Source organism: Lissotriton vulgaris, chromosome 3_1 (genome assembly GCF_964263255.1).
Source record: "Lissotriton vulgaris chromosome 3_1, aLisVul1.2, whole genome shotgun sequence".
NCBI lineage: Eukaryota > Metazoa > Chordata > Amphibia > Caudata > Salamandridae > Lissotriton > Lissotriton vulgaris.
The window spans coordinates 61,336,181-61,450,538 of record NC_141689.1 but is presented as its reverse complement, the minus strand read 5'-3'; the positions used below and the strand labels follow the sequence as shown (position 1 = coordinate 61,450,538).

At 45.1% G+C, this 114,358-nt stretch overlaps 1 protein-coding gene across 1 annotated transcript; it reads right to left on the bottom strand.

Moving 5' to 3' along the window:
• Positions 1–19,625: 19,625 nt before the first annotated feature.
• On the bottom strand, positions 19,626–90,552 carry LOC147725951 (uncharacterized). The gene is made up of 4 exons (XM_086960077.1): positions 90,422–90,552; positions 57,097–57,946; positions 23,060–23,240; positions 19,626–20,017 (listed from the first exon to the last, which is right to left on the bottom strand). Exons 1-4 carry the CDS (start codon positions 90,432–90,434, stop codon positions 19,820–19,822), a joined length of 1,242 nt encoding a protein of 413 aa, XP_086816203.1. The 5' UTR covers positions 90,435–90,552; the 3' UTR covers positions 19,626–19,819.
• Positions 90,553–114,358: the final 23,806 nt, after the last annotated feature.

Genomic DNA, 114,358 nt, shown 5'->3' with positions numbered 1-114,358 from the left:
CTGGTACGATAGTGCCCTTCGGGCCCTAAAGGGTGCCTGTAGACGGGCTGAGAGGGCCTGGAGGAAAACCTATGGAGCTGATCTAAAAGCTGCATACGCCAGGTCCGTCAAGCTCTACCATCGGGCTATCTGTCGAGCTCGAGCGGCTTTTTATGCCGCGGAATTCCGGAACAGTACTAACCCGTCGAAAGCCATCTTTAAGGCCGTAAAAGATCTTATGTCAAAGCGGACTACCTCTACGACCGTAAGCTCTCTTTCCCACTGTGAATCCCTTGCTTCCTATTTTCTGGGGAAAGTCCAAGCTATTTATCGGACATTCCCTAGCATAGGGTCCGGTCGGGAAAGTATCAATGGGACCCACCATCAGTCTACTCTGCTTGTCTTCCCCCCCCTTACCTTGGACGGGTTTGATAAACTTGCGTTGCAAGTCAAATCTGGATCTCCATCCGATCCAGTAAGGCCTGCTCTCTTTCGAGATCAGGCTTTTATGGGACATGCAGCTGTATGTTCCCTCGTCAACCTTTCCTTGGAAACGGGAGTAGTTCCAGCTAAGTGGAAGCAAGCTGTGGTGTCCCCAATTATCAAAAAGCCCTCCCTGGACCCGGCCAAGCCTGAAAGCTATCGCCCCATTTCGTTGCTACCTTGGCCAGCCAAGATTACTGAGGCCCATGTCAACTTGGCCCTGTCTGAACATCTTGTACGGACCAATGCCCTCGACCCCACACAAAACGGATTCCGTGCCGGCCACAGCACGGAAACCGCGTTACTTGTGATGGTGGAACATCTCCGTGCAAGGTTGGATGCTGGTCAAACGGCGGCGCTTATATTGTTAGACCTTAGCGCCGCCTTTGACACGGTAGACCACAGCATCCTCCTGCATCGGCTTGAGGAGACTGGCATTGGCGGTCAGGTGTTGCAATGGTTCCACTCCTTTCTAGATAACCGCTCCTTCTGTGTTGCCATCCCTCCCTTCAAGTCCAATTTCCAACCGCTGGCCATGGGGGTTCCGCAAGGGTCCTCGCTGAGTCCCACGTTGTTCAATCTTTACGTGAGACCGCTGGCTGATGTCGCTAGGCAGTGGGGCCTAACTTTGGTCTCATATGCCGACGACACACAGCTGGCGGTTACTCTCAGCGGGGATGCGGAGACTGAGGCCCCCAGGTTTCAGTCTGGACTGAAGGCGGTGGCTAGCTGGTTGACAGGCAACTGCCTTCAGCTAAATGCCACAAAAACGGAGGTGATGGTTGTCGGTAAGGGAGTGGAGCTGTGGGGTGACCAATGGTGGCCCTCTGAGCTGGGTCCCACTCCGACCCCGGTATCTGAGGTGAAAAACCTGGGGGTCTGGCTGGATGCGGGCCTCTCCTTTGTAGGGCATACTAAAAAAACTGCGGCCTGTTGTTTCGGTCTCCTAAGGGGCTTGAGACCTGTTCTCAAGTTCTTTGACGCCCCGACCAGGCAGCTGGTGATCCAGGCAACTATCATCTCCCGCCTGGATTATGCCAGCTCTCTTCTGGCTGGGGCTAACCAGGCCGAGCTAACCCGTCTGCAGCGGGTTCAGAATGCTGCGGCGAGGGCGATTGTCGGCCTGCCCAGATTCAGCTCGGTGGCAACTGTCCTTCGTACCCTACATTGGCTCCCTGTCAGGAAGCGCATCCTTTTTAAGGTCTTGTGTCTCGCTTTTAAGATTCTGAGAGGTATTGGCCCGGAAATCCTATCCAGCTGTCTTTCCTTTTATGTTCCCACCCGCACCCTCCGTTCCCAGGGTTTGGCCCTTGCGGTGGTCCCCAGATTTAGGCTTAGTCGCATGGGTGGCCGCTCGTTTAGTGTAAAGGCCGCGTCAGCATGGAACTCCCTTCCTGTTGAAATTCGTCTGATGGAGGACCTCTTGACTTTCCGGAGGGCTTTAAAAACTTTCCTGTTTTAGCTGCTTTCATGTTTTTAGTTTCCTGTTGTGTTATGTTCTACCTTGTCTCTGCGCCGGGACGCCCCTTGGCTGGGGTATCTGTGCGCATAATAAATCAATATAACATAACATAACATAACATAACATATAGGTTCGGAGGGCGGTGTGATCTACGCAGGAAGGGTACCTCCTATAAGGGATGGCCCGCCACCGCCTGGTCCTGGAATAGCCAGTGCTTGTCTGACTCCCACCTGCTCCACTCCACCAGGTACTGCAGCTGCGACGCCTGAAAATATTTGCGTAGGTCTGGGATACCCAGTCCCCCTGACTCAGGCGCTAACGTGGTGAGAGCCCTTTTCATCCGGGGTTTGCGGCCTTGCCAAACAAAGCGGGATAAGTCCGCCTGTGTCTGCTGGATCCAACCCTTGGGTGGCTGTAGCGGCAATGCCCGGAACAGGTACAGGATCTGGGGCAAGACCGTCATCTTGATCGCCGCTATCCTGCCGAGCCAGGATATTGTGCCCTTACCCCATCTCCCCAATTCCTCCTTGAACTTCTTTCCCAGAGCCGCATAATTAACAGTCACCATCGTCTGCAGTGTGGGTGCCAGCAAGATACCCAAGTACTGTACTTCGTGTGTCGACCAATGCATGGGAAAGAGCCCCTGCAACTCCTGTCTCGTTGCGGGTGTCAAAGAGATGTCTAGTGCTGCTGACTTCCCCATGTTCATTCTGAATTCCGCCACCCTCGAAAAGGCCTCTAGTTTGCCAATACACGCGGGCAAGGCACGTCTCGGGTCCTCCAGTGCCAGTATCACATCGTCTGCGTAAAGGCTGACTGTATGGATATACCCTCCCATCCTCACGCCCGTCGCGTCTGGGTTCTGCCGTATTCTCTGGGCAAATGGCTCCATATACAGAGTGAAGAAGAGTGGGGACAGTGGGCACCCCTGTCTAGTGCCCCGTTCAATGGCAAACCGCTTAGAGCTACAACCGTTCACCCGCATCACTGCCGACGGGAACCTGTAGCAGTTAAACACCAAGGAACGAAATTTCTCGCCTATACCCATTTTCTCCATCACCCGTTCCAGATTAGGCCAGTGCACTCGATCGAACACTTTTTCAGCGTCGACCGACAGCAACATCCTCTCTCCAGGGATCCGGGAGGCCTTTTCCAAGATGTGTACTACTCTCTTGGTATTATCTACGGTCTGTCTCCCAGGCACAAAGCTGGCTTGGTCTGGCTCCACCAAACCTGGGAGGTGTAGTGCTAGTCTAGCTGCAAGGATCCCTGTGTATAGTTTGAGGTCTACATTTAAGAGGGAGATCGGCCGGTACGAGCTGCAGTGGGTCCGGTCCTTTCCCTGTTTAGGTATGACCGACACCGTGGCTTGCGAGAGATCCGGTGGGATAGCCCCTGGGGCGGAGAAGGAGTTAAACAGTCTGGCTAGAATGGGTGCCAGTGTGGTGCTAAATGTTCTGTAAAAGAGTGTGGTGTAGCCATCAGGGCCCGGTACTTTCCCATGCTTAAGTCTAGAGATGGCAGCAATAACCTCCTCGGTCCGGATCTCTTGTTCTAAGTACTCTGTTTGCTGTGGTGCTAGGGATGAAAGGGTGACCGTGTTCAGATAGTCCTCCGGTTCCCGCAACATCGGACTCTCCCCCCGCGTACAGCTCAGCGTAGAATTGGCGAAAGGCTTCAGCTATCTCGGCGTCGTCGGTGACCATCAACCCGTCACCAACCAAAATCTCTTTTACCCGATGACATTGGTGTGCCACCCTGAGTTTGTTTGCTAATAGACGACCACATCTGTCCCCTCCCGTGTAGTAAGCAGATGCAGCGCCGCGTATTCCACTCTGTCCAAGTCCAAGGTCGACAGGAGTTTCCTCGCTGCCTTCAGCTGCCTCCAAATCCTGAGGGCCCAGTGCGGCGATGTACCTGTTCAAGTTCCCTGACTTTTTGCGTGAGTTCTTCCCGTTTTAGCCGCCTTTCCTTGTTTTCCGCTGAGGAGATCGGGATGAATTCTCCCCTCAATACTGCTTTAAGTGCTGCCCATTGAGTCGCCAGCGGGGTGTCAGCGTTGTCATTGTGAGACTGGAATTCCCCTATCGACTCTATAATGCGGTTCACCACTGTTTTTTTGTGTGCAGGAGAGCGTCTCTGAGGCGCCATACCCTGCGATGAGCCGGATCCGACGGTAGAGCGAAGGTCCCAGAAACCGGCGCATGATCCGAAAGAGAGAGGACACCTATCTCAGAAGCCGCGGCTAGATCGCGGACCGGACCGGTGACCATCAGATAGTCTAGTCTTGCGTATGTCTTGTGCGCATGCGAATAGTAAGAGTAGTCCCTACCTGAGGGGTGAAGCCAGCGCCAAAGATCGTGAAGATCCAGGTCAGCCAGTTGCATCTTCCCCGCTTGCGACAATTCCCCAGTTTGTGGGTGACGCTGAGCCGACCTATGCACCGACGAGTCAAACACCATGTTCAGATCCCCCCCTTGAATGATGTGTCTGTCAGGTGACGCTGTGATGTCCACTAGTGCAGAATGAAGGAAGCGTTCTTGATGCTCGTTCGGGCTGTATATTGTCCCAATAGTGAACGCCAAGGCCCCCAGTTTGAATCTATACGCTAAAAGCCTCCCTTTCTGCTCTGCGAATTTGTGTAAAATCTCTCCCCTGAAGGACCTAGACACTAGGATTGCCACCCCAGCTGCTTTGGTAGTGTTCGAGGAGAAGAACTGTGTGGGGAAGTTGCGTGACCGCAGTCTATGGCAGTCACGCGTCAGCAGATGAGTCTCCTGTAGAAGACAGATGTCTGCTTGCGTGCCCTCCAGTAACGACAGGACCGCTCTTCTTTTAGTGGGATTATTAAGCCCCTTGACATTTAAGGTCACAACTTTAAGGCCCCCCATGGGTGAGTGAAACAATGTGACAGAAGCAGTGGGTCAGAGACACTGAGCAACAGACCGTGAGCCAAACGAAATGAGAGCCCCGTCGGGGCAGTGCGGATGCATCAAGAGCACTGGACAGACCTTCCTTTCCCCCCCCACCCAGCTCCCCAGTCCCCTGTCCCCCAACTCCCCAACTCCCCCCCTCCCACTCCCCCAACCATCCCTCCCAACTTCCCCTTCACCCTCTCCCAACCCCCTAGAACCTTCGAACGTATAGTCCCAGTCATGCCCCAACCGGACAAGTCTGTGGTATGGTACCTTAGTGGACGTCCAGCCACACGCATCCTCCGTCCCGCTCCCTCCCCCCTTTTCACGCCCCCAAGCCTGCAATAACAGCAATGCTATGTCGTTCTCCCCCCGGAGCAGTCTTACGCTGTCAATGCGACACCTCCATCAACAGCTGAGTCTCTGGATACGTTTTGGATGGCGCTCGCCATCTCGGCTCTGATGGTGGGTGAGCCCGGCCTCCGTGACGTGGTCGATGTTCTGCGCCTTGAGACCCTTCGCCAACCGTCATCAGTGGTGCGTCTCCTTCGTGGCGTGGTCGATTCCTCTTCTTCCGCTGTGAACCCCAATACTTCACACGTGTCCTGCAGAGACCGCAGCTGATGCGTCTCGCCATTCCATTTGAAGATGAGGCGGAAGGGGTTGCCTCAAGGGGTAGGGTGCTTGTGCTGCCTCAGAAAGTCTGTCGCAATTTTGAATGCTTTGCGCTTTTGTAGTGTGATCGCGGACAGGTCCTGATATAAAGCCACAGGGTGACCACGGAACGCCAACAAGTGCTTCTTTCGTGCCTCGGCCATGATCCGTTCCTTCAGCGGGAAGTCGGGGAGGAAAGCCAGTATGTCCGGTGGTGGGGCCGCTGTGCGCCGCTGGGGTCCCACTCTGTGCGCCCTGTCTATCCGTATGGGAAAGTCTGTAGCCTCTCCCAATATGTCTCTGAAGAGCTCCCGCAAATAACCGGCCACATCTGTGCCCTCTTCCGTGGATGGTATTCCTCGGACCCTTATGTTGTTTCGTCGAGACCTATTTTCCAAATCCTCATTGTGCGCTTGAAGGTCCAGTTGTTGATCTGAGGTGCAGCACTTCCTGCTGTAGTTGTACAATTTCCTCGTCCTGCCGCTGCGTAGAGCTTTCCACTGTGGCCACTCTCTCACCCAAGCCATCTACTTCTCTACGCACTTCACGTACCTCTCCCGCTACTTCCTGTTTCAGGGCCTGGAAGTCGTCTCGTAACGTGCCAAAAAGGGATTCCAGAAAGGACCTAGTGACTGGGGGTTCCCCGACTCCTGCTGACTGTGAGTCTCCTGCCGAGCTCGGCGAAGATAGATTCCTGTCCCCCCTGGCCTGGGTCCTGCCGAGCATCTCAGGGAGCGTGCGATCATTCCTCTTGCTGCCCTTCTGTCCCGCCATTTCGTCCACGGGCCCACCACTCCGCTCACGGGCCACTCGCCGGACCAATGCGCACGGCACAAGCTCCGGCCTCTACTTCCCGGCGGAGGCGTGCGTTCCAACCTGAGGTGTTCTGTACCCAGCCAGGCAGTGTCTACGTTTGTACAGCTGTCTGTGCCTTAGTCCCAGATGACTGGTCGGTGCTCCAGTAGTGTCCAACCGTCTGTGCCATGAGCCCTAGGCGTGGAGGGGTCGCTGAATATCTTGTTGCCACCTCCGCAACATCTGAGAGGAGGCCCCACAACTGTTGAGCGCCCGGGCTACTGGGCCTAGTCCTCCATGCGGTCGGCGCGGGCCCCTACGCTGATTCGCCGCACCTATCCCTTTCAGCCCCAAGTGGCCCTCCTCGGCTGAATCAGTCTTAATCCCCTTGGCCGCCCTCGGTCTGCACTGCTATAGCGGCAGCGGGCAGGCACCCAGGCCTGGGGATCCCTGTGCGGCAACTTCTCCTGCGGTCTGAGTCTGGTGTCCCCTCTAGCCGGACCCCGAAGCACCGGGTAATGCCTCCCTTTGCCCCGACGTCAGTGTCCTGCTCTGGCTTTGTTGCGGCTCTCAGATGGGGCCCCAATCTCTATCTCTCGGGCCGTGCGTCCAATCCCACACCGGCCGGCCTCCGCTCCCCCGCCGGGGCACACTCGCTGTAGGCCGCTGTAGGCTGCGGCCTCGAGTTATGGTGCAGCTGACCTCCAGGGCAAAGGGCGGGCCCTCTACGGCCCTCATCGGCTAGAAGAGGCTGGGCTGGGCCAGAGACCCTGGCACAAGGACCACGTAAGTAACTGTCTCTGTTGTGTGCCCACCTCGTGAACACCCCTTACCACCGAATGGCTGCTGCGGCTACAAGCCCTGCACTAGTGGGGTTGGACAAAAATATCATCAACCGAACACTGGATGATTATTTCCTCAAACCAGCCGTAGATGGTAACAAGGAGCTTTTGTTAGCCGAGAGGAGGGCAGACCGCCGTCGTTCTATTGAGCGCATAAAAAACAGAACATTCTCAGAACCTATAATGTCTGTTTCTTTAGACGACGACCTGATCAGCACCCCAGTAGACAACACCTTACTGACTTGCAGCGTACCCTTGCTCCTCCAAGAATGTTTAGCTCCGGCACTGTCACCCACTCAAACTCAAGAAACCACCCCTACAGTGACCACTGAACATAATAACATCCCTAAGATCCTAATATCCCCTACAATAAGGCCTGGTAAAGTCGTAAGAGGCAAAAGCTCGAGGCTAGTGACAGATAAAACGCATGGGCCCCCTCCACCTAAAAGAAGAAGGAAAACCATAACAGCTAACAAGCCCAAAACAAGTCACACCGAGTTTGGTAAAAAGAAGAACACTGCTACACTACCATTAATGGGAGTCTCTGATACAACCCAAACCATAACAGTTAGCCCTACTTTACCGTTATCTCTACCTCAAGCATCTACAGACTCAGAAACTACTCTTATCCAGTTGGAGGAGGACTTGCAACCCGTCACCCCCAAGTCGCTTCTGGACAATATTGAGTTGATCATACGTAGTTACATGCTTGCTTTGTCAGACAGATTTAAGGGGATGGAGGCACGTCTAGGTAAAATTGAGGGGGATTTGACTGTGTTAGGGAATTTTGTACGCCAACAAGGACAGTCTAAAGTACAGCACCAACAAGTCATCACAACAACCCAACCCCTCTTAAAAAATACTGTGGGTCCCACACCGTCTAAACCTAGCACAAGTAATAGCCAGGCAGCTGTAGCAGCTTCAGCCACCCCTAATTCCTCAAATGTGGCACCGAAAGCACTTGGCGGTAATACCTGTAAAAACTCTCTAACAACAGCTTCAACCTCTACACAGGGTAAACTTACTACCTTACTACCTCCTAGCAAAACAACCACTCCCGCAAATATTCCATCTAGGGAACCAAGTACTCTCCCGGGAAGATCCCCTAGACCTGAAGGGAAGGAGAATAACTGGGGAAGAGGGGGCCAGTCTAGGACACCACCCACAGAACTTCCCCCAGAAGCATTACCGTATGTGGTCATACTCACTGGGGTCCCAGAACTGCCCAATGGTAAAAGTGAGGGATACTCACAATTAAAAAATAAAATAACGCATTGGCTCTCTCTTTATAGACCCAAACCCATTGCGATAAACGGTGAGATAGTCCATGTCCGGCGCCTGTCCTGGCTGGGGGGCAGAGCAAAGGACATTGGTGGCGATGTCGTGGTCATAAATTTTAGAGACAAGAGAGCCGTACAACATATCCTGAACTGGCCTTACGGAAATGAAAAGAACTGTATAGTACCACGCCCCCTGACATACTTTTACCCCAGATCCACTGTCTTCCCCCCACAATACTATAATAACAATACCTTTTCCTCTTCCCAGTTCCCTAACATCGAGTCCGCTCTAAACCCTGTATACATGCACCAACTGGCTCCACCACCAGCTATACATGGGTGGAATACCATTCCTTTTAATCATAAAACAGGTTTTAATGGGAACATGTCAAATTTGTTACCATTCACGCCCCTAGAGCTTTCCAACAGGTTCACGGCCTTTAGCGGCCTAGAGGACTGTGATTGATGTTTAAGGAATGCAGAAGCTATGGGGGATGGGGTAAGTGCTTCATGTACTTCAAGGTCACCTGAGAAGCTAGGGGGTCGCTGCTATGATAAAAATTCATATATTGCCCAAACCATTGCTGTTAAAAACAGTAGTCCCCCTAAAGCACCACCCACAGCGTCTTCTGGGGATATCGAGGTGCCCTTCATACCCCTACCAGATACAAGGCTAGTCAATAGCGATACATCCGAGCATCGGGAGTCAGATGCAGTGAGTACTGTGGGCCCGGTGGTGGCAGGCGCAGTGTTGCCTACTTCAACATCCACCCAACTAATCAGAGAGTCTGTTACTTGCCCTGCCCTCAATGACAGTGTAAATTTAATCTCTTGGAATATTGCAGGCTTGACAAATAAGCTACGAGATCCAGTATGGCTATCATTTATTAGAAAATTTAGCATTGTGTGTCTCCAAGAAACCTGGATAGAGGATAATAATGTTCATATGGAGGGCTTTCTAAGCTTTATTACTCCAGCAGTTGCCTCGTCCAGGGGTAGAGCCAAGGGTGGCTTGGCCATCTTCATTAACCAAGGTCTGCGATGTAATGTAAGCAACTACCATAGTGTAAATTTGAATTTACAGAAGATTGATTTAAAAAATGGCAAGATTGTGTTGACACTGGTTAATTTTTATAATGCTAACAGTAGTAATGAAACTTGCAATATTGCCTCCCTAAATGATATTCTAAGCAAAAATGTTTACAATGTATCACGGCATTTGTTGATAGCAGGCGATTTTAACGTTCAACCATGTGGTAACCCAGCTAGTACGCCAATGGGGTCTTTAGGGTGTCATAATGAGGAAGGTTTTCACTTCTCCCATAGTAGGGGTGGCAAGAACCTAAACGATCTAATGAATGAGCACAGTTTGACTGTAGCAATGTCGTTGGTCCCCGATATAAAAATCTTTGACACCCCAACCTTTAAAGGGCACGGGCAGGGTTCCTTTATCGATCACATATTAATATCTCCAGATGCTGTTCAATGGGTCTTGCATTTCTCTATTCTCACCAGTATATACAGTGATCATAATCCCCTTGTTATAAACTTGGGTGGACCATTTATTGCAAAACGTCAGTCACGCTTCGATCATGGCATGTTAAGGTGCGTAAATGGCAGGCGTCGCATTAGGTGGTCAATGGTAAATCAAGATACCCTGTATTCTAATATAACCAGCGCATGTGAAGAGGAGCTGTCCGTTTGTCTTTCATCTGATTCAATCCCCTCGAACATTTTGTCCAAATTCGAGGGGCTGGTCGCCAAAATTGGTTCCATGCTCACAGCGCCAACAAAGGGTCATAGTGAGAATAACTCTAAATGGTTTGATCATAACTGCTCAAAGGCAAGCAGGGATCTGAAACTTGCATTAAAAACTAAACCAAGAGATCGTGAATTGATAAAAAATCTTCGCATGGCCTATAGGAAAGTAATAGCCATTAGAAAAAAGGAAATTAAGGCAAACATTATTGAATCCCTTTTAGACCCATCTGTGTTGGGGAATAGCAGCAAGTTCTGGCAAATAATTAACAAACCTGTGTTTGAAAATCCAAACGACACAGCTATTGGAACAAACATCCCAGAGGGGGAGTGGGTGTCCCATTTCAGTACAATTTTTAAGAGCAATGAGCAACGGGAAGTCTCTGACCTTTTAATTCCAACTGCGACTCCACTGTGTTTCACAGTACAAGAGACCGTTAGGGGAATACAGGGTCTAACTACCAACAAGGCCCCGGGTCCGGATGGATTGCTGCCGGACCTGTTTAAGTCTAGTATCCCTTTTTGGGCCCCGGTTCTCACGGCTGTAATAAATGCAGCAGTGACAACTGGATGCCCAAGAATTTGGGGTCTTTCGACTATAGTCCCCATTTTTAAGAAGGGCGATCGCAGTAGCCCGTTATGTTACAGGCCAATTTCTTTACTGAATTCAGTAGTTAAAGTGGTAGGGGGTGTAATTCTTAACAGGTTATCTACCTGGGCTAAAGAAAATAATATTCTTTCACCCATACAATACGGGTTTAGACCAGATCATTCGACCATCACGCAGTGTCTGAACCTATACCTTATTCTAAGTAAGTATACATTGGCAAGACAAGGCACTGTCTACATGGCCTTCATGGACCTGTCGTCCGCTTTTGACTGTGTAGACAGAAGCCTACTATGGGCCACTCTGCTGAGAATGGGTGTAGAGAGGAACCTTGTTAATTTCCTCGTTGACCTGCATACAGACACAAGGGCGAACGTCCGTTACTCTGAAGACCTTAACGTAACGGATGAATTTAAAATAAATCGGGGTGTCCGACAAGGTTGTATCTTGGCCCCTTTTTTATTTAACCTGTATATAAACGAACTGGAGGAATTTCTTTTACTTGTAGAAGCAGATTACCCCTTAGTCGAGCGCAAAGGGGTACCTGTATTACTCTACGCCGACGATGCTGTTCTTATTTCTAGAACAGCAATCGGCCTCCAGAAACTTTTAAATTCCTTCCACAAATTTATGGAGTCACGTGGTTTAAGTATAAATAACTCCAAGTCCTTCGTTATGAAAGCAGGTAAGGGTATTCTGAAACCTGGCCATTTTAGTATAAACGGGGAGAAAATTCCATCAACCAACTCCTTCTCTTACCTCGGGGTCCTGATAGATCATAAGTTATCATGGGGCCCAGCAGTCTCCAAAAAGAAGGGAGAAACAACAAGGGTCAATGCGGCCATCCTTGGCTTTGCAAAAAAAATCGGCAATTGCCCGCTGGCCGCATTGCTTAAATTGTACCAGGCAAAAAGCGTTGCTGTTGCCTGTTATGGGAAACAGCTCTGGGGCTATCGCAAGACTAAAGACCTAGAGGTCGCAGAAAATAACTTCCTAAAAAAGATCCTAAGACTGCCCAGGGGTATCGGGAATTACTCAGTACACGAGGAGCTGGGGGTCCCCTATTTAGGTGACAGAATAGCAGTAAGCCCAGTTATATGTTGGTTGAAATGTTGGCTAAACAATGAAATCCCATTAACACATGCCCTATTGAAAGAAGCTTTACAGCTAAACGGGAGATTTAAGGTACCGTGGGTAAAGTACATAAAGGACAGCCTAACGGCAATTGGTCGACAGGATCTGTTTTATGCCCCAAACACAATTAGAAAATCTGATGTGAACCTGGTCAAGAATGCCATAGTTTTGTCAAGATGTACCGACAGGGAAGAGGCCGAGATACAGAAGGTCAGTGTTAGGAAACATCTATTGTTAAAAACATGCTTGCAAACAGAACCTTACCTGACATGGCCTATGTCTAGCTATGAACGGTTTCTGCTAACAAGGTTCCGCTTTGACCTTTATCATCTCCTATTGGCATTCCCAAGTGGTGCTCAACGGGGCGAAGTGTTGCCAGCTTGTGGCTGCGACGGTAAGTCTCCACAAGATCTGGCACACTTCCTTTTTATTTGCCCTTATTACTCTACCCCACGGAAATTATACCTTAAACCGTGCCTTAAAAAAATGAGTTTCACACAAATTAAACCCGCACTTTATTACTTACAACTACTGAATATTGACTGTACTTTGTTTGTATGTAACTTTTTAAAGAAGGCCATCTGCTTCAGGAAAAGCATGGATGGCTAACCATGCTGCAAAATATTGCTGGTGTTTTTTAAGATCACAGTTATTTATATTTTTAACCATATATTGCCCATGCTCCTATTGTCTGATATATTGTACTGTTTACTGTGTCATTATTTGCCATTTGTAAATGAATTGTGTGTAATGTTTTTAACTGTGTGCTTATAAAATGCACTTTTATGATTGTAAAACCTACAATCGAATAAAGATTATGAATTGAATTGAATATTCAGTGTTTGACTATTGATGAGGATCCCCTGGAAGAGAAGGATAAGTTACTTACCTGTAATCCTAGTTCTCTTCCAGGGGTATCCTCATCAAAGTCATAAGCAAGCCACCCGACTCCCCAGGTAAATGAGATTTTGTCTGTTCTAAGACTTGTGCTTGAGCCCTGACTTCAGGGTTATGCAAAGAACAACTGACCTAACTGTCACCCCTGAGGCATGATGGGAAGCCAGGGGTCATGGCTGCCTCAAAGGCACGGTGCCAGTTTTTGTTGAAAATTGTTTAATTTTCTATGCTATTGCTGTTCAATGCATCCTGTGGCTAACAATGTATATTTATTAGCAATTTTCAGGATTTATGAGTGTTTTGCTCATTAAAACACAAAGTTCAAGGGCTATTTGACCTAATGTGTTTTTTGTTTCCTTGCTAATTACAGTGTATGTATGAGTATTTACATTGTTTAGCCTCTGTTTTGGGGCTGCATTGGTGTGAGAAAAAATGATATATGTGCATACATATATGTGGAGCTATTTATATGTGATTTACATATATAATTTTATATTATTTCCGGGGTCCCCGCACGCGGGCGGGAATATTCAGTGCTTATGACTTTGATGAGGATACCCCTGGAAGAGAACTAGGATTACAGGTAAGTAACTTAAGATATTTGCACATCTCCAAAATTGTAGGTATCCATACAAACATTTGAATTGTAGGCCATTTTTCAAAATTACTTTGTTTTTACAAATTGTCTTACATTTGGAAGGTAGAAATGCAAAGAATATCAATTGATAATAAAACTTGTTCTACTATTCTGTGTTCCTTTGTCTTCCGATAAAAACCATTGGGTAGGCCTAGTGCCTGTGACAGGAAACTGCCCGAAACACAACATTGATATATATTGCATTTTTCTAAAGAAAACTGACCTCTTTTCCCGATGTGCCCAGCTGGATTTTGGCCCCAATCTCAGGCGGCACCTAGTAAAACCTAGCAAACCTATACATTTTTGAAAACAAGACACCCAGGAGAATCCAGGGTGGGGTGACTTGTGTGACTCTCAGGAGGTTCTATTACCTAGAATCCCTTGCAAACCTCAAACTTTGTTAAAAATAACACATTTTCCTCACATTTTGGTGATGGAATGTTCTGGAATCTGTGTGGATCCAGAAACTTCCACCTATCCCACATTCCCCTAAGTCTCCAGATAAAATTAAACATCACTTGTGTGGATGGGCCAAGTCCCCACGGCAGGGAAGGGCCCAAAGTGTATTGTGGAGACATCAAAATTACCTATCACAAAATGACCTGGTTTTGCAAGGGTGGTCACCTGGGTTTTTGGCCTCTGGCCCGGTCACCATCTAGGGAATCTACCAAACCCAGACATGTCTGACAACTAGACAGGATGTGAGGAAAATTTGATTTTCTTTTTCCAGTTAAATTTGAGGTTTGCAGGAGATTCTAGTTAGGAAAATGATGGGGGATCCACGCAAGCTACACCTGCGTGGACTTCCCCATTGTAAAGAGAATTAAATACATGCTGTCCAGGATTGGTCCCCACTGCCTTCTGAATTGTCACCGTCCATCCTTCATCCTCTCCTGGCAGACGAAAGGCAGGGGGGGGGGGTTTAACAGGATTTGTAATGCACATTAAAACTCCATACAAAAGTAATTACACAGAGAAGGAGTTGGGTCTACTGATGCAGGGCATGGCCCTGCTACTCCATGTATGCCATGCACATTAAAACTCCTCTGTGGGTAGTAGTTGTATGCTTGATTGAAGAAAAAAAAGATGCAGAGTAGGGAAGCCTCTTGACACAGGGTGTTGCTCCCAGTGACTGCTAGGTAACTTCTGCAATCTAGCTCCTCGCTTAGAACACATTGGTGGATTTTCCTACTTTGCAAGTCGGCAGAGAGGTGCATTTTGTGTTCATGTCTTACTCTATTGAAGAGAAGAAATATTAAGGAGATGAAAGCAAGGGATCCCTTGGTGAAATCCACAGTATGCCTAGGTTATAGAGATGCATTGCTCTTTAGGATACCTCACTGCTCTCTAATCTCCAGGAGGTGGTCTCCTTTCTAGAAGGCATCACATTGCCACCTCATACGTCATCATGTGCAGGTGCTCTGAAGCATCTCCATCCTCTGGGAACAGGCTTGCCACCATTTTTGTCAGTTGAGCCAGTGAATGTAGGAATCTGTGAAACGTGTTGTTTGCCGGTCCTTTAGGAAAGTTCACATATCAAAATGGTATTATTCTTCTGCCCTAACTAGAGGACTGTGGGGCTGATTCACAAAAGCTTCTACGACTGTGGAAAGAGTACTCTTGCTTACTACTACATGCCTTTGTGTAGCAGCCCGAAGCGTCCTGGGAGACAGTTCTATGTTTTATTCATGTCTGAAGATTCCCTGGATGCTGTCATTTTAGGCGTTTTGGGGCTTATTCACAAAGGCATTAAAAGCACACAAAAGTGTTTCACACATGCTATTTTACATGCCTCAAGATGCCTTTGAATCTGATTGCAGCTTACCTCACTGTTTGTCCGCGGGTGAGTGTGACTGATCATACTGGACAGCTGCTTGACTTCTGAGAACTTCCTTAGGGTCAGGTAAAGCTTCCCCAGTGCCAACTTTGGGTTTCTCCCTTACTGGAACAGAACAACCCTGGCCCACTGGAACTCTCTTAAAGAGTGGGTCACCTTTCCTCTTCTTTTTTCTTTTCCTTTATGACCCCATCTCCTAACTGTAGGAAATGGCTCCCCAGGAACTTTGGGTTTGATGGGAACCCCGGGGCCGACCGCCTGACTTTGGGCTCAGACCAACCTTTGGGAGGTTGCCCAGGAGACAATCTAAGGGGAGGTCTGCACTGACTACCACCTCAAACCAGGTAAGGGTACCCACCCATTCTAGGGGCACTATAGGTACAGGTTTGTTGGTGACCTCACCTGAGGCTTCCCCACTCTTCTAGTCTCTTCTGTCACTCACTATATTGTGACTGGCACAAGTGTCTCGCAGGCCAATGGCATGAATCCCATTTACCTGAATGGAGTGGAAATGCCTTCTCCCACCCTCAGCGATAACCAGCTTACCTCATGTATGGGCAGGAGCCTATTGCTCCCAGCTATTGTAATCCATCCCCACAAGGGAACCCCAATAATTAAAGCGGTCCCTCAAATGCAATCCGCCATCTGTCCATGTCGTCCCCTTCTATAAACAAGGGAAGTGTTCCCTTGAGAAGCCTGGGAGCATGCCAACCACCCCTTGACATCTCAGCATCTTCTTCATTTTTGCTGCCACATTTTCTCTGGGTTTCGCCTCCTCCCACTTCTCTCTAGCTAGGTTCAACTTCCTCTTTTTCTGAATTATGGAAGCTAACTGAGCCTCAAGCTGAATTATGGAAGCTAACTGATCCCCATGCTGCCTCTCTGGAAATGACTGCTCTGGTTCCTGTGTATGGGAGCCTCCCCTTCCCTCCACTAACTGGAAGTATGAACCTGGTGTTTGAAGAAATGGACGAGTTGTTATCATCATCCAACTGGAGGGGTCATTGTCCCCCTTCCCTTCCCTCTGTGGAGCTGTCTTTTTGTGCAGAATCTCACAGATTACCATAGAATGCAAGGGCTGTTGGATTTTGAAGAGTTGCAGTATGACTATCCTTATTATTTTATAGTGTTTTGGCAACTGTAATTTTGCAGGTATTTGCATTTTATTACAACCTGATGGTTTCCATGTGGGAAAGCTTATACCCAACACAGTAGCATCTATATTGGTTATGGTGAAAAGCCAAATGATAGAGGTTATTTACTGGCTGTTTAATATGAAAAGTTACACTAAAGGCAGTAAGCCTGACATCGATTCTGTAAGCGTATGTTAAATTTAATAGGCATTTCAGGGTGGATGGTTTAGACTCTGTAAAAATGCATTCAGATAGGTATTTTGCTAAATGGAATCTCACAGATTACCATAGAGGCAAGTGGTTTGGTTTTGGTCACACTTTCCGACAAACCTTGCATTATAGAAGATTTCCACTGTGAGACTGTTCGATCCTCTTAGGAGATAGAGAATTTTAATTTTGAAATTTGATGCCAAATCTCACTCGGACTCACCGGCTCACATTTCTGGAGACTTGTGGGATACAAATTCCGCCATGCAGTGATTGGTGGAATTTGGCTGCAGTCACCAAAGTCCGCAAGTGGATTGCAATGGTTGGTTAGGGCATACTGATGATAAAAAAAATAATTAAATAATGCACACATCAATTTATATATGTATGTATATATATGTATAGATACATAGAATGCCGTTGGGCCAGCCTCTACTGTCATTAGGCTGTCTGAGTCTCATTTACAATCTAATTTCACCCACGACAGCGTACTGGATATGGTAGTGGTTCAGTCAAGATCAGTCATTGGCACTCATGCAGTGGGAATTACAAAACTTTCGGAACACCTGAAAATAAGTGTGTTACAGTATCTGGGCTGGAGGCCAGTCCATATATTCTCAGCTTTCTTCTTTTATAGTTCCCCTTGAACTTATTTACTTTCTATTTAAACTTTTCTTAAGCGCATACTATATCTCCCCAGACAGTGCTAACCGGCTGCTTGATTGCCATTCATTTCATATGCAGTGTGCCACCTACCGCCCGGCCACTTCCTCTAACCTGGTGACCATTATGGAATGCTGTTGTCCACTGTGTATCATTGTTCTACGTCTCCATGATGGTTCTAAACATGGCAGCCATGCTTTAAATTTAAGAAATGATATTATAGGTACAATGCCACAAAGATAGACAACCGCTGCTATGTTTAGTTTTGTTATTAAGTAGTATTTGCCCACCGTGTTTAAGCATTCTTTTTATTTATCTTCAATATGTGTGTCTTTCCTTGTTGTTGGGTCAGAGAGGGGATGCACGATTGAGCCAGTGGATGGATGAATGGATGCCTGAGTGGAAAAAAGAGGGACAGTGCATGTGTAATGACTTATTGAGTGCTTACATTCTTCAGTAATTATTAAGGAAGTGAGCAACCCGGAATACCCTTGAGGGCTTGGGTAAGTAAATATAGAAAGGTAAAGATGCCTTCAAGGGACTTTGTTCAATCTAAGTTTTGTTATTTAAAATTAATATGAGAAGAACCAATTTATCGTCCTTACAATGAGTGAATCAAAACTGATCAAATTGTGTTGTAAACATGAAACATATAAACAAAGACACAGGGTGTATACGAAAAAAGTGTTTTTATCAAATAATTCATTAAGAAAAATCAGCTTCATATACAGACAAATAAGCGAATAAGATTTTAGGACTGTGGGTACACATAAAAATAAATTGCTAAGTGACTCAACAGAACCTAAAAGACACCTATCCCAAAACACATTGAGTAAAATAAAGCAAGGGATGAAGTGCACAGTCCTAAAATCTTATTCGCTTATTTGTCTGTATATGAAGCTGATTTTTCTTAATGAATTATTTGATAAAAACACTTTTTTCGTATACACCCTGTGTCTTTGTTTATATGTTTCATGTTTACAACACAATTTGATCAGTTTTGATTCACTCATTGTAAGGACGATAAATTGGTTCTTCTCATATTAATTTTAAATAACAAAACTTAGATTGAACAAAGTCCCTTGAAGGCATCTTTACCTTTCTACATTCTTCAGTGACACAAAAGACTTCCCATACATCTATCAGCCTGAATCCATGCCACACGTACCTCTTCCTGCATTAATCCTTTTCCATACATCTGCTAGCCTGAATCTATGGCACGCCAACCTCTTCCTGCATCAATCCTTTCCCATACATTTGCCAGCCTGAATCCATGCCACACCTACCTCTTCCTGCATCAATCCTTTCCCATACATCTGCCAGCCTGCATCCACCCACCTACTTCTGTCTGTATCACTCATTTTCCATACATCTGCCAGCCTGGATCCATCTTGCACCTACCTCTGGCTGCATCACTCCATTTACATACATCTGCCAACCTACATCCATATCTACCTCTGTCTATATCAATCTTATGCCATACATCTGCCAGCCTGCATCCACCCACCTACCTCTGGCTGCATCACTCCTTTTTCATAATCTGCCAGCCTGGATCTACCCCACACCTACTTCTGCCTGCATTACTCCTTTTCCATACATCTGCCAGCCTGTATACACCCACACCTACCTCCGTGTGCACTACTGCCTAGCTGTACATTTCTCAGCCTGCTCCTGTTTTAGTCCACAATTGACTCTACTCATTCCGCTTCCTGTCCTCACCCAGCTCTCCAAAACTGCACCCCTCCTTGCTGTTTTTCTCTCTGGATCCACCTCAACTTGCCCACACTACTATGTGCACACACTTCTCCCAGCTTGCTCCCTTTCTATACCTCTGTCTGTAGAACTTCTGCCTACCCAACCTCCTCCCAAACAGGTTCTACTTGAAGCTCTAAGTCACTCCCCATGTAGTAACAAGAGCAGCCTATTTGCCAATTAGTAGATAATCTTTCCCACATTGATAAACTGAGCATCTTTGAGTTTGGGGAATAACATGAATTAGAACATGGTGAGAGCTTGATTGAAGGGAATGAAGTGGCTCAGGGCTAGTAATGGCTGGAGCAGACCTCCTGCTCAACATTGCAGTGGGAGTCCCTGTGGGTGTGATCTTCCCATAGCCCTTCTGCCTCGTGCCACAACTGTTGTTAAAGGCCATCACCCACGTTATTGGTCCTTGCCTGTGGCTCAGGACTTTAACAACCGTTATTGCCTCGGCAAAAGGCTGCATTTCTTAAAGCTCTTGAAGGTTTAACCTTCTGAAACAATGAAATCATAAAACTGGTATTATCTCACATAGATGCTTAGCTCAAATAAATGTTTAAACAGAAAATAACAAAATACCTGTGAGCATTTAAGATCATTTTTATTTTGCATCAGTTACTCTGGCTACACATTTGTTGTAAGTAGTTAATTTCACTTCCAAACACCTCCTTTTGACAATCTGGTTTCTATTGGAGTTGCTTCACTTCAAGGTGACGTGTGGCCACCTGTATCCATGTGTACAAGGCATGCTGCATACACATGGATGTTGTAGGTGCATCTAGGCATCTTCCTGCTTAATTTGGATGTCAAACAAACAGGCCCCCTTCCAAGTGCCCGATATTGTGGTCTCACAACCGAAGATGGTGATGATGTTGGCGCGGTATGGAACATCAACCGTGGCTTTCGTGGCCTTGGCGATTTGACGGACCGCCTTTCCCGGCTCTACTTCAAACTCGGATGTGAGAACGAAATGTGTCTGCAAAACAAAGTGATGGAGCAAAAGTGACCTTCAGTGGAAAGACCTAAACAATGCACATTTCACATCATGGCATATGCAGTGCAGGTAGAAACCACTCCATGCATCCCTTTCCTAGGCCCCCGAAGAACATTGTTGCACAGTCAATATGTTGATCTGACCAAAGTGAAATCGAGTATTTCAATCATTTTACAAAGCTATTGTTCAATATTTATTGTCTATTATTATTATTGTTGTTGGAACAAAATGTTGTTTTTGCACTTGTGCAAAAACAGCATTTTATCTTTCTATAGTTACGTTATTGTAAAAACATCTATTGCCTTTTACAGATCATAGGATTTGTGATATAAAGTTCTTAGCAAAGGTACTTTGGTAAATTAAAAATTGAAATATCCTTCCTTGCCTTTCCAGTTCTTTCTTACTTGCTGCCTTCCTTGCTGGGTTCCATATTTTCTTCCTTGCAGTTATTTTCTTTTATTTATTCTTTCTTTCTTTTTTTCCTGACTCGGGGAGGTAGACATTAGGCGTCTTGCTTTATCATGGAGACTGCGCTTTAGTTCAGATAGTTTTCATTCGGTCGAACAGGGAGCTATCCAACCTCCCCTTCTGGAGGAGTCCATCAAGGAACCCACAGGGTCTCACTTCTCTTGCACATAAGTCACTTCACCAAAAATCAGACCAGGCTTAACTTAGGGTGCCTTCATGATGTTATAGTGCAAGCAGATACTGGGGGTGAACCCTGGGAATTGTTATCCCTGGATGTCAATAAGGCATTTGATTTGGTTAAATGGCCTTATCTGTTTCTGGTTCTTCCAAGAATGGGATTTGGGCCCTGTTGCATTAATTGGATTAGACTGCTATGCCGGAAACCTTCCGCCAGAATAAAGATTAATGTCAGCATGTCCAGGAGTTTCCCAATCGGAGGAGAACGAGACAGGCATGCAGTCTCTTCTCGATGCTCTTCGCCCTTGCAATAGAGCCATTAGTGCACCTCATGAGGATAGATGCCCGAATATGGGGCTGGACGTGAACCTTGGGATTGGAAGAACGTATATCCATATATGCAGATGACATCCTACTTTACCTGACCTGCACGGATCAATAGCTCGCCTGAGTTAGTGATATATTCCAAATATTTGGAGAGATCTCAGACTTTGCCATTAATTGGGAAAAGTCACTCCTGTTTCCCATGGTGGGATGGATACCAATGGGCCAGATGTCCCTACCAGTATGGGTGGAACGCCATAGTTGTAAGTTCCTGGAAACATCGATAACTAAAATCGCAGAATCTCGTATTCGAGCTAATCTTAAACTGCTGCTTCAAAGTCTGGAAAGGGACGTCAGACATTGGAGCATTCTGCCCTGTTGCTGATGGGCAATACTGTTGCAGTACGGTCTGCAGAATTGCACTTCTAAATTACCGAAGACACTTGTGCTGCACATAGATAAACTTACAAAGGACGCTGCTCTGGATGGGGGACAACCCTGTTTTGCACTACAGACACTGCAATGAGCGAAATATGACAGAGTTACTGCATTACCAAACCTGCAGAAAAAATGAGCCAGTGCAGGTTGCAGTAATAAATGACTGAATGTATTTGTCAAGAGAAGATCCAGCAGTGCAGGTGGACAGGTGGAGAATGGGAGATCATAGCCATATGCATCTGTTGTATTACAGTGCTGGACACATGGAACAGCCTCTGTAGAGAGATGAAGTGGTACAAGAGACTCAAACCAGATATGCCCCACTGGGAGGGAATTAGACTGAGATGGATGACTAGTCTTCAGGGCTTCTCATGGTGGGAAAAAGTAGGCCTTGGTACACTGGCCGAGGTATGGGATGCTAATGACACTCTGCTCATCACCTTCCCCAATGATGAGAACACCAGAAGAACTAACTTCCCCTCCTGCATGACCAACGAGGCCAAATTGATGACGAAAAACTGCCTGAATCTCAAAACTGACAAAATTGAGCTCCTGATCTTCGGACACAAGAGCTCTCCATTCAATATTTTTATTTGTGGGATTTGAAGAGGGCACGGCTACCCCCTGAGGGGGTGTCCGGGCGCTGAAGCTAAACTTAAGGTGCAGAACTAGTAGGGGCAGAAAATGACAGATAGGACTAGGTGCTCGTGGGACTTCTCCGGGTGGCTATCCAAACTAGGACCCACATCCACCCCACAGACCACACCAGAAACTTCAGCATCATGCTAGACGACAAACTCACAATAAATAAACCGATTAATGCTGTGACGCATCCTTCTGCCTCATTCTTAGAATGCTTTGCCAGATTTTCAACTGACTCGCCATGCACATGAGACACACATTCACCCAGGCCCTTATAACTAGCAGACTTGACTACAGCAACACACTCTATGTTAGCATCTCCAACCAGGTCAAGCAATGACTCCAGTCTATCCAAAACACAGCTGCTAGATTCTTCTTAGATGTGCTTAGGAGCACTCACCTCCCTATCTCACTGAGCTACACTGGCCACCCATCCAGAAAAATTGCCAATTCAAACTGATCGCCCACACCTACAAAGCCCTCCATATGCAGAACCACGATACCTCAGCGGCCAACTTCAAATGTGCCATCCATCTAGAAAGCTGCGCTAAACCTCTATCACCTTTCCATGGTTCCTCGCATCTGCAGAAGCAAGTCAGGAGTGGCTCCTTCTCCTTCATCGCCACCCAGACCTGGAAGGAACTTCCTCAGCACATCAAGACAACTTCTTCGCTACTAAACTTTTGCAAGAAATTGAAGACCTGGCTGTTCAACTAGGAGTTCCGCCTTGCCTACGTTCCAGCACCTGGATATCCTCACGGGTGATAAGTCATGCTATACAAATCGACATAACATAACAATGTTTATTGATTCAGTGTAATTTTGAGATGTGAAATTGTCACTCACAAATTGCAATGCAAGTACTTAGTAGGAGGCAGAATAGAGAAACAGATAATGGCATGAGTTGACTGAAATAAAGTATATCGGTATTCGACAAAACAGCAAAAGAAATACAAAAAGAGAGAAATGTCTTACCTCAGTTTTATTAACCTCAGTAAAACTCCAACTATGAGTTGTGGTGGCAGTTGCAGCCATACGGATGCTTCCTCTGCCCACAATGGGGAGACCAGATTCAAAAGTTGTTTCAGCTTCAACACTGAACTCAAAACCATGTTCATGGGTAAATGAGCTCTCCACACATTCTACCTTGTTAACCCTAAAAAGATAAAAGGGAAGCATGGACTTTTAGTTCATGTACGGAAGGCGATTCAGAACTTCAGATGAATGTATTGGAAGGCATAGGGCAAGATATACATTTTACATTAAATTTTATGTCAATTGGGTAGTAGAGAACTTTAGAAAATATACAATGTAAAAACACAAGTCGATAACTAATAGCATTCATAAAAGTCTTACACACTTTATTGTATACTTTGGGATAGAGACTGACAAACCTTATTGGAGGGATAACATTATCCTTCAGTGACATCTCTATACATTTGCAATCAAATTCTACTCATGGATTCTTTCCACCAGCCAACAACAGCAGCCAGTTGACCCTCATAACCAGAGTACTGCAATTGACACAAGCCGGTTTATCAAGGTGGTCTCAGACTCTGTGAAAGCTCACACAATATATGAATAACTGATCTACACAAGAGCTTCATTAGGGCAAGGCTAGCAAAGTAAGGCAAGGTCAGGCAAGGGGCCCGGTGCAGCATGCACCTATGCAATCACCATGGCTTTTCACACTGATCTAGATATAAAAGAGTACTGAATCCTGGGAATCCTTGGTAAACTCCTGTAGTTCCCACTCCTACCCCCAAGCCCCTCAGTAGCAAAAATATAAGGCTGCTGATTGACTGAGGATTGGATTTGTGCTGGCATCAGGGGGCACAATCAGGGCTTGAAAAAGCAGCATATTTCCACACACCAGAGGTCTCACATGTCAGGATCACTTTCGGAAGTGATCCTGACATGTGAGATTCTTGTCTCCACAAGACATTGACTCCTAACTAGTTCTAATAAGATATGCCTCATGCATCTCTACTAAGAATTCCTGCCCTATAAGATATTCCTACCATCCCTCTGCACTGGTGCACTAGTGTCTGTCAAGCACCAGTGCTGGGACCCTTGCACCATGTTGCAGGGACACCTTCCTGCACAAAATGTACCCTCTGAGGCTTTTTTCTCCTTGTAATGGCTCCTCTGGAAAGGTGCAGCATTTTGAAGAATTCCCAGGGTTACTACTGGTAGTAAATCTGGGCATGCACCAAAAACCATGGGTGGATGCGGGAGAAAATTCACACTCCACCCTTGGAATGCCATCCCAATGCAGAGTAATGCCAAGCAGCAACTTGCTCTGCCGTGGGTTACTCCAGATTTACAGTGTCGCGCAGAGCCATGACCGCCGACTCTGCATGGTAAAGCTAATTTCACTTAGCCCCTTCAATGCTTGTGACAAAACCCTTCTGTCATGCCTCACGGTTCAGCTGTGCGGATGACGGAATGGTTCTGCCACGACCACACCCACAAATGGAATGGAATGTTCAGCACCGGGGGGGAATCGGCGCCGCACGCAAGGTGTTAAGGGCTTGCGCTGCCCTTGCATTACCTTGCGTGATGCAAGGGCTATGCAAGCCCTTAGTGAATCTTAGCCTTATTTTCTATTCATGGACAGATTAAATGCATTGATATCACAAGCAGAAGAGGCTGGCACAGGTCACTGATCGTTTGCTCTTCACATCTGCAGGCCTGCAGAGTTTCCAAAAGTTCACAAGGACATAATTACTGCCCAAGTAGTTTACTTACCACTTGGGTTTAGAGAAGAAATCAGGCAAACTAGACTCTGACGAATTTCTAGTTACAAATACGAGACGGTGAGGAAAAATCTTCAGGATTTAAAGGGCACTCTTTCACTTTCACTACCCAGGGCGTATTGGTGAATCGTCCATGCAGTAGGCTTATGTATTTGCATATTCAGGACACACCTGCTTTACCTATTATCCATCTTGATTGTTTTTGAACAATAGACGTTATAGAACTCACCTTTTGGGTAGCTTATTTTGAACTTCAAATTGGTGGGTCCTGAAGGAATTTTGTTCCTTTTGGATGTTTCAGGTCCATTCAAAGAGGCAGTTTATGTATTTTGGTTGGGATACTCCCTCAATTTCTGATTCCAAAAAGTCACTGGGTAAGGCATCACCCTTTTCAATGCACAAGCCTCTTTTTAGGTATGGCCTAAAGACACAGTTAGCTGACTTGCCAGTCTCGTGTTTCCCAAAAATATCATACAAAAACACATACACATATGGGGCTCTCAGTCAATAGTCTTACACCATTGGTCTTTTCATTCTTACACAAAAAAGGTTCCTTTCCAACAGAGGCTCAATTAAAGGTCAATGGACCAGCTTACTCTAGTCATTGAATATCCTCACCTTGAGGGGCTGAATTGTCTACCTAAACCTAAACCTTAGGGTAAACCTAAAAAAGAGTTACCCATGAATAAAACATTTTAGACACACACTCCCCAGTAAATGCTAGTCTGATTTGAAGCCATGCCCCTCACTTTCTGATTGACAAATGGTTGACCACAAATTCTACTTTTTAAACACTTGTTTACCTCAGTGACTGCTAGTCCTATTGTGAAGGACGGTGCCATCAACTATTTCCATAACACAACACATTTATTGTAAGCTGCAATGTTGATTCATCAGTGTCAACCAGCTTTGTATTATCTATTGATCCTTTTCAAAAACAAACACAAGACATTAGAGTGGTAAGATTCTATATGCAAATTTCTCGGTTGCAGCCACACCCCTTTCCATCACTATTGCACTCGTCTGTGACGATCTTTTTTGGCACAGTAGAACAACTACAGCTTTCCATTTTCAGTGAGGGCCTCTGTTGGTAGTAGAGTATAACAACTTTTCTATTTACTTTGTACTCTTGAGTGAGGACATCTGCTGGCGGAATTGTGCAACAAGCCTTCATGGCAGTCTTTTCTGAAGACCTCAATTGTTAGTATAGCATAACTGCAGCTTTCAATCTTTATTGTGCTCTTCTGTGGGACCTCTATTGGTAGTATAGCAGAACTGCAGCTTTCAATCTTTATTGTGCTCTTCTGTGGGACCTCTATTGGTAGTATAGCAGAACTGCAGCTTTCAATCTTTATTGTGTTCTTCTGTGGGCCCTCTATTGGTAGTATAGCAGAACTGCAGCTTTCAATCTTTATTGTGCTCTTCTGTGGGACCTCTATTGGTAGTATAGCAGAACTGCAGCTTTCAATCTTTATTGTGGTCTTCTGTGGGACCTCTATTGGTAGTATAGCAGAACTGCAGCTTTCAATCTTTATTGTGCTCTTCTGTGGGACCTCTATTGGTAGTATAGCAGAACTGCAGCTTTCAATCTTTATTGTGCTCTTCTGTGGGACCTCTATTGGTAGTATAGTACAACTGCAGCTTTCAATCTTTATTGTGCTCTTCTGTGGGACCTCTATTGGTGGTATAGCACAATTGCGGCTTTCTATTTCCATTGTGCTAGTCTTTGAGCTCTTCTGTTGGTAGTATATCACTACTGCTGCTTTCCATGTTCATGTCCATCTCCCTCTCCATCTCTAATGCATTCTTCTGTGAGGACCTCTATTCATAGTATGCAGCTAACGCAGCTTTGCTTCTCCATCTCCATTGCATTCTTCTGCGAGGACCTCTCTTGGTAGTATCGAGAAACTGCTGCTTTCCATCTTAATCTGACTCCATCTCTGTCTCCTTCCACTTCTTCATGACCATCTCCGTTTCAGTCTCCATTTCCATCTCTATTTTACTCTTCTGTGAGGACCTCTCTTGGTAGTAGAGTGCAACACGTTTTCCATCTACATTTTCCAGCAGTTCCGTGAAGACTTCAGTTGGCAGTATAGTATAAATACACCTAAAAATACTTGCCAACAATAAAACTTTGAGACACTTTTGTCCTCACTGACTGCTAATTGTTCCCCACAAACTATACTTTAGGACAATTGTACTCCTCAGGGATTGCTAGTCACTATGTATAGTAAGGTGCCATCAACTATTGCCATAACATTTAAGGCATTTACTGGTAAGTTGCAATATTGACACATCACTACCAACCAACTTTGGTATCATTTTTATCCTTGAGAACAATTAGAACAAGCCATTGGAGTAGTATGAGTGCATATACAATTTTTTTTAATTCAATCCACACCACTTCAGCTTTGTGATTAACACTTTTAAGCAACTGTATCTCACTTGAGAAAGATCTCAAGTAACAACTTGAGCAACTACAGTGGATTTGAATCCTTTGCGCATATGCCAATACACTGGTGTTGCTGTTATGTATACTCATTGTGTGCAAACATTACAGGATGTTACAGTCCTCCCAGAAAAGTTGTGCAGTTGCCATTTTCCATAGGGGTGCACATCTCAATCCCTAAAAAGAAAGGACAAGTTTAATGGAGGAAGTCTGTTCATGAGAAATCAGAAAAGTGATCGTGCAAAAGTTAACATGTTTGTTTATTGCACTTCTGATAGGAAAACTTGAACCTAGTTGTAAAGCTGTTCTGGAAATATTTTCTCAAGATATCACTGTTGTGTGCCCTTTGCGTAACTTGTGCTTCCAAAGTGTAATTTGAAAGCAAGGAAGGGCTGTGAAGCCATTATGCTTTCTAGGAGGACTTCTATTGGCAGTATAGTGCAAAAGCTTTCCTTCTCCATTGTAGTAATCTCTGATAATCTCTAATCTTCATCGGGAAAAAGTACGGCTGGCCTTTTACATCTTTAGATTAAATGGAGACCCATCTCCTAGTCCACCGATGACAAAAGCACCTAAGAGATTTCCTCTGCAGGGCAAGACATAAATATTGCTTTGCATGATCATCAAAATAGCCTTATTCGATTATTAAAAACAATCATAAAAGCATCAGATACAACACATAATAACATTGTACAAGTTGACAAACTTTAAAAGAAATATAAAAATTCGATTTTGCACAGCTTTTTCTTTTTTTAGAAAACTTTCAACACTATAACAAAAAAATTAATTTACAGAGCTGGTTTGTACGGTTTTAAACCATAAAGTTTAAGAATCGGTTTTAAAAATGCCCTTGTGAAAGGTTTATAAAAAGAGCAGAAAAAGACACAAATGCTTTAGAATTTGCACTAAAGTCTCATCGCAGGGACAAATTCAGAAGGAAGCAGTATCATATTTCCCAAGCAAAGATTAATATCTTATAGACCCCCGCTGAAATGTTAACAAGAGCTGCCTTCCCCATGGATTTTTAGTCCAGGCCAAATACAGTTCCAGGGTTAATGATGTTTCAACAGTAGCATAGTTCCCCAATTCCTCCTGTTCCCGGGATAATTCAAAACAGGACAGAAATAGCTTTTTACCTGAACAATATATGTCTTAGTTAGCCTGTGAGGCAAGGTAAACAAGTCATGGCTGCGGATGGCTTTGGTGGAAGCTTAAATGGGCTTAAACCAAGGATTCAGATATATCTTATCCTAGGCCAAACAATGTCAGAGAATGGCTCGTTAAAGCAAATACATTTGTTTGCCCAGACATAAACCCATAGCAACAGAGGAGCAGCTTTAATTAAATCTATTTGCAGAGCAAGCCGACCAAATAGTAAGTGAGTCAAAAATAATTCAGAATTATGAGAAATGATTGACCGTCTCAATACATTTCCCCTTGATTCTGATAATTCCTGTTTTACTGTTTAGGTCCATAAACCATGAGCTTGATTTTTGAAGTGTTAATCTCAAGATATACATTTTCCATTAGTGACATAAAACTTTCAACTAAAGCTCTCAATCCGTTAGATGTATTAGAAAGCAAGACGTAATTGTCTGCATTAAGCAAGGCAGGCACAAGGGCAGAATTAAATTTTGACAGGTCTTTTCTAGAGCTTTGCAAACAAGTATTCAACTTTTTATACAATAGAAACAAAATTGGATCAAGGACACAGCCATGTTGAGCACCCCACTGTAACACAAAAGGTCAAGGGCAATCTCCGGCTGGACCAAACCTTACTGAGGCACTGACCCCGCAGTGACGTCAACTAGATTTTGGTTTGACCTCATTCTAACACAAATAGTTTGTGTACACTTAGACTTCTTCATAGGCATATTAAGAAGGCCTTTGAACATCTGTACAAGAACTAGGTACACCGCACAAAATGTTATTTGTTGTTGTCTGTTTGGCGACAGCTCTGGGTGGGTAGAATCAACAATGGTAGCCGGAGCAGAGCCCAGTCACAGAACAAATGGGCCCGTTCATTATATAAACTGCACCAAGCCTTTCTTTAGAGAGAGGAGCATGTTGATGGGTTGTCAAGGTCACCCCATGTAGAAATTCTGGCCCAGCTGAGTCTATCACTATCCTGAGAATGACATTGTGCCGTACACCAAGACTGGCCATCAGATGACATACACCCACAGGCAAATGAGGAGTTAGACCACTCTAAGGTATTCTGGCAGACCTGCACACCCTAGGCTTCATTGGATAGGCAGCGCTAGGTAGGAGTACAATTATAACTATTCATATATTTAAATGCAAATGCACAAAGGTTGAATTATTAATTCTGTTCATCATTCTTGTAACACTGGTAATATTGTTTTGCTTCATTCTATTAATCATTGCAGCACATGTATTTTACACAAAAGTCCAGTTGCTTCAATAAACATTTGAAGTGCCAATGTGTGCATTTCTTGTGTCTCCATTTGGGCATGCCTGAGTTAACAACGAAAAGGTGGGTCGGTTTCCCCTATTTCCCTGAGGACTCAGGGTTGTCATGTTCTAAAGCTGCAGACACCATCCGGTACCTTGTAAGGCTTAGAGGTCCAGATGATGCACTGTGAGCAAGCCCGGAATTAGGTCATCATGTTCTGATGGTGTGCTCGGACTCAGTCCCACATAGTTTTGACAATTAAGTTGCCCAAATGCACCGCCTTACTGAAATACTAGGAACCGTATGACAAGGTATCACCAAAGTTTAAGGTCACTTAACCAGAGACGTTTGTTGTGTAAGGGAAAAATCCTCCTCAGCAAAATAGGGCACCCTTATTTCTGCCTGTATGTTGTTCAAGCTTAAACATTTCAAAGGATCACCTCTCTATAGTAACCCTCTCTGAATTCCACATATTCAAAGACTAATCCAGTTCTAGTAGACATACTACAAAACTGCAGACATGTAGTAACACAGATGTTGCAAAACATGGGCTCCCACTAGCAGGAGGGGATGTTACCTTCATGGTAGAGCCATCTGAAGCGTATAAAACAGAGGTATTCTATTCATGGGTAACATTTCCGGTAGCTGATGCCAACACAGGAAACTTTAACGCATACACTATAGCAGTAGTGCAGAGCAATTACAGACCATATACAATTTTTTTAAAAGTACTAATGTATCAGGAACACATAAACTGGTTTCAAGGTACTCTTCCATATTCATTAGCTATTGTTGGACTGGGTCCTGTGTGCAATGACAGACCAACATGATCAGTCTTAGCCGGCTACACACAATATCCTTAATTAGCAACCCACACAGCAGCAGATCTACGTATTCTTTACAACACTCCTCTGACTTCAAAGTAAACAAGGAAGAAAAGCTTCCATAACAAAAGCCTCAATTTAAAAAGAAGAAAGAGGCTGGAATCTTACATAAACATGCCACACATATTGAGGACTCTGCTTCTGAACAAGGAGTGGGCTCTAACTCTGCCAGACAGCATGGCAGATGTCACAATAGTTCACCTGAATCTTCAAGAGTTTCTGTTGGCAAGAGCAACTAATGAGTTTGTTCAGGTGGAAACACTAGATTAGAGAGTTTGTTTTTCAGGCAGAGTATATGAATTTACAACTCCAAATAGCAGGTTATATAACTTGCACCATTAACGTTCTCTTTTGGGAGAACCAAATATTTGGTTATGACATTCTCTAGGCTGAAGAAAATTGCCCACCAGATTTTGTACAAAATGTCCTACAAGGAGAAACCATGCCTCCCTTTACAGTTGTGTATTTGTTGATAATCAGATTTAGATTAAGACATTGTTCTAATCATCTTACACAATTAATGCAATATCCCTGGGATTGCTATTGAACGCCTTCCACAACCTGATCTTAGCCACACTGCAGTCCTTAGTGAACCACCCATGTTTACATTTCTTATGAGCTTATACTGGACTCAGAATACAGTTTTTCATTTTATCGTTCAGTGTTACAACAGTTTCAATTATCAAATCACTTGGCTGACGTACATATAAAAGGTAAATCATAGCAAACTTGGAATGCACCATGTTGGTGAGCAAGGAACGGATGTCCACACTACGCCATCTAATCCTAAACCCTCCCATCAGCCATTGTTAGGTTGGTTGAACCACTTGCTGGGATAGGATTAGCAGGAATGGGGAAAAAGAAAACCAGTTCAGTAGCATTATGATAACTATAGGCAGTGTGTACGACAGAAAGTGATTGCACATATTCACCTATTAGGGGAAGACAAAAACATAGTTAATTATCATGCTTCTCGGTCATCCAATAAAGGTAATAGGCTGGAAACCGGTATCACCAAATAACTCTATGGCATGGGCATTAACCCTCCCGTTAGAATATTTAATCAACCTAACAAAAGGAAGGACCTACCCCTTCAACACTGTACAACAGTAAATAAAGCATCTACATTGGGACCAATGTCTGTTGAAAAACAGCACTGTAGAAATTAATAATAAAAAAAATTAATTACATTTGACTGAAAAGAAATGTTATTAACTCAGAATGCCACGAAGGGTGATGGGTACAGGAGCAATATCATAATCACTAGATACACAGCCAAATGGTTAGCATACCACCCTAGCCTTGCCAATTCCAACCTGTGAGCAGAGATGCAGAAGCTCTGAAATCAATCCCAAGCTATTATTTCCAGTAGCCAGGTTTCTTGTGACAGTTTGGCTGGAGAGACTGAGGTGATGGTGGTGCCCATATTGGTACTCCCCAGAAGAGGGATTTTCTCTAAGAGGTTGTCCTGCACAACCTGCAAAAAGACACCCACTATAGATCCCTGGGACCATTCGTGTAAATCCAATTCATACAGATCTGTTAAAGGTATACAACGCTTACAACGCGCGCGTTACCACGACCTACTATTACCACGCGGTTGTAACAACGAAAGTTGTTACAACGCATTGCGCTGGGGGGCGCTCGAGGATAGTAAATCATTTAATTTACTATCCCAACACCTTCCCTGCTATCCACGGGGACCGGTGTTGGAATAGTAATTTAAATGTTTTAAATTAGCGCCCCCTCAACGCAAGTCGTTGTAACAACTTGCGTTGTTACAACCACGTTGTAATGGTAGGTCGTTGTAATGCACGCGTTGTAACGACATATATCCCTGTTAAAGGTTCAAACAATTGTTACCAAAATGCAGCCCCCCGCCCTGGAGTGCTCAGACTGGTAATGGTTCAGAAAAGGGGCTGGTAATGGGCCATGATTAACTGGAGCTTGCCTCAGTGGTGTAACAAAACTTGGGGGCTCCCCCAGCCCACCACCTACCACGTCGGTCCTAGACCCAGTCAGTGTACCGTGCTGTGGGGGCCACCTGGAGTTCGGGCCACCCACACCCTCAGGTGGTGCAGGGGCTTATGTTACGCAACTGGTTTGCCTGGGGTATAGATGTCTACAGAAGAAACCAAGGGGCATGAGTATGATGCTCTCCTTCTCATTCACTTACAGAGGTTGCTGAGGAAGTACACGCCTAGCTATTCCTGGATATCTGAAATTAAGATTAACAGAGTTGCCCTGAACCCGTTTGATAAGAGACCAATCCAATCAACTCTCCACACAAACAGAATACTGTCATAATCCCGGCTAACCTTGTGTTTAAGTAGCGAAGTTGTCTCAAGTGGCGTACCAGCTAGCTCCAGCAGGTTGGCCATAATCAAAATGAATAGGCAGCTTTCATTCAGGTGGACCAAAGTGAAAGTGAATATTATTAGACCCACCAGCACAAGTAGATACTGGATTGGATTGCCCTGGCTCGTGAGATGGTACAGCTGGAACACAGGTTGGATTGCAGTAGGATAATGATCTTGTAGGAGTTGTATGGGTAGTGCCAGATGACAAGGCAATAACGACTGGAGGTTTGCTGGGCACAGTGACTGGTGTACCTAAAAGTGGCTGTGCTGCTAATGGTAAGAGCACAGAGCAAGTTGGAGTGGCTGATGGTTGGATACACTTTGAAAGTAAAAAAATGTCAGTTTCTAGAAACTCAATATTTATAACGCAAGGGGTGATACATGCATTATAATTTTAACATATCACTTAAAATATCCTAGGAGTCATCACTTAACCTGCCTAAGGGTTTCAGGGCCAATGTTGATGAGGAAACAAGATTAATGAGGGAAGAAGCTCTGGGTAATAGGAAGCACACTTAGTCCTCCTTTTGCCTGTGGCTGACGGCTTGCCAGGGTGTGCCCTTGTAAGTCCCGCAGGCTCTTGGGCAGAATTCCTATTCACACAGGTGGAATCTATTAGAACAAATTTCGGCCAAGGTAGAAAACGGGGAGAGGCAGATTGCCTATATCTAGTGAGAGGCATCTCTCTGCCAGGTCAATATCTTCACTAATAATTCCAACTGCATGGGCTAAGAATGTGTGCAAGATTAGTGTGTACGGTCCCGTCCCACCCTTGGAGCTGGCAGCTTTCTGCTTCTCCGTACCTCCCCTTTAAATATAGGCAGACCCTAGTAGTAGGCATCAATAATTAGAACAAAGTAAATGTATCTCTGGAGGCGCAGAATCAAGTAGGCCTTGTGCAAGTTATATATCGCCACCTAAATGACCAATCACAAAAAGAAAGCAGAAAAACCAAAAAGGACCAATCAAACAATACCTTGGAAATGCATGAAAGCTGCGATCAAAAAACCAAGAAGGATGTGGATTTGTGAAACTCACATTTATCTCAATTGAGTGTGAGGCTGATGACGCACATACATCGATGCCAAGCGGCGCGCTATTGCATCCCGGGTTCTGCCGCAACTCTAGAGACCCTCTTCTTTACATCAAGTAGTTCGGAGATCCCTAGCAGTACAGCTAAATATGGAGCCGCCTCCGGTGGCAAGTCTATGCGAGAGGAGACTTTGAATCCGTTTTGCCTGCTGAGGAGACTTTGAACCCGCTTTGCCTGCTGTCTCCTGGAGCCCCGTTGGGCATTAGAACCTGTGGACCTGTGTGCAAGGAGCCCCGTTGGGCATTGGAAATCGCGTGGGGAGCTGTTGTGCAGGAGGACGGGACTGCGAGGCCCAGCAGGCTGTGCGTGCCCCATCGAGCACACCTGCCGCCTCTTCCCGTGACTCCGCCCCCTGCTGACCTGCTGACCGTTGATAACTCCTTGCGGCCCCCGCTTCGCGGGGGGCGCTCGCAGAGGAGACTTTGAATCCGTTTTGCCTGCTGAGGAGACTTTGAACCTGCTTTGCCTGCTGTCTCCTGGAGCCCCGTTGGGCATTAGAACCTGTGGACCTGTGTGCAAGGAGCCCCGTTGGGCATTGGAAATCGCGTGGGGAGCTGTTGTGCAGGAGGACGGGACTGCGAGGCCCAGCAGGCTGTGCGTGCCCCATCGAGCACACCTGCCGCCTCTTCCCGTGACTCCACCCCCTCTATCCACAGTCAGCATAAGACCTGAAGTCATTACGCGTCAGCGGGACGCGTGTGCGGGACATCACCCGGGACATCACCCGGGACAAAGCCTGGACTAAGGGCGGACCCTCTGAGACCCTCCGAGAACCGAGGAGACCGGACCGGACATCAAACACTGGTATCAATTCTGTGACTCATTGTTTTTAAATCGTTGTGTTTTCGTGCCCTTGGAAAACATCGTTGTGGTTTAATAATTGTAGCTAGCATGTCTGAAAAACAGGGAGCATTGTTAAACAAAACTCTTGATGATTACTTCACCAAAGCTTCTCCAGACATGCCTTTGGAAACAGTCCTGGCAGAGCGTCGTGCCGAGCGCCGCCGCTCTGTGGAAAGTTTAAAAAATCGGCGCTTGTCGCCATTATCCATACCTCCCGTGAACACGAGTGTAAATTCCCAGCTAGCTGACGTCATTGTCCACACAATGGACAGTCAACATGTGGTATCAGCAGTTAGCACTCCCTGTACAACTAACTCTCCCCTACTGGACACGATTGGTCTTGATGTCATTACACACACGAGCACCCCTAATGTTTTAAGACCTCCCACTCCCATACCATCAAAAGTAGTGCGCAGTAGAGCAAAGAAACCCACGTTAGCCTCAAGGGTACATGGGCCACCTCCATGCAAAAAACGACGTAAAGGGGGGGTTCAATCGCAATCAAAATTAAGTCACTCAGATTTCGGAAAAAAGGCTAAAGCTGTAGTCAGCACTGTTATTACACCAGCTGCTAATGAAGGGCCTATCACCATTGCTTCTCCGCCATCTACTGCTGTGGCCATAGACACGGAGGACATTATGGAAGTCTCTGTGCAGTCTAAGGCGCCCATTATAGCTCGTGATTCTGCTACTTTAGATTCTATAGAAAACTTAATCAACACCTACTCTGCATCGATCCTGGAGAGGTTGCTTGAAGTAGAATCAAGACTAAGCTCACTTGAGCGTGCACTGGGAAATAAGGGCGAATTGATTCCAAAAACATCAAACCTAATAACGCACAAAACATCTAGCGTGACTAAGCCCAGCCCAGTCGCCCCAGCTCCATCAGTTAGTTCTACACCGTTGGTGAACCCTTCTACTTTGGTGCCTAAAGGGAACACTACAACAACTGTTCAATTAATCCCACCCCCAAAAAACTCACAAAACAAATCGGCTTCTAAGCCAGCTACTGTCACAACTAAACCATCTAATGAAGTAGCTAGCATCCCAAATGAAAGCCAATCGACGGAAGTGAGGGGACAAAAGCCAGGATGGGGAAGGCCCAAACCGGTTCCAAATCCAGAATTACCACCAGAGGCAGTGCCCTTTGTGGTAGTCTTAACAGGGGTTCCGGTGTTACCAACTAGCAAGAGGGAGGGCTTTGCACAATTAAAAAATAAGATCATGCATTGGCTAAGTCTATACAGGCCAATAGCACCTCATATAAATGGAGAAATTGTCCATGTCCGACGCCTCCAATGGTTGGGAAGCAGACCAAAAAAAATTGAGGGAGACGTGGTGGTTGTAAATTTTAGGGATCCCAATGCAGTACAATTTGTACTAAATTGGCCCCCGGGCATTACAAATAACTGCATAATACCCAGACCATTAACATATTTTTACCCTAGGTCTGTGGTTTTTCCCTCCCAGCAACAACCAGCCTCTCATATAACATCTCAAATTACATCCTGTTCCTACCCATCAGTTATGCAGAGGGCTGGTAATACACAACAAATGATGCAACCACGTATTAGACCTAATCCCATGGAGCCCTTTTATCCCCTAAACCCTCTACCTGCACCTGATGTTTTTGGTTGGAATTGTGTCCCATATAGGCAAAACAAACCTAACAGAAGAATGGACCACCTAAAGCCCTTCACCCCTTTAGAAACCATTAACAGATTTGACATTTTCAGCGGTCTAGATGACTGTGATTGATGCCAAATGTCTAAGGGGTTGGATGGAAACGAATTGTTGAATGTCAAATTGTTGGGGGGTGGGGGAATAGGGAGCGAACCCTGTTTACAAAGAGCTGGTGTTAACACTAACGAAACCACATTTTTGGAGGATGTAACCGTATTACCTGTGTTGGTCCCTATAATTGGGGACAGTGCAACAATAAGGGGAAGTGTTGTACACCAAAATGATTTGATGTTTTTGGAATCTGATGTAACTAGCCAAGAATGCCATATCATAGTGCCTGAGGTGGTGGGAGATGTACTGACGCAAAAAATTCTGGAATCATGGCAACCCATAAAATTGGTTTCCTGGAATATAGCTGGGGTTTCAAAAAACCTAAGGGACCCTGAATGGTCAAGCTTTATTGACACCTTTGATTTTTGCATGATGCAAGAGACCTGGTCAGTTGAAATTACACACAGGCTAGGCTAGGTTACAAATCTTATGGTATCAGTGCAATTCCCTCCAGGAGTGGAAGACCCTCGGGAGGGTTGTTGATCTGGGTAAAAGTTAACCTAAAAGTGAATATAGAAGTGGTGGATACCAACTCCCCTGACATACTGATTTTGAAAATCAATGTTTGCAAAGGGAAAAAACTTTATTTGGTGAACGTTTACAACAGACCAACACCCACTGCAAAAGAATCTTCCTTACTAACCCATCTTGATCTCCTATTGGGTAACCTGGACACTAGAGAGACGTATGTGATCATGGCAGGGGATTTCAATTGCAATTTTGAGCCCGTTGTGGGGTTCAGTGACATCTTCTTAGAAGAAGATGAGGCAAATGGTATCCCTGTTTTAGATAATATTAAAACAGTTAAATGTTGCCCCCAGGCCCTCCAAATGCCGAACATTGCACTAGAGCGTGTAACGGACGGTTACCATCAGATGTTAAGAAAAAGCCTACTTTCTATAGAGGGAACTATAAAAGTAACATAGATTTCATTATTGCCTCAGTGTCATCATGGGAATTCCTTCTTGACATGGAGGTAATAGAAAGATTAGAAAGCGATCATTTCCCTCTAGTCCTTCAGATCGAGGACTCCCTATTAGGAGACTCAGTTTCCCCTTCGACTGGAGAAGTAACCAACGGTGACCAAAATGAGATACATATTAGCAATAATAGACGTTCCCTCAAATGGCCACTAATACTGGATAATGGTGAAATTATAGTAGAAATCTATAAGCTTTTTGCTAGCATCTTTGGAGGATATTTAAATGACACCCCAAAGGAGGGGAGTGGTGGTCTTTTCATGAAATTACATCAAAAATGTTTTGATGCCTTAAAGCCCCTAGTTACCAAGATGCCGAAGAAAGGGCAGCAGAAAACACAAAATTTGCCCCATAGCAAACCCTGGTATAACAAGGACTGCAGGGAGTCCAAGAGGGCACTTTTAACTGCGATAAAATCGAAGGTTCGACCAGACATTTTGTCAGCCAGGAATAATTATAAACTGGTCCAAAAGACATGTAAAATGGCATGGGAGGAAGCAAAATGGGCAGATCTGCTGCACGCAGCAAAAACTCGAGATAACATAGCCTTCTGGAGGCTGATAGCGAATGGGAACCATCAAGGCAGAGTGGTCAAGGACGTCTACTTAGACGAACAGACATGGGTAAACCATTTTTCTAACCTCTATAATGAATATGAGGCACCCATTTTAGATAGAACCCCAAGTAACGCTATTCCGGGGGATACCCTGGATTTTACTCTAGGTGAGACAGAATTGGCAATAATCCAGATTAAGTCTGGTAAAGCCCCTGGGCTAGACAAGATTCCGGGAGACTTGTACAAGCACAAATTAAAAATGTGGGCTCCATACATTAACCATCTGTGTAACGAGCTATCCCGGAGTCTAGACTTCCCAGAGAGCTGGAAGGGGGCTGAAATTGTTTTAATATATAAGAAAGGTGACAGGATGGACCCCTCAAATTATCGCCCAATAAGCCTTATGGATATCTTACAAAAATCTATTCAAGACATATCCTATTTCGAGTTAATGATTGGCTGGACGAAAAGGCAATTTTGTCTAGATACCAAGCGGGATTCAGATCAAAAGTTAGTACCATTGATCAAATTTTCCGCTTTTGTTGCCTTTATTGGAAGTACATCAAGATTAAAAAGGGACAACTGTATGTCGCGTTCGTCGACTTAAGGGCGGCGTTCGATTTAGTCCCACGTAATTTATTGTGGGAAACATTAAGCCTAGTAGGAATGCCACCCACCCTGATAGCGCAAATAAAAGAACTCCATAGAGGCAATTTTGCCAGAGTACGATGGGGCCCTAAAGGTGAATTAACTCCTAAAATCCCGATCGAACGTGGTGTGCGCCAGGGGTGTGTATTGGCCCCACATTGTTTTCGCTATTTGTGAATGACATCCCTTCATACTTGGAGGGATGTAAAAATGACTCTCCTAAGTTGAATGGCGAAAAAGTTACTTCCCTATTGTTTGCGGATGATACTATTTTGATCTCCCAGACAAAAAAAGGTCTCCAAGCTCTTTTAAACTCTTTTAATGATTACTGCATTAAGAAAGGATTGGAGATAAATGGGAAAAAGACAAAATGTATGGTCCTAAATCCAACCAAGACTGACAAGGGCTGTCTAACTTTGAATGGACTAAAATTGGAATCAGTTCCACACTTTGGATATCTAGGGGTAACCCTAGACTCCAATTTTACCTGGAAAGCCCAACTGGAAAAATGCAAGATGATGTTTAGCCAGAACACAAAACCCATTCTTAGAGAGCAAGGTCAAAGTACAAGTAAGGCCGTGTCTCCTGCAGTTGAACTTTTTACATTTAAGGTTCAACCTGCAGTGCTATACGGCTCAGAAATCTGGGGCCCAGGGTCTAAAGATACCTTCAGGGTCTTGGACAATAACTTCTTGCGAAGTCTGGTCAGAGTCCCTAGAAGTACTCCGTTGGTCCCACTTCAGCTCGACCTAAATTTCCGTAGAACGGACCACCATATCATTCTACGTCCTTTACTGTTATGGATTAGGCTGTGGCGTGTACCTGAGCTGCAAGTATATAAGGATGGGTTAATAGAAATCATGGAGCTTGACATCTTCAAGGTGATACCCTGGTTTAAACATATTAAATTCTGGCTTACCCTACTAGGTTTGTCGCATTACTGGGAACATCCTGATTTACTTCCGTCTCAATCAAAAACTATGGTAAAAAAGTGCTTTTGGTCGTATATCACGGATATGATCAAAAACGCTTCTTCTAGTGGGTCACTTGTAACAAGGTTTCTCACCTTTAAAGATGATCCATTCTTCGAGACCTTTCTCGATGAAATAGAACCACCCTTAGCAAAGACCTTATTTCTGAAATTCAGATATGGAAATCTTCAAATCGGTTCAACACTAGCTCGTTGGTCTGGTGGTGTAAACTCGGAGAATTATGTAGAAGATGAATTATGTACCATATGTGGATGTAATCAAAAAGAAAATGAATTACATATCCTCTTCTTCTGCCCAGCATATGTCCAGGCTAGAAAAAGATGGATTAAACCAATATGTTTAACATTAGGTGTAAGATCATGTTCCCAGGCTTTAAGGATTCTTCTGTCTAATACTAGCCAACCTATTGTATTTAGTGTAAGCAGATTTTTGCACAGTATCTTTTTCCAAAGAAGAAAGTTGGGTTACAAATTGTAAAATGTGGATATGTCAAAATTGCTGTTTAGTATTAATTGAGGGTTAATTAATGAAATTCTATTCCTGCTGCCCATAAGTGTTCTCACCAAGTATTATGGATGTTTTAAATAACTTGACTCACAACTTTAGAATCGACATGAAAATCGAATGTATTTATATAGCATGTTATGCATTTTAAAAAGAAATGTTTTATTGTATTAATGTATTTGTTCTTTTATGGTATTCATGCCGAAATAAAGATTGAAATGAATGAATGAATGAAGAGTGTGAGGCTGGCTTCTAGGAGAGCATGACACACTAAATTCAGGGATTTTTCATGTTCCTTGAGGGTGTCACCGAACACCAGGATGTCATCACTGTAATTGAATGAGTGGGGAATGTGATGAATGACTCGCCTCACTGCTTCTTGGAATATTTCTGCGGCTGATGATATCCCAAAGTTGAGGCGTTGGTATCAGAAGAGGCCTTGAGTTGAGAATGTGGTCATGTAGCGGGATCTCTCATGAAGCTCGAGCTGATGATGTCCTTTGTTTCAATACAATTTAGAAAAGACTATCGCCCCATTAAGCCGGGTAATCATGTCGCTAATGTGGGTGCCTGGATGCCGTTCTCCTTCTATTGCCCTGTTTGGGGCTCTCATATCCACGCAGATGTGCACTTTGTTGTTTGACCCCTGTTTGGGTACGACCACCACTGGTGATTCCCAAGGAGTTGGTCCAGTTGACCTCTCAATGATGGCAGCTCGTAATAGATCTTGTAACTCTTCATCTACAGCTTGTTGAAGTTGAAATGGCACTTTGCGGTGATGTTGGGCCACGGGTGTTACCTGTCCATTGATGTCTAACTCGACTTTAAAGAGGGGTACATTTTCTAGTACGGTAAATAGTTTTGGAAATTTTCTGATTATGTCTGGTGAGTCATCTAATTTGTATAGTATCTCTACAAGGTTTAGGCATTCTGCGGTGGGCAAGCTTAGAAGGCAATCAGCTGCTTCAGGTCCTTCTATGACATGGATTTGGGAATAGACCGCTAAGTCTTTGTATGTCAAAGATGTGCAAAATTATCCTACGCTTGGTAGGGGTTCTTAGGGTATCTGGGTGAAGATGCGCACAGCAGCCTTCTGCAGTTTGGGTTTTGGGTTAATTTATTTGTATTCAGTGGCATATATGTAGTTGAGGGATGCTCCAGTGTCAAGTACAAATTGTTCCGGGTGGTTTCACATTTTAATGTGCAGCCTTTGATATTTCTTTAGTCTGTCGGGGTCAGCCACCATGCACACATATTTATTGTTCTCCTGAGAGATAGGAGTGAGTCCCTCCATGACGAGCGTTGAGATTGGTGCATGAGATGGGATTGTACGCTGGATCTTGATGAGCTGGTTGAGTGTTCTCGCCTGTCACATTCTGCTTTCACATTGTGGTGAGATACTAAGTTCTTTTGGTGTTGTGCTAATTCCTTGCGAGATGCTCTGCGCACCAGTTCAAAGTGATTTTTTTTTCTACAGCAGTAACATTGCTGCCCCATGGCAGGGCAGGGGCCCGCAGGAGGGTATTTTTGACCACATCAGTAGCATTCTAGTTTTTGGCTGCTTCCATTCCTGGTCGTACTGTGTGTCTGGCTTGTGGGCTTGGAAGTTCGTCTTTGAACTGACTGATGTCTTGTTTTCATCTGAGACTGAAGTCAGAATGCTTGTTTGCTTTTTTCTGTTTTTCCTGCTTCTATCTTCTTGGCATGTTCTTTGGTCTGATCATTGAGCCTTGCCAGTTCTTCTATGTTGTCTAGTGAGTAATGTTAATTCAGTAAATTACGGCATGGTGATTCTGACTGCCATCCCTCTATGATTCTTAGACTAAGGGCATCTTCCCTGGTGAAGTTGTCAAATTTGCAGTATCGGGCTAGGCATTTGAGACTTGTAATAAAGTCGCCCATCAATTCGTCCTTTTCTTGGGATGCCAGATTGAAGGTATAGTTTTCATAGTAGGTTGCATTTGTGGAGACATTTTCTGTTTAGTATAGCTCTCATGTCCTGATATGAGGTAGACATGGCGACTGGCAGTTCTTTGATGAGTGGACCAATGTCTTTGCCAATCAGATTGCGCAGGGCGAAGAGTTACTGGTCGGGTCGGTGATTCGGGACCCCTTAAAAAAGTCTTTGAAGCCATCCAGCCAGCCTGGCCATAGAGGACCCATCCCTCTGCCAGATGTGAGAACCAGAGGCTCTGGGGGGCATATGAAAGACATGGCTAGCATCACTGGTCCTAGTCATGTTATGTTATTTTAATTTACTACACGCTCGAATTACCCCCAGAGGGGTATCTCGATACAGGGCGGGATGATGGACAACGGGCAAAGCAGGCAGTTCTTAAAATAAGTAGGCCAAATTAGGAGCAAGGTGTAACAGTACTCTGGGTGGGGAGACATCTATTGGAGAGCCCGATTTTACAGACATCAGAAGATTGTGAGTGATTTCTGGAGAGATATACTTCAAATTTGTATATGTTGATAGTGACATTAGGGAAAGGAGCAGGGGCTTCCAGGCTCTCCTCCGACTGGACAGCGATGGTGGGGAACTTTTGGTAAATCGCTTTGATTTTTCCTTCAAAGTGGTTGGCCAAAGCATTCCACAGAGATTGCGATGGGTTTAGTACCAGGGAGCAAGCCGCTGGATTTGAGAAGGATTTGAGTATTTTAAAAAGAGTTTTGGAATAGTTCCTCTCCTCATCTATTTGCTTCCCAAGGTAAGCTTTACGAGCATTCTTGATGTTATGATGGTATGTTGTTAGAGCCAATTTATAGGTATTTGTGTCCCCAAGAAGATTGGCCAGATGCCATCTCCTTTATAGTCTTTTGCAGGAAGCTTTCTCGGACTTTAAATCTAATGAGTACCAGGGTGCGTGAGGTCTGTGTGGACTCTTTTTAAAGTGTTAAGAGGGGCTATTTTATCAAATACAGAGTTCAGAGCCCTATTAAAATTACAAAGTGCTAGGTCTACATCTGCATGTTCAGAGTGAAAGGGAGGCAGTTTTTCCTTGGACCAGGTGAGTGTGTTAATTTTCTGCCATTGTCAGGAGGGATTATTTTGGTAGGTAAGTGCTTGGCATTTCGACTTGTAGAAGGGGATACGAAAACCAATAAGTGAATGATCGGTCCAAAGTACAGGTTTAGGTGGGTCACAACTGAGTTTTGGAGTGTTCGTAAAAATTAAGTTCAGGGCATGGCCTGCAGTATGGGTTGGTCCTGAAACTAGTTGACGTAATCCCAATGTTTCTAAATCGGATAGTAGGTGGTAAGTTTCTACCTTCAGGTGGTCTTCCCCTTGGTAGGTGAAATCACCCAACAAGAGAAAATGTTCAGTTTAAAGTACATTGGGGGCTATAAATTCAATTAAGCGTTGGCTGAAATCCCTTTTTGGGGCGGGCGGGTGTTAGACTAGAACGCCTTTCCAGCAGAGGTTAGGGGAAAAGTCAAGTCCCAATTCCATCATTATTATTAATTTGTTTTCATTGGAGAGTTTCATATAGTACTCGCTGGACCTGAAGTAATATGCAGATTTAAGATTGACATAAGCCCCCAGAGCCCAGCAAACACCCCATGCTGTGGGACAGACAACGCGCTTTGAGCACCTGTGTGCTGCGGGACAGGCAAAGCGCTTTTAGCACCCCCATGCTGCGGGACAGGTGAAGCGCTTTTGAAGTGTGATGTGGTATGATCTGCAGTTCCTTCAGGCCACAGAGTACAACAAACACCCCTTGTATATGCAATCAATGAATAAGATAAACAAAGATGTGATGGCAGAATCTGCTTTTTTAGGTATAAAATAGCTCCTTATGCCTTCCACAACAAACAAAAGGACACACCTAAGCCAATAGAGAGGTTTAAGACCCCCAACATTACTACCAGGACATATGTGTCCCACCAGTGTTTATACAGCAACCATTCACAAAGAAAATGAGCATTGGTAAAGTTAGGAAAGTGGAGACCCTATGACAGATCTATTGGCTTTGCCAATGCTTGTCCTGTTAAGTTGCAGAACCTTCATGACAGCATCCCAAGCACTGGACGATGGCTTAGACTCCATCTTTCAGAACTGAACTAACATTTTAAGATGCAAGGTTCATGTGTAAGAACCTTGCCAAAAGGACCTGTAACTGAGGCGTCGATTTAGAGTTTGTGGGACGGGTTACTGCATCACAGACAAGGAGGAGATCCTCTCCGCCTTGGAGTATATAACATAATGTGTATTTGTAAGGTGCACATTCACCCAAGAGTATCCTGCCGCTGAATCACAGATGTTTATTGTTACAAAACTCAATTGTACTCATTTGTTTCCCATCGGGATTTTATATGGCGCGAACATGACCCAAAGGTATCAGAGCGCTTTACATTGGCACCAGTTGCATTACAGATAGACACATTCATTTTTTTAGGCACGGGGAGGTTAAGTGATTTGCTCAGAATCACAGGATGTTGATCGTCCCTTGCCGACACTCAAACCTGGTTCCCCAGCATTGAGGTCGACCGCTCTAGCCATTAGGCTACATCCTCTCATTTTATCGACCTCAGAGGGATGAAAGGCTGAGTGGACCTTTGGCCATGAGGCTGAACACAGGTCCCTACAGAGAACGCATTATTCCACTAGGCGACCAAACCCAGCTCTTTTTTTCTTTTTCTTCTCATGTCCTCAGTACGCAACAGTTAAAGTCAGGAGTTTTCAGGGACCTTTCTCAACTTCGTGGCGCCCCTAGAGAAAGAGACCCCTTACATCCATGTACTTATAAGGGGGAGGCTTGATTAAGTATGGTAGGTTGAGCTAGCCATCATTGCTACTCTTGCAAGCCTTCCTCGACGTTGTTGCGATAGCGTAATCATTGGACAGTTCAAAGAGGAAGTAAAGGGAAAACCAGGAATGTTACCATCATGTTACATGCACTTTTTATCTATACCACTTCACTTAATTCACCTCTTATGGTGTTCTTCCCACAAGTCCCAGAATTTATATTTTTTAGAGGCGTATTTCTTATTTTTATCTAGATTAAACACTCTCAAGACTGAGGCCAACCATTCGTTATGAGTAGGGGGAACAGGAGTTATCCATTTTACACAAATCTCCCTCCTTGCCAGAAGGATCAGAATGACAAGTAAGTTCTCTTGAGCTTTAGAAAAAGGTCTTCCTACATTAGTTCTTGAAATTGAGACCCCAAAAATAACTAGGTCCATACTTACAGAAAGTTGTCTTCCAAATACCCCTTCTAAAGTAGTACCCACTTCTTTCCAGAAGGCGTCCAGGCTGGGACAACGCCAGAACATATGTAGGTCATCAGCCATCTGTAATTGACACTTTGGGCAGCTCTTCACTGTGGCCCTGTTAAATTTGGATAATCTTTTCGGTGTCCAGTAGGCTCTGTGTACAGTGAGCAAATGATTTCTTTTAAGAGCAGCAGAAGTTACAATTGACCAGCATATGCTCATAGATACTTGCCATGCCTTGCTTGTATCCAGCGTCGGCAGGTCTTTTCCCCAGGTACTTTCTGGAATTCGGAAGTCGTCCTCCCCAGCCGAGATTAAGGCCCAGTACCAGAAGGAAGTTTCTTTCCGGAATGGTTTAGGCGTCTGCATCTTTATCTCCAGGGCGGGGTTTCCTTTTCTAGTTTCTTTGAGGGATTTACTCCAACTCAGTAGTTGATAATATTTAAATTTCGAAAGAGTGGAGTTCGTGCATTGAGATAATATATCCCAATCGAGCAGTTTGTTTTGAAACAGAAGCTGACCCCATTCCGTTATTCCTGCTGATCTTAGCGGTGTTGCTAATCTGTCCTTAAGGCAGTCTGGTGTGGTCTGAGAATCCCTGATCGGGGCCTTATCACTATAAAAGGGAATATCCATTGTAGATCTAATACAGTACCATATTCTAGCGGCTGATTTGAGGACCTTTAGTTTAATTTTTTTAAAGAACTTCGGATGACCAAATTTGTAGAGAAAGTGACTGGTATTGTTTGTTAAAATGCGTAAGAATAGTGGATAATTTTCATAAGGACCCAACAACACTCTACTACTTTTAAATTGGAAGGCCCTGCAGTATTCTAATAGGTCTGGGCTTGCTATTCCCCCTTGCTCTTTAGATCTTCTTAATTTACGCCATGCAATTCTTGGTTTTTTAGAAGACCATATGAAACTAGATAGGTCTCCCTGCATCTTTTTTATCTTTTCTCTGTTGAACTCTAACGGGATCGCGTTAAAAATAAAGGTGAATTTTGGTAAGATTGCCATTTTTATGATGTTCGATTTACCCAGGAATGTTAAGGGCAGCGCTCTCCAGACTTTCAGTAATTTTTTAACTTCAATCTCTACCCTATGAAAGTTTATTTGGGTAATTTTATCAATCTCCTTTACCAGATCAATACCCAGGTATCTTATTTTTTCTTTACTAAAGGGGGATACAAAATTTTCATTCCAGCTTACAGTTTCAGTTTTTGTCTGGTTTATCTGATAACCAGATATCCTCCCAAAGATTATCAAGGTCTCTTCTGTTGTTTTAAGAGCCTCTTCTAGGTCTGAAGTAAAGATCATGAGATCGTCCGCGTATAAAGCAACTTTCTTGTGCCACCCTTGATAGGAAAATGCGGAGATTGAAGGGAGATTCTTAAGATGTTCTGCAATCGGCTCAATATAGAAGTTAAAAAGTAGGGGGGAGAGAGGGCATCCCTGGCGTGTACCTCTACCTATCTGGATGTTGTTAGTTAATTGACCGTTAATTAGTATTTTGGCTCTGGGCGAGTTGTAAATATTTTCCACAGCTTTTATGATGTTGTCCCCCAGATTAAACTTTTTTAATACTTCACTTAGGTAGAACCAATTTACCCTATCAAATGCTTTAGCAGCGTCAATCGTAATTATTGATAGTGGGATTTTCTCTACAATAGCGATATCAATTACTGCAATTAACTCATGTGTGAGGTCCTGAAGATGCCTTCCTGCCATGAAGCCCTTTTGATTAGAGTTTATTAATGTTCCCGCTATTTTCCCTAATCTCTTTGCCAGGATTTGAGTAAAAATCTTATAGTCGCAATTTAGGATGGATATTGGGCGATAGGATTCGCATTTCTTTGGATTTTTACCTGGTTTAAGTATAATAGAGATTGTGGCATCATTCCATGACTCCGGAATTTTAACATTGTTTATAAAAATCTTGTTAAATAGTATTGTTAAATGGGGAACCAGCGAATCTTTTAGCTTTATATAGAATTCATTTGGAAGGGCATCAGGCCCTGCAGCTTTTCCTCTCTTTAGCTCTTTTATTGCTTCGGCAACCTCCTCTGCTTTTATATCACTATTCAAAGTTACTTTTTCCTCTGGGGTTAAGGCTGGAATATTTTGTGCTTGCAAGAAATTAGTTATTTCTTCAATTTTCGGATTACAATCCTCCGAGTAGAGGTTAGTAAAAAAGGCCGAGAATTCTTCTTTTAGTACTTTCTCTTCAAACCCATTTTTAGAGCTGTCTGTTGGGTCTATATAATTTATTTTATTTCTAGCTCGGTCTGTTTTGAGCTTCCATGCGAGCATCTTCCCGCAGCCCTCTCCATACTCATAATGGGCAAGTTTACTACATTCCCATCTTTCCCTAATTTTGCCTTCTAATAAAGTCGATAAATCTTCCTTCAATTTGAGCCTTTCCCTAATTAAATCTTGACATCTCAGAAGAGAAGTGTCTATCAAGATCTGTCGGTCCAGTGTTTTTATGTTCTCTTCTATTTTCTGGATCTCTTTTTTTTCGTCTCTTGATTTATGAATGGCCAAGCCACTGATCTTGCCCCTTGATACTGCCTTGCGTTTGAACGAGGTGGTGGCAGCGCCTTGCGATAGCGCTGGGAAACGAAGGCGGGCAGACTGCGAGTTAAGCTCTTCTGCACTGCCTTTCTGTGAAGCACGATCGCTCCTGGCACTTTTAATGCTCTTTTAACCTGTTTAAAAAACGCTCGCGTTTTTCACTGATGCAATTGATTTAAATAATTGTGGGGTGTTTTTAAACTGTCTGCCTCTTTCTGAATAGCCATACCTTATTGTTGCTCCCCGGCCCCCTTGGTCCCCGGTCCACCACGGCTTGCCTGTGCCGATTGTGTGGAGGGACAGGTTAGGCGCCATCTTAGGTGTCCCGGACCCCTACTGGAACGGAGTTAGCGCTCCAGCTCGGGGAGGGGCTTGGCCGTCAAATAGGATCGGCGTGGGCAGTCCTGTGCGTTTGAACGAGGTGGTGGCAGCGCCTTGCGATAGCGCTGGGAAACGAAGGCGGGCAGACTGCGAGTTAAGCTCTTCTGCACTGCCTTTCTGTGAAGCACGATCGCTCCTGGCACTTTTAATGCTCTTTTAACCTGTTTAAAAAACGCTCGCGTTTTTCACTGATGCAATTGATTTAAATAATTGTGGGGTGTTTTTAAACTGTCTGCCTCTTTCTGAATAGCCATACCTTATTGTTGCTCCCCGGCCCCCTTGGTCCCCGGTCCACCACGGCTTGCCTGTGCCGATTGTGTGGAGGGACAGGTTAGGCGCCATCTTAGGTGTCCCGGACCCCTACTGGAACGGAGTTAGCGCTCCAGCTCGGGGAGGGGCTTGGCCGTCAAATGGGGATGCCTCCTAGATCGCGCAGCGGTCGCGCGCAGCGGGCGCGCCGTCTGCGCGCCGAAGGAGCGCCAAAGGAGGGCCCGTCTGTGCCCGTCCGTGCCCCGGACGGGCCCAGGGCCAGCTACTCTGCCCGGCCTCCTGTGGTGTTTCCTAGCTCAGAGACGCGGCAATACTCGCGCGCTGATCTTCTGAGACTTGCCCCTCACAGTAAGGGCCTGTCTTGCACACGCGCAAGTCTAGCCAATGCTTTGGGCAAGTGTGCTACGTGTGCATTCCAGCCCCAACCCTCCCCCCCCCCACGTTCAGTCAGCAACGCCACCACTACTAACATCAGGGCGGGACTGATTAATGCTAGATCGGCGGTTAAGCATGCGGCCGATATTTTCGATCTACTTTCGGACGGCCAACTGGAGCTGCTGTTCCTCACGGAGACTTGGATGACTTGTACCTCCGCTCCCAGTGTGGAACTTGCGGTTCCCAGGGGGTTCAAGATAGCGAGAGTGGATCGCCCCCTGGGTAGAGGGGGCGGACTAGCAGTGGTTTTCAAGGAGGGATGGAGTTTTGAATCCGAGCCTCTGACTGAGAGTCTAGGGGGTGAGGCTCTTCACTTCTCCATTAAAACCTCTCCCCACTTTACCTTGGGTGGATCTTTGATTTACAGGCCCCCGGGCCTGGCTACCCAATTTCTGAATTCCTTAGAGGAATATTTAGTGCCGCGGGCCTTAGGTTTTCCTAAGTTTCTTTTGGTCGGTGATCTAAATATTCACATGGATGCCCCTGATTCCTCCGAAGCCCGCAGGCTTGGGGAAATTCTTGAGCTTGCCCAGTTAGAACAATGGGTTTCTGGTCCTACGCACGTGGGTGGCCATCTACTTGATTTGGTGTGCGCGAATTTCCCCATCCAGTCAGTATTTGTGGAAAAAACAACCTGGTCTGACCATGACTTGGTCAGGTTCAGCTGGGAGATGGCAGAGCCCAGCCCCCCGCCCCCTACATGCCATCTTCAAAAAATTAACCTACCCGCGTTTAGACTTGCCTTGTCTAACACTCGTCCACAACCCAAGGGATGTCTGGACGAAGCAGTTGGGGAGTTTAATGAATGGATACGGCAGGCGGCGACTGCCTCTACTAAGCAAACCATGCTGACTAGAGCCAGACGCTCACCCTCCCAACCCTGGTTTTCCCCTGAACTAAGAGAGATGAAACAGGGTTGCAAGAAATTAGAACGTTTATGGAGGAGAGAGTACAGCCCCGAGGCTAAGTCCGCCCTACGGCTCGCTCAAAAAGACTACTATGCAGCCATTAGGGATGCAAAAGGTAATTATTATGCTGGGCGCATTAACAAGGCCGACAACAACAGCAGAGAGATCTTTGCGATTGTTAAAAGCTTTGTGTCCCCTGTTGCGGAAGCTATGCCCCTCCCGTCCTCTGCGCAATGGTGCGAGGAGCTGTCCACTTTTTTTATAACTAAAATAGCGAAGATTCAGCAGGGCCTTTTAGAGGCACTTCCTGCCGACTGCTCTGTAGCTGGCCCTGTTCACCCTCTCCCTCATCCTCTGGGCACCAACTTACCACCTTCGCACAAGTTGCAAAGGATGATGTTCTCCATCTTCTCCAGTCCCTAAAATCGGGCTCTCCTGCCGACCCGTGCCCTGCCCGAGTGCTCTCGGAGGTGGCGGTTACAGTCTGTAGTGAGATCACGCAGATGGTGAACCTCTCTCTGGCTACAGGCGCGGTTCCCCAGGTTTGGAAACACGCCAAACTTCTTCCACTCTTGAAGAAACCAGGACTGGACGTGTCGGTTCCGGGCAACTACCGACCCATATCCCTTCTACCTGCTCTCACGAAAATCTGTGAGAAGGTAGTTCTTCAACAAGTGGAGAGTTTTGTCGAAACATCTAATGCCCTCCACCCTGCCCAATCGGGCTTTAGGGCTGCTTATAGCACCGAGACGGCCCTGGTGGAGATGACCGAGGCAATTCGGGAGTGTCTAGACGGAGGTGGCAGAGCGGTCCTAATTTTATTGGACCTCTCTGCCGCTTTCGATACTGTCCCCTATGACCTCCTTCTCGGTCGGCTGTCTGCCATAGGTATTGGGGGAGTGGTGCTGGAATGGCTGTCCTCTTTTTTATCTGATAGGACCCAGCAGGTCTGGATGCCCCCGCATGCCTCCGAGCAGAAACCTTTGCTCACAGGGGTCCCGCAGGGGTCCACACTTAGCCCCTTACTGTTCAATGTGTACATTACACCTTTGGTATACCTAGCTGAACAGTTTGGGGCTAAAATCCTAGGGTATGCTGATGACACCCAATTGTTGTTTACCTGGCCAGATGACAATCTGGACACGTCTACAGTCCATCTGTGTCTGTCCTCGGTATTTCGCTGGCTAACACAGGTCCAGCTGAAGTGCAATGAGGACAAGTCCGAAGTGCTCTTTTATGGTTCCTTCCCCCCCTCATTTAAGAGCACACTTTGGCCTTCTAACATTCCTTGCCCAAAAGAGATGGGGAGACCTGCGAAAAATCTGGGCATTTGGTTCACGGAGGATCTCAGATTTGAGCATCACATTAAAAAACTTACAGGCACCTGTTTTGCCACTCTGAAAATGCTCCGCAAGTTTTTCCCCTTGCTCCCTAGGGAGGCCAGAGAGTCGGTTGCCAGAGCACTCATACTGGCCCGCCTCGATTACGCGAATGCACTGTTCAGTGGCATTCCGGCATACCTGGTCAAACGCCTCCAAATTATTCAGAATGCGGTGGTACGCCTGTTATTTAACATCCCCAGGTGGAAGAGCGTTCGCATTGAGCTGCGCTCGCTTCACTGGCTTCCCGTAGCGCAACGCATTCTGTTCAAATCTTTGGTGTTGGCGTTTCGTGCAATTCATGACCAGGGCCCCTCGTACTTGAGAAAGAGATTTACAAGGTATATCCCGGCACGCACCCTGAGATCCGCCTCTCTGTTTAAACTGTCCCTTCCCCGTTTTAAACGTGCCAGACTGGGCGGCCAGTCGCTGTCTGTTGTGGTGGCTCGGGCCTGGAACGCCCTCCCTCTCCATCTACGCTCCACGCCGACAGTGGCTGCTTTCAAAAAACACCTGAAAACTCACCTATTCAAGAGTGCAGTATAGGAGGATCCCCCGATGTCTTGTTCTCTGCCTTCTGTCTTTTTCCTCGCGCCAGGATACTCACCAGTAACAGAGCGCGTTACAAAACGGTTTATACTTATACTTATACTTATACTTGTATGCATCCCAGACCACTTGGGGTGAGGCACTCCCATCATTGTCTTGAAAATATAGTTCTGTCTCCTGAGTAAGTTGGTCAATTATTTTGGGATCTAGGAGGACAGAACGGTCTAGAGTCCATCTCTGTATTGTTGAATCGTCCTTTATTTTTAATGTCATTTGGACAGCCGAGTGGTCTGAAAGATGAGCGGGAAGGTGGGTCAATTAATGAGTATTTTCTACTAGTCCCTGATCTATTAAGAAATAGTCGATTCTTGATTGAATTCCAAGCTTTTTATTGTTAAAGGTAAACCTATCATGTTTGGAGCCCTTTTCATCCCATACATCAAGAAGATTTAGATCTCTTTTATATATTCCCACCATTCTCTCATTTTAGGCAGGCTGTTCTGTTTTCCTTTTGGGATCCGATCTGTGTTTGGATTTAAAATTATGTTAAAGTCTCCGCCTAGGATCACAGGAAAATCTACCGATATCAAATGGGAGTATAATGATTGTAATGGGGTAGGATCATTTATATTAGGGCCATAATACCCAGCTAAAATAAAGATGTTATTGAGAAAAGTAATCTTGGCTAGCGCCCATCTACCCTTAGGATCTGTCTCGGATGATAATATTCTTGCTTTCAGAGATTTTTTTATGAGAATTACAACCCCTTTTGTGACGCACTGTTGGTCAGTACAAACATAATCCTCAACCCAATGAAGAGTTTTAATGATCTCTTCCCATTCTGTTTTCATAAGGTGTGTTTCTTGCAAGATTAAAATTTCGCTATCGGCAGCTTTTAAATATTCAAAGATTTTCCTTCTTCTGCTCTTGATTCTTAACCCATTAACATTCCAGGTAATTATTTTAATATTCTTCAGGTTTGGCGCTCATTGTTAATCAATTGGTTCCTGATTCTCTCCCCTGGATTGAAATGAGGACGTTTTTTTTTTTCCCTATTTTGCTCCCAACCCCCATGTGCTCCCCCCCCCCTCTTTCCCTCTTAAAATGGCTGAAAGCCATTTGTGTTTGTGGTTATTCAATGAAAACTCAAAAAAAAAGAAAAGAGAAAAGGAGGGACGGGGAGACACATGTCCTCCCTGGGACGCTAGTGTTAAAAGTAAGTCTTAATACTAGATTTCATTGCTCATTATAAGTATATACCGCTGAGAACAAATATGTTTAGTCTAGGAATGGGCTTGGGATTGAATTTGAATTTGATCCCGCATCAGTGCTAATACGTTATCAACTTCTAGAGGATCTTTAATAGTATACATCTTATTCCTCCACATAATCCTGAGTGAAGCCAGGAACTTCATTTGGACTGTAGCCCCGAGTGATTTTAGTTCGGGCATTTTTTGGCCCAACTCCCATTGCCTGTCTTGTGTCACTTTCGCAATGTCAGATCGAATCCTAAAAGACCAGTCGTCCCTGTTGTATGTTCCAGTTTTTAGTGCTTCACTCAGGATCCTCTCTTTGATGTTGTAAGATTTAAAATTCACCAGGATCTTCCTTGGATTCTTTCTCTCCTTAGGTTTTCCAAAAGGATCACGGTGAACCCGCTGAATATCATTTTCCAGGTCTAAGGTTTTACACCACGGAAAATATTTCTCTATTAGCGATATTATAAATTTCTTTATGTCTGACCCTTCTCGCCCTTCCGGCACATTAAGAATTCTCAAGTTTGATCTCCTAGACTGGTTTTCCAAGGCTTCTAGTTTTTCCTCCATACTTTTGTCCTTTGCTTTTAAATCTCTTATATTTTTTTCTGATGCTTCCACCCTCTTAGTCAGACCCACAGCTACAGCTTCCACTGTAGAGATTCTCTCATTCAACGCCAATAACTTTGAGTCCAGAGATTCAAATCTATCATGGAGTTTGATTTGGTTATCCTCTGATATCTTAAATCTGGATGTCATCTCTGCAAACATCTTTTCCATAAGGACCTCCATATTGCTACTAGACTCACAGTGCATTTTATCGGATTTACCAGATTTAGAATTAATGTTAAATATATCTAAGGTGTTGATGTCTGGGGATACGATGTTTATAGCATTCTCCAATTCTGGAGCAGAAGGCATAGTAGAACAATTAGGGGTAAGTTCATTTCCAGAGGAGACTTGAGGTGTAGTTATTGTCTGACTCAGAGTCTGGCTGATGGGTAGGTCCTGGGAATGGACTATCGTCTGTGGTTCCTCAAGATCCTGATTCTCTAACTCCCTCAATGAGAATTCTGTCCAAAAAGTTGCCCGGATCGCTTATATCCCCCATTAGTGGCTGAGGTAACATTGGTGAGGCGGGCTTATCCATTACAGATATAGAGGGGGTTTTGTCTTGGTTTTTGTCCTGCACTTTAAAGTAAGACCTCAAAGAGGGTGTGATTTTTAATGCAGATTTTCTTCTCTTTTCATCTAGTTCCAGCCTCCCTTCTGACGCTCCTTTCTTATTTACTGGTATTCCTTTATCTGTTTTAGGGGCTTTACAGGAAATTCTCTTTGTGATTCGCGGAATAACAGTTTGCTTAAGAGCCGGAGGAGCTGATTTTTTAAGAAATAGCCTGTTCCTTAAGCAGTAAGTGGACTTTGCCTGTCGATTCAAATCAAGATCAGTCTCGGGATTAGCAGCCAGATCTAATTTATCTACTATGGTATCAAATTTATCAAATTTATCAATTTTATCTATACCTGTAGCACTGGAGCTAGCTAAAACTCTTGTTTGCTTTAATAGATCAGGGATTACTGGGGGTGAGGTGGAGCAAACTGTGCTTTCTTTCTGCCCCTCCACTTTTACACCACCCAATCTCCTTAAAGTGGTATGTTGTAAATGTACCTGTATCTGTAAATATTGTGACAATGTACTGCTCTCACAAGCTCCTACCAGATAAATCAGCTGAGGCAGGTAGTCAGGGCTGTTTAGTTTAAATAAATTCCCCGAAATTGGTGTGTCAGTTACTGGGAGAGTGCTACTGGATTGAGGCTGAGACTGGTATATCTTCGTGATTCTCCTATTATTTACCTGGACCTCAGAACTAAAGGACTCCCCTGAGAAGTGTGTCCGGGTTCTAAACGCTTCTACTGCTACCTCTGACACTGAATGAAAATCGGCTTACTACTTTCCTGCTGCTCCGCCGTGCACGCAGGGCAGCCTGCCACTTTCCAGCGTCTGAGTTCGTGAAGGGTTCCGAATCGAGCTCCGAGTCACCGATGGGCAGTTTCCGTTTCCCGGTATTCTCTGACACACCAGCGGGGGCTGGGGGAGGATCTTGAACGCTAACGCTGAGCGGAATCAACATGGGCAAAAAAGAATCACCCGGCAGGTAGGAAAACGGCGTCTTCCGCGTCTAACAGCGTCTACCAGCACCTCCACTAAACTGAACTTTTAAATAGCTAAAGAGTAGGTCTGGCACTCATATTTAGTATGCCATGATGAAAGAAATAGAATCGCTCCTAATTCAGCATATTCACGAGCATCCTCATCAGGTATAACTGCACGCGGAGCTCAGGCACGGAGCTCCCGACCGGTCTCAACAGCCGGCCGCCATCTTTCCCCCGACCAAACCCAGCTCTTGTACGTCACTTGTAATAAGGTGGGCAGAATAGTCCCTATTTTTGTGACAGAATAACCTACTAGCCAAACTCTGATTCAGGCTCTAAGCCTTCAAAAGGACTTTCAATGAAGGGGGGACATAGATGAGTTTGTTGCAGTGTCTATCTAAGTCAATACAACTGTAAGGCGATTTGCAACTGGGGCTGGACCTAACCACGATGTTCGCGCGTTTTCCAGGTTGAAGTGATTGGACCAGAGGACGCAATGGCAAGAGAGCACTTGGAGGGAATGGACCGGGCTACAGTGGTACCTGTCCTCCTGCAAGTCGTCTGTGCAGTGGGAGTGGGGGCGGGGGGACCTTGAGTTGGAGCAGAGGCATCTGGGCTCAATGTGCAATATAGGGATTCAGGGGTGAGTGGGTAGTCAAACCTTGTCCCACTGGACTACCTCAGTGGGGTAGGCTTGGACCTTTACCCACTGCGAAAGTTTACCTGTTGTTTCCAAAGACATTCTTGAGATGCTGGAAATAGGATCACACTTCATCAGTTCAGCACATATCACTTCATGCACAATATCTGCAGGTAGTGTACCCAGAGGCCTGGAATATCTCCATTCAAACAGATGCCCCTCTTTAAAAATGTCCTGGGTGCCCTTAATCAGAGACACTGACATATCTTCTCCCTACTCCATTACCGCCCTGTAGATCTCCAGATATATTGTTGATCAACCTTGGTCAAGATCTATATATGTATGAGGTACCATGCACCTTCTGAAGAGAAATAAGCACAGGGGGTGGGCCAAGAAATTTAAAGCAAAAACAACCCCAATAGAGTGGTGTAGGGTAAAAGGGGTTGAACATGGTAATGCTTCTAAATTAATTGCTGTAGGATGCCTACAATTCTGAAACAGTATAAGCAATGTGAAATTTGTGTATGAATCTACCCAGCAGGTGCAGAAAACTAGCTATTCATATGCAAATTAATAATTCAAACAGCTAAGAACTTTAAGGGTAAAGGAGAGGATTAAAGGAAGATTATGTGATGTTTAACATATATGATGTTCAAATCCCTCAGTACAGAGCGCCATGGCTGTGCTGCAAAATGAAGGAATTGGAAGGTGAAGTATGTGGGTGCAAAGGATTAGCCCTATGGAGCTCAGGCTTTAGACCTGAGACTTGCGAGTGTGTAGGACAATAGAAGGTGGTGAGTCGGCCATAAGGTACAGTGGGAGTGATCTTAGGGCTGCTTGTGGGGAGAGCTAGAAGAGCTGCTGTGTGACGACATTGGACCATCTGCAGAAGAAAGCAGCAATCTTTTGCAGATGGATGCCACTTTGATGGCCAATGATACTGACAGGTGAAGTGAGATACTTACTCAAAGGTGGATTTCAGTGGAGTGGAGCTGCCCTTGTTGTCGTAGACTTTCTCGCTCACAAAGTAGGGTTCCATGGCGAGAATCTTGCCAATGTCAACCAGGAATTCAACGCTCTTTATCTTCTTGATGGTCTTATCATGGGTGAATGCCAGGCACTTATAGATAGTGTAGTTGCGGCCCATGGTCCTGGCTCTCGACAACCAAGCATCCGACTTGCTGGTGGGCGGTGGTGCTGTTAAGACGACTCCGTCCGCATGCTGGACACACCACAGGTCGCCGTTATGACTGAAATTGATGAAGTAGGTCAGTGAATTCCACAGCCCTTGTCCAATTACAATGCTCTTGGCGTACCAAGCTCCATCTGTTGTCGAGAAAGGGTGGCCTTTCACCAGCTTATCTTCTATAACCCCGTGCATTATATTTTCATGGTCAAAAAACAGTGCCAGAAAGAGCTGCCAGTCGCTGCCGCCTATCTTAGTAGCTTGCTTGTAGAGCCAGGGCACATGCTCATTGTATGGTTCTGGGCCTCTGTACCATGCACCCGCCTTGGTCACAGCAAACAACTTCCCGGAGCGACTGAAATAAAGGAACTTGAACTGGTCCCAGTTCACCCTCCCTACACATGTCGCACTCGCGAACCAGTCCTTCCAGGGGGACGAAGGGGTGGGTCCTTTGTACAGATCCGTCCCCCGTACAACAAACATGTCTCCTTTTGGGTTGAAAAAGACGTGGCTGGCATTGTCCAGCCGGCCCAAGGACATGGATCTTGCTGTGTAGTTGTCTTGAACATTTGCTGGAGGCAAGCCAATCCTGCAGTTGTTGGCTTTGTCAATAGTGAACAGGAGGGTTTCTAGGGTGCAAGAGAAAAGACACATCTTAATTCCTGGTCCCTCTAGGATCTTTAAAAGATAAATTCTTATAGGAATGACAGATACTTCATTAGTTTTAGGAGGAAGCAGGAATTTGCATTAGGAGTATCATCATTCCATAAACCATGGCTTTATGGTTAAGTCCAAAGCAGCCACATTTACACCCAAAGCTCATGAGGACATTAAGATCCATTTGATTTATCGACAAGACCAGGAGGCCTCCACAATGACACGTTTTTCAGAGAGTTTTTGCAAGCTTCAGTAGGTTATTTTCGCTCTGTGTAGTAACACCTTTTCCCTATGTGGTTTTCCCAAGAAGATATTTTGAGTGGTAAATGTGTGTGAGTGCAGATGGCACGCAGAAACATTGTCTGGAGCAGTGGCAAACAGTGCATTGTAGCCAAGCCCACAAGAAGGAGTTGGCACCAACTGTCTTGCCCAATATAACACCCCAAAAACCAACAAATGTGATTGACAAAGCATCCATGCACGAAAAAAACAGATTGAACAACACGTGTCATGTAATAAGCACCATTTCACAATGTTATTGAGCAGTGTTTTCTTCTCACATCCTCTACGAACAACAAAGCACTTACCAAATACCCCACATAATACAACGAAGACTAACCCACAAAAAAAATACCCAGAGCCCACCCCCAATCACACACCACCATTCCCGTGCTCATGCCATACAAACACGAATTCTAACTTTGTTAAAACTACAATACCTGACTTTCACACAATCTTTAATTTAACCTAATCCCTGGCATCAGCGTTGGACCCCTTAAAACAACCCCACTAAATGTGTAAACAAAACTTACGCTTCATATGGAGCTACATTTTCTAACCACGCCACAGTGATTATCAGGGCGGCTATGGTGCATTTGTTTTTGGCTGGAGAGGCTGCTGGATGAGGTCACTGGAGGCCCATAGGAATGAATGTGAATTACCGAATCGGTAAATACTGATTCGGTAAAATAGAGAAACATTCAATGGTGGCAGGGTGTCACATTAACACCGTGTTGCACCCCTGAAAAGTGCTTGTGTGCACATGTGGCACACATACATGCCCTAAGAGCATGAATGTCTGCCACATGGCACTGCTGGAAATGCACAGATTTGCATTTTCAAAGGTATTCGTTATTTACCACCAACTAATAGTTGGTGGTAAATAACGAATCCCTAAATGTAAAAAGCACTCACTTGAGTGCTCTCTACATTAAGCATTCGGTAATTTACCGAATCGGTATGCTAATTTACAGATTCCTTAATTACCGATTCGGTAAATTACCAAATCCTACTATTTGGCCACCTACATCTGAAAAGCCTAATTCCGGTCGGTAATGGCCGAAATTCTGTAATTTTGGCTGTTACCGACCGGAATTAGGCTTCCTACATCTGGCCCCATAACTGTTTTCCATAAAAGGATCCAGGCCAAATTTACATCCTTAGTTTCACACATTTTGCAGAACCTAATAGTAACCAGGGTTTGTCTCCTAGAGGGAACTGAGAAAATAGTCTAAATGTAACAACATTTTGTGGTTTTATTTTTTGAAGTGCTGTGCAAGAACCTATATTTTCTATTAACATCACCATCCTCCCAGCTTTCAGGAACAAGCAAAGTTGTAAAACAAATGATTTGAACCACAGTTTTTTCTTTTTTTTAGTGATAATCATTTTTTTCCTATTTATTGTGGTTTCAACCTACATGCAATTTATGATGTACACGGATGTGAAGCTCATGGATGAACACAGAAAGCTATACATGTTTGAAAACTAGACAAAATTCAGAATTTCACAATGGTCATTTGTGTAGGTCGCTAACAGTTTTTCCAAAGCGACTAATTGTTGAATTAAAAGTAGGAAAGAGTTGAAATAGCTGTTTTTCGTGGCCCTGATGTCTGATTTATAAAAGCAATACACTGTCACTTCTGTCAGACTGTTCTGTGCACAGGGATATATAGGTTGTTTGTTGCTGAGAAACATATGGGACAATCACTGAACTGCAGCTTAGAATGATTTTTTATTGTTTACTGGCCATGCATGCAGTGGGTAAGAAGAAAATCTATGCAGTAAATACTGAGGTCAAGACACTATTACGAGATTCAGCGAGCATTTTATAAAACGTGCTCTATCTTGCGCACTGCCGTACATTTGGAAGCCAAAACTGGAGAACAATTCAACTGGTATTAACATTTGATTAATTATTCTGTGTTCCCACATAAAAAACTGCCCAGCCACACAACCACACACGTTTGCATAGTATATATGTGGACGTGCTGGATGTAAGAATTTTGTGGAACACTGCAGATTCCGTAATGTTCTCTCACGGAAATGTGAGGAAAATTAGTAATTTTAGACAAAGAATGAGGTTTGCTGGGCATTCTAGGTAGGAAAATGTAGTGGGCTCCATGCATATCATCCCACTCTGAACTCCTGAATTGTTTTCTGAAAATGGGTTTAGTGTGGCTCCCTGGTTGCTGGCTGATGCAGAGCTCAAATAGTGAAGCCATTTACCATGGCAAGTGAGAGAAAGTGGGATTTACCTGCTCTCTGCCACCTATTTGTCAAAACTATAATAATAATAATACTGAAGTTTTATAAAGCGCGAACCGCTACCTCAACAACAAAGGTGTCCCGGCGCTCAAACAGCAAGCAGCACATGCAGAATGGTATCAGAAAAAAACAGGGGCATTCCTAATTGTTGTTAAAAAGCCATGTCTTTAGTGATTTTCTAAAGCAGGACTCTGTATTTGCGTGACGGAGGAACATCGGCAAGGCCTTCCACATTTTTGCTGTTCTAGCAGAGTATGCTCTACCCCCCAGCCGGGCTTTCACGAAGCGGGGGACATAAAGCAGGTTCTGAGTGTTTGAACGCAAAGACCGAACCTGCTTGTAGCAGCAAAGTCTTAGTTTGAGATAGCTGGGGCACTTTCTCTTCAGTGCGCAGTAGGCCAAAGTAAGAGCTTTTAATTTTATTCTTTTTGCTATTGGAAGCCAGTGCAGATCTTGCAGGTGCGGAGAGACATGATGCCTAAAGGGGATGAGTCTGATCAGCCTCGCGGATGAATTCTGCACCATCTGCAATCGTCTAATCGCATAATTAGGTAGGCCAAGATATAAGCTGCTTGCGTAGTCCAGCCTGGATGTCACTGTGGCATGGACTACAGATTTACGGCAATCTTCTGGTAGCAAGTGCAAGACTTTACAAAGGGTTTTTAGTTTGCTAAAACAACTGGCGTAGACATGTTGAATTTGGGCCGAGAAAGAGAGGTCGGCTTCCCATCTCACTCTCAGATTTTTGATGCTAGAATAGGAGGAAGGTGGAGGACCAATTTCTAAAGGCCACCACAAGTCTGGCGCAGGCATTGGGCACTTTCCAAAAAAAGATCACGTAGGTTTTTCCCGCATTAAGTTTTAATTTATTTGTGTTCATCCAGAGGGCGATATCACGCAGACATCCTTTAAAATTCTTGAAAGTCTCTACCATCTGCTCCTGGTACGAGAAAACCGCCTGGGTGTCATCAGCGTAAGAAATTGCCTTAACACCCCAGTTGGCAATCAAGGAGAAGAGAGGCGCTAAGTACACATTAAAAAGTAGAGGGCTCAGCGCAGAGCCCTGATGGACGCCACACCAGAGAGGTTTAGGTTTCGATGAAAATGGGCGTAGAGCGACTCTTTGCCAGCGGCCGCTAAGGTAAGATTGCAACCAGGTCAGCACCTTCCCCTCTAGGCCTATATCTTTTAATCTCTGAAACAGCCTAGCGTGAGCGACAGTGTCAAATGCTGCGGACAGATCCAGGAGCATCAGCAATGCTGATGCCCCTGAATCTAATGCCCATCTCACAGACTCTGCCACCTCAAGGAGGGCAGTCTCCGTGCTAAAGCCTGACTGGAAACCAGATTGTGTTTCATGCAGAATGGCATTCCACTCAATGAAGTTGATCAGTTGTCTCTGGACCAACTTCTCCAGCATTTCACCTGGTGCGAGCAGTAGAGAGATTGGCCTGAGATTGTTAAGGTCTCCTGGATCTCCGGTAGCTTTCTTTCTCAAGGGGAGGAGGGTAGGAGGCCTCCAATTGTCAGGAAATACACCAGTATCAAGGGATGCGTTCCAGACATAGGTGAGTGTATTGGTAAGGGAATGGGATATTATTTTCCAAAGTTTAGGGAGCCAGGATCATCTGGGACCCCTGATCTACATAATTGAATTTCTAACGATGCATCCAGATTGGTAGAAAGTTAGAAAACAGAGGAACCTCCACCCCTCTTAAAGGAGAGTCCGGTTTCTCTGTTGCCTTAGGTACTGAAAATGAGTCATAGACCTTTAGAATCTTATTTAAAAGAAAACTAGAAATGTCTGCGCACAGAGTTGGTGAAGGTTTCACTTCAGTCTCTATTGCTTTAGGCTTGAAGAAGGTCTGAACTATCTTAAACACATCTTTACTGAAATGATCTGCCTTTTGAATACAGGCAAAAACCACAGTTGATGGAAAGAATGCAGAACAATGTCATACATTCACCCAAGTACAGAGATCTGGGCCTAAATCCATCGTTTTTTTGCACTCCACACCACCCCAGTTCAGACATGGCCATATGCAAATCAGTCTGACCCTGTGCCTCATGGGAACAGTCCAGCCCGAACTGCCAAGCCATGCCTTCCCTGGACCGGAAACAAGCTTAGTTTGGTGGCAGAGTGGGCTAAAGAACGGCGGCTGAAGACGGCTGGAATGCCAGAAACCGGTCCTCGGAAGCTTGTTTCCGGTCCAGGGAAGACATGGCTTGGCAGTTTGGGCTGGACTGTTCCCATAAGGCACAGGGTCAGACTGATTTGCATATGGCCATGGCTGAACTGGGGTGGCAGAGTGGGCTAAAGAACGGTGATGGATTAAACCCAGATCTTTTGACTGGGTGTGAGTGTTTGATTGATTCAGATGCTCCGTCTATCACCACCCCCTTTTGTACCGCTTTTGGCCGCCATAAGTGTGGCAGGGTATGCTCAGACGTGAGTCCCTTGCTCACTTTGCCACTGGATTCAAGCAAGCCGGGCTGAAGACGGGTGGAATGCCAGAAACCGGTCCTCGGAAGCTTGTTTCCGGTCCAGGGAAGACATGGCTTGGCAGTTCGGGCTGGACTGTTCCCATGAGGCACAGGGTCAGACTGATTTGCATATGGCCATGGCTGAACTGGGGTGGCAGAGTGGGCTAAAGAACGGTGATGGATTAAACCCAGATCTTTTGACTGGGTGTGAGTGTTTGATTGATTCAGATGCTCCGTCCATCACCACCCCCTTTTGTACCGCTTTTGAATACAGGCAGCAATATAGTTTCTCCTGACCATTTTTAATGACTTATGTAACTTTTTCAAGGCATTTTTGTAAATTCCTTTAGCCAGGTCGCAGTAATTTATTCTCCACGGGCATTCTAATCTCTTACAGCTCATTTTTTCTGAACCAAGGGGCCGATGGGGATAGTCTGCAAGATAACATCATTTTTGCAGGGGTGACGATCTCCACCGCTGAGGAGATCCATTGATTAATGCCAAGGCATCTATATTAGGGTCTGAAGAAAGAGAGGGGAGATTGTTCTCTAAAATAGGACCCAAGGCTTCAGCAGTCAGACTTTTCCACTTTCTCTTCATGATGGACCGCTTACCCCTGGCCTGGTCGGTATTAGACGGCATCAATGAGAAAGGAATCAGATTATGATTCGGCCAGACCAGGGGGCGGGGAACTTTCATAACCATTGAGGGGTTGTTAATAAAAACTAAATCTAAAGTGTGGCCTGCCTTGTGCGTAGGAGCAGAAACCATTTGCAATAAATTGGCAGCCGCTAGAGAAGAGATCAGCTGGGCTGCTTAAGAACAATTGGGATCATTTACATGAAAATTAAAATTGCAGAGGGCCATATAGTTGGCATAGGTTAGCGATTTTTGGACATTATAGTTACAAAGATCGTGGCAGATCTTTGCGGCACAAACAGGTGGTCTATAGATTAGGGTGCCTGCTAGGGATACCATAGGATTTATCTGAAAGCCAAAATTAAGGACTTCGATGCCTTGTAAATGGAGTGGGCTAGAAGAGACCAATTCCCATGAATCCCTGAAAATAATAGCAATCCCACCCCGTCTTTTGTTGCCCTCCCTATTAGTGAAACACATTTTGAAACCTGGCGGGATGGCTAGGGTAATAGCTGCCACTGTATCTGCATTGAGCCAGGTTTCTGTTAAAAACATGGTGTCCCAAGAGGACTCCATTAGGGCCAGCCAAATATCTTCAGCATGTTTAGGGAGAGATCTACAGTTGGCTAGACATGCCCGAAAAGTGTCAGTGTGCTTTGGCAAGATGCCCTGTGGGCTAGATGTCCCTGAATAGATCATTTTATGCAGTCTTGCCACACCGTTTAGCCCTTGCCCACACGAGTGGCAGCTATCTGACATTCGAGTTGCAGCAGGATCTATCGGGAGAAGCTCAGGACAACTTGCATTACTATAGGACTACAGTTCCTCTCGGTTCCAGCGTATCGTCTTCACCTCCCCACCACCACCGGCAGCATAGCTGGCGTTGGCCGCGTTCGGGTCGCGGACGGGCGCAGACGGGCTTGCCTTTGGCGCACCTTCGATGCGCCGGCGGCGCGCCCGCTGCGCGGCCGGTCCTCCATCTGATTTTACCTGAAATAATCCAAATTTTCTCTTGCTTGTAAAGAGATGGGGGTACTCTAGATCCTAGAGTGGCAGAATGATGTTGGGCCTTTAGGGTGATGATGCGACCTGATGCCAGAAGTGGCCATACATCATCCCATCATCCCATTCTTTTTTATTAACTAATGTCCTCAGCATCCATTTGGATATCTGCCCCCACCAGGGGGGGACTAGAGGGCAAATCCGGCAATCTTCTCTAGGGTGAGCTAAAAGACTTTCCGGGCCCATTCTGGGTCATGGCCCTATGTCTCTGAGTGCCACTCCTCGCCCTACCTTTTTCTGATCTTTTTTGCCTTGTATCTTGTTGGCCTTCTGGCCCCTCTCCAGGGTTCAGATTAGAAGTAAAGCCTGGGAAGGCAAAAAACTGTTGGACCCTTTTTGGGGAGGGACACTGCCAGTGCCTGGGTGGAACTCCCTCCTCAACCCTTGATTTTACCTTCTACCCTGGTTTCCATCGGGTGTTTTGATCTCCCAGGGAGGTGTAAATGGAAAATGAACCTCCCAATTTTCCCTCTACGGGGTCGAGAAATACTTCAGGCCCCATATTGGGGTGGGGGCATAAGCCAATGCTGGGTGGGCAGACCTACTCATTCTTTATTTACTTCTTCCTCTATGGTTTAGTGCACCTTCTTTCACACCCAGGGACATGTTCGGTGTAAACATCCCAATCTGATGTTGGGTTCATGATAGGGTGGGAGCATGGTCCGATTCCTGGATGGGCCTCAGCTTTCTGCTCCTCCCCAGGGAGGGAGGAAATACTGAGAGCAAGCTCCCCTTATCTGCAAAGGTTGTTGTGCCCTGGGTGGAGGGGGTGCCAAATTACAGATGGATGCCAATTGTTTCCTAACCCTGTGTGTTTGACATGCGCAAACTCAGGCCTGTTCTAACTCTCCTCACGCCTGAAGGCAGGAGATCCACCATCTCTGCATTAATAGAGCTACATCTTGATTACTGTAAAAACAAGTTACTTATCTGTACATTGTGGTTCTACAGTGACATATTTTATAGATTCACATGCTTAAATCTTCCCCGTCATCATGGTGGGAGTCCCTTAGTAACAGTAAAACAGCAGTACTATGCTTTAAACTTAATTCCCTCTGAAATTCAATAGTGTTCAGTAACCAGTTATCACCATTTTAGAACATCCAAACTTCAGCCAATTAGAGCATAGACCCAGAGTATCCATCTCCTGCAGGGCCACCATACCTCAGATTTCTAGCACAAGTGCAATTAGAAGAATAATAGAGGTATGTATTGGTGAACCTGACAGGGGAGGACGGCAGGCCACATGTGAATCTATAAAAGATATCAATACTGGAGAACCACAGTTTACATGTTAGTAACTTATTTTTTCTCCAGTATTGTATTTTTTATAGATTCATATGCTTGAATCAGAATAGTAAGCAGTTTGCAAGTAACAAAGAAAGCGGGAAAAGGAGAACCATCCTACCATGCTACCCGAAACCGAGAATAAAAATCAAAGGCAGACAATGTAAATGTAGAAAAAGAGACAACCACAAAACAGTACTATAGGAAAAAGAATAGACCTTAGCGAAAACATGCATACCATATGCAAATAGTCATCACAGGGCCGCGTATCCAACCGTTATATCTGCCTTCCGCCATGTTTCCAGACAAAGACAATGTTCAGCTGCCAGAGAACTGGAGGAGGTCTTATCGGTGGGTAGACCCTGAAGAAGCCCTTCATAAATGTCTTCACCAGCATGTTGGACCTCTGGTGGAGACCGAGGTCATAGACAGAGAGTGTCTCGTTGACGGGAAGATTTTACCTGAAGAAGCCTCTTTGAATGGAGTATGCGGCACAGGTGGAGGAGCAGAGCCAACTCTTTGAAGTGCATGAGAGGGAGCAGGCTGCTCTTTTTTAGCCCTCTTTACTTTCCTTACTCTGAGATCTGAATTTTTTAGGATCTCTTTGGGAAAAAGAAGATCTTTCTTCCTTTCTCTTCTTGGAGGAAGTATGTGTCTTCTCCTCACTCTCAGAGTCTGATTCCTTAGCAGACTTCCTATTTTGTAGCAAGAGAAGCAGCCTTCCCTCATGGTCTTTGAGGGTTTTTGGGGAGAAAGTATGACAGTACTTGCAGTTTCTGGGCTCATGTTCTGGATACAGACACTGCATACATGCCTTATGTGGGTCCTCAGAATAAAGTCTGGACCTTCCACAAGTCTTACAGGGCCTAAACAACCCTTTTTTAAGACTTAGACATTTTGAAGAAAACCAAAAAGGTACACTCACTCCCGAACTGTACATAACACACCATGTGTATTTGTAAAACGCACGTTCACCCGGAGGTATCTTGGTGCAGAATAGCAGATGTTTCGTGTTACCCAACTCAATGGTACTCATTTTATCAACCTCAGATGTATGAAAGACTGAGTGGACCCGCCGGGATTTGAACATGTGACCATGAGGAAAAACACAGGCCCCCGCAGTGGAGGAATTGTTCCACTGAGGCACCAGACCCGGCTGAAGAGATGGACGTAGAAATTAACTGCAGTTCAAAAGGGTAAGAGTAGAAACACTGTGACTGAGCAGAGCTCAGGGAGACTCCCTAACACACAACATGCGGTAAGAAATCTGAGGTATGGTGGCCCTGCAGGGAATGGATACTCTGGGTCTATGCTCTGATTGACTAACGTTTGGACCTGTAATTTCTGAAGGTGAACTCCCCATCCCTCCATAGAAGAGTCTGACTGCAATATCATATACAGCTTCGCTGAGAGGAAGAACAGACCTTGAGATAGATCATCCCCAATCGCCCACCAGGACATTGCTAAGGTCATTTCCGGTGTGACTGAAACAATGTTGTCGAAGGAGGAAGCTAGAAGGCCCCTTGGAAATGTACATAAACAAGTAGAACGAGCATAGAGCTATGCTTCTAGAAAACCTTTTTTTGGTTTCAGTGAAATGATGCACTATCAAATTTTGTTCTGCATTTATTTGGCTATAGTCTCCTTGGTGGGGAAACCCTTAGTTTTTTTATCCTACCCCAGGGACCATATATTGAAGGACTAGGTATCCTGTAGGTAGTTTTAACTTTCCACAATTACAAAATTCACCCCACACACAAAAAAGGGAAAACAACAGTGCCGCTGTAATCAGGTGTCGAAGAACACCTGGTAGGCATTCGGCCTTCCGGATGGGAACCCAATGATGAAGCATGCCACCAATAGGTTGGTGGGTGAGGGTTCTTCTAAAAACCCTAAGGGTTCCCCCATCAAAGAGACTTTAACCAAATAAATGCATAACTAAATTTGATAGTGCATCATTTGCAAGCGATTAGCAACTTCTGGCTTAGCTCCACGGTCTCCTCATCTGTTATAGAGTATTTCATGTATTTTTAAGTCACTATTTGACTTTCTAGCCACAGCATCTCTAGACATGTTCGAGATCACTCTTTACTCTCCTCTCATCTTTCTCTTCCTCATGATCTTTATTTTTGATAAACACCTTCAGGAGGTGGTTTATTTTTTGTCCTAGAGTCTCAACCATGGCATCACCTAATGAATCTAAAACTAATGCTTCCTATATTGAATTTAGGAAGAAGTTGAACTGTTTATATTTGATTAACTTATTACGTCCTGACTCTTCCCTCCTAACTAGCCCAGGACCATGAGAGATTCAGGTGAGCACTTTAAAAATCTCAGTTCACATAAACAATTAACATAAATCACACCGCATCGGGCCCATCAAAATGGTCTGTGTTCTGCCAAGTCGATCATGTTGCCTTTGGGAAGAGTGCATGTAGCAGCACATTTGGATCCAGTGGCACATAGCAGACCTAAATTCTCTTTGCTGGCTGTAACCAACTGTCCAATGTTGTAGGACAGAGTATGCAGATAATTTCCCATCTCCAGAATGATCTCCATGCCCTCTCAGGAGCTGAACAATAGGTGCACATGACCAGGTTCCAATGCAGTGATCCTGTAGGAAAAGAAAAGTGTTCTAGGGTCTGTGTGTGGTGCTGTGGGGGTTAAGCCTCTTCCTCTGCTTGTTGGATCCAGACAGATGGATCAGGTTATGGTCTGGCATTGGTGTATCCTCTTCTTCCTAATCACCTCATTGCTCTGTGGTTTTATGCGCAGATGGTAGTGGAAGAAAAGCTGAGATAATTGAAAATGCAAGGGCTATAGTGCCTGTCAATAGAATTCTGTATTCTGCTGCAAGGGCTGGTTGGGTCACAGCAGCTGCAGCTATTGCTGTAGCAGTTATGCCCTATTCTGTTGTTGTACTTGCATGTGTGCGAGCTGCAATTGCCACAGGAACTGAGGCAGGCAGGCTGGAAGTTCTTGTGTGACCTACCATGTTGCTTAAATCGTGGCCGTTGTAGTGGTCATGACATGGGGAGGGCTTCCTGCTGTGTGAGTTCTTGTGTCTGACAAACAAATGTCAGCAGTGATTTGTATAGATTTCCTTCTCTTAGATTTTCTTGCAGGTGGTGGTCTACGGTTTGGAAAGGGCTGTTCTGCATCCTTCTGAGCTGTTTCACTTGCAAGTTGGAGTGCATTCTTTAGTGATGCCACAGTAGCAACTTTAGATATGCATGACGTGATTTCTAGGGACCCCAGCTTATCAACCACTGGAACTCAGGGACACTGACTGAATCATTACTGGAAGCCCGGGACCCCAGCTTAAGTATTGTTGATGATGTGAACCCCAAAACAGTACAAAAAAATAGAGACAAAACATTCATCAAACAAATACACAAATGATGACACATTTTGTTTAATTTGCAAACACATATAAATAAAAAATTATCTAAATCTAAATTTAATACAAAGGTTGGAGGTTTTCTAAATTCAACTGAGGCCACTCATAGTCCATAGCATATTCTGTTTGATGCAGCTGCACTGCTCCTACAAATCAATCTGAGGAAACTAATTAAATTTTTAGCCTCCAATTTTGAATAACTTTACATTTGCAGTAAGTTTAAAAAAATGTAATTGTGCATTTAGCTTCTTTGTTTATATGCATTTTATTAATCAGTTAATATTCAGTTTTCTAAGTAGTCGTGGACCCCTTAGGATGCTTTGCGGACCCCCAGAGGTCCCTGGACCACAGGTGGGAACCACTCACATAGGTGCTATATCCAAGGACGTGTATTAAAATGTGCACCTTCGAATGGAAGATGAAGTCTTTTGGGGACTAATAGGAAAGGGATCTGCTTTCTATTATGCTATGGTTCGCGTCTTCACAGGCTGCACATACCCCAGGCAATCTTGTGAAATTTCGGGGAACTTCCATATTCCTTGGAATTCACCACAGAAATATACAACCTATTCTGGGCAGATGGTAAATGTCTGCTGGGACCCTATAGGGCATTTTTACAAGGGTCACTTTTAACAAAATGCCCTGCTCCATATTTACAAAATGACTTTAAGCCCCTTTTTGTGGCTTAAAGCCACGTTGTAAATATGGTACCCTTTCACGTAGATATCTGCATGAAAAGGGCATGCAATGGGTGATACTGTGGGCGTTCCGCTGCAACACCCACTGGTTTTTGACTCTGCCCCAGATTTACAGAGATCTTTAAATCTGAGGCGGTGCTAAAAACTAACGCCCTTAAAGAGCAGGTGTTAGAATAGTGACACGAGGAGAAATACTTTTAGTTCTCCTATTTATTGCTTTTTCTATGTGAGCTGCATTCTGTAGCAAACATAGAAAGAGCAAAACGCCATTATGGATTGTTTATGTGCAGGAAGGGACACCTACCTGCAAATAAACAATCATGCCCTGCAATGCAGGCGCTCTTGCACTATTGTTGGCGGTAGGCATCTAATTTTAGAGCCAGCGCTAGGGAAAACACAGGGGTGCGCTGTATTGTTGTAAATAAGGCAAATCCCTGCATTTTGGAAATGTCATAGCACAGTGCTGCCAAATTTGGCGCAGCTCCGCACTCCGACATTCCCTTGCACATATTACCCTATGTGGGGTGGAGCGAGAGAGACAGAACGATAAGGGTGTACTAGGGGAAATTGTTGCATAACTGGAGGTGCATTAAATACTCCCCTTTGCTTTGAGTCAGGGTGTGGAGGGAATGGAGCTTAGGGAATGGGCTGCAGTCCAATCCCTAAGCCCATTTTAGGGGCAGAAATTTCTAGCTGTTGAAATGGTACCCAATGTTGCAGCACCTGTTAAGCCCAGATATGAAGCACTAATTGTATTATAATTGGGCAGAGCAGAGTGGCACAAAGGAATTTTGCTCTGCACAACTTGTAATTGGGCCAATAGCTTGATGTGTATTAAAATGAGGGTAATCTACATGTAATGTCCCTCAATCATTTTATTACATATGTCCAATGGTCATTGATGTGACATGCATTCCTCAAGAATAGCCACGTCACATCATTTTGTCTTTGCCTTATGCATAAGTGGCACTCGATCACCTGCTCCACCCCTGCGCTTATGCGGTGATGAAACTCCTGATCTGCTCTTCCCATGGACTCAGGCTGAAATGTGGTGCTCGGCCACATCTAGTGACTAGATTGTCACATCTGTGTTTTTAACAGAAGTTACTGGACATGACGTTTAATGTTTTGTAATCTGCCCCAGGCCAAGATCTCCTGTGCTGCTGCACCACTCTAATACTTCCCAACTTTTCTGATGCTTTTTCCTCTTTTTATTTTTACTGTTTCCCCTTCCTTTGTCCCTGTTTTTCTGAGCACTTTCTCTTGCTTTTGTTTCGTATTGTACTGCTTTTTCCTTCCTCTTACCTGTTTTTCTGAGTGCTTTCTCATGCTTTTGTCTAATTTTTCACTAGCAACTCAAGCGCCTTGAGACCCTCATGGGTGATTTGCTGTGCTTTATAAATCCTGATTGATTGATTATTGTTATTACTGTTGTCCGCTGCCCAGGGGGTGAAGATACTGCCTTGATATTTTGGGTAACGGGCTGACATATCCTAGCTCCTACATGATTACTAGTTTGTGCACCAAATACTCTATGCACCTCCGCTCATCTTTTCTTTCATGACATCTTCTTGTGCAACAACTTGCACTAAATGTAACCTTTCTGATTCGCGAAGCGGCCATGTTTGAAGAAAGCCTTGTTTCCTAGTAAGGACAACTATTATTGACAAAAGATAGGAATTAATTATAACTTCAGACATAGATGCCAAAGAAGTAGAAGCAAGCTTTCTGCAGTGAATAATGTGTCCAGAAGGCTACGCAAGGAACACTTATATTTTGTATTATGGATCTAGATGGCAGTGGCAACTGAATATTGTACTTATCCTGTTTTTGAATGTCATTTCCATGTTCTGTACTTACACACAATGTATACTACCAGATATTGCCACATAAAAAAAGAACTCTGTGCAAACAGACAACATGCAGAGTTTCTGGCTGGTAAATCCAACACCACAGGTTCCATTCTTGAATTTGCCGGTCAGACATAGCATCCTTTCAGAGTTGGTACACACGGGGTACCCCATAATTCTCAATCAGGGCAAAACAGCAGTGGAATCATAAAGAGATAGTGAAGTCAAGATTGCAATCAGTCTTACACACCTCCTCAGGGCTTTATTTAATTGATGGAGGGTGGCTGCATGGAATCCCCTCCTGGGACTGTTTGAAGCCCCCAGGACCACCCCCTACCCGGGGCTCAAATAAATCTAGTGCGGGCCGCAAAGACTCCCCGGCCCAAATAACTTCAGAAACTGGGGGGCCATCACCTCACCGGGGCCGGCCTGTGCCAATTAAAGGAGGGGGCGTGCTGCCAGCCTCCTTGTGCCAGTAATAGCTCTTGGGACCGCCCCCTCAGGGCGGGCTCCTGCTATTTCACAAGGTGCCCAGCCATGGGAGATAGCAGGTTGCTTTTGTTTGGCGGGAGAACTGACAGCTCCCACCAGGCAGAAGCAAGCACTCCACTTCCAGAAAATGGGAGCTGTAAAAATGCTCCAGCTCCCTGGAAGTGGAGTTTTCAATTCTTTCCTTGCCCACCGACATGAGGGCAGGGAAAGAGATTAAAGCATTGCTTCTACATGCAGAGAGCTGCATTTAGAGAAGCTCTCTGTGTGCAAGAGCAGTGCCAGGTCCCTCAGGAGGTGGGGAGCCTGCTAGGACCACGGGGCCTGTAAGCTTCTCCTGCGGTCCCTAATATGCAAACCGAGTGTCCTGGATGGGGCCAGGGCACCCAGAAAGATGTGGTGAGGCCACGGGGATGGGGTCCCTGGTGCCGAAATTGCATTGCTGAAATGCACACAATGTCACTAGAGAGATTTCCTTGTGGCCAATTAAATAGATATATTACGCACTGGACATTTACTCAATGAGGTGGCTGTTAAAAATTAACCAGAACAAATCACTCCACTTGAGTAGATTTCTTGTGCTAAATTGTGGACTCTTGTTTGATAAAGGGGCAGGTGTGATTCCCTGTGGCCTAGTCGCTCACACAGCTACTGATACACCCACACAGACACCCACTCATACACTCAGGCACTCACACACCCACTGATAGGCCCACTCAGACACTGATACACCCACTCATAGACACACTCAGACACTCACACACCCACTCACAGACCTACTCATACACTCTCACACACACTGAAAGACCCACTCAGACACTCATACCCCCACTCATAGATCCACTCTGACACTCTCACACCTACTCAAAACCCCACTCAGGCACTTATGCACTCACTAACATACCCACTCAACCTCTCTCACACCCACTCACAGACCTAATAAGAGACTCATGCATCAACTCCTGAACCCACTCTGAGACTCACACACCCACCCCAACTGAGAGACTCACTCACGCACCCACTCGCAGACTCAATCAAACACCCATGCACTCACTCACAGATGACTCGCACATTCATGGAGGCACTCACAAACCGACTCTGACACTCTCACACCCACTCACAGACCAACTTAGACACTCACTCAGGCATCCACTCAGACACCCACACAGACACTTGTGTACTCACTCAGACTCCAACTTAGACACTCATGCACCAACTCATAGACCCTCTCAGATACCCACACATCCACATACAGCCACTTACACAGCCACTCACAGACCCATTCAGCCACTCACACCCACAAAACCCCTCACATACCTAGTCACAGACCTATACAGCCACTCACACACCCACTCACCAACCTACACAGCCACTCACACTTTTAAAGATTACGGGTTACAGTTAGGAAATATATATTGTTTTTAAACTTCTAAATTCATATAAAAATTAAGTTTTCAGGGACATTATAGTTAGAAGGTTTTTTTTTTAAAGATTCTATTACCTAACTATAACATCCCTGTAACCTTTGATTTTTTCCAGTAGACCAAAAGCTTCAGGCACCCCACTAAATACCCAATATTGCTATATTTTATTTATAAACAGGTAACCACAAGTGCAGTTATCTAGCAGCAACTAGGCCAAAATATGTCAGAATTCCGCTAAACACCACATAATGCTATATTTAACGTACTCCTCTAAACACATAATATTGCTATTACATTAATTAATTTTAGTAATTCCTTCTTCAGTTTTGTTTTTCAAAATGTTACCATTAATTACCCACACAATACCACTAGTACCAGCACAATATATGGCCTTTTTGTACATAAACAAGATATAACACCTTAACAGACTTTCAGTAACGTAAATTGTGCAACTACTCAGCAAACTTCAACTTACAACACAAGCAGCTCAATAATAATCACAAGACGAGACCTAATGCATTTACCAATGCTTGTTTTGCTTCTTTCAGCTCTATAGGTAACCTATCAATACATGGGCCCTGAAGAACTCGGGGGTTTCTGGACCAAACTCCCATTTGCCAACATGCACAAGTATTCGTGAAGGCAGGGAGGGAAGGGTAGTTACTTGCCCGCTTCAGCCAGTTGTCAGAAGGCATCTCAAATTCAAGTGCCCCGCATTCAGATGGTTACATCATCCACAGACACCTTGGAGGCTTTAAAGCATCATGGGACACGAAGCTTCCTATTTTGTTCTGTTTGGTCAGGTGGCCCCATGTGGCAAATATCACAGGGTGAGTCTGAGAGGATTAGGGGAGTGCAGACATAATGAAGGTGGTACCCTGGTTGGTGCAATTTTGTATGTGTACGAATTCCTGGGTGGCAATTCCCGGCATCTCTAGAAAGCCTGGGTAGGAAGCTTTGTTTTTTATCCTCAATGCCTGTGCCCGGTGAATCCCTGCAGACCATATTCGCGGCGAATTGTTTCTGCCTTACATTAATATACTGTACTAGTAGATACAGGGTCGCAACTAGACCTGAACTTTGGAGGGACCAACAAGTCAACCAATGGAGGCTGGGCAAACATTTGAAGAAATGGGGCGGAGCTATCCTTGGAGCCAATGCAAGAAAATAGAAAGGTAAATTGTGCATTTTAAATATATTGATCAAATGTGGTCGGATTATAACAAACTTGTTTTAGTGGATTTGGCAATGATTATAGGCTACAGAAAGAGGTCTATAAAAAAAGGGGCCTGAGTAAAACAACCTAAAAGCATCTTTCATAAATTTCAATCCAAAACACTTTAGAGCCAATTTTTGCAAAGATATTTCAACCCTTTATGCCAATTTTCAATGTCTTCCTTCAAGCTCCAGAACATATAGAAAGTTTGGCAGATGGGTAACGTCCAACAGAGGTAATTCCAACAGAAACAGAAATCGTGCCACTTAAACTAATGTTCTAATTTTGTTCTAAAGCCCTAGTGCAAAGTGTGAAACCCACTAACCATCAATATTGTTCAGAGGCAATGAGCATCATAAAATGTAACATTTATTACAAAGTTCTTCAAAATTATTTTGAAAAGATTGACCCTATTCATATTCTCTATAATGGTTGTCCATAAAGTATATATTCATTATAGCAATCAGCCCTGCCTTACCCCGAAACCGATCCCAGGATGCTTGTTTCCAGTTCAGGGAAGACCTGGCTTGACAGTTTGGGCTGGACTGTTCCCATGAGGCACAGGGTCAAGACTGATTTGCATATGGCTGGGTCTGCAATTGGGTGGCGAAGTGAGTGTCTGAAAAGTTTTAGCGCTCCGTCCATCATCTCCTTGCGTTTGCTTTGTTCGCTCTAAGTTGGTAGGGTATGCCCAGATGTGGGTCCCTTGCTCACTTTACCACTGGATTCCAGCTAGCCTGGCTGATTAGGGGTTTTATCCAGAAACCAGTCCCAGGAAGCTTGTTTCCGGTTCAGGGAAGAACTGGCTTGGCTGTTCAGGCTGGACTGTTCCCATGAGGCACAGGGTCAAGACTGATTTGCATATAGCTGGGTCTGAACTGAGGTGGCGAAGTGAGCTAAGGAACGATGATGGATTCAACCCAGATCTGTGACTGGGGTGAATGTCTGAAAAGTTTCAGCGCTCCGTCCATCATCTCCTTGTGTTTGTTTGGAAGAAAAGACAACCTTGAATGGCCCACAATAGGTAAATCAAGTAGACCACATGGCTACCAGTTTTTTATGGTAACACAGGAACAAGCAGTGAGCAAAGTAGTGTTTTAATTGTGCAGCGGTTTTGTTCTGGTAACATATTACACCGAATATCAAAGTTATGCTGCTTTAAAAGTACCTAGGCTTAGTTTGGCAGCAGAATATTGTTTCACAAGCATTTTGCTGGCAAGCTACATTAGTTTAAAGAGGCAGTACCCAGCTATGCCAAGCCTGCACATGAGGAGTGCTGGTGCTCTGGCACCATCCTGGTAAACAGACCTAGTGGAGTCTTGGAAAAATTGGAGCAATATTGAAAGTCCGGCAGGCCCCTCACAAAGTTATAGGGAGAAATCTGTAATCTATGACCACCTAAGTGATGTAGAATAGGTTAAGGGGCAGGCACGGAGCACATGCATGGTCTCTTGGAACATAAATGGGATGGGTACCCAAATAAAACGGGAAGCTTTGAATGATCTCGCAAAAAAGTGTGAAATTATTTGTATACAAGAGACCTGGCTCTGTGGTGAACCCCCGGTTGTGGAAGGGTTTAAACAAATTTATCGCCCAGCAGAAAAATCTACTTCGGGCCGCCCAGCCGGTGGCTTGCTGACTTTGATCTCAACTTGTTTATTACGTACGGCCCTTCAGATACCCGTGACATCCAAGTGGCTCTTGGCTTGTAGAATTCAAACATCAATTATTGATAAAAAATATGAAAATATGTTGATTCTAAATGTGTATATACAGTGGAGTTCACGGAAAGAATATGGAGTCGAATTGTCATATTTTAAGAATGATATGGATACACTATGTGATAAGTATGGAAATGACTTGATGTTGTTATTGGGAGATTTTAACCATAAACTAAACCCAAAATTGTCAGATCAGTTGTATACAGAAATCCTAGAGGCATGTGAAGTAAAAAAAGCCATATTTCTGGAAAATAAAATACCACCTAACGCGGCCAACTTGGGCAATTTTTTGGCAACAAAAAGTTTATTTTGTCTAAATGGAAGGACAACTCAGGACTGCCCGGCGAAGAAAACTTTTAAATATGGGTCACAAAATTGCCCGATAGAATATTTTTTTATGTTGGCTTGGAATTTTGAGTTGGTAAAAGATTTTAGGATTGACCCCGCGGATTGCAGCGATCACAAAATGTTAAAATTAGAGCTTGTAAGTGCCCAACATATAGTATGCGATAGAGTTATGCCCCAAGAGATGGATTATCCTAAGCGGATAGCCACTCGGTTAACAGAAAAATATATCGAGAGGCTAACTAGTCTGGAACATAAGGTGCAACTAGGTCACTTGTGCGGCCAAAATTTATGTTGGTACGTGGAGAAAATAACTCAAGTAGTGAAAAGCATAAGTGTAGAATTAAGGCATGGTGAATGCCCCAATAAGAACAATGGAAGGGCACAAGCAAAGCAAGGATCTTGGATTAACCAGGACTGCTTACTAAAGAAAAAAGAAGTTAGGAGAGAAGAACGTAGCCTACGGAAAAAATTTGAGAAATCGAGGGCAGATAACCTAGTAAAAATAAAAAGAGATTATATTGCCCTAATTCGCAATGCTAAAAGATCCTATAACGAAATGTGTTGGAGCAAGCTATTAGAAGCAATCGAAACCAAGAACACACAGCAGTTCTGGAAGCTAATCCAGTCAGCAACGGGACTTTCGGTTGTTCCTATGTCTTGCGTAGTGGAAGAAGAGGCATGGGCAGAATACATAGAGCAATTATACGCCCCTGGGAGGGGAACTGGAAATGAGGTACCAGGGGATTGGAAAGGCCTAGTAGAGGACCTAAAACAAGAATGCTCAATAATAAATGTCCATAAGATAATAAGGACATTAAATCTAACTAGAGCTGCAGGCCCAGATAATTTACCAGCCCTAATACTAAACTCAAACCAGACCTGGTGGACGGAATTCTTTGCGAAAATGTTTGCCTTAATTTTAGACCAAGGGATTATGCCTCCAAACTGGAAGGGAGCAATAATAAGACCACTACATGTGAAAAGGGGATGTATATGCCCCAAAGAATTATAGGCTAATAAACGTATTGGATATAGGTGAAAAAAAAATTCTAAAATAATCCTAGGAAAGCTAAAAGTTTAGGTGGAACATAGGTCTATCGTCCCCGTCGAACAAGGTGGCTTCAAAGAAGGCCACTCGACGATAGATCATTGTTTTGCACTGTGGGCATTGGCTAGGAAATCGATGGAACAAAATGGCAAATTATTTTGCTGTTTCGTCGATTTCCGGGCGGCGTTCGACACAGTGGACCGAAGTAGTCTCTGTGAAGTATTAGAAAATTATGGAATGCCACAGGGTATATTAAACATCTTAAAAGACTTACATAGTGGCAATTGGGCCCAGGTCATTACAGACACAAAGGGCTCACTAACACAAAAAATCCCAGTAAGGAACGGTTTGAGACAAGGGTGCGTTCTGGCACCCTTGCTTTTTTCAATTTTCTTGGCAGATCTCCCCGCTGCCTTGGAAGTTGAAAGAAGTGCGAGTCCACGTATGAATTGCAATAAAGTGTCATGCCTTTTATATGCCGATGACCTTGTGATCTTGGATCAAACCGAAATGGGCCTCCAAAGGAAATTAAATGTTTTTAAAGAATATTGTGATAAAAAGTTTTTAACTGTAAATATGGAAAAAACTAAAATCCTATGCTTTGGAAAGAGGGTAAATAATTTTAATTGGTTTTTAGGATAGGATAAACTAGACGTAGTAGGTGAATACAAATATTTAGGCCTCTGGTTTAATAGCACACTAAAGTGGAATACCCAAATGGAGGCACAAACGGCTAAGGCTTATTCCTCGGTCTGTGGTCTGAAAAAATTTAATAAAGATTACGGTGACATGTCACACAGACCGCTTTTAAAGGCATTTGAAGTGATGATCCCCCCACAAGTACTTTATGGTGCAGAGGTGCTTTACCTGAGTGGTAAAAGAGGGTGGGACCGGGAAGAAGGTAACATTTTGAAAATGTTGTTGGCCTTACCAAATAGCTCCATGATACAAGCTATCAGAATGGAGGTGGGATTGACATCATGGGATGTAAAGACTCAAACGTCCTTAATAAGATTTTGGAACCGAAAGGAGTCTGATGGTGAAGAGAAGGTATCGATTTGGTGTAGAGAGGAAATTCAAGCGAGCAGCTTACACTGGGCGCGAGATGTGAAGAAAACTCTCCAGACTGTAGCCGCGCGCTTGAAATTGAGCCTCTCTCCACCATGTGGAATATAGTCTGCACTAAAAAAATGCTTAGAGACAAAGGGCTTGAATTTTCCAGATCACAAGACATGGACTATCTGAGGTTAAAAAAATCAGGGAATTGGGTAAAGAATGAATGGGAAAAGGAGGTCCGATTCCCATATTTGGATTTACTGCCCAATAGATGGCTAAGACAGGAAATCTTGAAGGTTCGGGTGGGCCTAAATCCATGGAAGATTGAAAGAAAAATAAGAATGGTCTGATCCACCCGGACGGAACCTGTAAATGTGGCCTAGGAGTAAGAAATGATATTTTACATATACTGTTTGATTGTACATGGATTTTAGCAATTCGGAAAGCCTTTTTACGTCCAATTTTTATAAAATATGAGGTGACCTCCCGTGCAGATGCCATTGACCTCCTTACAGAAATGACTTTTTTGGATATTACAATTGCATTGGGGAAATTTCTGAAAGCAACAAGCGAATATATAACGGAGGTAACAAAGGAGGGCGGGAGAGATTAAAAAGTACAGTGTTTCCCAATTTTATGCTATGGTTTTAAATATCTTTTATCACTATGTGTAATCCATTGCTCTATGTATGGTTTATAGAATATTGTCTAAATAAACTTTGTTATCAACTCAACTCATCCTGGTAAAAAAATGCACAAACCATACTTTAAAGCAAATTCTACATCTGTCTTACCATGTAGCCTGAGAAACTGCTCATGGAGGTGTGTTCTTTAGGGGGTAGTGGTATGCCTCTCATTAGACATACATGATATGTTGAGGATTCCCATAGCTGAGCTATCTCCCAGTTTACCTATAGGTCAGGCACCCGTCACCTGAGGATTTCCTCAGATGAGAAAGCGCTATCTCCAAGGAAAATAGCCACAACTCCTCATTTTTGATCAATTTCTTCTCAAATGTACCACCTGCCATGTGTATAGTGCCTGACGGCACCCACTAAAAATTCTGAAACACTACACGCAAGATATGATTGACATTCTCTGTCTTTTTGTTGAAGTTAACATGTGATGGATTATCCTACTATGTATTTGTAGATGTGGTGGGATGTGATAACTAGGCCTTTTAACAATGATGATCCATCCCAGGCAATTTAAGTACCAACATAGTCCCAATTACAAGTTGGAATGCACTATGGTCTGCAAACTCTGCGTCAGTAATTATCAGTTCTGGGCGGTAACAACCCACCCATATCATGCAAGTTAAACCCCACAGAATGGGAAACTACTATTAGGACCCAAACTTATCTATAAGTATTGCACATTGTATCTCCTTTTCAGTTGGGTTTAATGCACACATTTACCAACTGCCTCCAGCTAGTGGTAAAAGCGTGCAGGGTGCAGGAAGGATTGGAGAATGTTGGCTGGCAGGAGAGCACCTTGTGCCTCGTCTGAGGTTTGGGAAGGAGACATAAATTGGACCCTCACTACAATGCATCCTTTTCTGACAGTGCTTGTAGCTGCTGCATTTTCCTGTTAGTAAACCTGGATTTGTTGTTCCTCCACCCAGTAAATCTGGGAGCTGGAACACTGGACCTTAAATAATTGTGTGGAAAGGGTTTCCACATGGGAATTCTGCTCTTCAGATTCCAGTTAGGGTCCATGCCTTTTATGGGCATCTTGTAGGTAGGCTGAGTAGACAGAGAGAATGCAACACCATGAGCCATGAGAGGCATGAAATCAAACAACTCCTCCTCTACCAGTAGGATTTCGGGTGAACTCATTGGATGAAGTGGGCGGAATCTATTGGGAACCTCTTTCCCAATCTTATATGATGTTTGCAATCAGTTTCCATACTTTTTTTGTAAAAGAAAACCCCACCACTATTGCAGAACGAATACCACCTTCAGGTGCCCCCGACTGAAAGCAAAGGTGTGGGGGCATCGGCCTCCTGTTCTGTGAAGCAACGTGAGAGCCATGCAGCAAAATAAGAATCAAATCTACTTGCCTGGTGCTAGCAACCTGAAAGAAATGTAAACGTGTACAGATGGGTAATCAGTTAATCTAAAGGGTACTTAGGAGGCAGTATATGGCTTTAATTGATGGAGTCATTTGAGGCTTCATGGTGACAAAGGTTTATTGTTTCTGAGATCTAATGGAGGGTATTATCAGCTGCGTTCTTGAGTGCATCCTTCTAATGGAAACGAATTAAAAAAGGTTTGTGCAGTCTGTGTATTATTAAAAATATATACTTTTTAACACACTTGCTTTTTATTTTAAACACATTAGGCAGATTTACTAACAATTTGCTCTGGGTTGGCGTCATAAAAGTGCTGAAAGCCAATAAAAACAATTGATTTGGAATTTACTTTCTAGTGAAGAACTTTATTTGCACTGGAAAGTAGGCCTAAAGTAACACAAGTAGTGCAGTGCTGCTTTGCGTCAAGGCGGCCTAGCATGGGTGATACATGGGCGTTCTCATGCACTCCCCCATTGTTTGTAACACAAAGGCCTATATTAACATTTGTGGACAGGGCTTTGCACAGGAGAATTACACAATTTTGAGGCTGGCTTTGACTTGGTGAAATGTTTTTTTTTCTCCAAGTTCTTCCCACTTTACATACATGCTGCACTGTACAACACATATATAAAGTGTGAAAAGTATTAAACTATGTCTAAGCTGAATATCTTTCAGTGGAAGAGTACCTTCCTTGAGCAAAGCCTATGCTTGCCAGAACACACACCCTTGTTCAAGGGCAAGTGCGTGTGTTGGCTCATGTTAGCGTAAAGTGTGGAAACACAATGAGAGAAGAAAAATGCACCAAATCTATGTAGATATGGCGATATTCGCCATAATTTATTAGATGTTGTGCTGTTCTTATCTCTGCTTTTCACGCAACACAGCACAACTTTGGTTGCTCGCTACATTACATGAACAGTGAGTAAATTTGCCTCATAATCTCTGCACATTTTGCAGCAGCCTTTCTTATACTGTGTGCGATATATATATATACAGAATCTTGCATATTCCCAGCGCTTTCAGTCGCAGGCTGGGACAGCGGAGCGCTATAAATACAGATAGGGCACAAGTCCTATAAAAAGAAGTGGGTGGGAACTAACCAGGTTAGGCAGTATGAAAGTGAAATCATGGCGCGTGGCATCACAACGCATAATGTCACAACGCGTGATATTGTACCTCACTGGATGTGACATCACAAGAAGTGACATCAGATATTAAGCCCTCATACATGTTTATCAGGTATATAATTAATACATTTCAGCACATTACGAGCTCTGGCGTTGGGGTTGTGCAAATAAAGTGGCGCAACACAGATGCAAAATCTGGGCCTCAACTAATATATTTATATATTTTTTAACCCTAGCACAAAGAAATTGGTAACAAGGAGAAGCATGGCAGTAGATCTATTCTCCTTGATTGGTTGCAATGTCTGCATTTTAAAATATGTGATTGGGTTAAGGCATTTGCTTTAAAGGTGCCCAGTAAATTTCAGGGAATAGTAATAATGTTGAGATAACTCTGGGGGTGAACGCGTTCGTTAGAGATATCTGTGTTTTGTGAAGTCCCAGGCTTAAATCAAAGTAGCATAGCTGGTTAATTTGTCTTCTGCAAAGCACATCAGTAACATACAGATGACAGATTTTAATTTTATGTAGGTAGTAAAGTGGGTTACTGCTTTTAACACAGAGATACTTTTGTTACCTGCAGTTCATAAATTTTAATCCTTCTAATAGACTACAGTGAGGTATGAAGGACATGTGACTCCTACACCTTGTAACCCTCACTGTCTCGTGTAACTCATATTGTACATTGACTAACAAATGTACATGATTTATTGTCAATCTATAATGTGTATCTCATGTAAAGAGCTCTGACACCCTGCATTGTGCTATGTAGCGATATAAAAGAAATTAAATTGTGCTATTGGAATTGTTATTTGTGTAAATACTGGGACAGACAAACACACCTGACATTCTTACGGTGCATGCATCTCTTATATCCAGGGACTGAAGAAAGGCAAAACTGCCTCTCTTAAGTATCTGTGAAGAGATAACAAGCTGTGTGCCTTTGTTTCCCCTGTGTCGCATTTACATTTAAGTGTGAGGTTCCAGGGCACCTCCAGTCAGGATATACAAACTAAAGGAGGCCTGATGGCCCCTTAACTTTGGCCCAACTGGAGGTGGAAAAAAAGACCCCTCGCTGCCTGCACATCGCTGCTGGGAATGGAAAGCAGGCAACGTGCAGGCGCTGCTGAACCTGTCCCGGTGTCTGAAAATTACCCAGGGACACCAACATATTTGTGTGGGGCCCAACTTCTTGGGAGGGGGGACGGTGTCCACCCTGTGAAAATAGCGGGTGGATGCTGTGTACCTGTGTGTACCCTCGACTCGTGCCCTGACTGCAGATCACTATACTAGCATGCCCAAACCAGGATTCAGTTATGTGGCTGTCTGGTTACACACACAGACATCTGCAGTGACTCTATTACCAAAGCCAGCTTTCATAGCCTAAAAGAATGCATTTATTCACAGATTATTTTGACATTTCTTTTTAAATTAAGGTATGCTGTATCTTTTGCCTGAAGACGAAAGAGCCGCAAAACAGTTGCAGAATATTTTGTGTCACTGTCCACAGGGACATTACACTGGGGATCATAGTTCCCACAATGTTTTAAATGCACTTCAAATACTTTCCACATATTATGGGGCTGTCATTTAGGCCCATATCTCCATTGCAGTCCAGTCCAGTATAGATCGGATAAAGATTTGAGTGTGTCATGGAAGCTACAGCAGCTAGGGCCAAGACACACGACGGAGGGGCTGTAGCACTTTTAGCCCAACGGGCTTTTTCCCTGAGTGGATAGTTGTAGTACTTGCACGAAATGTAACTTTTATTAGTAACACCACATTGTACCACATGCTACAGTACCACACAGAGCCAGCAGAGGGGGCTGGAGGATGTGGAATGCGCAAAGAAAATTTGCAGCGAAGGATCGCTAGTTGGCAAACCTGGGCAGTGCCTTTTTTGCGCTGTGCTCCGAAGGGGAAGCCCTGGGCAGCCTCTTTCCCACCTAATGGGCCTCCTAGTTGGGGGTGGAGGCACGGCTGGACTGGCCGTGCGGGCACCGGGCGTTTTCCCAGTGGGAGGGCCAGTTTTAGGCCCCTGGGGGCCGTTTTTGTTTCCAGGGGTCAGCAATATCGGCCCACTGTAACAAAATCAGCTGAAACCGGCCCAAGCAAACAGCTCGGCTGCATCCCCCTCCCTCCAAGGGGGCCCGACCGAGCAGGTTGCCAGGGCGGTTTTGGTTCCCAGTCCGACCCTGGGTGGAGGGCGGGCAGTTGTGCAATGCAGTCAGTTTCAGAATACGATGAATTCTGTGTTGAATGAGATCAGCCCAATGTGTTTTGTAAAGGGGGATCCTTCGTGCTCGGTTGGTGGGTGCTTCGAATTCTGCACTCCCTGGAGCCCACAGTAAATTGCCTTGCTGATCTTAGCCTTGCCGGGACTAATGCTAACAGCCTTTCTTTTATCATTTACTTGGGATCCAGAGCGATTTTGTTGTTGTTGCAGTTTTATATAGCGCAATCTCCACCCAAAGGTATCAGAGCGCTTTACACAAGCACCAGTTGCGTTACAGGCGGAAACCTTCATTTTTAGGCTCAGGAGATTAAAATTGGCCCAGAATCACAGGACGTTTGAAAAAAAAAAGCTGCCTGGTTGCAATACAAGCGAGAGGCACGTGTTGTATCGTTGTAGCACCCAAGAACACTGAGGGGCTTATTTACAAGCCCAGTGCGCCGCCGGAACGTCACTTTTTATGACGTTCTAGCGGTGCACGGGGCTTACCCATATCTACGAGGCCAAGTAAAGCCACCCTGAGTGTCTTTGCATGGCTGCATAGATATATTTTGTAATGGGGAGGCGTTACGGTGAGTGTTCCATGTAACCCCCATGGGTTTTGACGCATTCTCAGATTTACAACAAGCAGCACGCCTGGGAATGCGTCAAAAGCTTACTTCTCCCCAGGGGTGGAGTAAGGGTGTGAGGGAAGGTGCCCCCTCCCCACAAAAATAATCTGATTTCATAGCACACACGCTTGTACCATGGTGCAAGGGTACCTGCGTTGGCACATGGCAGTCATTTTGTTACCAGCGCTGTGGAAGAGGACAGGAACGCTCCGCATCTCATAGATACGGAGCGTTCTATTGAGCGTTCTGCCATTTTCGTTTGATGTAAGATGGCGCAGCAGGAAGGGTGGTGGTGCTGCCCTACACCACAATATAGTACATGAGGGGTTTATTTACAAGCCCAGTGAGCTGCTGGAACAACACATTTTTTGCAGTTCCTGCGGCGCCCAGTGCAGACCCATATCTACGAGGCCAAGGAAGGCCACACTGTGTGGCTTTTCAAGGCGTTGTAGATATGGTGCAAGGCAACGCAGTGCAAGTCGCTGCGTTGCCTCACACTACCCCCGGGAGGCATGCCATGGGCGTTGCTGTGGGTTTTCCCACTCAACACCCACCGTTTTTGGCACATTCTCAGATTTACAAGAAAGGTAAATCTGGGAACGCGTCAAAACCCTGTGCCACCCAGGGATGGTGTGAGGGTTGTGTCATCCAGGGATGGTGCGAGGGTTGTGCCATCCAGGGATGGTGTGAGGGTTGTGTCATCCAGGGATGGTGCGAGGGTTGTGTCATCCAGGGATGGTGCGAGGGTTGTGTCATCCAGGGATGGTGCGAGGGTTGTGTCATCCAGGGATGGTGCGAGGGTTGTGCCACCCAGGGATGGTGCGAGGGTTGTGTCATCCAGGGATGGTGCGAGGGTTGTGCCACCCAGGGATGGTGTGAGGGTTGTGTCATCCAGGGATGGTGCGAGGGTTGTGCCACCCAGGGATGGTGTGAGGGTTGTGTCATCCAGGGATGGTGCGAGGGTTGTGTCATCCAGGGATGGTGCGAGGGTTGTGTCATCCAGGGATGGTGCGAGGGTTGTGTCACCCAGGGATGGTGCAAGGGTTGTGTCACCCCAGGGATGGTGCGAGGGTTGTTTTTGTGAAGGAGGGGTCCCTTCATAATGCACTTTATAACACAGTTTTTTGGATTGTCAGTGTGACGTAGCCTTTTTTTAAATCAACCTTTATTGGGAATGTTTAAATATTGTTTATCCGGGTACCTGAAAACATAAAAGCATTGTTGTTTGAATGATGAGTATTATATTGTGCAAATTAAGGTGCTGCGAGAACACTCAATGGGTAATTACCTCTGAAATGTGAATGTTCTTGTCCTGACACTTGAAGCCAGTCCAGGGTCACATTGGCACTTTACCTTGTCCAACTTCTATTTTCAGGTTTCCCACTAATCACAGGTTTAATTATCAATATACTTATCATTCCTGGTGGATTACAGTTTAACCTCAGGGAGCCTGAGTTATTAGTCTTTTTAGGAACTAAAAGAGGGGAGAGACGAGAGACCAAAGAAGGAGATGGAGGGATAGTAGAGAAGGAGGCTGAATAGAAAAGATGAGAAGAGGAGGGGTGAGTGAAAAGAAGACAAAGGAGACAAAGGAAAGTAAAATTAGAGTCGCAAAGATGGAGTAAGATTGTAGGTTGAAGGGGAAGTCTCAAGAGAGGGGTCATAAAGAGAGGAAAGGTAGGATGAGAGACGAGAGAGACATAAGAGAGAGATAAAAGGATAAAAGGAAAAATGGTGGAAAGCAAAATGGAGAAGAGGAAGACAACAAATCAAGAAGAATATCTGTCAGAAAGAAGGCGTTGTGAGCAGTGGAGTGCGTCACTGGTTTCCTGGTCTGTAACAGCAAAGGAAGTGCAGCTCTTCTGTACGAAGCAGTATCTCGGCTGCCCTGCAGCCCAGCCTGATTCAGAGGCGAGTGGCATTGGAGACTCGTCTGATTTCTGGATGAAGTGCTAACTCCTGGAGAAAATCCACCAGTGGAGTTTCCATCACCATTGGGATAGTATGAAATGCAGTGGCGGCTACTCCGATAAGGTGGAGGAGCGTCCCCCCACTGTTAAAGGCAGAACATGACAAATAAAACAATATTAAAACACTTTTATTATCATTTTATTTTTCATTGACTTGGCCGAATTTGCCGAGTTCACGACTCTGGGGCGTGTGCGGGGCCAGGTTGCAGAGACACCAGCAGGGGGAGGAGGAGTAGTGGGCACTGAAACTGGCTGGCCGTATTCGGCTGGCCAAACCGACATGCGCACTTGGATATCTCCGGGCTATTCATTGGAGATATCTGCAGGGCTCAGGAGCCCCGTCTCCCAGTCCTTGGGGGAACGTGAAACCGCCCGCTTCACCCAATCCCTGTGCTTCTCTCATGCTGGGAGTAATAGCATGAGAGAAGATCTGGGACTGGGTGGTGAGCTGGGAGTCTGTGCTCATGGAACTACATTGCCGGGAGTAGAGGCGCAGAGCGAGAGCAGAAGGTAAGTGTATATATACATTATTCCAAGATGCACGCCCAAGGAAAAAAAGAAATATCATTGTGGTATTTAAGCCTTCTTGAAGCAGAAGATCACGAGGTCCCCCCTTGTTCAGGATATAGAAAGCTTTTTTAAATCTCCCTTAAGCTACTGTATAAATATATTAAGCCTGCTAGGCTAAAGAAAAATCACTTTTTCGTATTAAACAGGCTTTACTACACCCTGCCAAAATAGCCAAATTTGCACCTGTTCCTGCCGGTCCTAGGCCTTCTGAGGCCTTCTGAGGTCCCGGGCGAAAGGGAAGATGTGAGGCCCCTCTAAGTGCCTTACTTGCTGCGCGAGTGCGCTTTTCCCGCATTTCATATCGGGCCCCCTGCTCTGCGGTCTACTCTGCGGGGCCGGCAGTGGGCCCCCTGAGCGCGAGGCCCTGGGCAGCTGCCCATACCGCCCATGCCTAGGACCGGCCCTGGCCCGAGGTGTTCTATTAGTAAGGTGGAGGACATCCATATGTTTTTTGAATGTGCAGAATTAGCCATATTTTGGAAAAATGTGGGGGACTCCTTGACAGCCATTTTTCAAACGCATTTAGAGATGGATCTCCACCTGGCGATTTTTGGTATAAATAATCATGTAAAAAGGTCGCTTCCACAGTCACATATTGGTTTGCTTCTCTACCTTGTGATCCTGGCTAGAAGGGAGATATGTATCAGATGGAAGGATCCGGCTCCCCCCACTAGAGAAAGCTGGTTGAAAGCTGCACTGCTCATGGCTAGTTTAGACCAAGAGGAACCGCTTGATAACATCTGGTCTCCCCTGTTAATCTGGGGTCGCCGCCTGCGCTTGATAAACTGTTAACAAATCTGGCTTTGTGGATCCGTCCAATGATTACACCAGTCATCGGGATCAAGAGGAAGGCCGTGGTAGGCTAGACAAACGCAGTGAGTCGAGTGGCACCCAGTTAAGTGTAAGTCGACTTGTCAAAACTGCCAGAGTCTTTGGTGAGATGAGGACATTTTTTTTTTTTTTTATTATAAATAAATAAAACGCTTGCCAGAAGACAACAATCCCAACAGAGACAAGAGAAGCACTTTAGGCGAAGTCTACAGAGAGAAGAGCCACGTTTTAAGATGTTTTCTAAACAGAGAAAAATAAGCTGCTTCTAAAATATGAGCAGGCAGAGCGGTGAAGGAAATACCACTGACGGATTCTCCCCTGGTTTTAGTGTTACCTGCAGAAATGCGATGGTGTGTCATTACATTCCGCAGATGGGGTCATGTCAGATAATTAAATTACTTGTTTGTTCTACAGGCTAAAATGTGTCACTCAGTGTCACGCATAAGGTCCTGAAGTGTCACTCATAAGTGCCAGCACTAAAAATATGAAAATGTCACACATATATAAACACAAAACTTGGCAGCTATGAGCATGTGTAATGGAGAATTTGGATCTTGAATCACTGCTGTATTTATCTATGTTGCAGCATTTTGAAATGACCACTTGCTGTGCGGTTTTGTGCCTCCATTTCCCTTGTGCATGTAACTGCCCTGCCGTGCTTTGATCTTTCATTGGATGAAAGGGCTCCCTCGTGGTTTGACCACACCACGGGAGTCAGACTCTCGCTCGTGGTTGCTCCTGAATATGGGGAGTGGACATCCGGGTTGTGGTCGTAGGTGTCGGCGACTTGCACGTTGTGAGTGCACTAAATATGTTTCACTACAAAAAAAGGGGCAGATTTGCAAGCCCCTTGCGCTGCCAGTATGTCACTTTTTGTGACGTACAGGTAGCAAATTGCCCTGCCCCATATTTACAAGGACAGGAAAATCCACCATGCGTGGCTTTTCCTGTCCTTGTAAATGCGTCCCCTTCACACGCAGCACTTTGCATTGAAGGGAAGTTCCATGGTTGTTGCTGGGGGTGTTCCCACTCAGCATCCATGGAACCAGACACATTTCGAGATTTACGAGGAATCATAAACTTGGAAATGCGTCAGTATGCTACGTCTACCCAGGGGAGGCATAGGGAGGCGCAACAAGGAGAAATGTTTTCATTTCTCCTTTGTTTTTTTCCTCTTTCAAAGCGTGCTGCATTATCCAGCACACATTGAAAGAGGACAATGCCTGTAGTGATTGTTTTCTTGCAAGAAGGTCCCCCTTCCTGCAGAAGGAACATCTCCCCACGGCGCAGACACCCTTGCACCATGGTGCAAGGGTGCCCGCACCGGCGCATGGCAGCTGTTTGTGCACCAGCGCAGGGGAGAGCACAGGAATGCAACATATCATTGTAAATATGCCACATTCCTGTGCTCCGAAAGTGCCGCAGTGTGGCGCAACCAAAGGGCTTGCAGTTCCACGCTGCAGCACCTTCTTGTAAATCTGCCCCACTGCCTTTTGCACAAACGTCCCTGCAGATCAGCCATAGTAAAAATGCCAGATTTCGATCAATCTTGGTAGCTTTTTCTATTAGGGTTAGGAAGGGGGAATCGATCAGTAAAACCTGCAACTTCCTAGGAAAACCGATATTTAATAGGCAATGTTTTGGTTAGCTTTCGTGCACCGAGTGGATTATGAAGCAGTATGCAACACAAAGTGAACTTTAATTTCCAAGGCTTCATGAAAAAGAAGTAAACATCAGAAAAGAGATGGTGAATGTATAGGTTTACCTTGTCTTGCCATGTTGCGCGTGGAGCTGGCAGGCTTCTTTCTCAGACCTTTCTTTCCAGGCAGGCGCAGGGCAGTTACCGAGAGGAGGCACCGGAGGAGGAAAGGTGCCGATTAGACCGGGGAGGTTGCATTTAAGAAGAATTATTGGAGCCTGTGCAAATAATCCATTTATTAAAAATGTCAATAACATGAGCTGAACAGCCCACAGCCCAGGGGCAGACGCATGTGGTTAGATGCTACCATGAGCCAAGTCACTGCGGACTGTAAGCTTCCGCCACTGGGTGTCGCTCGCAGCACTTTCCAGTGCGCCTCTGAATGGGCCTGAAAATTAGTAAATCAGGGCCATGGTAACAAAATGTGGCAAAGATAAAAAAAAAACATGGCAACGTTAACAAGAGTGACATTAGCTGCTACCATTTTAATTTCAACAATGCTTGTTTTGTCATAGTTTTTGTAAAACTTTATTTTTAGGAGAGTTCCCAGGCCCTCGACAATTTAAAGAATTTTTTTTTTGGCTAAAATCAAATATATTTTCTGGTCTACAAAAGTATACATAGCGCTAGTGGCCCTCGGCACTGAGGCAAACTACTTTGTAAGTGGCTGTGCACCTTGTAAAGAGCAGCCTGACCACTCACACTAAAGTCAGCCAATGGCCGAAGCCGGTCGACCCTGTGCCCAGGGTCGGATTGGGATCACAATTTGGCCCGGGCACTGACGAAAAAAGTGACCCACATTCAAGGGGCGGGGCCCACAATTAAGGGGCGTGGCCCACATTCAAGGGGCGTGGCCCACATTCAAGGGACGTGCCCTTTCATGAAACACCATTTGGTTACACAAGTCAATGTCCTTGAATATTAGATGTAAATACATGTTGTTAGTGGAGAAGTGTGGCTCACTCGTTAGAGGATGCAGACCTGGAAGCAGAGGTCAGCCCGGGACCAGGGTTCAATTCCCAGCTCGGTGCGGTCTTGAGTCCTAAAATGTCCATGGACTCGACAATTCTCGCTCCGGTGCCTACTCGATTCACGGGTTCATACTCTGTGACTCTGGGCAATAGCTTGCTTAATCTCCACAACGGCCCCTCGCGTCGGGATGCCTGGCTTTCACCTTGCGGATACCCTGCCGGGGTTATCTCACAGGGGAATACCAGGATGGGTTCCCTAAGCAAGCGCTTAGAATCCGCTCGGTGATTTGCGCTATATAAATTCCTGTACATTTACATTTACATTAGGAATTTGGACAAGTATGGTAGTGCACTGTCCAGTGACCAGCTGAAAGAGGGCATCAAAGATCAGAAATTGGATTATAAATTCAAATCTGTTCCGAACAGGGGCCCAAAATAGTTTTGGCCCAGGGCCCCAGAGGTTCTGTGACGATTTGAACCCGTGTTTTCAACATTGTCGTAAATACATAATTTTGGTATCAGCGAACCGCAAATGATCCATTTAGCATATCCTGGTGTTTTCGCTATGCTACGAGCAAGAGTACTCCTATTACAAGCACATTTCTAATCTACCCATGGCATCCATCTTAGATCATGGCAGCCATTTTGTGTTTCTTGCCCTCACATACGCAATGACCTCTGATTACTTCATTTCGATTAAGGACACGTAGGCTTAGCCGGCGATTCACCTCTCTAGTGACACGTGCACCTTAGAACAGAACATGCTGTGGCTGCATGACTCGACAAAGGCTACCTCCTCTGCCCGAGGCCAGTCCTGCTATACTGGTTCTCGTGTTCGTTGGCCTGATCATGATTAGGCGGCCGAAGCTGGTAGCCTTGCCCATTTACGACCCACAAACATCTCTTATCCTGCCTTTCTATCTTCTGCACCTGGCTCTGCTCCTTTCCTTCTGGGCCTTTATTAGGGGGAGGTAACGAAATTTACGATGAGGCGGTCCGGCTCTTGAATGAAATGTTGACATGGCATTGTGATGGAATAGTGGGAACCCCTCTTCGTAATGTTTGACATCAAATATTATCGACGATTCCTGTGCAACGCCAAATATTTATTGTTTAGGACACAAAGGTTTGGGAATGTACTAGCATTGTGAAGAATTCGCCTGAAGGTTAATATTTTGTATATAAGGAGCAACCCTTCTTGTACAAATCGAACAGGCTCCTAGACACTGCCCGTGTGTAGTTTCTGTGACTTCTGTGTCCCTGCAGTAATAAACCTTTGGTCTCTGAAGCCACCATCGAGAAGCCCGTGTTTCTGTTTATTTGTGCACCGAGACAGGTAGAACTCCGGGGTCTTCGGGTGTTATCCCTGACACCTCTGGACGGAACCAAAAAGTCCAGAACTCCAATTGGCGCCCAAGTGGGGCGACGTCATTCGGTACCGGTCCAAAAGCCTGAAGAGTTCGAGAAGCTTCGTGTGAAGATTCCTGAGGAAGGCGCCCCACTTCATCGATCCCGGCATATCGCAAAAGTGGCCCGACGTTCTCTTCCACGAGGGTTCCCGTTCAGGACGGCTGCAGTGGTCCGTTGCCTTGACCGTCGCCCTGTCTTGGACCCGAGGTGCAGTCCTTAGTACGGCGAGACGTGACGGGTTTCTCCTTGGTGACGTCTTCAGTGCCTCAGTTAAGTATTTAGTGGTTGCTAGTTACTTCGTAAGGGTTGTTAAAAATCCTTTTAGTTCTTGGTTTGGTTTGGTTTCGTAAGATTATCTCTGGTTGTTCTGGTTACGATAATCTATTGGTTTAGTTTGGGTATCGATACATTTGTTCGCTTTTGGTAGGCCTAAGTTCTTGGTTCAAGTGCACATTCCTGTTTGTGTTTGTTTGTTCTGTGTTCCGGATTACAAAATGGTAAGTCGGAAAAATTGTATGTTGTCGTGTTTTGGTTGCAACAGTGATTCCCGGTTGGAGGACTCATGTCTGGTTCCTCCGATTGGAACTCCTCTATATGATCTTTATTGTAAGTATGGTGTGGGTCCTATATCTTATAATGAGGTGTGGGTCCGATACACCGAAAAAGACGGTGTCCTTAGTTGGCCACTGCATGGTAGTTTCGAACCTGAAGTCCTTGACAATTTAGAAGTGAAATTGTTTAAAAAGAAAGCCCGGCCGGCAATGTTTGATTCTCTCCGTTACTGGCGAAAAGAGTCTAATTAGAGAGAAATTAAAAGGTTGAAGAAAGAACAGAAAGAGCAAGAGTTGACTTTAGAACAGGCGGCTAAACAGCTGCAAGTCAACGAGTCTGAGAAGGCAATGGAGGTGGCTACTAGAGAGCGTAATTTAGCGATAGACAAGTGCTACCCTGCCTTGCCATCGAGTACAACTAAGATAGTAGAGGACCCCGAAAACGATCCTCTGTTGTCTTACTTGTTACGGTCACCCCCACCATATGCACAGGGTGCTACGGCTCCGCCTGTACCGAATGTTCAATTGCCGGTTGCTGGACAACCTGGTATTCCTGCTCCTGCCCCTCAGAATCAAGCTCCTGTACCTCCTGTGGTTAATGTGAATGTTCCTACGGCACCCCCTCTTCCTGGGTTGCCGACTTCTTTGCCTATACCCGTATCGCTTACACCTACTGTTCCACAAGCCACCTTACCTGATACTCCTACTGTCCCTGTGCTATCTGTTCCAACTGCTACTGTGTTCTCTACATCTGCTAGTATTATGACTCCGCTTTCTGTTCGTCGAAGAATCACTGATTCTGTCTCTAACATTCTGTCTCCCTTCTATAAAAATTTAATTAAGACTCCTACTTCTGACTCTGTACAGAGACGTAGTCAGCTCCCAAGTACTGAGGAACGGGGAATATTAGATTCCACGGCTCTCAGATGGATTTCGAAGAGTAGAAGATACAGTACTAGGGATGTATTGGATACATTTATGCAGTGGAATGAACCAACACAACGATATGTGTTCAACGAGATGTGCTCTCTTTTACGAGAGGAGTTAGAAGAAGATGACTCTGACTCGAGTTTAGAAGAATTGATTAAGGTCCAGAAAGAGTTTGCTGCAGGTATGATAGTAGGTCAAAATATAAAAGAAGCGATGGAACTAATTTTAAGTTATAGGAATGATCCATCACTCCGTTCACCAAGGGATTTAGAGAAGAGTAGTACTAAGCAGAATCGCCAATATCCAATGAGGGAGGTTCCTCCAATTTGGCGCGAAGCTGTGCAAGCTGATGTAAACCTTGGTATTGCAGCCGCTCCGGCGCAATTCCAAAGAGTGTGGATACACATTCCGTGGAAGCGAGCTGAAGTGTTAGCAGTGAAACAGGCCTTGCCAGATCCACGTAAGAATCCTGCCGGATACTATAAGGAGTTAGCACAGACAGTTGAGGCTTGTGTAATGAATCTGGCGGACATTGACATGTTATTTGGGAATGTAGTTCCACAACCAATTTGGGCTAAAATTCGTAAAGAGAATCATCCAGTTGCCCTAGGTGGTGATTGGGCAGCTATCATTGCGGCAGATGGTCAGCAAATAGGTGGTTCCAAACCCGAACCTCTAATTGCTAATCTTCCAGGTAGGATAATTGCCTTAATGAAGACTCTGATGCCAGCATTGCGCGTTAACTGGGACAAGTTGTCCGCATGCAGGCAGAAGAAAGACGAAAGTGTCTCCGACTTTTTCACGAGGTTCGAAGAGACTTTTGTAGATCACAGTGGTCAGGATATGAGCACAGAAGGAGGACAGAGATTGTTTGTCGATAAATTTGTACACAATCTGCTACCAGAGCTCTGCAATAAATTGAAAGATTCCGAGAGTGCGTGGGCTGTCTCTACAACTGCGCAAATACTTGCAACTGCACAGTATTATGAGAACAGGGATAAAGAGGAGAAAGAGAAATCAGATAAGAAAACGAAAGATTTAAAGACTAAAGTTCTTCTGCAACAGGCATATCCGCCTCGCATGAATCAGACCAATACACAGCAAGGGTCGTATCAAAGGACAGATTATGGTTCTCAGAGACCGCAATACCAGTGGAATCAATGTGCGTATTGTAAGAAAGAGGGTCATTATAAGAATGAGTGTCCAGTCTTAGCGCAGAATAACGCTGCAGCGGCTCAGAGAGGTCGTGGTGGTTTTGTACAAAATTCTAGAGGTCGAGGACGAGGTGCTATGCCTCCACAAACAAACGATCGCCCTTCCAATCACTTTGATCAGCGAAATGGACAGTCTGCTCAACAGAATAGGTCGCAACAGTATTATGTTGAAGACTATTGTGAAAATGATGAGGGATTTCAACAAAATGAGTACTAGGACAGCCATGGACAGAGAGAGGGAGTAGTATCAGTTCCAGTGGATCAGAGTGGGCCTTATGTCGCAGTAGCAACATCAGGTGTAGTCGAACCGTTTCTGTTGGATACTGGTGCCGCAAAAAGTTCTATTATTCATGCGAAACTCCCTGGCGCACCTTTGTCCGGCTTAACAAATGTTTCTGTAGGTTTTTCAGGCGCCCCTGTTTACAACCCTGTATCTGGTCCTTTGTCTATTTCTGTTGGACCGTGTCAATTGAAAGCACCCCTGATTTTGACGACAGGTTGTAATGAAAATCTGCTTGGTTTAGACTTGTTAAAACGCCTATATGCGACATTGTACTGTTCTCCGGAAGGAGTACAGCTTACGTTGGGTAAACGAATCACTTCTCCAATGTACTTGTCAATGGATGCACTCCCGCCAGAGCTGCGTTCACTCCCTGATACTCTTTGGGCGACTGGTCCTAACGATGTAGGCCTTTTAGAAATACCACCATATGTTGTCACTTTAAAAGCAAATGTCAAATTTCCACGAATACCTCAATATAGAATCTCTAGTGAAGGTGAACGTGCACTTTTATTGATTGTGCAAGATTTGATTAAGAAAGGGGTGGTTGAAGAAACTAGAGGAAATATCTGTAACAGTCCTGTATTGCCAATTTTGAAACGTACTGATCCTTCAAAGCCTCCAGTATATAGATTTGTTATCGATCTCAGAGAGGTTAATAAAATTGCGGTTCCGCAGTTTCCTGTGGTTCCAGACATTACTGCATTGTTAACGTTGATTCCTGCAACAGCTACATGGTTCTCAGTCATCGACTTAAAGAATGCCTTTTTCAGCATTCCGATAGCCGAGGAAAGCAGAGATATTTTCGGCTTCTCTCTAGGAGGTCGAAGCTTCAGGTTTAAACGTGCTCCACAAGGCTATTGTGAGAGCCCATCCATTTACAGTCAAGCATTAAAAAGTCAGTTAGATTCTTTTGTACTTCCTCCAGGTTCTGCTCTAGTGCAGTATGTAGATGACCTTCTGGTGGCTGCCGATGACAAGGAAACTTGCAAAGCAGCTACAATTTCGTTATTGCATCATTTGTCTAATTTGAATCACAAGGTGTCACCTTCGAAAATGCAATACTGCTGTCAAGAAGTGACCTACCTAGGTCATCTCTTGTCAAAGGAGGGAAGGAAGTTGACCCCAGAGAGAATAAAAGCAATTACGCAGATGAGTGTTCCTCGCACACAGAGAGAAGTACGTGCCTTTTTAGGTATTACCTCGTATTGTAGGCAGTGGATCCCACATTTTTCTCTTTTGGCGAAACCATTGGTAGCTTTGACTGGGAAAAATGTTCCGAGTCCGGTGCCATGGTCTGCTGAATGTCAGGAGAGTTTTTCTGAGTTACGAAATGCACTATGTTCAGCTCCTGTATTGGGTACACCCGATTACAGCAAGCCATTCACGCTCTATGTTCACGAGAGAGAAGGTTGCGCGTTGAGTGTTCTGACACAGAGATTTGGTGATAAACAACGCCCTTGTGCGTATTTTTCATCAACATTAGATCCGGTAGCTAGAGCGTTGCCTAGTTGTTTGAGAGCTACAGCGGCAGCTGCGGCTTCCATTCGACAATCTGCTGGTTTGGTGATGAATAACATGTTAGTGGTCATGGTTCCTCATGCTGTGGATACACTCATGAACCGAACCAAGACGCAACACCTTACCAGTGCTAGATTATCTGGCTATGAGCTGACATTGTTAGCAAGTCATATACAGATCAAAAGATGCAATGTATTGAATCCAGCAACATTGTTGCCGACTAATCAAGAGTCGAGTGATTCTGAACCCCATGATTGCTGTTTCAGAACCGAGGAGGAGACAAAAGGATGGTATGCCTGATGCATAATCCTGGCAAGGGAATCCCCACGCCTGCTGGTCACTTCGCTCCTCCCTCTTGCCCCTTTGAAGTGATTCAGTTAGACTTCATTCACATGGATCGTTGCAACAACCTAAAATATGTCCTGGTGGTAGTTTTTGCTTTCTCCAGATGGATCGAAGCATATCCACTGAAGGACAATACTGCCTTATCAACTGCCAAAATCCTTCTCAAAGAATACTTCCCTAGGTTTGGAATGCCACGGATTGTATGGTCAGATAACGGAAGTGAGTTTGTAGGGAAAGTTATGCAGAGTGTGTGTGCCGGTTTAGGGATCAGGCAAAAATTTCACAGTGCAAACCATCCCCAGTCTGCTGGTTTAGTTGAGGGTTACAATGGCACCCTCAAACTGAAACTTGCTAAAATACAGGCATCCACGGGTTTGCCCTGGCCAGACGCACTACCCTTGGCTATGTTATCTACGAGAGCGACTGTACATTCTAGAGTAGGGCTTAGTCCTTATGAAATTGTCTTTGGTCGTCCCGCTAATATTTGGGGAGTGCCAAGGCCAAAGGAATTCTGTTCTCTGGAATATCCAATGTTGATTGATTACCTTTACGACTTGACTGCTAAATTGAGTCTTATTCACCAACAGGTTTTCGATGCATTGCCAAAGCCACCGGAGAGTCCAGGTCATCAGCTGAAACCAGGTGACCACATTGTGGTGCGCAACTTTGCGAGGACGAAGAACCTTCAACCCAGATTTGTCGGCCCCTATCAAGTGCTGCTGGCAACGAGAACTGCTATTCGTGTGGCCGGCCGCAAACATTGGATACATACGAAGCACGTCAAACGTGTGCCCCGACCACTTCCTTATGACACCTGGGTTAAGAAGGGAATTGGTGCCTCTGAGTTCAAGCGAACACCCAAGTTTATCCCTTTCAGCGATGCCGAACTGATAACTGACACATCGAATTCTGACTCTCCTCCTGAAACTACTTCTTTGACTCCTGAACATTTGCCCTCTGCATCAGAAGAAACTTTGCCATCTGCGAAATTGAACATTGCAACATCTGCTGATAATACACTGTTTCCAGATCAAACAGCTCCTGCAAAACTGAGATACAATTTACGGTCTCGCAATATGGACAAATAAAGCAGGAAACTGCCTATTTTACACATTTGAAATATTGACACTTTGCCTCCAGCCAGGAAGTTTGCTATTGTTTTATTGTTTTTAAAATTGCCTTGCCGTCTGGGTAGCCGTAGGGTCGTGGCTGTGTGCCTAGTTGAATCTGCGGGGGTCAGACACAAGGTCGATCTTTCTGTTAGTTCTGGGAACTCCCAGGGCTGATAGAGGCATTTTCATCTACGTACACATCATCAGTGGTCGCGAGCGGATTGTAGAAGATGGAGCTTCCTGCGCTGCAACGAGAAAATGTGATTTATGTTCGCAGAAACAGACTTTACAGAATTCTTCATAGCAAATGTTTTCTGATGCAATGTGCTATTACATTTTTAATTGTTTTGATAACGTTGGTGGGTGGAATCGTCTTTGGTGTGAACCTAATTTTTATGCCAGTAACTACAGTACCTCCCCTTGATCCTGCTACTTCTACTGTTTCTTCTATGCACTCTTTTCACTCGTTTCCTGAACATGAGCAAGCTCGACGCTCAGAATTTATCAATAACACTTTCGTACAGCTCTTGCACCAACACCAACTGGTAGTTAACACTACAGACTGCTGGGTGTGTGGCTTGATACCCCACACTATGGATAAAGGCATTCCCTACCTGGTTTTGCCTTTTAGCTATAATGGATCATTTCAGGCCTTTCAGACCATTTTTGCCTATGCCCTTGAAACCTATCCTCCGCGTCCACCACGTTCCACTAAATATAACTCTGCCAACAAAGCTTTAGTCCAGGGAATTATTGACATGATCAAGGACGTCAATAATACTCCATCTTGGAGGAGGAGCCAAGATGGCGACCTGAACGGACGCTCGATTCCCGGCTCCGCAAGCTTGTGCGTTCTGCACCCACATCCTGCTCACGAATCCGTGCTTGAGCCGCTGCGGAATGTAGCCACGACCGCACTGATACTCTGGGTGTTCCTCCGGAGTCCCTGCCTGCCGGATTCCCGGAGATAGCGCCGTGCCGGGCATTGGTCTCCACGCTCGCGCTCTGAGACCGGCGCCGCTCCCTGCCGTCGCGGACCCTCAGGACGGCCGCCGCCAGCTGAGACCCTGGGAGTGAGATCTTCCCTGTTTCTTGGAGCCGGCACTGGGGGCTTGGGACGGAATTTCAGCGCTGCACCCGAAAGCCCCGTTTCGGGGGGCCGAAGTGTTGGGGAGCGGTGTTTGGTGCAGTTTTCGTTCCCCTAGCCGACGCTGAGGCTGACCCGCGGCGGCCATTGGGCGGGTCGCCCCATGGCTTGTCCCCTGCTTGCTGCGAGGCGGTAGTGTTCCCTCGGTGCAGCGCCCCTGATCCGCTTGCCTCACACGACTAGACCCTAAGCTCCCTGGGGCTGAGTTGGCTTCCTCCTGGTGTGCAACCCCCCCTGGACGACCGAAATGGCGGCTGCCCCTTCTACAGTGACGTAGGTGATCTCGCCCCCTGGTATCATCTCTCTGCCCGACGGCGAACTGGCGGCTCCATTGCAACTCCCACCGCGCACAGAGCGACAGCCTAACGTTCAGAGGGAGCTGACATGCCGGGATATCGTTGCTGCGCTTGTCGAGCTTAGGGCGGAATGGCGATCACTCTCCGTTCGGCTCGGGGATCGGATGGACGGAGCGGCGCAACAGCTGAAGCGGGATTGTGTGGCTGATCCTTGGCACGGTATGGATTCGACCTTCCCAGTTGACACAGAGGAGAATGCAGTGCCGGCTACTGAAGGTGAGGTGGCGATTGTTTCCCGATGCCGCGATTCCAGCACAGGGCAGCTCGGTGACTTTGATGGGGATACATTGTTGCAGTCTTCGGCGGAACTTGGAACTTTGTCTCTGGGACTGGTGTTGTACTCCCGACCTTCATTGTCGCTACATATGTATCCCCTTGCGTTTAATGCCTCCCGAGTGCCCTTCCTCCAGCTTTGGACTGGATTTCGAATTTGGTGTTCGGGGGTACTTTTTCTGCTTGCCTGCTGCTCGGCTACTGCTTATGGACGTCCATTTTGTCCCTACTTCCCTCTTCTTCATCGATGGCGGCCATTTTGCTTTTAGGTTCAATGTGGAACTGGACCCCCTCGGATGCCGAGTCTGGGGGGACTCTCGCGCTCTGGCCAGGGCTGATAAACTGAGTTTTGTGACCGGGACTGAAAGGTTGGCGGGGATTCGGAATGGAACACTTGCGAATATATGTTGAAATGTGCGAATTGATATGCCTCGCCCCGTCTCATATTTTACCGATGTTGATACTGCTTTCTAGAATTTACGGGGCGGTGGTGGACTGCATGGCGGGATTGTCTGGGAATATTTATAATTGGCCCTCCTCAGGCTTTCTATGATGGTTCTCTTTTCTTTTCCTCTCTTCCTTTTCTCTGTCTCTTATTTCTATATTTCGGGTACTCTAATGGGCGACAGACACACTGCAAGAGGGGGGGGGTAGGCCGTAGCCTCTGCATGCGTGTAGGGTGGGGGGGTTTCTATGTTTAATATTTTCGTTTCTATGGTGCCTTATCTCTTTTTTCTTTGTCTTCTCTGTCCTACTTTGTCCTTGGGGCTATAGTTTGGATTGAAGCTGGGTGGGTTCGCGTTTGCTCTCGTCGCATTGTTTGCTTACCTCTCCTGTCATTACCTCTGCGACGCTGATGTTTTGAATGAAAATTCCTGTGTCTCATGAAACTCCCCTGCTGAACGTTGCCTAGTACTTTTGTATTGTGATGGACTGGACTATGGCTATCCTGGACTTCATTCTTACTTATGTGTTTTATATACCTTTAAAATTAACCTCAATCCTCCTGAATGTCGGCAGTATAACTTGATCCAGTGTAATGCTCTATGCTTGCTTAATAATGTCGCCTTACTGCCGATATACCGTATTGCTCGCTACAGTGCTCATAATTTTGTGGCCGGCCAGGTGGTTGTAGGCCCGTATTTGTCTGCTGTTTATGCACAATAAAGGTTTCCAAAAAAAAAAAATAATAATAATAATAATACTCCATCTTACCCTAGAGACGAATTACGAGTATATTTGAGTTGGAACTCTACAGAGTATCGCCTTAGTTTGGGAGAAAGCAAGCGTAAAAGCTCCACTCCAATCTGGGTCGTGCCTCACCGAGGTCAGGTCTGTTTGCAAGGAAATGGGAGAAATCCGAGAGCTCAGCTAGGGAGGAGTGAGTGCGTTGAGACTTACGTGTTTCCGTCTAACTCTTCCCCTGCCTTCCTTACTGCTAGGGGTACCTACTTCTTCTGTCAAGACAGAGCGTATACATGGTTGCCTGCTGACTTTTCAGGTTCATGTTATATTGCTCGATTGTTGCCTCCAACGTACACTGCTTCTTCTGACTATCACAAGACCAGAGTAGCAAGAGGTGTTTTCAGCAAGGAAGACACCGCTGGTCAGGAAGCTGGAGACTTCTTCAAAGGTTTCCTTCCGTTCTGGGGGCCTATGGCCAATAGTAGAAACATACGTCAGCTAACACGGGTAGTTGAATCTACTATTACCGAAACTGCTGGTGCCCTTAGCAATTTAACAGCTGAGCTTCAGGCGGATAGACTCATGACGTTACAGAACCGTATGGTTCTAGACGTGATACTTGCAGATCGAGGTGGGGTATGCAGAATGATCCAATCGAGCTGCTGTGTCTTTATTCCCAATAACGCTCCAACAGTCTATGAGGCGATCTCTAAGCTACACAAGATTTCCGACTCTATACATGTAGACAAGGGAAACTGGTCCTTCATGGAGTGGTTTTGGACTCTGATATCAGCGTGGGGATGGAAGGTTCTGACGGTCATTGGTGTCATCTTAGTATTCCTATTCTCATGCTGCCTGATTATCCAGTGTGGTCCCGCTTTGTGTAGTCTCTGTGCTGCAACCTGTTTCAGAAAACCCCCTGAGTTTGGAGAAAAGGCGCTAGAAAGGATGATGATACAACAGCATGTCACTGACCTGATGAGCATAGAGTTAGACTCTGACATAGACTGAGTAATTGCCTATGTAAGGGCAAAAGGAGGGTCTGAGGTTCCGTGACGATTTGAACCCGTGTTTTCAACATTGTCGTAACTACATAATTTTGGTATCAGCGAACCGCAAATGATCCATTTAGCATATCCTGGTGTTTTCGCTATGCTACGAGCAAGAGTACTCCTATTACAAACACATTTCTAATCTACCCATGGCATCCATCTTAGATCATGGCAGCCATTTTGTGTTTCTTGCCCTCACATACGCAATGACCTCTGATTACTTCATTTCGATTAAGGACACGTAGGCTTAGCCGGCGATTCACCTCTCTAGTGACACGTGCACCTTAGAACAGAACATGCTGTGCCTGCATGACTCGACAAAGGCTACCTCCTCTGCCCGAGGCCAGTCCTGCTATACTGGTTCTCGTGTTCGTTGGCCTGATCATGATTAGGCGGCCGAAGCTGGTAGCCTTGCCCATTTACGACCCACAAACATCTCTTATCCTGCCTTTCTATCTTCTGCACCTGGCTCTGCTCCTTTCCTTCTGGGCCTTTATTAGGGGGAGGTAACGAAATTTACGATGAGGCGGTCCGGCTCTTGAATGAAATGTTGACATGGGATTGTGATGGAATAGTGGGAACCCCTCTTCGTAATGTTTGACATCAAATATTATCGACGATTCCTGTGTAACGCCAAATATTTATTGTTTAGGACACAAAGGTTTGGGAATGTACTAGCATTGTGAAGAATTCGCCTGAAGGTTAATATTTTGTATATAAGGAGCAACCCTTCTTGTACAAATCGAACAGGCTCCTAGACACTGCCCGTGTGTAGTTTCTGTGACTTCTGTGTCCATGCAGTAATAAACCTTTGGTCTCTGACGCCACCATCGAGAAGCCCGTGTTTCTGTTTATTTGTGCACGGAGACAGGTAGAACTCCGGGGTCTTCGGGTGTTATCCCTGACACCTCTGGACGGAACCAAAAAGTCCAGAACTCCACCCCCAAAATCCTTAAGATGTTTGGCACAGAAATGAATTAAAGTGAGAGGATACTGTTCTTGCACAGGAGACACAGGGGAAAGGTGACAATGGCGCCATGCTGAGCAACTAAGAAAACAGCAAGGCCCCTTTCTGTCACAAAATTATTCGAGCCCTTCAGGGAAGGAGCACCTAATAAGCAGCGAAGCCCCTGCTATTACTAACCTACTCAGCCTTCCCCAGACCTTCAGCTCAGGAGCACATGAACAGCAGTAAGGCCCTGCAATTAGTAAATTAATCAGCCCTCTCCAGCCCTCCAGGCCTCAGGGCAATGTCCTGGCAGGGGAGCACAAAACACAGCTGCTGGGTCATCCATGGTAGCCAGGGGGAGGCTGAGGTGAAGATGGTGCAAGTTGCAAAGATCAACTGGCCCCCACGGCGAGACCCATTCTTCCTCGCCCACTATTCCCTCAGCCTTTTTTCTCTGGACCCCGACCCGCCATCTTGTCCATTCCCTCGTCTTGTACCCTTCTCCCTCGTTTCCCCCTTGATGATCCTCAAATGTTTCTTCCCTTTTCTGTTTTGCCTTTTTTCCATACCCTTGTATCCCTCCCACCCTCGGTGCTGTGACTGCATCCCCCCTCCAACCCCACTTAATGGAACTCTGCCTGAGAAAATCTACTATGTGTGTATATATATGTATATAGAGAACTCTAATCACTAGTATATGAAGTAGACCTTTGAACTATCTACCATTCCTATGTTACTCTTAGAGTATATCCATTCGTATCCCTTCCTTAGGTATTTAGAGATAACTCTAATCACTAGTATATGCAGTAGACCTTTGTACTCTCTACCATTCCTATGTGACTCTTAGAGTATATCCATTTGTTTCTCTTCCTTGAGTGACTTTACTACTTGTACATGTGCAATTTTTCATTCTGTTTGTATCTCTTCCTTGTGTGACTTTACATCTTGTACATTTGCAATTATTTCTGCTTGCATCTTTTATGTAACGCATGTAATCCTAAGTCCTTATGTTTCGCAACTGATTCTTATGTAAAGCGCTCTGACACCTTCTGGTAAAGTTTGCGCTATATAAAATTGCATTAAATTAAAAACAAAAAAAATAACACTGTTTATGTGCTGCGTCGGCCCCAGGGGGGCCGAGGTGAAAATGGCTCAAAGGCCTGAGCAAAACCTGGCTCCCAGGGAGGCCGATTTTTGCAAACAGTCACCCCCTCCCCAGCCACCCTCAGCCTGATTGCTTTGCTGGGCAGCCTGATTGCTTTGCTGGGCAGGGGGTGAAGGAGAGGCCACAGCGGATAATCACTGCACAGTGAAGATGCATTAATTTCTCTGTCTCTGTCTCCGTGCCCTCTGTGGGCTGGTTTTTTTTCTCCCCTTTCCTAGTCCACAGAGATCACGGAGACAGAGACAGAGAAATTAATGCAGCTTCACTGTGCGGCTGGGAAAGGGGAGAAAAAAAACGGCCCACAGAGGGCACGGAGATACCGGCCCTTCGGCCGATGCCCGAATGCCCGCATTGCCAATCCGCCCCTGCCTGTGCCCCATGCTGGAGCGGGCAGAAGGAACAACAGGAGAAGAGGGCAGGCAATAAGCCCCTATATTTACCTATAATTAAGGCTCCCTGTTTCCCGTTTTTACTGATTTTTACAGATAAAGACAGACTGAAAACCATTTAATTTCTTGTCTGTATTTACTTTTAAATTTAGATAAAAAAAGGAAATTTGGTGCTTTTTGAATGATTCTAAATACACTTTGTCATGACTGCCAGGCCAATAACTGTGTGGATTGATAGGTAAGGGGGTTACACAATAAATACATTTTAGTAAAGAAGCTTAAACAGCTGTAGATATGCACAAGGCTGACACTGAAATGTGCATATTTTCATATAAGTCCCATGATTTATCTTCTGCAGTTGTTCCTATCATTGAAGTCTGCCAGGCATTCATGTATGACTTCATATTTATTGGTTAAATAAATGTGGAAATATACTATTTTCATCTTTACTTTTTTCACAAAACCCATATTAAATATGGATAAATACTGACGGAAGCGGAAATGATAAAAACATTATATATATATATGAAAAACAAACAGTCTGAGGCTGGTGCGCTCTTTCAGCGGGTGCCGGTCTCGAGGCCAGACAAAGCCTCGTATTAAATTCAGCAACACATTTTTGAAAAGACCGCATTCCAGAAAACAGGAACTCTTGTGATGCTTGTTTTTTTTCAAGCATGATGAACCCTGCCACCATCCACCACCCACCACCCACCAACGTTTGGAACAAGAAATGTTCTTTCTCACGGTGCAGTGAGTCCGTTTTTTGAGTCACCCTTTTGTAGTGTAGTGTTTATGTAGTGTAGTGTTTAAACCAGCGCGATGTCTTCTGGTAATTGTGGCTTCACAGTTTTCAACTTTCTTGCACATTTCAATTAAAACTTTATCAAGCGGCAGTTCACATTAATGCTCTTTACTAAGGGTCTATGCTTTCCTTTGGGTGATGTGTTTGACCGAAAGACTATTTAAATCTCAGTGATATGTTGGTATATATGAGACTGCACTTCGGGTCGGAATTTTTGAGGTATAGTACCTCAGTTGTCATTTTGAGACCCATCATGTAATGCATGAGGACAGTCCTTTGAGATCATAAAGGGTTTAGTACCCAATTCATGGTTGCTGTCATGTGTTCATAGGTGAATGTACTTTTCTTCGTCCCCATTCAGGCCGAAGTTTTAAATCGAGTTAGGTAACCGCTACAAACAACTTACCTTCCATCCCCGTTATTTTCACCGACCAACCTTGCTGCCACACGGCATTGTGGGAGTTGCAGTTCCAAGATGTGAAAAAACTGCAACAGGTAAATGCGATCATAAGCAAGCAGTTGAGGTAATTTACCTCTCTTGGACAATTTGCATTGCGCATTCCAGTCCCTGCCTTATTGACTCTTGACACTGGGGGCTGTGGTAGTAAAGGGGACTCGAGAGGAGACCGGACGTGGGAGGATTCAGCCGATGGTGTCATTGTGCCTGCCAGCTACTGGAAACCGCTACAAACAACTTACCTTCCATCCCCGTTATTTTCACCGACCAACCTTGCTGCCACACAGCATTGTGGGAGTTGCAGTTCCAAGATGTGAAAAAACTGCAATAGGTGAATGCGATCATCAAGGGGGAGGATCGAACCTGTTGCAACTATTCTTAACTGCAGCAGGATACTCACGGTGATTCTTGGGTCCGGTGCAGGGCGCTGAAGAAGGAAATGTCCGAAATGCATTCGCCGCCACTGGAGCAGTTTCCTCATCATTAAAGTCTCTTCTACCTGTCCCCCTGGGTTCCTGATTCTTCCTTTACAGGCAGAATTTACCTTCATATATTTCCTGCGTTTGCCAGCAGCGCAGTTCAGGACACCCCTGCCACGTTTTGGGTTCAGGCTTCTACTGGCACGCCTCACTGCTTTTCTACTTGTCCGGATACGGAGTTTCCTGGCACCCGCCCTGGTTGAAGGAGTAAGCAAGCAGTTGAGGTAATTTACCTCTCTTGGACAATTTGCATTGCGCATTCTAGTCCCTGCCTTATTGACTCTTGACACTGGGGGCTGTGGTAGTAAAGGGGACTCGAGGGGAGACCGGACGTGGGAGGATTCAGCAGATGGTGTCATTGTGCCTGCCAGCTACTGGGAACCGCTACAAACAACTTACCTTCCATCCCCGTTATTTTCACCGGCCAACCTTGCTGCCACACGGCATTGTGGGAGTTGCAGTTCCAAGATGTGAAAAAACTGTAACAGGTGAATGCGATCATCAAGGGGGAGGAGCGGACCTGTTGGAACTATTCTTAACTGCAGCAGGATACTCACAGGGATTCTTGGGTCCGGTGCAGGGCGCTGAAGAAGGAAATGTCCGAAATGCATTCGCCGCCACTGGAGCAGTTTCCTCATCATTAAAGTCTCTTCTACCTGTCCCTCTTGGTTCCTGCTTCTTCCTTTACAGGCAGAATTTACCTTCATATATTTCCTAGGTTTGCCAGCAGCGCAGTTCAGGACACCCCTGCCACGTTTTGGGTTCAGGCTTCTACTGGCATGCCTCACGGCTTTTCTACTTGTCCAGATACGGAGTTTCCTGGCACCCGCCCTGGTTGAAAGAGTAAGCAAGCAGTTGAGGTAATTTTCCTCTCTTGGACAATTTGCATTGCGCATTCTAGTCCCTGCCTTATTGACTCTTGACACTGGGGGCTGTGGTAGTAAAGGGGAATCGAGGGGAGACCGGACGTGGGAGGATTCAGCAGATGGTGTCATTGTGCCTGCCAGCTACTGGGAACCGCTACAAACAACTTACCTTCCATCCCCGTTATTTTCACCGACCAACCTAGCTGCCACATGGCATTGTGGGAGTTGCAGTTCCAAGATGTGAAAAAAATGCAACAGGTGAATGCGATCATCAAGGGGGTGAAGCGGACCTGTTGGAAATATTCTTAACTGCAGCAGGATACTCATGGTGATTCTTGGGTCCGGGGCAGGGCGCGGAAGAAGGAAATGTCCGAAATGCATTCGCCGCCACTGGAGCAGTTTCCTCATCATTAAAGTCTCTTCTACCTGTCCCCCTGGGTTCCTGCTTCTTCCTTTACAGACAGAATTTACCTATATATATATATATATATATATATATATATATATATATATATATATATATATATATATATATATATATATATATATATATATATATATATATATATATATATATATATATATATATATATATATATATATATATATATATATATATATATATATATATATATATATATATATATATATATATATACATATAATAGGAGTTGGCCTAACGGCTAGGTCAGTCGACCTCGAATCTGGGGGACTGGGTTCCAGTCTCGGCAATGACGCTGAACATCCTGTGATTCTGAGCAACTCAACTCACTCAGTCTCCCTGTGCCTAACAAAACTGAATGTGTCCTCATATAATGCAACTGGTGCTATATACAGCCCTCTCATACCCGATACCGGGTCAAGTGCGCGCTATATAAAACTCTGTAAAAAAAAAAAAAAAAAAAAAAGATATATATATATGTCATCTTAGTAAAATCAAAAGGTCTTGCTGAACACCAGACCTAGAAATAAACCTGCACTGTTCTTGCAGTTTACATTCTAGCAAATGTGAGAGCTATGTACCTATTCCTTGCCCACGTGCAACTGTGCAAGGCCAGATTTCTCAGGTTCTGTTCTAGAATAAATTAGTGTGTTTACCGGGTGGATATTGTCCACAAGTGAACTATCTCGCCTCACATCAGTTTTGTATTCACCTAAATTCCATTCACGGCCAAGCAACTGTGAATCGGACCCTCAATTATTATGGAGCTCTCCGCGCACACAGCATGTGGTATTTCAATCTGCAGGGATGGTTCTGCCCCACTGCGTTATTCTGAAGTGTGCCAGACCAGCTTTCAACAAATGATTTGCCTTCATAGTACTGGCCTCTCAAGTTTCGGTGTCTGTGCTAGCCGGGTCTGGTGGCTCAGTGGACTATTGCATCAACTTCAGGGGCCTGTGTTCGACCTCACGGTTACAGGTTCAAATCCTGGCGGGTCCACTCAGCCTTTCATCCATCTGAGGTCGATAAAATGAGTACCATTGAGTTGGGTAACAATAGACATCTGTTATTCAGCGCCAAGAGACCACATTGGAGTAAACGTGTGCTTTACAAATACACATGTTATGGTGTGTTTTGTGACTGCAGCATGTATTTCTGATTGCCTGTAAGTGAGAGAGAGAGAGAGAACTTGTGAAGGTGTGAGGAGGTGAGTGTTTGTGTACGCCATGGCCTTTGGAATTATGTGGCAGAGGAGGATCAAATTATGCAGCACAATGTGACCAAGTTATGAGGCAAAAAAACAGGCAAAATATGAAGTGAAATCAGCACGTTGTGGGATGCAGGCGTAACATGACGTCATTGCAGTGACCCTGGTCAGAGAAATGGTGGGAGCGTGAGAGTAAAGAAACTAGAGAGCCAGCCTGAGAGGGCGAGGTAGCGTCAGGGAGACTGACTCAGGGAGTGATGACCAAACAGGGAATGTGAGACAGACAGGCAGAGTGAGCTAGTGTGACCGCTAGAGGGAAAGATAGTGTAAAAGAGAGTTCTGTTGAAGCAGATTTCTTCTGCTTTAAGCATCTCAAATCGCTGTAAAAACACATGAAATGTATAATTACGAAGCGCCTGGTCATCCCTATTACTTGGCCCATCAGAATTTACAGGTCACTTGTAATAAGGGCCGAAGAGTGAGTCTGAGCACAGGTCTGGGAAGTTTGGAGACGCGGAGATGGCGTTAGAAAGAGAGGCAAAAACAACAGTTGATGGACAGAATGTAGAACAATGTCATACATTCACCCCAGTACAGGTATCTGGGCCTAAATCCATTGTGTCTCCGGTCCAGGGAAGACATGGCTTGGTAGTTTGGGCTGGACTGTTCCCATGAGGCACAGGGTCAGACTAATTTGCATATGGCCATGGCTGAACTGGGGTGGCAGAGTGAGCTAAAGAATGATGATGGATTAAACCCAAATCAGTTGACTGGGGGCGAGTGACTGCACTGTTCAACACGCCGTCCATCATCCCCTTTGTTTTTGCTTTGTTCGCCCTAAGTTGGCAGGGTATGCCCAGACGTGGGTCTCTTGCTCACTTTGCCACTGGATTGAAGCTAGCCTGGCTGATAACAGCTCATTAGCCAGAAACCGGTCTCAGAATGCTTGTTCCCGGTCTAGGGAAGACATGGCTTGGTAGTTCGGGCTGGACTGTTCCCATGAGGCACTGGGTCAGACTGATTTGCATATGGTCATGGCTGAACTGGGTGGCGGAGTGAGCTAAAGAAGGATGATGGATTAAACCCAGATCAGTTGACTGTGGGTGAGTGCCTGCATTGTTCAACACTCCGTCCATCATCCCCTTTGGTTTTGCTTTGTTCGCCCTAAGTTGGCAGGGTATGCCCAGACGTGGGTCCCTTGCTCAATTTGCCACTGGATTCAAGCTAGCCTGGCTGATGATGGCTGATTATCCAGAAGCTGGTCCCAGGATGCTTGTTTCCGGTCCAGGGAAGACATGGCTTGGTAGTTCGGGCTGGACTGTTCTCATGAGGCACAGGGTCAGACTGATTTGCATATGACCATGTCTGAACTTGGGTGGCGGAGTGAGCTAAAGAATGATGATGGATTAAACCCAGATCAGTTGACTGGGGGTGAGTGCCTGCATTGTTCAACACTCCGTCCATAATCCCCTTTGGTTTTGCTTTGTTCGCCCTAAGTTGGCAGGGTATGCCCAGACGTCGGTCCCTTGCACACTTTGCCACTGTATTCAAGCTAGCCTGGCTGATGATGGCGGATTAGCCAGAAACCAGTCCCAGGATGCGTGTTTCCGGTCCAGGGAAGACATGGCTTGGTAGTTCAGGCTGGACTGTTCCCATGAGGCACGGGGTCAGACTAATTTGCATATGGCCATGTCTGAACTGGGGTGGCGGAGTGAGCTAAAGAATGATGATGGATTAAACCCAGATCAGCTGACTGGGGGTGAGTGCCTGCATTGTTCAACACTCCGTCCTTCATCCCCTTTAGCTTTGCTTTGTTCGCCCTAAGTTGCCAGGGTATGCCCAGACGTGGGTCCCTTGCTCACTTTGCCACTGGATTCAAGCTAGCCTGGCTGGTGACGGCTGATTAGCCAGAAACCGGTCCTAGGATGCTTGTTTCCGGTCCAGGGAAGACATGGCTTGGTAGTTCGGGCTGGACCGTTCCCATGAGGCACAGGGTCAGACAGATTTGCATATGGCCATGGCTGAACTGGGTGGCAGAGTGAGCTAAAGAATGATGATGGATTAAACCCAGATCAGCTGACTGGGGGTGAGTGCCTGCATTGTTCAACACTCCGTCCATCATCCCCTTTGGTTTTGCTTGGTAAGAAAGAGAGGGGCACAAGGGGAGGTACATTCTGCCACAAAAACATATGGACAGGTATTTGCGTGGTATGAACTGACTGACCGGTATTCGCTGCATAGGAACCAATATACAGCTGTTTGTGGCATAGGAACTCATAGGCAGGCATTCACTGCATAGGATCCAATATACAGCTGTTTGTGGCATAGGAACCGATGTAGGGCTATTATATGGTGCATATATTAATGGGTGTGGCAATCTGTGGAGCCGCCACTGGAGGGCGCTAGATCGGCGGCGTGGTAATTTATCATGACCCAGCACAGTAACAGAGCGCAGACTGCCCCAGCACGACGACTTTAGAGGCATTGCTGTTGCACTATTCTCTGGAATGTTAGTTTTCTATGGAATGCTACTTGAAGGAAGTGCAGCCTCGAGGCATGCCGATACCGATGGTTTTTGTGCCTCACGTGTCAGTTTGACGATCAGTTTAGCTGCTGTGATAGGATCCAGCCGCATGACTTTTCTCTTCTCCTAGCACACGAGTCCACGCTAACATGTCTGCATTATTTTCAGAACAGCCGAGTTTGCAGGGGGTGGGAAAGGGACTAAACGGTACTATACATTCTTATTTAACATGCTGTTAATAAAGATACAAAAATAAACAATGCAGCGACATTAAAAGTAGAGTTCCACCTGCATGGTGTGATCCCGGCCAGCTAGACATTATATGAAGACATATGTACTTTAAAACTTTTTTATCGAATTCCCTTGTGAACCTCAACTCTCGTCCTGTAGCTCTTTTTGGCTCCTGCTCACACACGTCTCTTGCTAAAATTGTTTCATAATGACGCGGAGAGGAAAGATCGACCAGTAACCCAATTAACAACCACTTTAAGGTTTCCAAACAATATCTGCGGCTTCTAAATGAGTGGATGAATTGCCCTGAAGAGAGATACTGTTAGAGGTTGGCGGAGATAGTGTGGGTAAGAACTTTCAAGCAAGGAGGTTTGAGTGTAACAGACATCCACTTTTCCATCACCAGGGGGAGCTCTAAGGCCATGAACATTCAACGAGACAAATGACGCCACACTCCGTCATCACTCAATTCTGAGTTATCAGCAGGGCTGCGCACCTGTTCACCTCTGCCAGGTTATCTCAACACATTCCACACCGTATTCGGGATCGCTTACAGAAACTTACCATGCTGCTTGTAAGTGTGGAAGACGTGACTCAGAGTTCCCCAGACAAGACAGGGTAGCATTGCCTCCCCTCTGGAGCCCTGGGTGGAGGAGAATCATAAGTTCAATGAAGACGTTTTCAAGAATCAAAATAGTAAACCAAAACTGAAATATTGAATACATTATTAATAGCTGATAGGGTTACATGCATACACACACACAAAAATATTTATTAATATATATTCAAAGAAAAAAACAAAGGTTACATGTGCATATTAGTTAGGAAATACATTTAAAAGAACCTTTATAGTTACCTGAGCTAACTATAACTTACACACCCACAATGCACTGCTTATGACATCACAAATTTCATCACTCATGACATGGTCAGTGAAATCACTGATGACGTCACTGAAGACATCTCAAATGATATCCCTGATTACGTCAAGTAAATGTAAAGTCCTAAGGAAACTCCAATCACTTACACCAACTGTAATAATAGATACATAGAAGGAACCAAGGTATACAACTATACAAAAAATATTTTATTATTATCTTAAAAACACTACAATAGCCCTTGATAATTATATTCAATTGCCGTGTTCAATAATTGCATTGATTACGAAGCTCGCACCAAACATGTCTGGATTCACTCATTCGCTTTCATACTTGACATACAGTCAAATTGATGGTAACAAAAAAATGACAAATTCAAATGATAATTTCCACAGTTGCTGATCAGACTGCTTCATGAATATTCTTCATCAAAGTTCAAGTTGGTACATTCAGCACTAAAATGATGGGTAGTATATGACTGAAAACACGCTGTATCTAGGGCAAGACACCAATTGTCAAGAACGTGGCTCAAAGTCAGATGGAATCTACGCGCGTTTCGGCAACGGGTGGTGCCTTCATCAGGAAAAGCCACCAGGTAAAAGGATTTGGAGCCTGTGGATGTAAAAAGACCGAACATGTGGTTCCTTCTTGGAAGCAATAATAGTTGACTAATTTGATAAATTAACTTAATAATTCTGTAGCATATGTGTGCAGAAGAAATTCAAGTCCCGTTTGATTATGTAGTTCATGCTACCAACAGCTTCACTGAAAGTGCGCAATCCAAAAATATGCTTGTGTACTTAAATCTAAGTGGATACCAGGCTTCAGATTAAAAAAAAGTGTGTCCAAAGAAGAGAAAAAAGAGGAGAATCCCCTACATGCATAAGAGTAACATCCGAAAAACACCCAGTGTATTTAAAACTCTGATACGCTAAATTAAATAGAATACCCTGAATATTGCAGTAATCTGTGCCTTGAAATGCAGCGAATACAGAAAAGAATACTATTCACTGATCAACAAACACAAGGAAGCTGACAATATCGAGAGTGCTAGAGACTTATCAAGGTCTTGGCTCCAAAATCTGATACTCCTTCATGGATTGAAGACCCTGATTCTTGCACTAAGATTTGTGCGCAGCTAGGGCACAGTGGACTGATTTTTACCAACAGAGGAAAAATATACCGTTTTACTACGCTGTGACAATTTCTTAGAACTGTTTCCAAAAGCCTTGAAAAAGTCGTTTCACGACGAATGCGTTTCAGC

Coding starts and splice junctions, on each gene's coding strand:
- LOC147725951 (XM_086960077.1), bottom strand. Junction 23,241..57,096: donor CCACTGAAATCCACCTTTGA/GTAAGTATCTCA, acceptor TTATCTTTTTAG/GGTTAACAAGGTAGAATGTG. Junction 20,018..23,059: donor CTGAGGTTAATAAAACTGAG/GTAAGACATTTC, acceptor TTTGTTTTGCAG/ACACATTTCGTTCTCACATC.